General features: G+C 33.4%; 6 protein-coding genes and 1 long non-coding RNA gene across 10 annotated transcripts; 2 read left to right on the top strand and 5 right to left on the bottom strand.

The window, feature by feature from the left end:
* The first annotated feature begins 44,119 nt into the window (after positions 1–44,119).
* LOC131652186 (uncharacterized) lies at positions 44,120–49,358 on the top strand. Its single transcript, XM_058921980.1, has 3 exons — positions 44,120–44,291; positions 45,285–47,091; positions 47,211–49,358. Exons 1-3 carry the CDS (start codon positions 44,248–44,250, stop codon positions 49,155–49,157), a joined length of 3,798 nt encoding a protein of 1,265 aa, XP_058777963.1. The 5' UTR covers positions 44,120–44,247; the 3' UTR covers positions 49,158–49,358.
* A 19,194-nt stretch (positions 49,359–68,552) lies between these two features.
* Positions 68,553–72,179, top strand: LOC131652183 (uncharacterized). 3 transcript variants are annotated; one of them, XM_058921978.1, is made up of 10 exons: positions 68,553–69,233; positions 69,336–69,428; positions 69,510–69,626; positions 69,715–70,143; positions 70,231–70,553; positions 70,629–70,728; positions 70,866–70,925; positions 71,016–71,099; positions 71,229–71,345; positions 71,609–71,771. In XM_058921978.1, the coding sequence occupies exons 2-10, from the start codon at positions 69,342–69,344 to the stop codon at positions 71,630–71,632; spliced, it is 1,341 nt and encodes a 446-aa protein (XP_058777961.1). In that variant the 5' UTR covers positions 68,553–69,233; positions 69,336–69,341; the 3' UTR covers positions 71,633–71,771. The 3 variants fall into 3 exon arrangements, with proteins under 3 accessions (XP_058777961.1, XP_058777959.1, XP_058777960.1); XM_058921976.1 differs by having other exon boundaries at positions 68,557–69,233; positions 71,604–72,179; XM_058921977.1 differs by lacking the exon at positions 68,553–69,233 and having other exon boundaries at positions 69,243–69,428; positions 71,604–72,179.
* Positions 72,180–72,272: 93 nt separating this feature from the next.
* LOC131652185 (uncharacterized) lies at positions 72,273–84,996 on the bottom strand. The gene is made up of 24 exons (XM_058921979.1): positions 84,387–84,996; positions 84,163–84,272; positions 83,867–84,032; positions 83,658–83,758; positions 83,436–83,508; positions 83,202–83,337; positions 82,859–83,019; positions 82,353–82,477; positions 82,172–82,271; positions 81,537–81,633; positions 80,285–80,336; positions 80,031–80,132; positions 79,805–79,951; positions 79,480–79,642; positions 79,155–79,385; positions 78,472–78,644; positions 77,634–77,762; positions 77,336–77,453; positions 77,006–77,201; positions 76,746–76,857; positions 76,513–76,667; positions 74,918–76,289; positions 73,853–74,047; positions 72,273–73,182 (listed from the first exon to the last, which is right to left on the bottom strand). The coding sequence occupies exons 1-24, from the start codon at positions 84,517–84,519 to the stop codon at positions 72,703–72,705; spliced, it is 4,827 nt and encodes a 1,608-aa protein (XP_058777962.1). The 5' UTR covers positions 84,520–84,996; the 3' UTR covers positions 72,273–72,702.
* Positions 84,997–85,252: 256 nt separating this feature from the next.
* On the bottom strand, positions 85,253–90,668 carry LOC131652182 (zinc finger CCCH domain-containing protein 62-like). Of its 2 annotated transcripts, XM_058921974.1 has the most exons (9): positions 90,329–90,668; positions 90,129–90,246; positions 87,599–87,660; positions 87,465–87,516; positions 87,278–87,383; positions 87,127–87,153; positions 86,725–86,823; positions 86,504–86,627; positions 85,253–86,430 (listed from the first exon to the last, which is right to left on the bottom strand). In XM_058921974.1, exons 1-9 carry the CDS (start codon positions 90,555–90,557, stop codon positions 85,820–85,822), a joined length of 1,428 nt encoding a protein of 475 aa, XP_058777957.1. In that variant the 5' UTR covers positions 90,558–90,668; the 3' UTR covers positions 85,253–85,819. The 2 variants fall into 2 exon arrangements, with proteins under 2 accessions (XP_058777957.1, XP_058777958.1); XM_058921975.1 differs by lacking the exon at positions 87,127–87,153 and having other exon boundaries at positions 85,256–86,430.
* Positions 90,669–94,408: 3,740 nt separating this feature from the next.
* On the bottom strand, positions 94,409–98,573 carry LOC131652181 (CDPK-related kinase 5-like). Its single transcript, XM_058921973.1, has 11 exons — positions 97,792–98,573; positions 97,123–97,253; positions 96,898–96,939; positions 96,657–96,765; positions 96,305–96,383; positions 95,922–96,218; positions 95,735–95,847; positions 95,305–95,412; positions 95,161–95,223; positions 94,893–95,060; positions 94,409–94,745 (listed from the first exon to the last, which is right to left on the bottom strand). The coding sequence occupies exons 1-11, from the start codon at positions 98,311–98,313 to the stop codon at positions 94,608–94,610; spliced, it is 1,770 nt and encodes a 589-aa protein (XP_058777956.1). The 5' UTR covers positions 98,314–98,573; the 3' UTR covers positions 94,409–94,607.
* An 11,832-nt stretch (positions 98,574–110,405) lies between these two features.
* LOC131646855 (peroxidase 10) lies at positions 110,406–112,281 on the bottom strand. The gene is made up of 3 exons (XM_058916805.1): positions 111,666–112,281; positions 111,340–111,531; positions 110,406–111,204 (listed from the first exon to the last, which is right to left on the bottom strand). The coding sequence occupies exons 1-3, from the start codon at positions 111,882–111,884 to the stop codon at positions 110,632–110,634; spliced, it is 984 nt and encodes a 327-aa protein (XP_058772788.1). The 5' UTR covers positions 111,885–112,281; the 3' UTR covers positions 110,406–110,631.
* Positions 112,282–141,198: 28,917 nt separating this feature from the next.
* On the bottom strand, positions 141,199–141,699 carry LOC131646854 (uncharacterized). The gene is made up of 2 exons (XR_009297648.1): positions 141,479–141,699; positions 141,199–141,403 (listed from the first exon to the last, which is right to left on the bottom strand). It is a non-coding gene; the product is annotated as an uncharacterized LOC131646854 (long non-coding RNA).
* Between the last annotated feature and the right edge of the window lie 2,480 nt (positions 141,700–144,179).

The raw sequence follows: 144,179 nt of genomic DNA, 5'->3' as shown, positions 1-144,179 counted from the left end.
TTTTGTAAATGATACCTAAACAAAAATAATATTTGTATACGGAAAAAAATCTATTATTTACGAAAAATTGTATTTATGACCCAAATATTTTTTATTTAAAAATGGTATACGGGAAAAAATTTATTATTGATCTAAATATTTGTATATACGAAATTTACTATTGATCCAATTTTTTTTTGTAAATGATACCTAAACAAAAATGAAGTCTGTATACAGGGAAAAAAATCTATTATTAATTTAAATATATTTATATACGAGAAATGATATTTATGATTAAATATTTTTAATCCAAAAATGGTATACGGGAAAAAATCTATTATTGATCTAAATATAAAATAATTAATAATTTATCTAATTTTTTTTCTTTTTTAACATTTTTATTTAAAATAAATGATGTATCCAAATTCGCGTAACCGAACAGAACCCGTGTGTATTCACGAGTTTATTACTAGTTTCTCTTTACAAATGATGGCATCTAGAAGCAATAATGAGGATGCAAGGGCCTTACACAATGGGCCACAAAGACAGTCCATTGTAGATAATGGATCCGTCCATACGTTGAGCATGCAAAGGGAGGGAGCTTTTCAGTCCAGATATCTAGAAGCAACTTGTTTACAATAAGAATTGAATCCTAGATCAACATATACTCAACTAACAGAAAAATAAACATAAGTTTATGACATAAAGTATAGTGGTCTAATAACAATAAAGAATAATAATATAAATTTAGTTACTCCATCTATAAAAAAGTCTTTGAAAACATTTATACTGTTGAAAAAATAACAGAAATAAAGAAACATAAGAATGTGATGTAAAAAAGCTATAGTGGTTGTCTAATAACAATAAAGATAATGCAAAAAATTTGTAACACATCCAAAAATTGTCATTTGAAAAAATTATTAGACCAATGTGTAAACTATGTGGCTCTCTTTACAATATTCTACGAAATTGATTAAAATTGTGTAAGACAGACGATCAATCATGACACCTGAAGAATAAAATATCTAGATCTATATTGTATAATTATTACTTACACGATAGATAATCGGTGTAGAAATACACGCTGAGATGGTACAAAAATTAGTTAAATATGATATAAATATCACTCGCAGTATTTGCTATATAGACTTGTCGTAATAATTTTTCAAAAGAAAAGATATTCAAATAATTATTCAAATAAAATTCAATAATGATCTATTTATCACTCAAAATAATTTCTTAAATAAGAAAAATTTAAATAATTCTTTAAAGAGAACTTAAAAAAAATACTTGGTAATTTCACAAACAAAGAGAAATTCAAATAATACTCTAAAATGAATTTAAGAAAACATTCGGCAAATCCAACGAGTAATAAGAAATGGAAAGAAGTTGACGCCTTAAGAATTCGAAAATGCAAAGAAAAGAGAGCGAGGAATGAGAAATTCAAAAGAATTTTTTTGTGTGTTTTAGAATGAAACAAGTGCATTTTTTATACAATGAAGTAAGCTTGGCGATGTATGTAATCTAAACAATACTAATTTATTGTTTTCTAAATTAAGAGACAAACACACTGTAATACGGTGGGAGAACTGATTTTTTAAAATGTTGCGGATAGCAAGAGTCGCCGCCGACTTTTATTTTATCCAATTAGGAAAGGCTAAAAGAACAGGAAAGACCTTTTTGAAAGAGATTGAGTTCGGGGGTAGGTTATACAAATGGAAGGTGTAAGCATCCTTTGTATCCATGGTTATTCATGCGCTCTTAATTGCTTAGCTCACTTTTTGTTTAAATTGTTCAAAAGTGTAGTGTGTGTTTAGAAAAACGGTTTGAAAAGAACTTTAACTTTACAATGATCTTCGTACGGATATATACAAAGTGTAGTCTTTGAAATTTGTTTTGATATAGGAGGTGTGAAAAGCATTTTGAATGTTTGAATTGAGCAAGCAATTAAAAGTAACATACCCTAAAGTTATAAGGTCTAACTTGTTCTTTTAGTCTTTACTTAGGTGATAGTACTATCCATACCATTTGAGGGTAGGTAGTCCTATGCATTGGATGTGCGGGTCATCAAAGGGTCATCGTTTTGCCATAGGGCTATCCATACCATAAGGAGAGTAGGAAGTCCTATGAATTTTATGAGAATAGTAATAAAGGCAACAAGTAAGGATAACTTAGCAATCGAAAGGGACTATCATCATTTGAAGACAACATCAAGGGACGAAATTATTTTATCGTAGGCAACTCGAAGGGACTATGGTCTTTATTCCGAGGGACTATGATCTTTTTAGAATGCTCTATGGTTGCAATAATATTTGATCTTCCACGTCAGAAAAAGAACTATTATTGTTGGAATTTAATTGTAGTATTGCGAAAGTGTGTCTTGGTAAGTTCTGGCTAAGGATAGACTTGGTATTTAAGTGTAATATTGACCCACCTCTTTTTCCTGAGAAATTCCAAGTTGCACTATTCAAAAACTACAATGACTTTTCCAATGTACGACATTATTTACAAAATCTCCTAGTTGAATGAACTACTTTCCCGTGTTCTCAAGATGGAGGATTCTATCAGTCATGATGGAGATATGTTCAAACTGACTGCTGATAATTATACATATTGGAAGCCAATGATAAAAGACCATCTATATTGCAAATATTTGCGTGGGCCAATTTCTTAGAAGAATAAGCTAGAGGGGAAGGAACAAAAAAAGTGGGAGCTCCAAAATCGGAAGGTAGTTGCCATGATAAGAAAATACATAGATAAGAGTTTATTCAATCACGTGTCAACTTATACCAATGCGTATGAGCCGTGGACCAAATATGTATCCTTGATTCAAAAGAAGACACCGAGAAATTAAGCCCACCTTTGTCAGACGACTTGTGAAATTGGAACACTTAGATATCCAAAACATGACCGAGCATTTAAATACCTTCAAAGGTATCGTGAATCAACTGACGAAAGCTTACATGAAGATAGATGGTGATTTGCAAATTGTTTTACACCTAAGTTCTCTACCTGAGAACTGCAAACTGTTTTGAACCTAAGTTCTCTAGTCGTCACTTTTAGTAAGTCTGCTCCATATGAAAAACTTGTCATTGATTCTGTTGTAGATTCCTTGCTAAATGAAGATTCAAGACAAAGGGAAAGAAGCTTCAACAACCAGTTCGAAGCCAAAATTATTGATAATAGAGGAAGTAGTAAGAATCGTGAAAAAAGAGGTCGAGGGAGATCACAAGCTAGATCCAAGTCTCATACAAGACTAAGTTGTTACTACTATGGAAAACCAGACCACAAAAGACATGAGTGCGGATTCTTGAAGAGAGAACAACAGATTGGAGCAGTCCATCCAGATTTGATAAACCAAAAGAAGAATAAGGAAGATGGAATTCAAACTGCAGTAGCCAGGAACAACAAGAATATTTTTGTTATTGGAGATGGCAATTATCTAAATGTTGCATTTGATGACTACACTTGGATAGTTCACACAGGAGCATCTTTCTACGTTACACCTCATGAAGAATTATTCTCATAATACCAAAGAGAAGATTTTGGTATGGTGAAGATGGGAAATCATGTCACAAGAAAGATTGTCGGTATTGGTGAAGTGATTGTGATCACTGAGAATTGCAATAAGCTCGTGTTGAAAATAGAAAATAAATCAAATAAAATAGAAAAACAAGGAATTTAGGGTTTTTAGGGGTTTCCGTATTTTGTTCCAAAATAAGGGACTTTGATCCATGACTTTTTTATGATGAAATGACACGGTAAAATTTCGATTCAGAATCGAGTTTTCAAAAAATCAAATTTTTTATGCTAGGTCACGTAAAAAGGAAGAAAAGTAGGGGCCAGAACGCAATGATACAATTCTTATGATTCTAATATTATTTAAAATCGACATAGAGTCTCCGAAAACAACTCTACTTTTAATGAAAAACTTGTAGTAAATGAGGTAAGGTGAGTTTTCGAATATGCATATCCGAACTCACTCTGGAAATTTTTGGAAATTCATCTCCAAATCAATTTTTAGCAAAAACGAGATAAGATGCGTTCGGAGATGTATCTCCGAAAATTTTCATAAGCAATTTCGGATTTTCAAAAGCAATTTTTGTAATATCTTGTTGTAATTTTATCTTGAATCTTCAGCTCCTTATATAGAGGCAACAAAAGAGTCGTTGGAGATAACTTGCACAAGTGTCTTTGCTGAAAAGCAGTTTTCAAAAAAGAGACGTTAGAGGTTGATACTGTGAAGATCTTTATTTTCTGAGTAAAAGCTTTACCCACGGTGTCTTTCTCAAATATGACAACCATAAGGATGTTGGAGCAGACTAAAACGGTCCTATCATAATGCCTTGACCCTAGCACTATACACCCTAGTTGACTTTCTCCACAATATGAATTTTGACAAGATAGAATTGCTTTGCACACAGACCCAAGGTGCGGTACTATGATTTCCAGGTCACCAGAATCTGAGTTGTCATTTGAAGCTTAGATTCCAAGAGTCGAGTCATCATATTCTGATCCTTAAGAATCTAAGACATTTGCTTCTCTTTATTATAAGCTATTTAATAGGGTCAGAACCAAGTTAATTTAGAGCTTATGATCCTGCACACTTGAACAAACGTTAGTATACACTATTGTTCTTTAAATACTTTGTTATCATCAAAATCTATGGAGTATGAACAGTTTTATTCCATCACATTGTAGTGAGACCCACCTAAGGGTGACATTGTTGTATTCTCATTATCATTATAGTGGAAGTTTAAGAGACCTAAAGGTCCCGTGGCTTTTTCTTTCTCACCTTGAGAAAATTTTCTATGCTAAAATTCTTTTTGTGTCATTAAACTTATATTGCACATTTTTGCTAATGGCTATTTTGATTTCACGAGGAAGAAAATTATGGAGGCCATTTCCCAATAATAACAATATTATCGTGAATATATACTATAATTTATATGTATGGGTTATGTTAAATTTATCAGGTTCAACTCTCAAACATAACTTCTTTCTTTTTTCTAAAACATTTCCTTTCGGGGCATTGTGTAATTTTTTTTTATCAATACATTTTTGACATTTTCACAAAGTTAAAATTAATTATTTCATCCGATATCTCTATGTCAAATTTCACAACACCCGAAAATAATAACTTTGTAGCTTGTATGCAAATTGTAAGTTATGTACCGTCTATGCTTTCAGAAAATAGACTACGTAAGTAAAAAAGATCACTTAGGTATCAAATATTTCTTAGTCAGAACCTTTCAAATAATATATATATACATTGTTATAATATCAAAAAAAAATTGATGTAAATAATCGGACAATATTAGACCGCCGAGCATATTAAAAAATTACTTTTCCTTATATTATGCATAAGCTAAAATATAATTGTTGAGTTCAATTAGTTAGCTTCACATCGAGTATAAATAAATTAAATTTTAAATACATATAAGAAAAATGACTCATACAAACTATGTTTATATTCTAATATTTTAGATAAAAATGTAGAGTTTAATCGCTTTGAAATTCTTGATCATTATCTTTCCTCTCTCAAACTCTCCAACATGTGGTATAAAAACTTTGATTCAGTTTAGTAGAGGAGTAAAAGCATTCTCAATGTATTAGATCCTTATATCAAACGACTCCTTAATAATATAGTTAGGAGACATAAAAATGAAAATATTTGTCCCCTAAAAGCAATTTAAATGATGAAATATTACAACAACAACAACAACAACAACATTCGATTTGTTAAGCCAAGATTTAAACACGTAACGCAACATCAATCTTCTTTTTACGAGTTTAGCTCTTAGGATATTTGGAGAAGAATTTTTCTTAAAAGCCCTTATATTTCACGGACCAAAACTAGCCGCAAATCAGAAAGACATGGATCCTATACTGGCTGCTGTGCAAGCTAGATTCCTTATAGATTGGATAAAATATTGTTTCAAATTTGAATAGTTTAATTTATTGTCTCAAAATCTCAACAACTAGTATTAAAAAAACGCTATGTCCAAAACCAAAGGACAAAAGGAATCAACAATTTACAGAGAGAGAGTCAAAGCTCCTAGCATGTGCACTGGTGCATAGTGCATTACAGTTTTGGCACAGTTGCTGTTCTTACACAATGCAACTTGCATCACACAAATACAATGTTCTCTATTGTATTTAAAACATATCTCTCTCTATACATGTCTTTTTCATTGACAGATAACAAATATGAATTATATTTAGAGATAAGAGTAGAAATATAAGTAAAGGCAGGCACCACAACACAAATAACTTTAGAACCAAATCTGATCTATATGTATAGTTCTTTTCTTCTCTTGAAATGTATTAACCACAAGGGCTATGCAATTACTTATAGTATAGGCTAACATAAAGAATGGTGCATATTTATTATTCTATAGACACATACCTGGCCATTCTATAGTGTTAGCACAACTCATGGTTTGTAAGTATTCATTTTTGGTGAAATTGTCTATTCACCAATCCATTGCATGTTAATTCTACAATCATAAAACAAAAACCCTTTAATTTCCACTAGAAAATATATTGAAGTATTGGCTTCTTTTTTTTTTTTTTTACTTTTTAAATTTGGTTAAAAAATTTAAGATTCTAAAAAGTTGCATGAGGCATGACTTGTTTCATTTCACTAACTCCAAAGAGGGTTCATTTTTTTAGTATTGTTTTTTTATAAAATATTTATTTCTAGTTCAAGTAGAGAATATTGTATTGGAATCTTCCTTGATGCTTGGCTATCTCTTCATTTGTTCTTTTCATTTATATTATTTTCTAGTGTTCCCTCATTGTTTGGAGCACATGGTTATGCTTTTCATGTTCTTTAAATACCAATGAGCTATAGTGACCATTCATATATTTTCCTTTCATTTCCTCAAGCGCCGTCTTTTAAACCCTAGTTAAACTCTTTGAGCCTCTTCTTCTTTTGCATTCCTTCTTGAGTAGTATTTTCTTTTCTCACTCTCATTTGAATCTTTGAGTTGAATATGGCACATTTCACTCATTGTTTGATCTTTGTCCTCTTGTTGGTTTCATGTGATTTACTTCCCATTATAGAAGGAAGGAGTTTGAGAGAGAGCATTGGTTCATTTGAATCATCATCCATTCAGAGAGTGGCAAAAAGTGTTGTTTTGAGCCCAAGGAAGTTGGGGAATAGTCGGAGAAATTTACAGGAAAATGTTGAAGCTTTTCGACCTACAACTCCTGGACATAGCCCTGGTGTTGGCCATTCAGTGAAGAATTAATCTAAGAGTGTGTTGTTGGAATTTTCTAGGGAGCAATACATGATTTTATGTTATTTATGTTTCATTTGAAGACTAGTGATTAGATGTATTATGTGCACAACAATTCGGACTAATTATAAGTTTTGGTTCTTATGAGTATGCATGCATGTATTATGTTTAGTGCAGTTTGTGCCTTGTGCCCTTGTTCTATAATGAATATAAGCATGTATGTTTCTTCTATATAAAAACAAAATATTGTCTTTCATATGAATTTAGTAGAAATGGTCGATTTCCACAATGTCATAAAATGATTCCACAATGTCATAAATTGAGATTTGAATATTGATCGACTGCGAGAGGTGTTTACTATTACAAAAAAAAACACGTTTCACTTCAGACGTAAAATGCATTTAACTTTATTTTTAGAATATAAAAGCGAAGTAACGAAGAGCGTCATAAAAAGTTGGCACTTTACTTCTCGATTAATTTAAAATAGAAAGGTTAAGTTATCTGAACATGAGTTATTTTCAAAACTAGCGCATCATACCTCTTGATTTATCATTAAAATTGAGGCGTGAGATAAATTGTTTTTTTTATAAAAAAACTCAGCATATTGTTTACAAAGAATATTAATAAATTAATTTGTTTACAAGTTATATTGTTTACCAAGGATATTACAATGTCTATACATAATATTAAAAAAAATTCCTTGAATATCTGATTTTAGATCTTCGAATTTTTAAAATTTGGAGTAGATCAAATGTTGGGTGTCATATATTCTTTATGGCTTTTATATGTGTTTGTTTCTTATATAAAACAAAAAAAAAATAGATAAATGAATGATTTTATGCTCAAATAAGTATTTAAGAACACAAATCTTAAACCCAAATAATTTTATGTTATTGCAATCCATCATAAAGAATTTTTCATAGCAAATGTCCTTGCAAACCTTAAAATGATGGACGTAGATAGTTTCAAACGCTTCATGATATTTCATTATCAATTTTTGATATTCAACATACTTTTATAATGGAAGTTTTTTATGTTTCACATGAATCACTAATGGTAGTGTCTTTAGCGTTAATACTCATCAAATGGACGAAAAAATTTTGTTTAAAGACGATGATCAACATCCTCAATAATCACGCTAAATTATCCCCCTCGATATTGACAAACAAATCGAGGTAAAATATGTTTACCCCTTCGGTTTCAGTAGAAAACTGAGGTGAATAACTTCTTTTTTTTAACATTACATTGTTTACACAATATTAAAATACATTGATTATAACAAATTCATATTCATCATTGTTGATGTTATTCTTCGAGAAAAAAAATCTAGATTTTGTTGCATATCCATCATCCAACTTCTAATCTTTTCAAAGTTTGGACTCCCTTCTTTGTTTAAGCTGAAGTCAGAATAATTTTTCGCACTTGCAATCCATCATATAGAACTTTTTCAACCTTATTTAACTTATCTTCAGCAATTTTCACAATAAAGAGAACAAAATATATAGTGGTGGATGTAATAGTTTGTTATGGATTGGTGTCTTGAAATATCCTGAACGTTGTTCCTTTATGAATGTAAGGTACATATTAGTTGTTGTAACTATGTAACAAGGTACCCCTCGGTTTTGTTACCAAATCGAGCCAACAATTTTTTTAAATAGAAAAATAAAATAAAATAAAATAAACTCCATGGTTTTAGAAGAAAAAAACGAGGTAATAAGTTTCAATCAATATATGGTGAATGATAAATAATTGAAAGTTGTCATGTTTCAATTTGAATTTTTTACCACTCACTATTTTTTTTGTGCAATTTAAAGCATGTTTAAGAATAAATTTCTCAATGTTGTCAACCCAGAAAAACAATGATATTTTCTTTTATTGACAACATATGAAGGTTATTTTAAAAATACAACAACAACATCATCAACTACATTATGTGATTGCAAGGGCGGAAAACTATTTTGTTCAAGATAGAAGAACACAAAACATTGAAGATTTTTTCTGCGTTGCAATCCATCATAAAGAATGATGCATACAAATATGATTATTCTATCCCTCGGTTATTACCAAAGAAATATATCATTTAGTTTACACTTATAAAAAAATAAAAACATAAACTTTAATAGTTGGGATTTGAAACATGTCTTGAATTGTTTTTTTCCTCAGTTATATTAAAAATCGACGGAATGAGTGATTTTTAGTTTTTTTTTTAAATAAAACATGGCATGCCTTGGCATTGTACCTCAATTTTTTGTTGGGTGAGGTAAAAGTTTTTTCATGAAATATATTATTTGTAGTAGTGGTTTATAAGTCTCTTTGTTTTATCTTTAAAATAATAAGATTTTTTCTTGGCATTTTTAAAAATAATTTTTATAAAAACATTTTTCAAAATGTTACATGTTTTTTAAATTAATTTTTTTATAAATTAAAAGATTAACTTCGAGATTCTATAATATAAATATATATTATTCAAAATCAAAATATATTCAAAATCACAATTTTTAAAAAAATTATATTTCAAAAATAATTTTTGTGAAAAGTTATTTAAAATAGCTTCAAAATTAAAATTAAGTGATTTTTTAAAATTTTAATATTTAAAAAATTATAATAAAATAATAGAATATCTAGAATAACTATTCAATCCAAATTTTTCATAAAATAATTTTTTTATAAAATTTGTTTTAAACAAAAACATATAACACTATAAACATTTTTTTTTAAAGTTAAAACAAACTAGCTTTATTTGTGTTTAGTAAGGTCATGTTTTGTATTTTATATATATATATATATATATATATATATATATATATATATATATATATATATATATATATATATATATATATATATATATATATATATATATATATATATATATATATATATATATATATATGAAAAAGAAAATTTAAAATCAACTCAACTTTAACTAAATTAAGGTGTCTATATGAGTTTCAATACTTATTTATTTTATTAATATATTATTTGTAGAATGACATTTAATATATTTTTAATTTGACATAATATAAATATGTGATTATGTTGGTAAAAAGTGAGTATTTTTGTTTAGAAAACAATTCAAATTGAACAGTTCAAAGCAAAGTTGAGAGGAAATACTTTAAAATTAACAATAATTTTATTCAATTTATTATATCTTAATAAATAAAATTTATCTTAAAGATTAAAGTACATTTGTACGTAACATAAAATATCTTAGCAAGCAAAGTGTACTCTTCACATGGCAAGCAAAGTGTACATTAGCAAGGAAATACTTCACATAGCTTCTTTTATTGAAAAAAAACAAATAGATATAATAATATAAACTAGTTTTATGCTATACCTAAAAACAATTAAATATTCAGATCAAGTATTACTAAATACAGCTGATTTTTTCTTTGTATTTTTTAAAATAAATTTTTTAAAACTGTTTTTTAAAATATTATAAGTTTTTTTATATTCGTTTTTTCTAAAATGAAACATTAATTTTGACATCCTATAACATAAACATATATTATGGTAGATCAAAACTTAGTCAAAATCGCAATTTTTTCAAAAAGTAGTATTTCAAAAATGGTTTTTATAAAAATCTATTTGAAATAGCTTCAAAATTAATTGATTTTTTGAAATTATGATATCCAATTTTTTTTTCCATAAATTTATGAAATATCTAAAATCAGATTTTAAGAATAACTATTCAAACAAAATTTTCATTCGGAGTTTTTATAAAAATAATAACTATAGGGCCCGTTTGTTTTGGCTTTTTTTTAAAAATAATTTTTATAGTGTTACATAATTTTGTGAAATAAATTTTTACAAAGAAACTTTTTATAAAAGTTTCAAATGAAAATTTTGTTTGAATAGTTATTCTTAAAATGTGATTTTAGGTATTTCATCTATTTATGAAAAAAAAATTGGATATCAAAATTTTAAAAAAAATCACTTAATTTTGAAGCTATTTTAAATAGATTTTCATAAAAATCATTATTAAAATACAACTTTTTGAAAAAATTGCGATTTTGACTTTCAATAATATATGTTTATGTTATAGGATGTCAAAATTAATGTTTTCATTTTAGAAGAAACGACTATAAAAAAATTTGTAAGATTTTGAAAAATAATTTTGGAAAATCTATTTTCAAAAATACAAAAAAAATTTTATCTTTTTAAAGCTGAAACAAACTGACCTATATAACATTATAAAAATTATTTAAAAACAAAAAAAACAAAACAAACTGCCAATATGGCCAATATGATGAGTTTTTATTTTTTATTTTTTTTTGACAAAATGATGAGTTTTTATTTTAAAAAACGAAAAACATGAAGTTTATTTCCACATTTAAATGTGGGCTTAATAGTTGGGAGAGCGGGTGACAATGTTAGAAGCTCAATAGAGCGGGCTTATACACAATGTCCATGTAGTGTTTAGAATATGATCATTTTATTTCGTACTTTCTCAATTTTGATCATAATTCTCTAAAACTCAATGTTGCTCATCACACTTTGAATAACTAATTTTTTTTGTGAATTAATGCAAACTTAAAGAAGTTTCTAAATGATAAAAATTAATGCAATGGATTGTTAAACATCTTGATTTTCAATGTGGAGACGGAGAGAGAATGAGATGGAATAATTATTAAGGGTGAAAAATGTTAAATAGTGAACCTTTACTATTGAAACTAATTAACTAAAAAATAAAAAATAGGTATGATTTTCCGTACATGATCATTTTACTCGCAGTTTTTTACGGGACGAGTTAAGATTTTAGGTTCGCACTCTCTAATGTATTCGTCTCGTTCCGTTTTTTGCGGGCTTTTGCGGGTTCAAACATTAATAACATGAAAATTTGTAATTTTTAGGCTTAAAAGATGCAATGCTTGCGGACCTGCCCCACACTTATTTTTTGCGCGGCGAGATAAGATTTTAGACCCGCATCATCAATAAAGTCGGTCCCGCCCTATTTTTTTTCGGGCTTTTGCTTGGCAGATCTAAACGAGACGGGCATGCCTGTTTGCCACCTCTAACTATAACCGGTTACAAGCTAGAAGCAATATGTTACAGGCCATATTACAACAGTTGTAACAGGTTACTGACAAGGTGTAATCGGTTACATCAAATCCTCAAAAATTTCATTTTTCAGTTCTAAAGGGGTGGTAACCGGTTACAAGCCCAATGTAACTGGTTACATGCATGTGAATTACTCTTTTCACTTAACAGACCCTCTTAAGTCATGTGCTCCAAGTCTTCTATGCACATATGCTTCTTCAATCTCTTGAATATTTTAATCAACACTCTTTTGATCAACAAATTGACCATTTGGTCTTCACTTATACAAAACGTCATTCTCAATCTACCATTCACTAACAAGATCTCTCAAGTAGTGAAATCTCATCTCAAATATGTTTGCTTCTCCCATGTGCAATGACATTCTTAGCAAGTTTGGTAGCACAAACATTGTCAACCATGAGTGTTACAGCCTCACCCTCTTCACTACCTAGCTCCTTCAACAGATTCACCAACCATACGACTTGTCACGCACACAACGGAGTTACAATATACTCAACCTCATAAGAAGAGAGCACCACTACTGATTCCTTCTTTGAACATCGTGAGGTTTGGTGTTTCTTCGAGCATAAAGATGTATCTAGTTGTGAGTTTTTTGTCATATTTATCAACACACCAGTTAGGATTGGTATATTCAAGTAAATTTCACTTTCTTCCGTCGTCCATTATGGGAATCTAAATTCTACAGCCAATAGAACCTTTGATATGTCTTAATATCCTCTTGATTGCTTCCTATGGAGACACCTTCGTTCTCTCCATGAATCTACTCACAATTCTGACACTAAATGCCAAACATTGTCTCATATTACACAAGTACCGTAAATATCGAATCAGCCACGAATACTGAGTTGGATTAACATTATGCTCGTTCTCATTCTTTGACAGTTGCAGCCTTAGTTCAACAATATTAATGACAACATTACAATGTTCCATTTCAAATTTCTTTAAAATTTCAAAAGCTTACCTTCTTTGGTGCATGAGCAAACCCTTCTTGGACTTTTAAAACTCAAATCCCAAGGAAATATGTGAAGAGGCCAAGGTCAGGCATCTCAATTCCTTTATAAGCTCAACCTTGAACTAAAAGCCTTCATCGCTGCCCTTAATCAACAAATCATCCACATAGAGACAAAGAATTACCAGCCTTTCATTTGTATCCTTCTTCACATACACACCTTTTCTGGATACATGTTTGTTGAAGCCTATCTCTTTTAAGAAACCATTTATCCTCGTGTTCCAAGCTCTTAGAGCTTGTTTTAACCCGTAAAAATCCTTTTTCAATCTATAGAACTTTGGTTCCTGGTTTTTCATAACGAAACCAAGGAGTTACTCCACATATACATCTTTTTCCAACGGTACGTTCAAAAATGCAGATTTGACCGCCTTTTGATAAATGGACCAGTTGTTGCTTGTAGTCCCAACAACTAATCTGATGGTCTCAATCATTGCTACCATTGTAATACTTCCTTGAACTTTATTCCCTTGTGCTTCACAATCTCTCCTTTGGGATTTGCTTTAACTTTGTACACCTATTTCCCATCTATAGACTTTTTTCCTTGAGGAAAATCAACTAGTTCCTAAGTCTTGTTCTTCTCAATCAATTACAACTCTTATTTCATAGCACCAATCCATTTTGGATCACTCAAAACCTTTTTCATTTTAATGAGTTCACATACAACTATGAGTGTAAAATAGACGAAGTCACCATCGTAATTAACTTCATTATCTTAGAACCCATCAAAATCTTAGAGTCTTCCAGGAAAACCTTTTTACCTTGTTGATCTTCTCATATTTTCTACAATTCGGGCTTCAACAATAGTTGTTTTCGCACTATCAAATACTGTAGGAACCAAATTTTCATTGTCGTAATTGGTTATAGCATGTTGGTAACTAATTACAGGTTGTTGCATTTCTTTTATTTTTTCAGAAACAATGTTCTTAATAATCACAGTCCTTCTATTTGTTACATCATACAAAATGTAACCACCTGTAAAATGATACTCAACAAGTATCATATGATCTCCTTTGTCATTCAGCTTCTTTCTAAGCTGATATGGCACATTCCAATGTGCTACCAACCAAAAACTCTCGAGTGACTCATGTTCACTTTAAATTCGGACCAGGATTCCTCTGGTGTGATCTTTACAAGCTTCTTTGTTGGACATCCGTTGAGTAAATAAGAGGTTATGGAGACAACTTCTCCCCAAAGTTCTTTCGTCAAGTTATTTCCCTTTAGCATGCTCCTTACCATGTTCATGATAGAGTGATTCTTGTGAGTGCACCTTCCCATTAGATATGTTTTGTATGATGTAAAAACACTAGGATAACTTTAGCATTTCTGTATATTGGACGGTATCTCTGAGTCTTAATGTGTATCATAGTATTAGGGAACTTAGAATGCATTTAGAAAAGGTTTTATGCAACAAAAATAATGTTTTATGTGAAAAACAGGCGTATGTGTCGACACATATGTGCTATAAGTCAACACATGTGAATAATTATTAACGCATGTAGCCTCTGTTTTTATTTGTCGACACATAGAAGAAAATTTTATTCTATGAGTCGACACATACGATGAATGTGTCGACACATGCAACTCAATTTTAAAGCATGTAGCTTTTGTCTCTCTCATAAATTGACACATGACCTTGTATAAATCATCACATGTTGTAACAATCTTGAAATTCTGCATAATATTTCTAAACTTCTAGTTTCCTTTTTACCTTCAACTTGCACACATATAAATACCTCATACATACATCATTTGAAACAAGATGAAACCATAACAAACAAAGAGTTCTCTTCATCTTCAAACTCAAATATATGCATACTCACAAGCAAATTAGACATAATCATTCTTTATTTGGGTGCCATCTAGATTCAGTGTTGATAACGTCCAATTTAGGTTATTGAATTGTAAATTGGGTTGAGAATCTTTGGGGGTTTCATTGAGAAATACAAGTTAGGGTTTGTCCTCCAAGATAGAGGTGTTGATTTAGGTGTTTTGCATAAGATTTCGCAATTCGGATTCAGCAGAGTGAAAGCTTTGAAGAAGGTGATTCTATCGAAGAAGTAGAGGTAAGCGGAGGATCGTTTGGGAGGCTTGGGTCACAATAATTTGCAATTGGATTCAGTCTAGTGAAAGCTTCGAAGAAAGTGGTTATGTCAAAGAAGTAGCGGTAACCGGAGGATCAATTAGTATTATCGGGTTACTTGATCGAGTGCAAGATCAAAGGAAGCGAAAGAGTTAGGATTAACAATAAACATAGGGTTTGTTGGGTTAGATTGCTACATTTCTCTTGTAAAATATTTTTGCAAAGTAAGATTGATTATCTCAATTCCTTTGGAATTGGGTGCAGACGTAGCCATAGTGAGGATGAATTGGTGAACTGTCTAAACAAATCCTTGTGTCCTCTCTCTCTCTCTCTCTCTATTTCTCTCTCTCTCTCTCTCTCATATACTTTTAATAGCAAATTGTTGAATTCACTAATTATTCAATCGATACAATTAGATAAATTATTTATCATTTCAAAATTGTTTTGTTGAGTTGATTACAATCTTTGTGATTGTAATTGGACTTCAAATCAACAAAACTATAAGAAAATTTTGATCCAAAATGACCGCGCAACAAGTATTCGATAAATTGCTTCACTCAGTTTTTGTTACTATATATTTCATTGGTAACACATTACTAGTATAATCATATTCAAATGTATTGTGTTGGTTGTTAAAATACATTGTCTCAATTGCTTTTCATTATCAGTACAATTCTTATTGGTTTTAACGCATATCCGAGTTTTCTGATAATGGTTCAGATTAGATGAACTGATCCGTGGGTTTTTTGCTATCCATTGATAACGCGAAAATGTATCACATATTTGGCTTGATTTATATAGATTATTTCCCTATTTTATTTTAATTAAGTTACTTTATTTTAGTATTATGCTGGTATTTCTATTGTTTCAGGTATTTTGTTCATGCAAGAAGTATTTGACAAAAGGAGAAAGAATTGAGAAGAAATGGATTCAAAAAGTACAAATAGCAAGATGGGAGGTAAGAAGAATGAAAAGGCCCAGTCCACGAAAATAGTGGAGACGCCCGTCTCCAAGGCCCACACCAAGTGGGAGACGCCCGTCTCCAGTCCACTGCCACGTCTCCAACAGTGGAGACGCCCGTCTCCAAGCTCCAAGCCCACTATGAGACGCCCGTCCCCAAAAGCACGTAGCCCCCGCTCTCCATTAATTTAGTGGACAATTCCAAGTCTTCCTATATTTTCTCAACTTCCCACACCATGATCTCCACTATCTCCATTACTTCTCACATGATGCTAAAAGTAACTTCCACTGCCATTCACTATAAAAAGAGTCTGAGCATTCATTTGAAGGTATCCAAGTTTTAGGCGCGGGAGCGCTGTTCATAGTTTTAGGCATAAATTATCACTTTGTAAAAGTGGTAGTTTCTCACATTGAGGAACTACCACACCACTAGTTTTAGGCCTACAATTTATGTACTCTTGGATCACAATCTTGCCGATATTATTTCAAAGCTTTATTCAAGTTTCAAGATTTGTTTTGTTCGTAATTTTATTCAAGTTTGTTTCGTCTGCTTTACTTCCAGGTTTATTTATTTGCAATTATTTTAGTTTCTTGTTCTTATAATATTGTTTTATCATTACAAATCTAAATACGCACATGTTCATGGTTAATAATTATAATTTCATGTTTAATAACTATAATTTCATGTTTGTTTCTTTAAGTATGTCTGGCTAATTTATTTAGATATCGGTATGTAAATTAATCTAACCAAAGGGATCCGAAATAAATTGGCCTAAATAATGTTTTTTTAAAAATCACTCGTTTCTGGTTTTGTGTCTAATTTAATTTGCTAAAGTTCTAAAATCAACAGAGCGAGAGTTTGAGATTTTAGAACTGATAAAGGTTAAAATCAATAAAGCGAGAGTTTGAGATCTTTAACTGGATAGTAGACACAGAACATTAGTTTTAAGGACAGCGAGAGCGTATTAAAACTAATTAGAATTTATTTATTTTCAAAAAGTGTTTTTAAACCCGATGCGGGACAGTGAGAACGTACGTTAGGGAATACTAGCATGATCCGAGTCAACAGAGCGAGAGTTTAAGACTAGGAGATTTAAGTAAATAACTTCTTCATGAAATGAACATTTTATCAATTGTGATGTTTTCAAAAAGCTTTTCTAAATCTAATGGGATGGCGAGAGCGTACATTATGAGTTAGGATAGTAGTCTAAAATCAACAGAGCGAGAGTTTGAGATGAGGACTTTTAAATGACAGTTAATAGAGATTTTTAATTAAATGAGAACCATAGCCAATGGAACTTCGGATCACCTAAGTTAGACGAAATACATACTGATATCCGTTTATTATTATATTACCTAGATTTAAGATTTTATTTTCCCCATTTATAAACAACCCAAATATCATTAGCCTTAGCTTTACATAGTAACTTTGGATAACGGTAGATCGATTTATAGTCCCTGTGGATTCGATATCTTTTAAAACTACACAACACGACTGTGCACTTGCAGTTATTCCGACTAATAGATACGTAAAGTCGCGATCATCCATAATAATAAAAATTTTAAAATAATATTTTCACCAAGTATTTTTAATTGGGGATATATTAACCCCTTCTAGATAAGTTACCTTCATCTAAAAGTTCTTCCTTTCGGCAACACCATTTGGTTGTAGTGTGTGTGAGGCGGCGTATCTCATGTATAATGCCCTCTTGATCACAAAACTTCCAAATATCATTCGAGATATATTCGCCTCCACCATCTATTTTGAGAATCTTAAATTTATGACCGTTTTGCCTCACAACCATGGACTTGAACAACTTGAACACCTCAAGTATCTCATATTTTCTCTTGATTAGGTGTGTCCATTATTTTCTACTTTGGTCATCAATAAATATGATGAAATATTTATTGTCACCAATAGAATTAAATTGCATCGGTCCATACTCATTTGAATACACCACCTCAAAATGATACTTGGTTATACAAACTTCATATTTGCTAATTTTTCCTTATGTTGCTTCACTTGCACACAATCTTCACAGATTTAAGTCGATATGTTGATCAATGACAACCCCATTACTATCTTGTAATTTTGCAAGGCGTTGAAATCTCAAAAATTAAGATGCCCAAGCCTATAATTCCATATCTAATCGTCTCTACTAGCCGTTGTAGCAAGAAACTTATGTTCCATAACCTTCAACTTAACCTTGAAGGTTTTATTTGGAGCCATAGGAGCCTTTAGGAACAAAATTTTGTTTGTGTCCATAAGTCACAATGCCTTGTTCTTCATATAAATATTGTAACCTTTCTTAAGTTATTGGTCAATGCTTAGAAGGTTACACTTTGTCTGGAAATATACAGAACATCCTTTATCAAAGATTGTTTGACATCCCTTCTATTGATCGATACATCACCGATCCCTTCCGCCGCTAGAGCGGTATCATATGTAAGTTTTACCTTGTTTTTCATGGCACAATTGATTGTAACAACCCAATATTTTCTTCCTTTCATGTGTGTTGAACATCTAGAGTCTATATACCATTGATCGTTGCAGTGTATAACCTCTTTCATAGTCACATACCATTTTCTTCTACTGGTAACCAATTATATTTACAACCAACCCATTACAGCCTTGTTTGACAGCCTGGTGCAATCTCTTACATTTATCTTGTAACCTGCTACTGTTGCATTCTCCTTCAATGATCATCACCTAGAGTGTGTTCTCATCATCATACTTTTGTCTTGCAACTCTAGCTTAATCTTCTTGAGGTTCTTTCTTGTTGGCATTGCACTCACTTGCAAAATGTCCAAACTTTGACAACTAAAGCACTACACATTACTTTTGTCACCTTTTTTTTCTTTCTTTCTCCTCTTCCTCTAATGTTGCCACCTCTAGAGTTGTATGATCCACTAACTCTATTGTGTCTGCTTTCAGCTTTTGGAATGTTGAATTTTTTGAATTTTGGGATTCTCTTCCACTAAAATTCTGAAAGCTCATACAACCTTTATTCATGGGCCACTTTCCCTTTGCTTTCTTGTCTCTTTCATTGAAACAGGCTTGCAAAGAAATCTCCTTTTTTGCCTTATCAACATTCCTTTCCTCCATTTCCTACTCATGAGCTTCAAGAAAGCTCTGCAGATCCTCATTGCTCATCTTCGTAAGATCATTCGATTCCTAAATTGCAATTACTACATTATCAAATTTTGATGTCAAAGAATGCAAGATTTTCACAACCAGATACTACTTTGTGATTGTTTCTCCACACTCTTTTACTTGGTTCACCAATCTTGTGATTCTCGTCGTGAATTTGCTAATTGTTTTCTTTCCTTCCATCTAAATCAACTTCAGCTGCCTCTTGTAAGTTTGTAACCTCGCCACATATGCCTTATCAGCTTATGCATAACTTTTTTCTAAGATTTCCCAAACTTCCTTTGAGGTTGTGCAATCATAAACCATCTTAAAATTATTTGCATCGACACATTGATGAATCAGATACAACGCCTTGTAATCTTTTATCTTCTCTTCCTTATGTGTAGTCCGTTGTGCAGTCGTTGCACTTTCTACAAGTGGAGTAACATTGCTTTTGATCACTTCAAGAACATCTTGATAACCAAATACCATCTTCATTTTTTTCACCACTTATTGTAATTCTTCGCATCAAGAATTGGAGATTCATAGGGATTCGTTAATTGAAAATGGAAAGCATTTTCACACTATAAGTTCTTGATGGATTGAACCAAGCTCTTGATGCCAATTGTTGTGTTAGTTTTGGTTTGTTGGATGCATTTTGGTAAAAATAATTTTATCAGGATGTTGAACAAGATGTCGTAACATATAGCTACGATATTGCGGCATGTGTTGTTTCTATTTCTAGAAGGCATGTTTCTATTGTTCTAGAAGATTCATTTCGTTACTTGTGGATCAAGCAGCGCATTGAAGACTGGATTCTCTGAAAATTTGTTTCAAATATTAAGAGATAACATAATATTTAATTTGCTTGATTGGATGTCAAAACCTTTTGCCTTGAATTTGAAGATTTGATTAGATTTGATATGATCTGATTTGCTTTGCAGAAAGTTATAGCCAGATTGAATATCGAAGGCCAAGCGTTGCACTTACTTATAAAAGGAGGAGCCTAAACCTAATGACAGAGTGTGAAAAATAAGGAGAAGTTATTGTTGCAATAGTCTTAGAGTTTTGGGAGTCTTTTTAGAGTATTGTTTTTATGTATGTCATTCATGTATCTTTTGATGCGTAAAGTTTGACTGATTGTTCATTGTCAATCATTCACGAGCATTTAAGCAAAGAGTGTATTATATTTAATTGGAAGTATTTCTTCAGTCAATTGTTATTATTATTGACAATCAGAGGGGTGTGATTGAGGGATTTGAGATGGGGTTTTCATATTTATGGGTGTCCTAAGTAGAAGTTGCATAAGGTAGTGATTAGGTGATAAGTTATAAACTAAGGTTGTTTAGCTTTGAACTAATACTATCATAGTGGATTTCCTTCATGGCATGGTACCTCTAAGGTAGGTGAATTGCACCGAACTTTAACAATTGATTGTATCTTTTACCTTCTTCAATTTACTTATACATAATTTATTGTTTTGGTAAAAGTATTATGTCAGTGGAAAAATAATAGGTATAAGTAAATTTCCCTCTCTTGATTAATCCAATAGTTAGGATTGAATGCTCTTATCTCTTATTTAAAAATTCCTCCTACTTGATACATCTTATATATATATATATATATATATATATATATATATATATATATATATATATATATATATATATATATATATATATATATATATATATATATATATATATATATATATACTCCAAGAGTAAGTTATTACAACTTACTCCACATCTTGATCATTTATTCTTTTCAATCTAATTGTTAAAAATAATAAGTAATAGTTTTATCTCTCCACATCTAATAACCTATTATTTTTAATCATTCGATTGAAAAGAATAAATGGTCAAAATGTGGAGTAAGTTATAATAACCCGTTATTGGAGTAAATGGAGGAGAGAGAAAAAATTCACACATAATCTCCACAACTTATTTTAAAATCTAATGGTTCAAATTCATTCTCACATTCTCATATATATATATATATATATATATATATATATATATATATATATATATATATATATATATATATATATATATATATATATATATATATATATATGGGGACGACTCAAGTGAGAACACTTGGTTATTATGAGAAATGAGAATAATGAATCACGACCATTAAATTTTGATTTTGTTGATTTTAATGGACTGGATTGGTTTCTCTTTCTATATTGATTTAAAATAAATATTAAGGATTATAGAAAGAGAAACCAATCCAGTCCATTAAAATCAACAAAATCAAAATTTAATGGTTGTGATTCATTGTTCTCATTTCTCATAATAACCAAGTGTTCTCACTTGAGTCGTCCCCTATATATATATATATATATATATATATATATATATATATATATATATATATATATATATATATATATATATATATATATATATATATATATATATATATATATATATATATATATATATATATATATATATATAAAGAACTGAGAACTTTTAATAATAATCATACGATTTAAAATCAATGTTTCAGATTTCATTTAAATTTTAAGAAATAGTATTAATTGATATATTCTGGTTTAAATATATATAATGTAAATGCATATCTGAGCATTGATTTTAAATACATATTAACTTGAATGCTATTAATTGGTTTGCAAATTTATTATATTTATTTTTAATATAATTTATATTATTTTTATAGATAAAATCAATATAAAAATATTAACTTATAAAACAATAAAAATTGTCTTTTTTTTTTCTTTCTTATATCTACAAACAATTATTATAAAATTTCTAAAAAAAATTTTTTTTTTGTGTGTGTATATATCAATGAGTATTATAAAATTTCAAAATACTCTATTGAATTGATAAATCTGAACAATTTAAAAAATTCATGAGACAATAATAGCTCTCTTATTTAAAAAGAGATAATTTTATTCACCAACCAACAAGCCCAAATAATTTTACAATTCTATATGAGGTGTGGTAGTTGTAAGAGTTGAATTTGAAAGTTGAAAAAACCAAATGCAACTTTGACTAAACATGAACGACATCACATACGTGGGAATACTCATAGGAATCTGTGTAGGGGCAAGAAAATGAATCTTCTCCAAAACGCTGGGCTTTCATTGTCGTATTTACGGGTCCAGTTACCCTACCAATGATGACAGCGCCGCCATTATGTGTTTCTTGATCATGCATGGTTCTTCAAGATATTAATTTCTTCATTTTCCAAAAAATTGATTATACTAATAAGTGCTTTTTTAAGAGTTTAATTAGTGTTGGCAGTTGGCTGCACAGTGCACCAGACAGCGACAGTTTTCAAGTCGCATCTTCTTCGTAATTAAAGTAACCAAACAGGATTTGACATGGTAAAGATAAAGTTGAAAAGGACGTAGGAGTACAATACTTGTAATTCTTAACCATGAAGCAATAAGAATATCGACAAATCAAGATATTTTAATTTCATGGTTTTTTTAATATAATAATAATATTCTTGTTTTTGGGTGATGAAATAGTGTTTTCAATATTAGTGTTACAATTTAGACTTTAGAAAAATTCTTGACCGGGTCTATTTTAGTGAAATAACTTAATGCATGTTTATTTATCAACTAAAAGACATGTTGATGATAACCGCATGAGAAAATTCTATAAAAGAATATTCTATTATGTTTGTAGCGTATAAATAATGAATGCTTTTCTTGAAAAAAAAATCAATGCTTTTGGATACTATTTGACACACATCTTAATGATACAAGGGTATACTATCAACACATTACACATCGTAATACTTCCAAGGTTAAATTCAAATAAATTCGGCAAAGTTACGTATATCTACAAAATACGGCATTATTAAAAAAATTCTCCCACTTCAAATATTTTGGTACTCAACTCAACAAAAGACTAATTCAATTTAAAATATTCTTTAAAAGAAGTATGAATAAGTGAACCAGAAGATCGCACACTAGTTTGTTTTTGTCGATTGTCAAATCCAATCAAACGGTTTTTTGCACTCTAAGTCGGGGCAAGTGGAAGTGATTTTAACCGCTCATCGTATATAAGTCTTGTCATGTGCCATAAGCCCATAACAAATATATTTTCATTCACTCTTACAAAATTACATCTCTCTAATTCAGTGACTTGCGTATTGAAATGCTAATTTTGTAGGTACACCCTCACTCCGCTGTATTGGAGACTTGTACTAATATACCGGAAAAAACGTTGCCCACATATAACTGATCTTGTGTTTCGCACCGGGATAGTGGCGACGTATGTGAGAATCAACTTCTAATTCTTGCTAATTGCCACGAAAATCCATCGAATCCTTCTTGTTCCACCGACACAATTATTTTATCGCCCAATATAATCTTTGGTAACTCATTCACCAATAATGGTAGTTTCCAAGTTAGCTCAAATAGTTGTGCATCACATCGTCAATGTTGCGAGTGAAGTCGTTGCACCAATTTTTGCTCCCACGCAACATATCCCACCTCTTATTGCATGGAAAATTAGGGGTGGCAAACAGGCATGCCCGTCCTGTTTAGGCCCGCCCCGCAAAAGTCCGCAAAAAAACGGGGCGAGACAGACATATTTGAGAGTGCGGTTCTAAAACCTTGTCCGCCCCGCAAAAAAGTGAGCGCGGATAGGTAAAGCCCGCGGGCATTGAACCTTTTAGGCCTTAAAATAGTAAAATTGTATGAAAAAGCTCATGCCCGCAAAAAATGGGGTGGGGCGGGAACATTAAAGGGAGCGGGCCTAAAACCTTGCCCCGCCCCGCGAAAAAGTGCGGGCAAAACGGGCTTTTCCTGCGGGCCAAGTCCGTTTTGCCACCCCTATGGAAAACTTACCCATTTCTTGTAAATTCTTCAACCATCTAATCTCCTCAAACTTCATCCCTCCACCTGTCAACTAGAGCATTTTCCAGATATTGTCGACCTTCTAGCCATTCCAACAATTGCTTCAAGGTCATACCTCTAAGCAACCTCAAATGCAGGCACAAGTCCCCAAACCGAATATGTTCCAGAACTTCCAACAACTTCAACCTTCCCTAGGGATGTAAGGAGAAAATTAACTAATCATCAGCATTTACAATTTAGTACAACAACATAGTGCACACCATTTGGCTAAAAGATTCTTCAGAATGGAATATAATCAACAAGTTGCTCCACCCCAAGGTCGCACACAATGGGAGGCAACATCGTGCTGTAACCTTGAAGTCATGTCGTATGTGGTTCTCAATGGTGCCACCTCACATCATCGTGGGGTGCCCAAGTCACCAAAACATCGTCAGTTTTGGGCTCACCAAGCTCCCCCTCATGATTTTGGAGGCAGAGACGATAGTCATACACCTCCAAAGATCTTCGTCCTCAGATGTCTATGTCACGTCATTCTCAAAGTAGAGATGAACATGGAACTGCATATTGAGGCACCTCTACTATAGGAAGAACTAATTCTATAGGTACATCCTTGATAGTAGAATCCCTAAATCTCTTAAAAAAATCATTAGAGCTAGATAATTATGATAAGATAGAGGATATAGAGAAGCATATTAATCACGTAGATACCATGCTCAACTATCACTATGCCAGAAGCACGATGAAGTGAAAATTATTTTTCTTGGCCCCAAAGGGAGCAACCATGATGTGGTTTAAGACCATGCTCAATGGCTCAATCAACTCTTGGAAGAAATCGTGTGACAAATTTACGGCTCAGTTCGTAGCCCGAAAGCAGTAGACTTAGTCAATAGATGTCCTTAACGAAATCCATCAGAAGAGGAAAGAAAACCTAGGAGAATATAACGTCTTGTTTATTGGTTATGGGGTAAGGTAGACAAATTGAATGATGGGCTGAAGTGTTGAATATTTAAAAAATGGGGGTTAAGGACAAAGTGTTTGTTCTATGAAAAGTTAGGACTGGAAGGTGTTGGAGGCATGTGTGACCTTCTCACTAGAGCCCATCTGTATATCAAATATGAACAAGAGTTCATAGAAAAAGAAGTATATAGGAATAAAGGGCTAGGGAACTCAATAAATAACTAATTGGTAGAAATAGACTAAAATAAGCATCATGATGATGAAAACTGGGATACCTAGTGAGCCCTCAGGCCAGATTTATATCCTACACCCCCTCAATACATCGAGGGAAATGATTTTTATAAGAATGTGCAAACACCGAATTTAAGGAATTCAGGGTGAGAAACCCCCACCCTGTTAAAGAGTCAGTCAACATTGACAAGACAAGGTTCTTCCATTTTCACTAGAGCCATGTGTATTTATATGTGTGGATCTATGTGTTGAGCAGGTATAACCATCATTTGATTTTAATAATGAAAATGGTCAAGCAGTTTAAAAGATGACAACTCCATAATTTAAACAACATTTGGAGTTAATGAGTCAAGAAGTTCTTTGTGACAATTGTCAAATGGGGGGGGGGGGGGGGGTGATTGCGATTATCTAGTAGTTCTTGATGATGGCATGTAAACAAGACACGACAAGCCTCATTAGTCAAAGATATCAAGTTCTAGTTGAAAGTTGCAGACATTGTTGAATAAAGCAGTCGAATTGAATACTCAAAGTTATGATCTTTAAGCTTGAAGACTTGAAGCCGTGAAAGTGCAAAAGCTCTCTTAGTTCTACACTTAGGGTTTTTCTAGTCTTGATCAGTTTTTTGTAAAATGAATATGAATCTTTTTTAGATTCTAAATAAATGCACACATAACACACACACACAATGTTTTTCAAAACGTTTTTCTCTTTTGATAAGACGCTTAATTAGTTAGTCAATTAGGAAGGTTTTTATATTGGTTAATTGATTAAGGGGTTCCTTTAATCGATTAAACTTATTTGTAATGCCTATTATTCAATTAAATAGGTTGTTAATTGATTAGGCGACGTCAAATTTCAAACTCTCCCAATTTGGATTGGTTAATTGATTATCAATTAGCGTTAATCGAATAAATTATTAAATTGACTCAAGGATCATTTCCTTTTTTAGCAAGATTTTCTCCTATATGGAGGAGGATTCTCCTTATTTCATGATACACCTTTTTGTAAAAATATAAACCTTTTTACTTTCTTTCTACTCTATTTCATTCTTTTTTCCACTAGGAGTTGTATTAGTGTCAAAAGAGTAAAATGTTCCTAATAAGAGTTATGTCATACTGGTTCGCGGATAAAATTTATTTATCCAAGAGTATGATTTTCTTTGGTAATATTTTTGTAAGAGATTTGAAGGTTGCAAGCTAAAATTGAAAAAAGCTTAGGTAAAGATTATTGAACTACGTCTGTTCAAAATCTCAAGTTATTGTTAGAAGGTTTGCGGGATTACTCGGTGCAAAATCTCAAACTATAATTGTTTAGGATGATCCTATAAAAGCTCAAAGTTGGTTTTAGTGAAAATCTCAAGGGGAAACTCAGGGAAATGTGAGTAGGCCAAGTGGCTTAGGATAAAACAGGATAAATCTATGGTGTAATGTTTTTATCCCTTATCTCTTTTGTGGATCTATGTTCTTACATGTATTGTTAAAGTCATCCAAGGTGATGAAGTTTGTAGATATCAAAGCTTCAATGAATTGAGTAGTTGTTTTGATGATGACAACACTTGATATCAAACAATATCCAATAAAGTCTTTGTATTTGAAGATAGCTCAACCAAGCAAATATGCTCAAGATATTCTATAAAGTATCCTCTTGAATCAAGCTATCCTTTTGAAGATGCTATTGAAGATCAAGTCATCTCTTTGAAGTCAACATCGGGGTTAAAAGATGTTCTAGTAAAGACTTCTGGTTTAAAGTTCACCGGTAGTTTATCTTCTCAACTCTCTAATAATGATAATAAACTTGAAAATATCGCAAGCCTTATCAAGCTAAAAGACTCATAGTTCTTGTATGATGCTAAACTCAAAGATTATGATGCTAAGACTTGAATCTTAAGAGTTGTGAAAGAGAGAAAGTGTGCAAGCTTGCCTGGTCAGGCCCGTCTGAGTGACGAGTGTCTTGTAAAGATAAAAGGATATTTCTGGAAATGATATGGCAAAAACTGTAAGAACAAGATTTGTTCAAGCAATAAGTCTTTATGTTTTGACGATAACAACACATATATTTTGTATGTAACAATTTAGTTTTTTATAGTTTTCTTGAGTGTGCAAATGTTATGTTCAACGGGATTATGGATTGCTATCCGCAAAGAATCATCAGAAACAAGCAAGGCAACTCAGAAACACTATTCGCTGCTGAATGATCATTAGAAGAAGTTATTGTGCATTTCTCCACAAGTTGCCGCTTCAGAAGTTACACGTAATCAGAAGGAGTCAAAGTCAGAACCAATACTCTAACATCAGAAATCAGCATGCAAAATCGAGCTTTCAAGCCAAAATCAGAAGCTGAGATTTTTTCATTAGAAGAGCTGCTGCTTCCATTTCTGAAGACAAAGTCGAAGATTCTGAATACAGATTAGATACATATCAAAGGTCAAGTCAAGCACGAGAAGATCAGACTCAAGGATGTATTGAAGATCAGAAAACGAAGATTCAAGAATGAGAAGTGCCTACATCAAAGGAAGAACTCATTTTCAGATAGGCTGCTGTCATAAATATCTGGAAAGAAAGGTTCTAACTTTAAGGACTCTAAAGCAAAATCTGGACAAGCTACAATGTCACAAGTCAACTCCAGATCAGAAGTCAAGTATCATTTCTTCAAAATATTTGTTACTATCAATTCTGATAAACGAGACTCTGAATCTCATGGAATAATGATTCTACTCTTCTCTCAAAGTAGTTTCTGAACTACTGATCAGAATCATTATCAAAAAGAAGAAGACAAGTTGATCTCCTCCAAACTTACTACTTCAGAACCAAAAGTACATTATATGAGGATAAGATCAAAAGAACTTGGTCAAGAAGGAAATAGTACAGTAGTACATCTCTCAACCATCTGTACGTACTATTCCTCATAAGTTGTCTCCCACCAACTGCAACATATCAAGCTACAAGACAAAAGAAATTACTATCCAAGTACTATCCACTGCAAAATCTTGATTCTATCCGTTGGAAACTAGCCGTTGGAATTCAAAAGACCTTCTTAACCTTCAACGCCTCTTTTGAGAACTATATAAGAATATTGAATCATCTAAAAAAAGGTAATGACATTAGGAACACCTTTGTTATTCACATCTATGTGTAGCTTCTGATTCCGCCGGCATCGCTACAAAAATATATGTCACAATTGTGTTCTTACTAATATAACGCTTGTTGTCGTTGCAGTTGTTATTTGTGGTATGGTTTGAGATGGAAATCAACCAACACATATTAACATGAACTAACTGATGAAGGAGATGACTGTGCTATGAAAGTGATATCAAAAAGCATAAGTCAGAATGAGAAGCTGAAGCACATACCAATCAAAATGCTGCTGGGCAAATTAACTGTTGCTAGAGCCTAAGTTTTTTATGTTGAAGCTGGTCAGAAGAAGATTCTTCAGGATGCCATTCAACTATCATCAGATGCATCTTGGAAGAAATCAGAATAAGCAAGGATATGTTGCTCGGATCTTGCTCAAAAAGAAGATAAAGAAGAAGACCACTACAAGATGCTACTAAACTTTCAATCATATACATCTTTGTAGGACAATGTAATAAACACTAGAGTTGTCGCTCGTATAGTGTTTTAGGTCTAGGATTCTTCTTGTAAATTGCTTTAACATAGGAGTTGTTGCTCAGATTTATGTTAAACAATATGTGCTTAATGTATTTGTGTAATCTGCTTAAAAGAAGCACTCATGTAAACACAAGTTTACTAAATGAATGTTGATTGTTCCTTGAGCGACCGAGTGAAGGTTAGAGGCTTGAGAAGACAATGACTATGGTCATTGTTGGAATTCCTCTTAGAAGACCGAGTGAAGGTCAGATGTCTAAAGGGGTCAACGAATGTTATATTTATGGATCAGATCACTGAACAGTTCATTGTTGGTCAGTCACAAGGGGTACTTGTACAAAGGGTTGTTAGTTTCAAGAGGTACTTGTGCAAAGGGTTGTTAGTCACAGGGGTGCATGTGCAGGGAACAATGAATGTTATATCTGTTAATTCAGATAACTGAACATGTCATTGGTTGTTAGTCACCGGCTATTGCCCGTGCAAGGTTGTTAGTCACATGGTTATTTGTGCGACGTTAGTCACCGATTGTTGTCTGTGCAATTGTAATCACTTTGGTTATAGTGGATTAAGACCATGTTTAAGGTAAAATCACCTCGGAAGGGTGGACTGGATTTGCTTGAGATTCTCTCAAGTGAACCAAGATATATGTGGTGTTCATTTATTTATTTAATGTTTAATGTTTTCCAATTATCATAAGCTCAAAGAAGTCTTAACTTTCCAAGAAGGCAAACAACTTCTGAGAAACGATAAGCTTCTGATAAGTGAGAGCTTATATCTTCTGATGAATAACAACCTTGTAAGCTTCCGCGTGAGAGTTCTAAAAGAAAGGGAATTACTGAAAACCCAATTCAAACCCCCCCTTTCTTGTGTGTTTCTCCACCTTCAAAAAAAAATAGACACACACACTCAAAATACCTCTGATAAGCCTATCATATTTTATTTAAATCAGCTAAAAATGTATTTAAGGCCTAGCCAAGTGATTAGAGGAGTGTTTTATTGATTGAAGGGATTTTTACAACTAAATAATTGATTATGCCTAATGACCTAATAAATTATTTTTTCTTGGTTGAGTCTTAGATTTATTGAGGCATTCTTTAATAATTGTTAATGGCTAAATAACAAAACCTTCCATTTGTGACTTGAACGATTGATTACTGAGGGTTAATAGTTGATTGGCCTAATAGATTATGGAATTCATTTGGCGCATATATTGTTTCCAAATTTAAACCATAATTTGGCCTATAAATAGAGAGTTTGTCTATCATTTTATTTTATTTATAAAACGAGCTTTGATCCCATTGTCTTATTCTCTTATAATTTTCTCTAAATCTCTCATTTTCTCACATATATTTTTTCATTAGTGCTTTCAGAGTATTCTTGAGTCTAAGTAAAGATTCTTGTTTTGGGTGAAGGCTTAATTATAAGTTACCAAGAGTTTATTATCTCTTGAGTAAATATTATTCTACAAGAAGTTGTTTGGTTGCGAGCTAAACTAGTAAAATCAATTGTTTGTCTTGGGGAATTATCTTAGGAAGTCTTTGTTTGGTTCGTGAGTTTCGCCAAGAAGAAAATATCTCTTTTGGTTCATGAAGATCAACCATGAAAATCTTCACAGTGGTTCTTGATATCAGCCCGATTAAAAGCTCTATTGATTTGGGATTAGCCTATGTCAAATCTCACTTGATTCCAGAGTTCAGCCTGGTGTAAAAGCTCCGTTGATTTGAGATTAGCCCTTATAAAATCTCTAATCGATTTATGGCCAACCTATGTAAAACTCTAGTTTGGTTCAGAGGATAGCCAACACAAAACACCATTTTGGTTAGAGATCACCCTGTAGAAAATCTATTTTGATTTGGGGGATAACCATTATATACCTTGTTCATTGTTTGGTTGAAATTTATCCTTTAAAACTTCATTTTCTTATATAAGGAGGTTCATGGACACATCCTTCTAAAAGCTCTCAAGTTTATTGGATTCTCTCAAAAATAATTATTAAGGACAAGAGTAGGTCAATTTAGGTTGAACTTATATAAATCTCCAGTGTTTCTCTTTCCCCCTTATCTCTTTTACTTTTCAGTTATTTTTTTTACTTTGATTTTCCGCTGCTTATTTACTTGTTTACTTTATAAAAATTTTCAAACTCAAATTCTCCAAATGATTTTGTTTTAAATTAACATTTTTCAAATCCACACAATCCACCCCCTTCTGTGTACAGAGTCACATGTCCAACATCTTTTACTTTCAGTCTTTTATTTTCTTTCCATTGCATTTCTCTCTTCTTTCCATTTTTCCGTTGCTAACTCTATTTGTTTGTTTATACTAACATAAAAAAAATCAAAATTAAAGTTTTGATAAATCATTTTCAAATTTCAAATATCATAATCCACCTCTCAATCTTGTGTTTAGAGTCATTTGAAAAACAAGTGACATCATAGCCTAACTACTGTTATAAGACTAATTATCTCAGAAGGTAGAATGACTTTAAACGATTAACTAAATAGACCTTCATTATTTAATGGAGAAAGGTATGCTTTATGGAAAAGGAATATGAGGGTCTTCATAAATGGGATGAATTATGATATTCGGAAGCCTGTTAAAAATTTTAGTTTTATTTCCATACATCAAGTTAATGACGTTGTGGAAAATAAAGATAGAGAAATTTGGACCAAAGAAGAATAATAAAAATTACAAGCAGTTTGAAAGAAAAAGCTATTTTCACTACCGCTCTTAGCATTGCTGTATTTTTATGTGTTTCTCACTGCGAGACTGCAAAATAAATATAGGCCCCTTTCAAGTTACCCATGAAGGCACAACTGAGATAAAAACAACAGAAGGATCACATTGACCCATAAGCATAAACTTTTCAAAATGAAACCTTAAGAAAACATTCAGGATATGGAACAATGTTTTATTCACATTGTGGATCTTATAAGAACTTTGTGTAAAGTATTTTAAAATGAGGAGTGGATCATAAAAGTTCTTAGATTCTTAAATCATAGGTGGCAACCTAAAGTCACTGCAATTTATAAATCCTAAGACTTGTCTTGTGTGGATTTGACTACCTTATTTGGAAAATTGCAAGAACTTGAAATGGTACTAAAAAGGAAAGATGAGAATGAAGAAGATAGAAAAAAAGTCTTGCACTAAAACTTCTAAAGGCCAAAGACATGGAGTCATAAGATAAAGACTACCAAAGTGTAAGTGATGAATACATGAATCTCATATTTCACAAATTAAAGGAACTCCTAAGGCACGAAAATAAACTCCAAAATTCAAGAAGCAAAGTAAATGAAGATCAATTGTCATTTCCACTTGCTTCCATTCTAGAAATAAAGGACATGTAATGCCAAATTACCTCAAAACCAGAATCAAAGGAAAGCTTAAAAATTCAAAAATCCACAAAAAGAAACAAAGAAGACATATATAGCTTGGAATGATGGTTATATTAAATCTTCAAATGAATTAAAGGATGAAGGATACACCTTTTTTGTTGTTGAAAAATAATAAAGATGAAGAAGAGGAAAGAGGAGGAACTAGAGTTGCATTAATATGATTGTCTTCATCTAAACTATCATCTTTCTAAGGAAGTGCCTTCCATGGAACATAACCTTGCATAGTTGTTGGAGTGTTTTCATTCCAAGTCTCATTGATATGACACAAAACAGTATTATAGAACTTTTCCTTGTTTTTATTGTTGAAATAATAATGACATTGAGATACTGTGTGAGAACTGAGAACAATACTCGATAGGACCTTCAGTCATATTATATTCATAAGACATTATTCCATTTTTTCTAAGATCAGTTTCACAAAAGAAGGGAATAATATGGGCTTAATTTTAGTTCTCTTGCACTATATGATCATGTGCACAATGTACCTTACCTAATTAACCTGATATTTGTTCAACAACACCCACATCAAAAAGAGCTCTAAGTCATATGTCATAGCATAGTTCTGTTTCTTCTTGAACATAATATTTACAACAACCCAATGAAATATACGAGAGCTCATACTCAATTGACTAACATGGAAAAAAGAAAAGTTTAACTTATCCTTGTAAAATTCCTTAGTAATGTCTCATACAAAAGGACGCCTTTGATAATCATACTTATTACAATTCAGATCAATTTTTGTAACCAGTGTTTTCCAAACCCAATTCAATTAAAAAATCACCAACAATAAATTAGATAGCCATATTCTTAAAGAGACAGGCTAAACCAGACCCAGTGGAATTAATAGATACATAATACTATAAGGCTTTAACATGGTATATATTGCACTTATTTGAAAAACCCATAAATTTGTATAATTTTTGTCGTTGAAATATACTGAAAATGTCAAACCCGATGCAGACACATTATCTTTGGTAATGAAATCATTATCCTTCAGAGATTGATTGATATTCTATATATTTGACAACCCTAGAAAATTATCTAATTTGTGGCGTTCAAATATATTGAAAAATGTCAAACGTGCTGCAGCAACACTATCTATGGTAATGAAATCATTGCCCTTTAGAGGGTTGGTGTAAAATTGATATCGATATATGATTTCTTCACTGTCGAGAATTGGATTATGGACTTTGTGAAGAATGTAGTTCATGTAAATGATTTGGGGGACCTCTAGAATTTTCTCCTATAGATCTCTTAGGAGGGCGCTCAGAGGGCTTCTTCTTTGACCTCTGAGCACCTTTAACTGTGTTTTAATGAGACATTATAAGTAATGGAGAACTTGCAACATATAAGCAGAATAAATTAAAAAATGGCAACACCAAGCACTAGACTTTGGGTTTGAAGATGAACAGCTGAACACCCAAAATGTTTTCACAAGAACCCAACAAAACTGCCTTCCTTAGAACTCTCAAAGTATAAGCTTTAAGAAAAAAGATGGTTGGGGAAGGAATAATGGTGGATTGAAGTTTTGAGGAATTCCTTATTTTAACTTGAGCTAACTTGAAAAAACTGCCTTCCTTATTTTAATGAAAAAAAATTAATAATTGAAAAAAAAATTCAATGCCCAAATGATAATTTTTTAATGAATGATTAATAAAATGAGGTGTGATGCAATGCACGAATAAAATGCATAGAAATAAATAGTATGGCATTTAAAAATATATTAAATGCACAGAGACAATCAAATATCATTATCAAATGAAAAAATACAAGAGACAAACACATACATATAATAAACTATACATATTTGATAAACTCATATTGAAGTTATATAAACAATAAAGAGAAAGGATATATAGAGATTATACCAATACTTGATGATTTAATTGAAACTTACTACACAAGAAACAATTAATTTAATGGAAAAGATGCAGCAAAATTTAAAATCGCATATCATTGCTTATTCAAAGCAAGATGGATCTAGCATCCCTAATTCTCTTTGACTCTTATGGAAAGGTTAAGCTAACAATGGTTTGTAAAAATATCAGCAAGTTGATTTTTTAGTGTCCACGCATTCAAAAATTACATCACCTTTTTCCACATGATCTCAAAGAAAATAATGCATAATCTCAACATGTTTAATGCGTGAATGTAAAACTAGGTTTTTGGTTATACTAACCGCGTTAGTATTATCATATATGATTGGAACGCAACCTAATTTTAAAGCATAATCCAACAATTGTTACTTTATCCAAAGGACTTGTGCACAACAATTACAAACAGACTATGTATTCTACCTCGACAGTAGAAAGTGAAACACTATGTTGCTTCTTGCTATGTCACTTATCATAAAATTTCCAAAATTGTGACATGTTCCACTTGTTATTTTCCTATATTATTTGCATCCCGTGAAATTAGAATCAGAGAAGCCTATTAAACTACATTCATTTCCCTAAGGAAACCAAAGACCATGGTTTTAAGTACAACTTAGGTATCTTAGAATACAATTGATGGTCTTAAAATATGATTCTCTAGGAGAATCCTAAAATCTAGTGCACATACATACATTAAACGTAATGTTAAGACAACTCGCAGTTAGATGAAGCAAGGATGAGATTATACCTTGATACTTTGTTATGTCAACCTCCTTTCCTATTTCATCTTTGTTAATGAGAAGGTTTGAAGCCAGTTGCATAGAGACAAACTTAGTGTCCTTCATATCATATCTTTTAAGGACTTCTAAGCAGTATTTGGTTTGGCTTATAAAAGTTCCCTTGCATGTTTTCTTTATTTGAAGATCTAAAAGTATGTGAGTTCACCCATTATGGACATTTCAAACTCACTTTGCATAGTTATAAAAATTTATTTATATAAACTAAAAGAATATGCTTTCCTTTATGCTTTATAAACAAATTATTATCTACGGTTCCATGATTAAATCATTTCCTTAGTTAAAAATCACTAAGAAGCTCAAACCAAGTTCTAGAAGCGTGTTTGACACCATAGAGAGCTCAATTTAGTTTTAAAACATGGTAGAGATTTTCATGGTCCTAAAATCCTAGAAATACCTCTCATGTATCTTGGGGTTTGGTTTCATCAAAAGCAATATGCACCGACTCTTCAATAATAGAGGTTATATTATTGAAAACCCTATAGGCTTTGCTACATATGGAATATCTAATGAAGATTCCCTTATCAACTTTAGCATCAAACTTACCTAACTTGTCTTTACCATTATTTAAAATAAAGGGGTTTCAACTAAAAACGCAACATAGGAAATTTTGATTTACTATCTTTAAGTAACTTATATGGGGTGTTCTCTAGGATAAGTCTAATAACCGTCGTATTTAAGACATGGAATGCGATGTTAATCACATCCGTAAAAAAGTACTTAAGTAGACCTATATCACTTATAATAGTCTGTGGTAATTCTTATAAAACACGATTTTTACTAGGGCGACAAAACAGGCCCGACCCATCAGGCATTGCTTGTACATTTTTGCAGAGCACACCAAAATTTTAGGACCACACCCTTTAATATGCACATCCACTCCTTTTTTATGGGCATGAACATTAACATAAATTTTTGTAATGTTTAGGTTTAAGAGGTGCATTGTCTGCGGGCCCGCCCTACACTATTTTTTTGCAAACTTTTGTAGGACGGACTTAAAAGGGGCAGGCATGCCCATTTCCACCCCTAATTTTTATGCTCTACGACACCATCTTGTTATGGAGTGAACATACATGAGAAGTTATGGATTATACCGTATTTGTCCCAAAAGTTTTCAAAGTGATGGTTAACAAATCCATCACCATGATCACTTCTTAAATTGGTTATTTTCAAATTAAGTTGATTTTGTACAAAATTAGAAAATTTAACAAAAAGCTTTAAATATTTTTTCCTTGTAACATAAGAATAGAGTCCAAGTGAATATAGTGAAATCATATACTATTATAAAACCATTGTAATTAACTCATATACTTTTAGTCCTTGTAATTAAATCATATACTATTAGAAAGCCATAGTAATTAAGTCATATACTTTTCCTTGTGACATAAGAATAGAGTCCAGAAGAATCTAGTGAAATCTTATACTAATAGAAAGATATTTCTAACGTGACAATGAGGCTTAATATATCATTTTTCACTAAAATAATGAGAAATTACTTTAGGAGAAATATTCTTTATATTCTTCCCAAAAGGTGTTTTAGAGAGTTGTGTTATTTGCAAAACTTTGTTAAGTTACATGGAAAATTTTCTTATTAGGTTTTCTAAAACTTTGTCCATCATCACTAAAACTAATAGAAACAATAGTAAGTGTTTTGGAGAGTTGCACTATTTGTCCTTTCAAATTGTCAGTTTCAAATTTTAAACTAGGACAAGTATCACACTCTACTAACTCTACCTTTTCTTCTAAAGTATGAAGAGAACACAAATAATCATTCTCTAAAGACGATTGATCCTCTTTCAAGGACTCAAGAACACCTCTATGTTTTAAGACTTCTTCCTTAAGTTTCAAAATAATTTTTATTTCGAAGATATTTTCTTAAAATCACTTAAGGTCTCAACATGCATTTCATGAAAATAATTTGAAAGCTCATTATATAAAGGTATGGAACAGGAGTCAGAATCACTTACCTCAGAATCTTTGTGTTTGTGACGCGCCATTAGAAATAGATGAGTTATCTCATCTTCATCTAAGTTGTTTTTGAAAAAGGAGGAATCTTCATCTTCTTCCCAAGCTATGTACACTCTACAACCTTTGGCATTTTTTATCTTCATCTTAAGAAATGGTTGATTTCCTTTGTGCTTCACTAAACTTAGACAATCAATTTTTTAGTGTCTGAGTTTACCGCACTCATAACATATTAATTGTTTTTCTTCCTTCTTTTTACCATACCACTTCTTTGGAGGATTTGATTTTCTAAAATTCATCAAGTTCCTGTTATAATGTTTGAGACCATTCTTACTCATGTATTTGTTGTAGCGTCTCACAAATAGTCTTATATATTCATCTTTTGAAGAGTTGTCACTTGTTCCATATTCATCATCCCCGAATTTAGCCTTGGAGGTTGAAGCCTTATGCAATACGTTATTCTTTTCACCTTCATTCTTTTTCCTACATTTTTCAATGCTTTCACTCACTTCAAGCCTTTTTGTTTACTCATGTTCATGTTGAGTGAGCTTTTTGAAGAGTATTGACATGTCAAGTGACTTAAGATCATGTAATTCTTTGATAATAGACACTTTAGGTTGCCATTTCCTGCACATAGACCTCATAATCTTATTAGTACATAGACCTCATAATCTTATTCCCTTCCTAAATTCTCTAACTTGTTGATTATGTATGAAAACCTCATCTGCATAGGGGCTAAAGATTTTCTAGGATCAATACACAAAAGTTTGTATTTTTCTATAAATGTGTTAATTTTAGATTGCTTAGTATCTATAGTTCCCTCGTGGAGAACTTAAAGAGTGTACAACATCGCCTTATCCTTTTTACAATGTGATATTGAGAAATACACATCCATACTTAATGTATAGATAAGTATGTTTATAATATTCAAAAAATAATATGCCTTTTTAATATCATTATAATTCCATCCCTTTGTAGTTTCTCAACGAATACGCCATCAGAGACCTTTAGAGGAATTAAAGGTCTTTATTCTATTACCATCCATGTGGAACAACAACAAGCTTCATCCTCAAAACCTCCGAAAAATTTCCAAGGCATCTTGAGCAAAATCTAAAAGGACATTCAAAAGTTGTCATTATGAAAAATAAGAAACAACTCGATGATCCAAAAAGAAAATATGGGAATGATGAGACTAAAAAAGTGCACCCAATAAATAAGGTTGGGAGGAAGAGAAAGAAAAATCGTATGTCCTTCCCCCGCTTTATAAACCACTCATTCCATTTCCACAAAGACTTGTAAAAGACAAGATAAAGGAGAAATTAAAAAAAAAACGCAAAGATGTTAAATGAGTTACATATCATATGTCAAAATTTTTAAAGCAATTTTACCCAACAAACAGAAGTAGGACGACAACGAGACATTGGCGTTGACTGAAGAGTATAGTGCTATAATTCAAAACAAATTACCATCCAAGAGAACAAATTCAAGGAGTTTTTCAATTTTCCATGTCATTGCTCATGTTCTCTTTTACTTTTATATTTTTATATTTCTTTCATTTTTTCATTATGTCATTCTCTTTTATTATTTATTTAACATATCTATATCCCGTACTACAATATTTTCAAGCTATTAGCATCATTTTCTAAAACTAAAATGTGACAACAATATTATTTACTAATAAAAGAATGGTTTTTATATGATTTTATAATATATAAGACTGTCAGATTGATGCTTATGTTTATTCTTCATGGTATAGTACATAAGATGACGATTATATGTCTAAATGAATGTGAAAGTGTTTTTAATGTGTGTGATGTATAATTATGGTTTTTAACATGTTGACATAAAGTACATGAGTATATGACCCCTTAAAAGAATGACATCTTGGTGGTTTTCATGATCTTAGTGAATGTTGAACAAATAGATATGATATATGGTAAATGATTTGTCAATGAGCATATCATGATCTTTGCAGGACTATGCATGATATGTTTACATCACCATGTCATGCATCATATAGTGAGCATGATAGTACCTTTGTTGTAAGTTTTACATGTGGAGATTGCCTAGGTGGCAGATTTCCCCCCATCAATATGAATGATATTATATTTGGATTGTAGTAGTTATAGGAGCATGCGTAACTTGCATATACAATTTTATTAATTTGTGTATATATATTTATATGTTATGATCTAATTGTTAAATAATTGTTTAGTTTTTTATGCAAAAAGATTTTATACTTCTATTATAATTCTATGACATGTAACCACTTGCTTTAAACTTGTTGTATTTGTCATGGAATTGGCACATACAAATATTTTTAGGTATTGATAATGTAAACATAATTCTATAATAATTGTTTCATTGTATTTTGATGCACACGATGTTAGGTTGAATATGAACATGAATGATCTAGAAAGGGAAGGGAGCTAAATAGGCATTTCTTTATCAAAAATATTTTCAAACTGTTTTTTAAGATCAAAGTTTTAAAATACATGAGAGTAAAAGTTTAAAAGCGTTTTACAAAGGGAATTTCGCAATTGAGTATATGCGCAAATGAGTACAATATTGATGGAATGATAATGAATTAATTAAACATCAATATGATAACTAATCTAATTTGATCCAAAGAAGGCGTTTGAATATAATTTGATTAATTAACATAATAATCTTCAATTACAAATTTCCAGAATTAATTACTAGAATTAATGTTTAGTAAACAAGATCTAACACATACCTAAGCTTAAACATTAAATCGCTATGAACAATAAATCATAATCATATGCAATACTATAAAAACGATTAAAATCTAAGAACAAGAAAACTATGCAGAACTAAAGGTGTTAGGGATAAAGAAAATGTACATCGGAATTATATTAGTTTTGTGCATCGTCCTCGCTTGCACCTAATACAATCTCTAATGGCAAGCCATTGGAAATTCGTTAGTCTTTCACTATTTTGAAATTTACAAGTGTCTTTTGATACAACAGATAATTACAGAAAAATTGAAAACATAAAACGAACTACTAAGCAACAGAGATCTAAATCTTCATGCTCCTTCTACTTTACACAACTCACTAAGCTGCAACTTCTCAAAGATTTTTACTCGACTTAAGAACCAAATCATTCCAAGATTCCATCTGCAACGATCTTCATTCCATCCTATCGAAATTCTCTTGTCAGAGTCTTTGAATTTCCGAAGTATCTAGAAACTCCAAAATTTTGTTTGCAGTGTGATCTTCAATCGATCCCACTGAAATTCTCTTGAAGAAGAATCTCTTCTTTTTCTTCATGAATGTAATCTTCATAATACACAAACACAGTATGATTTTTCAATTTGAACAAGTTTTTTTTACAAAACGTTAGAACACTAATGAATCCTTTCACTACTAGATCTCTCTCTCTCTCTCTCTCTCTCACTCATAGTTGAGAAAAACATACACAATGATATTTTTGGCTAGAGGTTGAAGATGAAGTGTTTAGAAGAATCTCACATAACACTTGTTCAAAAGAGAGAAAGTTTGTTTGATTAGCAAAAACACTCAAGATTTTCAAATATTATGAATGAGTTCTTAGATAGAGATAGAAAAATTGACTTACATATGTGCCGACGATAATGCACTGAAAAGGAATAAAAATAGTCATTTCTACTCAAAAGAGTGAAAAGAATATTTTGGATTAAGCATCTCTTTGATAAGATTCTTGTAATCACATTTTGTTTGATTTCATTCAAAATCAATATAATTTAATCAGAGATAATTCTGACAAAACAAAAAGTGTTTTGTCAAGTCATTTTTTTAATCTCAACCAAACCTCGAGTATATGGTGTTTTTATTTTAAATATTAATAAGTTAATTTTTTGAATAAATAAATTTAAATATATTTTTAATATTTCGATTTTCTAAAAAAAGAAATTTAGTTTTACTATTTTAAAATTTGTTCTTCTAGTTTTATTTTATTTTAAAGTTTTGTTTTAATAAATAAAAAGATAAACAAGTGATAAGTAATTAAAATATATTAATAACATAAATATTCAAGATAGTTATTAAGCCCCTCAACGTGAGTAGGGTGGCAAAACGAATCAGGTCCGCTGAGCCGGCCTGTCTGATCCGCCATTTTGGCGAGTTGGGCTAAGATTTTCAGCTCGGTACCTTAAGTTTGTCCGTCCCGTCTAACCCGTTTAAAAAAGCAAGCCAAGGCGGGATAGGTCGGGTTTTGCTCACAGACTTTTTGTTAAAACTTTTTATTTTTTATTTAGAATTAAAATAACTTTAACCCTAAAAATAACACCATTCTCTTAAGATTATGTTTGATTGAATTATATTCTAAATTATTATACATACAAATTGAATTATAATTGTAACGTTCTTTTTATAACTTTCTAATACATGTGTTGATTGGAAAAGTTTGAAATAAAAGAACAATTGTATGGCATGCATAGTTATTTAGTTCTCAATACATTAGCTCACATGTTTTCTTTAGAAATAGATGTTGATTTTAAGAAAAAGAAGGATTTTATTAGTGTAAACGTGTCACAAATTTAGGATTTAACTATTAAGGAATCAGTAAATATAAGAGTCTATATGATGTACACAGTGAGAAAGTCGGTTGTTGATATTTTATGCACTACTATTTTATTCATTGTGATGTATTATGCAATGTAATTGTTATCACTGTTTGTTTTACGTAAATTCTTAATTGGATTTTTTAGTAGTTAGTTTTTAAATAAGATTATGATTATATGTATTATTTATTTTGATACGTTTTTTTATTGAGCTTGAGTTTATTTCATTTTTTTGTTGCAATTAATCTTTAAGACATATTGAAGTTCTATTGTGGGTTGTTAAAAAAAATATTTTGTCGACCTATTTAGTAATAATTAAAAATTTTGTAAACTATGTAGTAAATCAAATTGTAAAATAAAAAAAATTATCAGATCAACCTGCCAACTTGTAAATAAACGGGTAGACTTGACTTTTAAACTTGAAATTTAAGTTAGCCCATCCCGCTCTGTCCACTTTTGAACGGACTTAAAGGAAACAGGTTCGCGCTTCCTCACCTCTAAACATGAGTAATCATATTTCTACGCTAAACATTAATTGGACTCTAAACATAAAATCTATAATATATATGTATACCTTATTACACTCTCCTTAATATAGGATAGTGTAAAATATCACAAAACAACAAATTAATAATAAATATTAAACTTTATATTGGAAATGCAATTAAATTTATTAATATTAATAATATATATTAATTTTACAAAGTTATCTTTTAAAAGTGAGTTAAATTATGTTCCACTCATATAATTTGTTGTTATATTTTTTGGTAAATAGTTGTTGATTGTATGAAAAGATATAAAATAAATATATGTTGTTAAAAATCAAATTTTGATTTTTTTTATAAAAATAAAAAAATTCAACAAATTAACCGATTTTTTTTTTTTTTAAATGAAGATGCATTGACACAAAAACTGGACCAAACCAAAACCCTATCAAAAAGATACAAATCTAAAGAACGACATACCTAACCGGCTTAGAAACTATAAACCGACTTAGAAACTATTATTGATATGTTAAAGAAATGATGTATATGTAATGTTGTAGGTTGGACACTAATTCATCATATAAGACAAGTCAAGTGAAAAATAAAAAATATCATTCGTATCGTGAAACAAATATCTGTGCGGATGCTTTTATGTTAACATGAATTGTGATCATGGTCCCATTCTGATTCATTATGAATAATGTCCTAGTTACATTAATTCTCTACTACTTTATAGGTGATTTGTTAGGATAAGATATAATCTCTATTTAATTTTCTTTTGTTTTTCAAACTTCAACCCCATTTTGTTTAAAATAAAAGAATAAAAAACAAGACTCTAAAACATCTAAAACCATAACATTTGTTTTTGACTGAAAATAACATTAACATAAAATATAAATATAAATATGTTACCATTTTATTAAAAATATACTAAATATTAATTAAAAATTAAATCTTTGTACTTTTTAACAAATTAATATAACAAAACTTCATATTTAGTATTAATGTACTAAATACTAATGTACAAAAAAACCACTTATAAAAAATATTAATTAATTTTTATCCAAATGAATAGATATTTTCTTAAGAAAAAATTTATAAAGTCAAAGTCATTTCTAAAGGAAAGTAGTAGTCTTGTTTTAGAAACTCATAACAAAGAATTCATGGACCACAAATGAGTCTCATAAAAAACAATTACTAACTAAAAAAATTGATGAAACTAATATATATATATATATATATATATATATATATATATATAGAGGAGGGATCAAATTACACCCGAAGAGTTACACCACGAGTTACACTCGTTCAATAACTACATCTCGAATTAATATTTTTTAAATTCAACCGTTGGATTGAAACATAATATCATATAGATCATACCTATAAAGTTTGAGCTTAATCTATAATGATTTACTATATCATCAAGATATCCAAAGATTAACGTCAAAATGAGCTTTCATATAACGTTAATTTTAATGTAATTCAATGACATAATAAATCATTATAGATTAAGCTCAAACTTTATAGGTATGATCTATATGATATTATGTTTCAATCCAACGGTTGAATTTATAAAATATTAATTCGAGATGTAGTTATTGAACGAGTGTAACTCGTGGTGTAACTCTTCGGGTGTAATTTGATCCCTCCTCTATATATATATATATATATATATATATATATATATCTTTTAAATTTAATTCCAATTAAGTTTTGACTCTTGAATAAAAAAATAAACCTTTGACTCAATATTTCCTTCTTTTTATGACATCAACATTTCCTTTTTTTTTAAAAACACAAGAATTGCCTTTCAGCAACATTCAAACTTTTAACCTTTGATAATAATAAAATAAAAAAAAATTAGTTATTTTTAAATAAGTAATAAATAAATAAATATTTAATCTATTTTTGTATTTATTAACCTGGGTGGTTCTTTTACCACATTTTCTCTCTGCAAATTCTCATAGTTAGTCTACAACCATTCATCTTGTTCTAAGCGCAGTGAAACCATCCCTAAAAATTCGCTTCACCGTCTTATGGGTTCTTCTCTTTCTCTTCTTCTATGGACCTTCTAACCCTAATCATCAACCCCATGTTTCGCCGCCGGTATTTTTTCCTTTTTACTCTTTTCTTTCTATTTTCAATCAATTTCTACACTTTTTCACTTTCCTCAACTTGATTACTGTTTTTTCTCTCTTGGGTATTTTTCAAAAATAATAAAAATTTAATTTTTTATTTTTGGGCGTCTTTTCAGTTCTTCACTGTAACCATCTTGTTGTTGTTTATGGTATAGTTTGAATAAATAAAGATACTTTCTTTTTCCGTTTTTGAGAGTGAAGAGTACTGTGATTTTTTTCTCATTAATTTTTTTTTTTTTTTTTGGGTTGATGGTTTTTGTTAGCTAGAATGAGTTATTTATTCAAGTGTTTATGTTTTGTTTTGATTTATTTATTTTTATTCAGAAAGTTTTTGTTTTTCTTGTTATAGATGATTGGTTCAAGCATGGTTGGTATGATATGCTATAGTTAATTAAACTTTTCAATTTTTTTTCACATGATAAGGGTTCTTGTCTTTTCTATTTCTAGCATGCCAAGCTTCCTATCTTTGTGTAGATGATGTTAATTTAATTACTTTTGGCATTATTTGCTGCTTGGTATTAATACTTTAACGTATATAACACTTGATGATTCTGTCAAGAATGGAATTACTTGTTTTGTAATCAATGCTGTCAAGTGTAACTGCAATTGGTTAGTTTTTTGGTTGCTTAGTACTTGTTCATTTCAATTTTCAAACCTACCCTTTTTTTTCATGCTTTTTGCTATTTATTTATAAATTAGTGTAAGGTTTTTTTTAATGAGATTTTTCTTAAAATGTCCTTTCATTTTTTTTGGGAGCCAATGGATTGATGAATAGAAAAACATGTTTGGCTACTTGACATTTTTGTGTTTGCAGAAATGTGTGTATTATATTTAAATCATATAATAATTCGATCATTTAAAACATTTGAGTTTGATCATAACTATCTTTAAAGTCGCACATATGATTGATTGTGATTTGTTTGAAGTGAAAAAATCTAACATGTATTTATGGTTCAACTAGGGAATTGTTGCAGCTGACCAGAAAATTCACTTGTCAAGTGGTTCTGTCATGTATCTTATGTTACCTTGTTGCATATGGACTATGTTCTACGAATGGTGCGCAGAACTTACCAGAATATGATGGTTGTTCGTCGTTTGAGAAAAGTTACCATTTTGATACTTCAGGCGCCGCTGTTAGTGACTCTTGTTTAGGCCACAGATTTCCAGCTGCTCACAACAGTTTTGAAAATGTGTGTCCAAACAGTAATTTGTTTTGCTTTCCTTCGTTGTTGGACGGGTTTTTTCCTGACAAAGAATCTGGTAGTCAGTACAAAAGTCCGCGTTGTGTAGAATTAGCTCAAGATAGGTGGCAGGAGAGTAACAAAAGTTGGTCATCTGACTTTGGTGTGTTTAGGCTACTTAGTGGAGGGGTTATCTCGTGTTCGCTGAATTCCAAAGAGGCACCGTCTCTTCAAACTGAGGTTGGTCGTAAAAATGATATTTCCTCGTGTGGAGGCTCTTTACATACGGTGAAGTCTACACATATTTGGCCGAAGAGCATTGAGGTGTCGAAATCAAGTTCCTTGGATGATTCTGTCTTGCCTAATATAAAGATTGGCCCTACTGTGTTGGACTGGGGACAAAAGTATTTATATTCTTCTTCAGTAGCTTTTCTAACTGTGGAAAATACATGCAATGAGAGCATATTGCACCTCTATGAACCGTTCAGCACTGATTTACAGTTCTATCCTTGTAACTTCAGCGAGGTTTCTCTACGGCCCGGTGAATCGGCTACAATTTGTTTTATTTTCTTCCCCAAGTGTCTCGGCTTCTCGTCAGCTAGCCTGATTTTGCAGACAAGTTCGGGTGGATTTGTAGTTGAGGCTAAAGGATATGCTACTGACTCTCCTTTTGGAATTCAGCCACTATCAGGGTTGGAAATATCTCCTGGTGGAAGATTGAGCAGGAATTTTACGATTTTCAATCCCTTCGATGAACCGCTTTACGTGAAGGAATTAACTGCTTGGATATCAATTTCTCTGAGAGATAGTAATTCTGTTGAAACTGAAGGAATTTGTAGCGTAAATGATTTTCAAGTTTTTGATACGCGTCTCTCCCCAACGATTAAGGATCGTTTGGTCGTGAAGAGTAGCCAAGTAGGTTCACCGATAGTAGCAATTAGACCAAATAGGAAGTGGGATATCGCTTCACAAAGCTCTGAAACACTCTTTGAGATGGATATTACGGTTGGATTGGAAGGAAAAATCTTCGGTGCATTTTGTTTACATTTACTGAGATCCTCACAGGACACATCTGATACTATTATGGTTCCTATTGAAGCTGAAGTTGATAGTCATTCTTCTACCTCGGTCACTGCTGGTAAATTTGTTTCAGCATCTCTTGAGGGTCTTGCCACATGTGATAGTGGTGAAATTGCTATCACTATCTCTCTAAGGAACGATGCTTCACACATTTTAGGTTTTGTTAAAATTCTAGAAGTCGCTGATACGGAGCTTTTCCATATTAAGTACAAGGAAGGCTTACTGCTTTTCCCTGGTACCGTTACACAAGTTGGCATTATTTACTGTAATCACCTGCACTTGGATTCACCTGAAGTCGCCAAATTGCGAGAGAACTGCAAATTGTCGATCCTAACAAATGACTCAACTAGTCCCTTGATTGTGATTCCATGTGAAGACATATTATATATTTGTTATGAACATCACAGGCTTTCGTCCCCTCGAGTAGAGGATAAGTCTAAACACGTCGAAGCTCGCAATATGAGGGCAGGGTATGTTGGCAGCACACAATCGCCACCGAATGTCAAGGTATGTTGATTTAACTCTCCTTTCCATATCATCACAAATTGTTCTGTGTCTATTGGTCGTTATATATTTCCGATTTCGAATAAGCATTGAACAATTCTATCCGCTCTTTTTGTATAAAGGTTTTAGAGACATCGGTAGATGAGCTAGTTCTTGAAAACTGGAAGTCTCAAGGCACAATGAATGACATGTCTGTATTTGAAGAGCAAGAAATGCTATTTCCAATGATTCAGGTCGGAAGTTATGTTTCTCGGTGGATCACCGTGAAGAATCCGAGCAAAAACCCAGTTACCATGCAGCTTATCTTGAATTCAGGAGAACTAATTAACAACTGTAAGGGAATACATGATTTATTAAACCCTTCTTCATCTGGTAATTTGGTTGTCGATGAAGGTGCTACTCCAAGGAAGTTTGGATTCTCAGTACCAGAGAATGCATTGACAGAGGCTTATGTGCACCCCAATGATTGTGTAACTTTAGGTCCAATTATATTTTATCCATCCGAACGTTGCAGCTGGAGTGGATCAGTGTTGGTTAGAAACAATCTTTCAGGTGTTGAGTCGATACCGTTACGGGGATTCGGAGGGTTGCTTTCTCTAGCTTTGTTTGATGATGGGAGTTCTTCTGAGCATGTTCAGAGTGTAGATTTTGATCTAAAAATGCTGAAGCCGCTCAATTTTTCTCTTCCTTACTCATTACTTCACTCGAAAGAGATGGCTTCTGTTTGTTCGCAACCTTTAGTGAAAGAGTTATACGTCAAGAATACAGGAGACTTACCGTTGGAGGTTAAAAGTATCCGGGTTTCAGGGAGAGAATGTGGTTTGGATGGCTTTAAGATTCTTCATTGCAGGGGCTTTGCTCTTAAACCCGGGGAGTCTATCAAACTTATGATATCGTATCAAACCGATTTTTCTGCAGCTGTGGTGCATCGAGATCTTGAACTTGCATTGGATTCTGGTATTTTCCTGTTGCCAATGAAGGCAAGTTTCTCGCATGATATGCTAAGTAACTGCAAGAAATCCATGTTATGGATGCGAGTAAAGAAAACTTTTTTCGGATTCCTTCTTATTGCTTCCTTAATATGTTTTGTATTTTGGTTCGTATCGCCTCAAAGCACTGCATTGGACTCCTTGGATTTCTCGGACAAGGGAGATGATAACTTGGTTCACACCACCGCCATGGATAGTGGTGGGAAAACCTCTTTGTTAGATCAAAACCAGAGAAAGAGTAAGCTCTCTATGACTAATAAGATAAATCATTTGATGGAGGCCTCTTGCGGAAGCTATTCATATGGTCAAGAAAATCCATCGGAACATGAAATATCTCAGCATCTGATGCATACTTCTGAAAACTGTCATTTGTCGGATACTCGAGTTCCGAGCTCTGAACAAATGAAAGCGTCTGAGAGCGGTCATCTCGTGGTCAAAACTAGTAAAGAAAAAGGGAGAAGAAGAAAGAGGAAGAATCTCGGTGCAAAACTAACAGCATTGTCTGAAGTTTCAAGTAGCCAAAGCGGAAATTCTACACCCTCATCTCCTTTATCACCGGCTGCATTTGCAGTGCCTAAATATAACTGGCCATTGTCTTCTGATTTGGAGCAACCCCTCGAGACTCTTAGTTCAACAACAGCAGTAGCTACACAACATTCTGGAAACAACCAATGTTCTGTTTTGAAGCCTTCATCTCCTCAAGTGTCACATTCGTCTTCAAAAAGCGTTGCTACTACTAATATAACGGTTCAGTCACGTCACAATACTTCTCCCTTTCGTGCAGCCAGCGCTCCTACACCCTCGTTGCTGTCATCAGAATCTAGTGTTACTACTACTTCACATGTTCGTGCTCCTGATTCAGAACCTGATAACCAAAAAGAAGTTCGAGCTCACGAAGCAGGACTGGCGGATGAGTATGTCTATGATATTTGGGGCGAACATTTGTCTTTACCTCACTTGTTAGTTTCGACGAAAAATGTTACTCAAATGAAGCGCGGTCCTGCGAACAACAGTAGTTTCGACAGCTTTTTTGTAAGGGGTCCTCAAACCCTTGTGACAAACTCTCAAGTTGGAAAATAAAAAAAGCTCTTATATAGCTGCTGCTACTACTACTACTATCCATGCACACTCACTATGTTCATTTAGTAGTGTAAAACAAATTATAATCTTGTGAATATTTTAACAAAATCAGTGCATGAAGAAAATCCTACAAAATTTTGGTAGTACAGGGAAAATAATACATATTTTTTGATAATAATAATGGTAAATGAAATATTGAAAACTATATGTTGGGCTTGGTTCTGGTACCTGATGTTCAGCCCTTGTTAGTTGCAATAGGTTACTTAAACTTAAAATGACTTAAATTTTCATACACTGTTGTAAGATTTTTTACATAAGTGACTTAAAAGTAATTATGATAAAAATGATTTATTCCACCCCATGTTTTTCTCGGGAAATTCCTAAAATGCCTCTCAAAATTAGAAATATATTTCTGGCAGGGACGGATTCACCATACAGCAAGGGTGGGCTTATGCCTGAGCTCCACCCAGCCCAATTTTTTTTATAGTTATATTATATTATTAAATTTCATTAAAAAAAAGGAAAAAAGGGAACGACAAGAAGCTGAACCGTAACAGGAGAAGAAAAAAGGCCGTCTCCCACCTTTCTCCTGGTTGTCTCCCTCCTTCTTCCATCTCTCTCCCTCCGTCGACTCTCTCCTTCCATCTGCTCCCTCCCTTCGTCGCCTACCTATTCTCCCCTTTGTCTCTTCGACTACGTCGCCGTCGCAATCGCAAATCACACGCTTTCGGCTTTCGGTATAATATTGTTTTTTATTTATTATTTCAGTTTCTGATATATCGCAATGTTTTGATTTGACGAGGAGATTTTGTTGTTATTTAGGTTATTCACAAATTGGTCTTAAAGAGTTATAGTTACACACTAAGCTGTGAGCAAATGTTAATTAAAATTTTTCTTAACAGTAAGCTGTAAGCATAAAAATTTCTATAACTCTTAGGTTATACTCCATCGGGCCTGAATTATAAGTAAATATTCTCTTTTTAGGTTTATTGAGTAATGAATGTATCTGATCTACATAAAAGACCATATACATTCATTATTCAATGAACCTAAAAAAAGAATATTTATTTATAATAATGGGCAGAGGGAGTAGTTACTAAGAATTTCTCCATTGACTAATACTAAGGGCTGAAAAATTAAAAAGGATGTCTATCTTCTTAGCTTTTTTAATGAGAAATATGACAAGGACATTATATACAATTTACAAAGATATTTCTTGTTTATATTTAGCTTTTTTTTGTCTTCTTACTGTGTTGTCAAAATAGCTTTGAATTTGGAGAAATAGCTTTGTATCAAAATAGCTTTGTGTCAAAATAGTTTAGGTTATTAATTGTTGATGTAAAATTGGTTTATAAATTAGTTGTAGATACCTAAATTAGTTGTAGATACCTAAATAGACTTTTTTGATGACAATCGAGGAACAATTAGGGATCAACTGGAAACTTATGTTCTTCGAGTGAGAAGAAATGCTTCACTTTCCACTTGTGAAGATGTTCAAAGTATGGCTATGAAGATGGTTCAAACTGAAAAGCATTTGTTATTTTCATTGGTTATAAACTTATTGAGTTAGCTTTGATATTATCGATGTTGACAACATCCGTTGAAAGAACTTTTTCAGCAATGAAGATTATCAAGTCTAAATTGCGTAATAAGATCAACGATGTATGATTCAATGACTTGATGGTATGTTACACCGAGCGGGAGATATTCAAGTCACTTGATGATATTGATATTATTCGAACATTCACCGCAAAGAAGTCTCGGAAAGGACACTTGCCTCGTAATTTTATTTAACCCGCTATCATAAGTTTTTGTTTATATCTTTTATTTTAAACTATATTTTTGTTGACAAAGTGACGAGTCCCTTTGTTTTGACTGATTTCTGGTGCGCACCAAAAACTGATAAACTATACATTAAAATCGCAAATGTATTTTCAGTTTGGAACCGGAGATATAACTACTGTTTAGTGCTATATATAAATCAGAAAAAATATCAATAAATAACACCATTGTGACAAACTAAAAATAGGAATCATAACATAAACATAGGAAACACATTAAGAATTTTAACACAAAGCAAACATTACAAATCAATGTCCACGTGGACGTTGTAACTTCATGATAATATCAAAAAATTTAACCTCATACCTCTATCATTATCCCTCTACCCCTACATTTTTTAAAATATTCCAATTCTACCCTTTTAACTTATCAAATATTTTTATTATTTAATATTTACCATTTCACACCCCTACCAAAGTGAATCGAATAACTTGCAATCAAGTTTTCCAGTTTATAATTTTTCTTCACCGGATAACTTGCAGTCAAAATTTTCGATTTGTAACTTTTCTTCACCGGATAACTTGCAGTCAAGTTTTCCGGTATGTAATTTTTATTTAACGGATAACTTCCAATTAAGTTTTCCGATATGTCATTTTTCTTCATCGAATAACTTATGCAACAGTGAAAAATCATGTCCAAAAATAAATAAAATTGTTGCTTATTCTAATAGACATAATTTTTGCAACTTATGGAAAATTGTATATCCCATGCTTGAAAATTGTAGATAACTATTTTATTTACTTTTGGCCACGATTTTCCCCTGTTGCCTAAACTTAGTAGTCTCATACATGTAGTCTCATACATGCACAGCCTCAGAATCCCTCTCATTCCAATGTGAATTTGGCGACAACTCATCTCCTTCTTCGACCTCAAAAGTGTCTCATTATCATGTCTCGTACACCGACAACCACTCCCTGTCCCCATTGGCCTCGGGTTAGCGAAAAATCATGCACCGTCATCATTCCTAAATGGTTTCAAATCTTTTTACGAACAACCTTGTTCATGTGTCTACCACGTTTCGACTTCATGAAGGATAAATGCAGAGCCCATCCCTTTAACTAGGTCACGAGCTTCAAAGAATGACTAGAAATCAGGGTTTTGTCCAATGAATGCATAAATATCCCCACCTTCATACTTTAAATTTAGGTCTTTTACAAAATAACCTTTTTGTGTAAAATACAACCCTAAATACCCCCATATTGTACAGATATGAAAAAGGGTAAATTTGACATTACAACTAAGAAATGAACCACATACATTGCAAAATCCTAGAAATTTATAGTAAACACAACAATTTTTCTGGTGGACCACACACAAGTTTAACCCTTTTATTTATAATTTGGAAGTTAATTTATTTTTCTTTCAGGCAATTCCTTATTCAACGTTTGTTCATTTATTTTTTTACCTATAAATGCAATGTAAGTAACATGAAAAATCGTGGTCTAAATAAATTTTTCATATGTTGCAAAAATCACGTCTATTAGAATATGCCATGGTTTTATTTATTTTAGGACATGGTTTTTCATTGTTGCATAAGTTATTTGATGAAGAAAAATGACATACCGGAAAACTTGATTGCAAGTTATCCGTTGAATAAAAATTATATACCGGAAAATTTGACTGCAAGTTATCCGGTGAAGAAAAGTTACAAACCGAAAAACTTGACTGCAACTTATCCTGTGAAGAAAAGTTACAAACCGGAAAATTTGACTGCAAGTTATCCAGTGAAGAAAAGTTACAAACCGCAAAACTTGATTGCAAGTTATCCGGTGAAGAAAAATTATAACCCAGAAAACTTGATTGCAAGTTATCCGGTGCACTTTGGTAGGGGTGTGAAATGGTAAATAATAAATAATAAAATTATTTGATAAATTAAAAGGGTAGAATTGAAATATTTTAAAACATATAGGGGTAAAGGGATAATGGTAGGATATGAGGTAAAATTTTCTAATATCATCGACCGATCTTGAAATAGTCGCATCTAGTTCGATCAAAACTTTCTCCTAAAAACTGGTATAAGTATTCCACATAGCCCGCATATTAGCATTGTTATTCAGCTCATGGTTGATGAACACAAGCTTCCCCTCTGTGTCAACAGATGGCGAGCGATACTTGATCTTTCCAAATTCGCGATTGTCGCCATAAGGTACAAGTTCCTGCAACGTTAGACACACTTCTTCAATTGGGGTGTACATGGTGATCTTAAATTCCCGTAATGGTGTGGCGCCGGTAAAGTGGACAACTCCAACATGCCATTCGATGATGAAATAGAGTGATCAAAAGGTGACCATGTTGATTACTGTTTTAAGCTATATATATAGTTGCTATAATACCTAAAATATACTTTCGGCTATATATAAATTGGCAAGGTGGCAGAAATTCCCGCTCTACAAACTGGGGTTATATTTCCAGTTCCTAACCATGGACATATCTCCGGTATGATTTTTTACATTTTGAGGGCCTAGACCATATTTGGCCTATTTGTGACAGATGTGGTGCGGATTGGAAATATATTTCCGATTTTTAGAGGGGAAAAAATACCATAGGGTGGATTAAGAATTCCTCAAGTGCTATTGGTATACCTTGTAGGTACGGAGGTTGGTCAAATGAGGACCCATTTTTTAGCAGTGTTTTCATTTTAGGAAGTACTGACTATGACTATTGCTTACCTCCTCATATTTTGTGTTCCGATGATATCATGATATTTCCAAAAGGGAACATGGGTTCAATATATTCTATTAGAAACCTTGTCAGGAGATATATTGCTTTTTCAGGCCAATATATAAACCCTTCCAAATTCATCATTTATGCTGGCTCCATGTCTCTCCAAAGACCAACACTAATTGTTTGTAGAATGAGATTTTGCATTGTTCACTTGCCATTCCTTTACCTCGGGGCCCATATTTTCAAAGGAAGACCAAAGTCCATACATTTCCAATCTATTGTTGCCAAAATAAGGGCATAGTTGGCCTCATGGAAAGCTTTTCTTGTATCTATGGCTAGTAGAAGTTTATTAATAAAAAATTTCATTCAAGGTATGCTGATGCACACTCTAATGGTCTACTCTTGGCCTATATCCCTCTTAAAAGATATTGAGAAATGGTGTGAGAACTTTATTTGGAGTGGTGACACTTCAAAAAAGAAACTAGTCAGAATTACTTGAAGGAAATGCTATCTAGACTTGACATCTGGTGCTTTAGGGATAACCTCCATAAATGAGGCCTCTAACATGCTTCAATGAAGGAACATAGCTAATTCTAAAGACCACAAGGTCACTATCTTTAAACATAAAGTTCATAAACAAAGGGGCCAGATAAAACACAATATTTTATCCTCTGTTTGTAGTGGTTTGAAGAGTTGCATATATGGTTTTTGGTTGGACAATTGGTGTGGCTTAGTAAACGAGGGTAATTGCACATTCCCATTTTCATTGGCCCAACCTTAAAACCATGCAGAGCATATTCATCCAAGACAACAAGTTATTTCTACCAGCAAAACTTTCCAAGCCTTTCTCCTTTATCAAAGGAGATCATTATATCCAAGGAAGGCATTGATTGTATGGTCAGAAGCCCCACTAAAGATGTTACACTTACCTTAAAATCAACCTATATTCATCAAGTTGGTATTTTTCAATAAAATCATTGGGCATAAAAAATCAGACACAAAGTTATTCCTCCCTCTACTTCTTTGCTCTTTTGGAGACTTAATAATGGGTAGCTTCCAAATAATGACAATCTATAACATAAATTTGTAACTTGTGCATGAACAATGCTGAAACTCAACAACATTTATTTTTAAATTGTACCTTTACCATGCATCTAGGAAACTAGTTAGCTAACCTCACAAACCTGAATATAACGTCTTTAGGAAACCGTTGAGTAAAGATTGGAGCCCGCACTTCTAAGAACTTTAGGAGTGTTTTTTTGTTTGCAATTGAAAACACTTTAAATGAAATTTGGAAATCTAGGATTAATGCTATATTCAATGATATGACTAGGGGTGACAAACAGGAATGTCTGCCCTGTTTAGGTCTGCTCTGCAAAAGTATGTAAAAAACGGGATAGAGCGGACATAGTTAAGGGTGCAGGCCTAAAATTTATGTTTGTCCCGCAAAAAAGTGAGGGCGGGACGGGCCCGCGGGCACATTACCTTTTTAGGCTAAAAATGTAAAAAGTTATGTTAATGCACGTGTCTGCAAAAGCCCGCAAAAAATGGGACGGGGTCGGGCGGACACATTTAGACCTAGCCCTTTTTGCCACCCTTAAGTATGACTTTACACCAAAAAATATCTTGTGCTGCAATTTTCTCATAGGTATCTCTATCTAGCAGCATAATCAAAACTCCAACAAATGTGTCCATTTTAGATTTTGTTCTCATCAAGGCTTTTAATATGCCAATCAAGCCTCATACACCCCATCTAGTCAAAGAGGTTTTATGGACACCTCCTATCGTGGATTGGATAAAAGGAAACATAAATGTTGTCTCAATTAGAACGCCTAACATGGTAGCATGTGGTTGTTTGTTTAGGGACCATAATGCCAACCATACCAATAGTTTTGCTTGCTATTAGGGGTGGGAATAGACCAAGTCAACTAACAAGGACCTATGACCTAGCCTAAAAAGATTCAGATCAGACCTGTTTTTTTTTTTTTTTTTAAATAGAAAAGGCTTAGGCTTTTTTATAAGCCTATTTAGCTAAAATGGTTAGGCCACTGACCATAAAAAAACCTTTTAAGCCCATCAAGCCAGCATATTTAAATAAACATGAATAATTTTATTATATTATATTTTCTACTTTGAATTAAAATACAAAAATAAAGTTTAGTTATATTGCAGAACTTATGAAAATAAGTTGAAAAATCTAATAAACAATGCCATAAGTTGTTGTCATAATTTATTTTCATAAGTTCTCTCAAACAAATATCACAAAATATATGCTAATAGGTAAACTCTAATGAGTCAATAGAAACAAACATTTAGTCGCATTGATATTTTAATTTGTTAGTCTATTTAACATTAGTTCAATTTCTTATATACAAATGTTCAAATAAAGTAGGCTTTTAAATAGACTAGTATGTCATACATGCCTTGGGAAAGGCTAGACACATACCTAAAAATAAGTCAATAATAAGTTAGGTTATACTTAGGCTTTTAACTTTTTAATAGAGATTAGCTAAGACTAACTCGACCTAACATATTCACACCCCTACTCGCCATCTTGGTAATAGTAATGGTCTTTTTGCTAAATTTTTGGGTACCATCCTTGCGATGAAATATGTCATCTACTCTAGTTGACCTCATTTTTTGTTGGAATTAAATTCAACACATCTGGTCAAAACAATTTTAAAGCCAACATTGGTTCTTTAGTAGATAAGAAACATATGTGATCATTGCTTTCTTGGTCTCAAGTCAAGAAATTTTATATTCATATTCATATTCATATTCATATTCATAGAGAGAGCAACAAATGTGCATACATACATTTAACTTAGGTATAACAATTAGAAAATGTACTTAGTGGAATAGTATACACATATATTTATAAAATTTAATAAAAACATGCTAGGTATTCCTAGCTATAGCGTTTGATAACTGTCGAGGTTTTGGCTCTAGTCCCCTTCGTTATGTTTATTTTCTATTTTATACCAAGAGCTTCTTGCTAACTTTTGACTAAAAAAGCACATATTCTACAATTATTAGTATTAATTTAAAATGAACGACTATTATTACTAATTTAAAATAATATTGTATTCATATTTTTTTATTACATATTACTTTCTTATTGTTACTTATATATATTTATTTTAGAAGTATACAAAATGTATAGTATTTGATTTTTTTTTAATTTGTAAGAATATCAACTTAATTGAACCAAATAAAATCAATCGATTTTTTATCGATTTAATTTAAATCAAGTTTCTTTAAAAAGTTTTGTAAAACTAAACTATACTAAAATGTTGTAAAACTTTACACCGATTTATTTATTTATTTGAATTCACTTGTCTCTCAAAAATCGATTCAAATTAATAGTATGTTTGAATTGACTTTTGGAAGATTTAGAATTAATTTTAGAGGTGTAGAATTGATTATGGATGATTTTGAGATATTTGTTTAATCAAAAGTAGAATTGATTCTGCCTCAAGAATTGATTTTACTTGAAACTAGAATTTGTAGCTTCTATCTTCAGAATCGATTTTGGATGATTTTTACACTGAAATTTATTGTTCAACTCACTTTTACATAAATGTATCCAAACACAAATCAATTATGCTAGACTCAATTATGTTAAAATTGATTATACCAAACTCAATTCTACTAGAATCAATTTTATTCACCGTCAATCCAAACACATCCATAGAGTAACACTTCAGTTTATGATTTGAGACAGTTAATTCTATAACTCATCCAATAAAAACTCTTCCAATACAAATTGGGTGCATTAGAAGTTAAAATAATGAGTAAATATCATGGAAAATGAAGAATCTTCCAAAGCATGTAGGGAAGAGATCATGTCATTTTACTAATTCACAGGTGAGATGTTGACCATACCATAAGGCACTATAGCCAGATGGGTAGATCCAAGTTTCTGATATGCTAATTTTGCACACACATATACATACACTTTTGTAGGTCTTTATTAAAATTTGTGACTTGTATTTGAAAGCTACCACTCAGTCTATAGGTTCATTTATTTGGTCCTGCTACCAGTTGGATTACCTAGCAATTAGTGGTCCAAATTCTATTTTAGGACCATTTTATCAACATCATCAATAGATTCCTATTGTTGGACCAAAAATAAAATATATACATCTGGCTTTTTTTATATGTGCACAAACAATTACTATAATTGGTTATTTACAATTACTATAATGGTTGTGTTCCCATGGTTGAGCATAGCAGGTCATCAACATTGACACGTTGTCCCTGCAACAAATGCCGTCGGTAATACAGACAGGTCACACATTCTATTGTCAGAGAAATGGACTATTAATATGTACAATTAAGGTGAAATGATATGCCCCTCAAGACAAAATTATCATTGGTAATTTTGATCTTGGATGACAAATCACTGAATTTGGTAGCATCTAATAATTTAGTGACTATGTTTGCAAGTTGAAATTTGGTGGAGAGATGCATTTGAGACTTGTAATTTTTTGTCATCTCGCACAAAGAGGTAATCTAATTAAATCTGTTGCATCAATGTTATCACATAGTAGTCTTGGTGTTGCACTCATTTGAATTGGATCTTTGCTTTTTTGGAGAGCCTAGAGATATAATTGTTTCCAAAGATGATGATATATGCATACGTAGAGGTGCGATCATTTGGATTACCCCCTAGTTAGCATACGAATAAGCTGTGAGATTGAAGTTTGTGAGATTGAAGTTTGTGGGTTTCTATAACAAAATTCCATGGTTGATAGTTGTTTCGTTCAGGAACCAGAATTGTTGGTGCATGTTTTAGATGCGGAGGTGCAAACTACTTTGCTACAGTTATGTAGGGTGGACCTACAAAATTAACACTCCAACGTCTAAGTCGTGAATAAAAAAATAGAGTGAATTATGAATAAAATCATACTTTTTAGTTGTTAACCATGTGGTTTATATACAATGTGCGACTATTGGGCTTATGGTCAACCCAAAATAGTTGCCACTAAGGCTTACCACGGTGTGATACATAAGAAGTCTTTCAAAGAATCAGGTTAAGAATATCCATCCCCCAATGTGAGAAAAGCCAAATTGATGTCAACACGTATAGTTCAGACGAGGGACAATTGTGAATATCTCAGTGTCTTTGGCATTGGTCACTTCTTTTCACATATTCCTTAGCATTCTGAACCATGGGCCAAGAGTACACAACTTTGAGGACTTTCCTGGCCAGAGCTCGAACACCTAAATGCTGCCCAACTATTCCTTCATGCACTTCAGCGAGAGTGTATGTTGCTTCTTTTTTTCCAGGAACTTCAGCAGAGGGGTTAACACTCTCATTCGATACAAAATTTCTTCAATCAATGAGAATGAAATGGCCTTCTTTTTACGTGGGCGGCCTTAGCTGAGTCGATAAGCAACACTTTGTTCTATGTAAGTCTTGCAATGAGCGATATCCAAGATGATTATACGCTGTCCTTTACCACCATCGTTATGACTCATGTGTTTTCTATGATGGGGATTTTTTGAGTTTTTTGGATGAAGGAATGGTTTACCTTGGATGATATGGTGCTGACTAGCTTAGACAAGACACTTGCTCGAGTATGCTGCTATTTGGGGATGTGCAATATCTATGATGATTTGAACATTGTTAACTTTTCTATTACCAAGATGACATACCATTGCAACAATGATTTTTGGTTTGGGTCTCTCCCTTGACTTATAAGATCACAAGCTGGGAATCTATCCTCAACTTGATGCTTTATGTTCCCATCTCACCAGCCAATGTGAGACCGATGATAATTTCCTCATACTCGACTTGATTTTTGGTGGTAGAAAACTCAAAATGCAAGGATACTTCGATTATCAGACCAACTTCGTTCTCCATAATGAGTTTGAATCCACTTTCGCGACTGTTAAATGATCCATATATAAATAATACACACGTATGATTTGGCTTGGGTGCGCCTATGGTCTTTTTTTTCCATGAAGTGTGCAAACAACTGTATCTTAAGAGCTTTCCTTGACTCATAAGAAACATCAAGTTCATACATTTTGATGGACCACTTCTTCAGTCGTTCGACTAGATCTGGTCGATGAAACACTTGCTTTAGTGGTAAGTCTGTCCAAACAATTATGGTGTGGGCTAGGAAGTAACTTTGTAGCTTCCTGGATGTCGTTACTAAAGCTAGAACAAATTTCTCTATCTTTTGATGTTGCATTTCTGGTCCGACCAAGAGTTTGAGGATGAAATAGATCGAGATTTGGTAGTCATTTGGTCTCTTACGAGGACGACACTAACGACTTCCTCAGATACATCCAGATCAAGGTACACGGGCTCTCCAACAATAGGTCGATATAATATTGGTTGAGTTGATAGTACCATATTTAAGGATGTCTGAGTTTATTGGAACTCTGAGGGCCATTCGAAAAGTATCTATTTCTTCAATAGCTTGTAAAAGGGTAGTGCATGTTGCACTGATCTCAAAATGAACAATGTTCAAAGTTGTCAGCATCTCATTCTAGTTAATGACTTCCTTCTTTTTTGTTGGTGTCTCCATGCAGATGAACACCTCACACTTATCTAAGTATGCTTTTACGTCTTTCTCGGTCACATATAAACCCAAAAACTTGTTGAGTTTTACTCCAAAGGTACACTTTTCTAGGTTGAGCCTTATATTGTACTATTGGACTCTTAGGAATACACGGGCAAGGTGTTGGTCGTTAATGATCATGTCATCCATTTATATTTCTAGTGTTTCACCTATTTCTTCTTTGAAGACTTTATTCATCATCCTCTGGTATGTTGCTCTTGCATTTTTAAAAGCAAAAGGCATAACATTGTATTGGTAGTTGGATTGCTTGGTCATGAAGGCAGTCTTCTCTGTATCTGGATCATGCATGGGTATTTGATTATAACTGAAATATGCATCCAAAAATGACAGAAGCTTGTACCCGGATGAATTGTCACCCAACTTGTCTATGCTTGGGAGCGAGTACAAGTCTTTAGGACATGCTTTATTAAGATCAGTATAATCGACACGCATTATCCATTTCCATGAAGCTTTCGTGACCAGAAACACATTGGACAACCATTTGGTGTATTTTATTTTTGACATGAAGTTAGAGTTTAATAAACCTTGGATTGTCTTTGTGGTCTCGTTGATCTTCTCTAGACACTGTCACCTTCTTCTTTGGGACATATAACAGGCGTTGGGATCAATGTTCAATTGATGAAATGTTATGCAGTGGTCTATGCCTGGTATTTCGTGGGGAGATATGGCGAAGAGATCATCGTTGGCCCTTAAGCATCCAATTAGTCATTTCTTTATTTGACATGTAGGTAAACCTTGGATTGTCTTTGTGGTCTCGTTGATCTTCTCTAGACACTGCCACCTTCTTCTTTGGGACATATAACAGGCGTTGGGATCAATGTTCAACTGATGAAATGTTATGCAGTGGTCTATGCCTGGTATTTCGTGGGGAGATATGGCGAAGAGATCATCGTTGGCCCTTAAGCATCAAATTAGTCATTTCTTTATTTGACATGTAGGTAGACTCCTATCTTTATCGATCTGAATGGATTATTGTTTAGTTTGATGGCTTCAAAATCTCCATCCGGGGTTGGCCTTAGAACTTTCATTTTGATCCTAGTCAAGTGGCCTAGTTCATCTCCCCGTGACAATTCATCTTCGTGCATGTCGAGGTTGATCATATATGGTATTTCAAGAGCTTATTTGCTTCTTTCTTTATGGATGATATGCGTTGATAGGAGATTCTTCAGTATAGCTTCATGTATTCATTGTGAACCACACATTTCAGATTTGACTATAATTGGGTTGCCATAATCATTATGGTACTTCATCTTCATGTGGAAGGAGGAAGCCATATCATTTGGAGGCGCTAGGATGGTCGACCGAGAATTTCGTTGTAGACATTTTTGCATGGAATCACAAAGAAACAACAACTTGGTTTATAGTGGGATTCCCCTCCCCTTAGGATCATTAGTGGGATTCTCAGGAAAGTAACTGTAGGTGGAGGTTTATATTATCCTGAGGATGACATTTGGAGTTGAGGAGAGCTCCAGATAGTTCAAGGTAAGGTATCGGGTTATAGATGCACCTTCCACATATAACTTGATTATAGAGCAACCTAATTTTAACCAGCTTGGAGCTTCCCTATCTATGTTGTATCTATGCATTAAATATCCACTCCTAGATGGGTGAGTGAGGGGTTATTTAAGGAGATCAGAATATCGCCATAAAGTTCTACATAGAAATCCTGAAGCTAAAGAAATTAATAGCATGGGTGTGAATGTTGTATGCCTAAAGACGGGGGCCAAGCTATAAGAAGAAGCACCCAAGGATGAAGTCCTGGCCACCATTTCCCATGAGGGTAATAAGGTTGGAGAAGAAGAAACTTGTTAAAAATCTTTTGTATTGTTAGGTTTTTCGTTTAAGGCGAGGTATAATCTCCACCATTTGTACATTTAAGTCTATGACTTTTTTGTTTTTCTGGGGAACACTCTTTTCCCCATGCGCTCGTAGTAAAGGTTAGGGGTTTTTAATGAGCCTCCTTACATTCTCATATAAAGTTGGAGTTATTATAACTTCGTTTGCAGGGACATTAAAATTGAAAGGAAACCTTATTGAAATTGCCCATAAAGTCAATGATATACATTGGATCCTTATAGAGGAATTCTTATCATCCTTATAAGAGATTACAAATGTTGGATCCTCATGAAAGATTCATTTCCACCCATAGAGGCAGTCACATATGTTGGATCCTTATAGATGAATCCATTCTGCCCATAGAAGCAATCCTATATGTTGAATCCTCATAGAGCATTCCTTGCCGCCATTGAGGAGATACCATATGTTGGATCCTTGTTGTCCCATGGGCAAGAGTGCCATCCTCTTTAGAAGGTTTTAACAAGGCCAAAACCTAGTCATAATATTTTTTGGTAGCTCAGATGAAGTAAATAAAACAAGGATGTGTAGGCCCAACATTTGATTAATCCTTGAAGGGGGTAAAAAGGGTACATGAGAGCCTGTAACAGTGTTGAAAATAATTACAGAATCCCTTTGGGACACAATTACAAAACCCACCAATGGCACAAATAACTACGTCCTAAGTTCATTAACCGTCCAAAGTTTACCATCCTTATAAAGCATCCTCCTGGTGGCAAGCGCCCCCTTGGGCAACATATTTCATCGCCTTGTTGACCTTGTGCTCAATACAAGAAAATTCACCAAGCAATGCATCCCTAGGTGCTGTGATATCCTCTCCGTCCACCAATTGGCCATCACATGCCACCTTGAACAAATCCATCTGATTCAGATCCAACCTAAGATAGAGGAATGCTAATCGCTCCTTCACACTCTCAAAATACTGGTTAGAGGTTTCCACTAATTCATCCTTGAGTATGGACAACTCTTCCTCTAATTTCAACAAAGAATTAAGGGCCCCTTTAAGAGACACCTTTAATCTTTTTTTTTTGAGTTAGCTTGAGTCCGTGCCTCCAGTGCCACCTTTTGGAACAGTGAATTTAAATCCTCATTTTTTTTAAGCAGGGTCCTCACTTTTTCCCGGCTCAGGGAGATGCTTCCCTTGGCCATAAAGAGTTGGGATATCAACTTTCCCACAAATTGGGTATACTTTTCTCTGCCAAATTCGATAGCTTGAGGGGCGACATGTTTTGGACGACCTAATAATCATCGGAGAATTCCTCATGAAAGGAGAGGCATACTTCGGTGAACTTAATGGCCTCAAATGTGGGATCCCTCCACAAAAAAGGCTAGGGGAGACCCATATTGTGCTGGAGAAACCTAAGAAGAGCCATCCCATTGCTTTTGAATCTTAAGCAGATAAAAGTGTCAAGGGCAAGGTTCTCGCAATGCCTTTTGCTCTCTTTTATCATGAGTAGGGGTGGAAATAGGCTAGGTTAGGCTTTAGAAGGCCTGAGTCTGGCCTACGATAAACTTAAAAGGCCTAAGCCTGATCTATGGTCTATCATAGGGTTAGTTTTTTTGACTTGACTTGGTCTAAAACCTTTTAAAAGCCTGTATCTCATTAAAATTTTCAATTAATCCATATTACTTAAGAAACCTTATAGGCCGGCCTATATATGCATATATAAGCCGACCTATTTAGCCTTTGTTCTAATATATATGCATACATAGGCTAGTCTATTTAGCCTTTTTTCTAATATATATGCATACATGGGCCAATCTATTTAGCATATCTCTAATATATGTGAAAATATAGGCCGACCTATAAGGCTTCATGAGCTTTTTTAACAGCCTAAGCCTGGCATATTTAATAAAATAGGCTTTTAAAAATCCTAAGCCTGACCTCTTTATTAAATAGGCCTAGCCTGAAGTAGGCAACGCTATAGGCCCCTGTCGGCCGACCTGGCTTATTCCCACTGCTAGTCATGAGGCCGTTTGGATGGATCTTTATGCTATCTATCAATTTGCATTCAACCTTCTTCCTAGCCAAGCACTCTCTACTTTCAGCCAAAGGAATTTTGGACATTTTCTCTACAGGAAAAACACAGAGAAAATGTAAGTGCTGTAACTAATAAAAAATATCAAATTAAGGGTCCCATTAACCATAAACTCACCCAAATACTCGTCCATCTTGCGATCTTCTCTCTGATCAAGAGTAATTATGGCGCAAGAACTCATAACTTCAAAGTCACCAAACACTTGAACCACATCTTGTTCAACTCAGGTAAGGTAGTCAAAATTTTAGCCAATAATGAATTGGGGATCCCTTGTCCATGACAATGGGAAGAGAGGAGCGCCATTAGACCCATCTATGATCATAAAGGCACAAGCTCGCCCTCTAACCCTTACAAACTTGTCCTTCTAACCTCTTTAGGGTTTTGAGTGAAACTTGAACAATTTTCTTCCTGACCTGGCGCACAAGGTCACCCTACTACTCTTGGCGCTAATTTTGGTACCATAAAAGGAAAATAATACCCCAATGGTAGGGAAGACTTCCAATCGCTAGTATATGATTTTGAACGCCCTAACCACACTTTAGATATTGGGCTCAACCGGGGAGGGAGCGACATTTGTATTTGCTTAAAACTCATGTTCAAACAACATAACGGGTATTAAAGCCCTTAGGTCATGAATGACAGGAAGGTCCAAATAGATGTAACAGATTGGTGAGCTATCCAAGACGGACATATTGGCCCCCTCCTCCTTAGAACATGGCTTCAAAATCACATCATCTTTGTGTCAAGAATTTGAAAGCCCGATTTTCCGCTGAAAAGCAATAATCCTCTCTTCACTAGAATATAGAGACGCAAAGGATCAAAACATTTAGCACCTATCTCCGTCATTGTTTCTTAATAAGAACAAGAGGAGCAAAATAATCACTATCCGAACTACTAAGGCTCTCAGAACTCCCAAAGGATTAAAACTTATGGTAACATTAAAACAACCAACGCCTAAACCTCGACGATCACTATAAAAGAAAACAAAAAAGGCATAATAATATAAACGAAGCTTGTATCAGGAAGAGATGAGAACAGGCGCACCTTACATTAATAGAGCTCCTAAGGGAAGAGACGAAAACTTTGAGGGATAAAAATACGAAAAAAGGTTTGAAAAGAATTAAAATCCTCTTATAGGAATGAGAAGTTCAATCAGAGGGGTAACCATTAACCTCCCACTAAATATCCCAACAGTTAAAAAGGTTTTCAAGTCAGTGACACACATGAAAAATTAAGAGCAAATTGGTTTCCCAAGACTAAGTCATCAACAGTCGCATTTAATGACTCGAGTGCTTCACCTCACCTAATGTTTGAGGGATTCCCCTTAACTGACGCTTGAATAACCTTGTTGCTACTGGGAGGTCTACGCCATGCTCGAGGGACTCGCCCCGTACTTGAGGGCCTAGTTCGAAAAATAAGAGGAAAGCAAATTAAATCACCCGCCTCGTACTTAACATGTCACCCACACCCGTATCCTAATCGTCCATTTATTAAACCAAGCATCCATCATTTAGATGTAACACTCATTTCTTAAATGGTTCGCCTTTCGGTGAAAACATGAAAGTGGCGTGTCCTAGTTCATTGTTGTGCAAAAGATGAAGTCAAATGGAGTTGGCCACATTCTCCAAAAAAAATGGAGAAGAAAATCACCCTCTTTCCACACGCTCCTCAGAATGAGAAATGTGAAACTTTTTTTAAAAAAATCCAAGACCCATTCCATCATGCATATTTCACCTACATGTCTTCTTACCAAAGTTAGCTCTAACCACGCAACAATCTTAAAACTTAAGACAACGAGAACAAGTTTTTATTTGAAGATTTTTTAAAAATAATTATAAATTTTATTTAGCAAAAATATCTAATGTCAATTTTAAAAGAAAAAATGAAACAAAAGGCGGTGTCCTAAAAGTAAGCAGTTGGCATCACATTGTAAAAGTGATTTAAAATGAAAAAAATGAATGGAGTGGTTGGTATTGGAAGAACGAACCACTTTTTTCATGTGCATGTGAGTGTGTCCTTTCCTGTTTTGCGAATTGCAATAAACTAACCACTCACTCATATGCTTCTTCTACTTTATGCTTTGGATCAACCTCAATTCGATGGTGGGTGAGTGAGTACGTTTTCTCACACCCTTCATCTATATAAAGTGCTGGATGGGAGGGACCACCTGCTCCATAACCCTACAAAAATTAATACCGTACATTTATATTATTGACATTATTACTTATGAATGCACTAATGAATACTACTCCGAGATATGATAAATAAACCTAAAAAAATACAATTTTTATTAATACTTATAAATTTAAAAACTACTTGAATAAGATGACAAAAGTCTTTTTTTATCTTAATTAGAGATCTTCAATAGTCCTACACATCTTGAGAGATTAGTCTCTATAATTACATGCAGATAATATTTTATTTATATATATATATATATATATATATATATATATATATATATATATATATATATATATATATATATATATAAAAACATGTCATTTCTATGGTTAAAAAATTAAAATTTTAAAGTTTATATGAAATGAAGGGCAAATTTATTAAATTATAATTTTTATATTAATGAATAATAATTTACTCAACTAACTGTATTAAATATTAGTGATAATATATTTCATTATAATTTTTATATGTCATTATAATTTTTATTTACATTAGTGATAATATATTTAGATTTTATTCCAGCTCCTGCTCAGCTCTTTCATATTTTTATCCCGCTCCAATCATAGTCATTCATATGTTAGTTAAAGAAGTGATATAGTGATATCAAATTTGACATCTACCAAGTATACCTATTTATTTTTTATTTTTTATTTTTATATAAATTAAAATTTGTGCCACACATAAAATAAACATAGGAACTGTAGTGTAGAGATACGATGTTAAATTTCAGGGTCATTATAACATGCCTCTGTTAGTTAATGTTGTTAACTGTATGTTACATTGAAATAAATGATTGTGATGAGTTACACAATCTAGCCAATGTAGAGAGGATCCTTATCTTAAAGCGATCAAAGTATGAATTCTGTCTTGTATATATTTAACATTTTTTATTCTTATTCGATGTAGGGTCAGTTTGTTTCAGCTTTAAAAAAATGGATTTTTTCTTTGTATTTTTGAAAATAGATTTTCTAAAATCGTTTTTCAAAATATTACAAGTTTTTTATATTCGTTTTTTCTAAAATGAAACACTTAATTTGACATCCTATAACATAAACGTACATAATTGAAGACTAAAACTTAGTCAAAATCATAATTTTTTCAAAAAATTGTATTTCAAAAATGATTTTTATGAAAATCTATTTGAAATAGCTTCAAAATTAAGTGATTTTTTGAAATTTTGATATCCATTTTTTTCATAAATAGATAAATAATACCTAAAATCACATTTTAAGAATAACTATTCAAACAAAATTTTCATTTGAAGCTTTTATAAAAAATTTCTTTGTAAAAAAAAATTTCACAAAATTTAGTGACACTATAAAAATCATTTTTAAAAAAAGCCAAAACAAACGGGTCCGTACTCTCTCATAATAAGCAAAATTTCATTTTTTAAATCCATTGAATAGTTAATGTATCTAGACTATATATAGTCCTCATACATTAATTACACAATATATTTAAAAAGTAGAATTTTGCTTATAATAAAAAATGGAGGGAGTACAACTCAACTACTTATATTTAAAATTTAATAATTTTTTTTATAAATGCGAATTACCCACACCACTAACATATATTAATTTATACTAAAATTATACTTCCGTATCAACTAAATCTAACTAGATTTTAATAACATTTGTTGGAAGATTTGAAGAGCGCCGATCAATTAAACGTTCTGATTCAAGAGACTTTAACAACATATATCCGTTCAAAACATTTTCAAGATATTTTACAGAAAGTTTATATTTAAAGAGATATATAATTATTATTTTTATATTTTCTCTCATATTTATATTTACTATTTATTTTACTTTCTGGTTGAAGTCGTTTTCTCCGTCCTTTGGAAACAGCGTATGAAAGTGATGCCTTTTGTACTAAAAGTCCCACTAGCACTACTAATGCTCCATGACATGCTTTTCCCTTAATACTCATCTTTACTTTACCATAGCATAATAAAGCATGTCACAAATCACACTTTGTATCATGACAATGCCTTTTATATCAATAAGTTTTGATTTGACCCTTTTTTTAGCTACATTATTACGTCATTCTTAATTAAGACCACCCCTAAATCCAATTATACAATCCATAATAGGTAACTAATGTGACTTCCTCCCTTTCAATTAACTCATCAATAATTTTTCAATTAGTACAATTTTAAAGAACCTATAATTAATTTTTTTTAATTCTTTTAAATTGTCAATTAGTACTAATGCTCCTATGTAGGAGTAATAATAAAAAGTGGAAACGAGATTATGAGGCCTTGGTGCAATGAGCAGATTACTGACAAACGTTGCTTGCATCTTAATCTTGTGTTGTTCCCATCCATCCAATGCCCTATCTCCATAAGACACTATTAATTACACATTAAGTAGCAGTTTGACTAAGAAAAGGAATATTAATGTCTCTCTCTGTCCATGCCTGTCAATAACATTAATTAGTTAACAATATGCATGTAGCACACCATTCAATATCATTAAACATTTCAGTTTCACAATTAGTTTCATTGGACATTATATCACCCACTAGTACTAGTACTACCCCCTCAAACAAACCTCATCGTTTTCCTTCTGCTCTTTTCTTCCCTTTCTTTTTACTCTCTTCTTCCTATTTCTATTTTATTATGTAAAACAAAAACTTTTTTTTTCTTTCTTTTTCCCGCTACTTAAATTGTATGAAATCATAAATCATTCTTAGTTTCTCTGTCACTCTGTCTCTAAAGTTGCATCCTATGCTCTTTTTCTTTTGGTGAATTATTGGTGACTGTTTTGTTGCAGATTCACTTTATCAGAGTTAGCATACCTTGTGCATGTTTTGCCTTTTCTGCTGTAGTCTTCTTTTAGATTGCATTATTTTCTTTATTGTTTTCCGTGACTACCATTGCGCACACCACTCTCCAGGTAATCAAACTTCCTTCAAAATACCGCAAACTTATTCTTCTTTAATACTAAAACCAAAGTTTCTAGAAAAAAAAAGTGTTTCTCATTGAATGTGCAAAGCAGGACACGATGGAAAAAGGAGAGAGCAAGAAAATGTCTGCACGTAATACTTCGAAAAATGGGCGTCGAGAAAGGAAGATGGCTTTGATACAAGATGTGAGTGTGACATATTCCTTACATTATGAATTCTTCTTCACTGTAATCTTTCATTCTAGTTATGATGTTCTAAGTTTGCAGGTTGATAAGTTAAAGAGGAAGCTAAGACATGAAGAGAATGTTCATAGAGTGTTAGAAAGAGCACTTGCAAGACCTTTAGGAGCACTTCCTCGGCTTCCGCCTTATCTTCCTCCTCACGTAAGTATCTTCATCTGCAGGAAAAATACAGATTAAGCCAGTGATTGATCAATTGTATTAACTTTTTTATTTCTTGGATGAATTTTAGACATTAGAGCTTGTGGCTGAAGTTGCGGTATTGGAGGAAGAGGTGGTTCGATTAGAAGAGAAGGTTGTGAATTTCAGACAAGGTCTATATCAGGAAGCTGTCTACATTTCCTCCAAGAGGAATGCAGAAAATCCGATCGATCTAATTGAGCAGAATTCAATCAGAGGATCCAATCATCAAAGATCAAAATCTCTGTCTCAAAGTGAGCTTAATTCTACCACCATTAAGCCTCAGATTTCTCCTGCCAAAAGTGCTTCTAGTAGAAAGCTAGTCAATGGGAAGCAATTACATTCAAAACAAAATTCCTTATCATCGATGCCAAAAGAGAATTCTCTTGAAAAGAAAACGGCAAAAGTCATCACTCCAGTGAAGAAATCACCAACCAAACAAGAATCACCCAACAAGAGTGTAGATCACTTGAAGTTGCAGGTACTCAACAGTTTTCAATAGTTAATATCCGATGTTGGAAATGATTGAGCAGTCACTTTAACAATCATTTTGTTTTTGATTGTTCAGCTGGAGAAGAGATTAGTAGACCAGGAAAGAGCACAAAATTCCTCAATTTCATCAAATGATAAAGTGATAGAAGTTGATAGCTCACCAAATAGAGTTTCAGAGGATATTGTCAAGTGTTTATGCAACATATTTATGAGAATTGGCACATTCAAGGACAATCTAGGAGAGTCAAAAACAAAAACACCTCCGCGTGATCCATACGGTATCTGTTCAGTATCCAAAACTAGAGATATTGGTGCCTACGATAGCTTTTATGAGATTAAAGCACCCACCGTTGATTTCAACCGAATTAGAAATGCAGAGTTTCTGACCAATAGATTAAAGTAAGTTATAAAGTCTTACTAACTATTCTCCGATGCTATCTATGAGTATCTGTCTAATCTAACAGACATGTTCAGGTTCCTATTTGGGAAACTTGCTTCTGTGAACTTGAAGGGTCTTACTCATCAAGAGAAACTTGCATTTTGGATAAACACTTATAATTCATGTATGATGAATGTAAGATACTTTTCTGTCACTCATTTACTACTTATTGGCTCTTTGAAGACTAGATTTATATTTGATGTCACATATTCAAAGTAACTTTACTTAATATGTAGAGGTGACAATACTTATTTGGTTCGAATATATTGTAGGCATATTTTGAGTATGGCATACCTGAGAGTCCTGAAATGGTTGTTGCACTGATGCAGAAGGTACAAAAATCTCTTTAACATTTTCAAAGTTTGTTTTTGTTTTAAGAACAAATTATTCAGAGCTCAAAAATAGGACAATGCTTGTGACAGGCAACAGTAGTAGTGGGGGGCCACTTGCTCAAGGCAATTACAATAGAGCATTTCATATTGAGACTTCCTTATCATCTGAGTTTTGTAAGTGCATAATCTATTCTCTGCTTGTGCTTCTAAACATTATGTAGTCTTTCTAATATTTTGAAGTCCTCGTCATGTTTTGTAGATTACAATTCATCCCTTGATTTTCATCTTTGCTTCCTGCAACAGACCTGTCTAAAAGCTGCGAAAAATGATGAGATGAAAGCAAGAAGCATATTTGGCTTGGAATGGACTGAGCCTTTGGTTTCATTTGCACTATCCTGTGGAAGCTGGTCTTCACCTGTGGTATGTTTGTTTCTAATTTAGATGGCAATATGACATGATATAAATAGAACCTACAAAATTCTAACAATCAATACCATACAAGGTATACGTCAGTTTTGTAGGATTGAGTTAGCTTTAAAACTTAGATGTATTAGTCTATCCTAAGTATAGTTAGCATTACGAGTCGTTCTTAATGTGGATGAATTCATAAGTCAATGTATTTCCTAATGTGGCTGATTGAATTGATGGAACAAATATATATATTTTTATGTTATGAAGGTTAGGGTGTACACAGCATCACAAGTTGATAATGAGTTAGAAGCAGCAAAGAGAGATTATTTACAAGCAGCAGTTGGCATTACAACAACAAACAAGTTAATAATTCCAAAGATACTTGACTGGTTTTTGCTTGACTTTGCAAAGGACTTGGAATCTTTGTTGGATTGGGTCTGCCTTCAGCTACCTATTGAACTAAGAAAGGAAGCCGTAGAATGCCTTGAAAGAAAAGGAAGACAACCTCTTTCACAGCTGGTCCAAATGATGCCTTATGACTTCAGTTTCAGGTTGCTTGTACACCAATGACCTGTTTTTTTCCTTCTGGACAACCACAAATAACCTAGTGAGAGGTGTTGTTAATGATTCAATTCTTCAATCAAAATGGATTTCTGAACTTTGATGTGGTGGATTTTGTATATTGGATAGTGCACATAGAAAGTAGATAGCAAGCAGTGTTTCCTTTTCTTTGATAGGGTTTTGACCTTTGTAAACTGTAATAAGATTCTTCGCCGGAAGCATAGCTTTTACGGGGAAATAATTCCATGATCCCATCAAATAAAGAGATACTTTGAAAAATAATAGTAACACAAATGGGATTGGATGAATGGAATAAGCTAACAGAAACATAATCTTAAAAATATTACTATGGCAGTAACAATATATACAACATGGAATAATTCTTCCATATTTTTTAGCAATAAATTTTAAGGGGAGTGATTGTCTCATTTCATATACATAATAAAATATTTTTGCAATGCTATCAATATTACCTGTTAACTTTCATTGACAACCTAGATTAATTGCAAAAGACGATGTATTTTGAGGTAGAATGTAATTATGCTATTCAAATTCTAGTCTGTATCTTCAAAAAGGATCAATTTGTGTTACAAATTATTGGATAACAAAACCCTCTAATTACAGAGGAAAAATCACCCAGAAGGAAAAATCATGTTAAAGAATGCGTGGGAGCAGGCTGGAGAGGTCATCTCAAATAACCACTATAAAACACAAGCTGAGTGCAAGAAATTCAGAAACTTGTGTGTCCTCCTTACAGTGAAGTTATGTTAACGGCTTCCGAAGGAAGCACACACTACTAGAGGACTCAACCAAATGGGGAAGGAACTGGGCCAACTGACCCTGCGAGTGTATCTGATCTTTTGATGCTTCCCATTCCACAGATGAAACATCCAGGAGCATTCACAGCTGAAAATTTGGATCCACATAGATCACATACATCGTATCCAATGGTTGACAGTCTGCTTAATGTGGCTGCACAGAACTGCGAAGGATCTTCCTGTGGATCAATGGATTTGTTAGTCGAACCCCTCTGAACACACAAGTCCATCAGGCTCCTAAATTCTTCCTGCTTGCTCGCAGGTGCTTTTGACAATAGTAGTTCTAGCATTTGCTTGGAATATGCATAATTTTGCACATCCATGTTTCGTTTTATGGCAGTTCGAATGCAATTTATTCTGTGTTTAGCCAGAAGAGGCAATGAACCTAGATGGCGTGAAAGTCTTGCCATCTCATCTTTTGCACTGACTGCTCTTGAACCATGAACTCTTTGCAAACGTCCGATTTCCTGCAGTCACAAGGATATCTTAAAATTAATAAAAGAAATAGAAATATGAAAAATTAAAAAAAAAAAATTGGAACAATGTACATATCTAACATTTACATTATTTGGCAACAAGATTAAAGACTTATGGAGTAATCTATCTTAGAATTTGAGTTAAGCTTAACTCAACCTTTCAAAACCAACTTGTAAGGTGGGGATTGCCTCCACTTATAAACATATTTTCAAGCCATATCCTTTTCAACGGGAGACTCTTAACAATTTATCACTTGTCAGGTATGATTGACAACTAATGTGTCCATAAAAATATAAACACTCAATTCACAAGTGTAGATTAAGGTTTATTTTATTCCTCGCGGCTTAGACTAAAATGAAATTATAATCGGCCTTGGATTCTATATCAATTACGGAAAAATTTACACCCATTCTTAATAATATAATTTTATATCACTTATGACAGTAGCAGAGATTATAATAATCTTTTTTATCGTCCCATGCTTTGCAATCTCAGGAGTCAGCTATCTTTACAAAAACTTTAACTACCTCTAATTACAGTTTTATGATAATGCTTCCTCATGGTCTAGAGTATAGATACAGAAGCTCAGTAACCTAATGGATTTTTAGGCCAGAGTCCATTCTCTCTCTGTTATTTAAATTTGGAGCATGGTCCTGATACCTGAAGAAGAGTGACTGTTATCTTGTATTGAGCACAGATTGTTGCTTGAGCTTTTATATCACTTCCCCGAGATTGTTCCTTAGCCAATGCAAGAAAAGCTTCATTAAAGCAAGCCAAAGCATCTGGAAGATTATTGAGCTCAAGGTGAGCAAGTCCAGTCTTGAAACATACAGAAGCAGCAGCCTCTTGAGGAACCTGTCATAAGAGTCATGAGATTGGTAACAAACAAATAAATCATACACGCTCAATAATAGGAAAGTGGAACTAGAACATGGTTATATTGAAGAATTATCTTAGTTCCTTCTTCAGCTTCCATTATAGTATCAGACCCTTTACCTGTACACATTACCAAAGATAAAAAAAGAAAAGAAAATGATGGAGACATTACAAACTCTTCAAGTTCTTTGCTCTTACCCTTCCCAATCCCGGCCAAAACCCTGCTTTCTTCACCCTCCCTTTCTCTTTATTCTGTTTTACTAACAGGATCAGGTCCCATCCCCACCTGTCATGTGTGCAGGTTACTGCTCACATATATTCTCCCAAACTGATCACCTCACATATTTCCTACATTGTCTCCACATGCCACTAAGTTTCCTCCTTCTATTATCTTTCTTCCTAAAGATCACCTTAGTTATAGGTGGAAGGCTAAAACTTACCAGGTTCAATAAAGCAGACTTCTAAGATGTGGCATTATTCAAAGTAACTATTGTTTATAGGTACCCTAGCTCAATAAGAGCCTTTTTACTAGCAAACCTTCATAGTTTCCTCTATCTCTAGAATCCACCAAATAGTGAAAGTAAAATAACAAATTGGGTATTCCTTTCTGTTTATGCTGCATGCCGGTTTAATCCAGTGCAGCACATCCGATTCTTGCATGCCTTTTCTTGTTCTTCCCAAATATATGGAAAATACCGTTGAATTTCAAAATAAGAAATGGCACACACAAATTATATTTAATAGTCTGGTTAAAAAGTGTTCCTAGTTCCACATGTATATGAATGGCTATGCATGTAGTTATTTATATCTTCAATATGTGTATGGATGCCTATATATACTTATTTATACCTGTCCAGGTCGTACAGAGGATGGTGGAGACCCAATTTGTGCAGGCTTATCAGCAGAATTCGGTACTCCAAGCACGCTAAGATCAAGAGGTTGGGTAGAAATTGGTGCCTGCTTCTGTGATGGGGGCATGCCTGCAGCCTGAGCTGAGGATTGTGGTGGCAAACCACCATCAGGAAATCCAATGGAATCATTTGAAACTACTGGCTGATGAACAGATTTTGGAGGAACATCGCCTACATCAGCTTCAGAAGCACTACCAGTTGCCTGGCTTCCATCTACAACTGGAGTAAGTTTGGACAGATATGACCCAGCAGGACGCAGTGTAGCAGCAACCTGGAGGGATGAGACAGTATTATGAAAGAAATCCTCTGGAATAGGCCCTCTACCTTCAGCCCCAGTTGCTGGCTTTGAAATTGATCCTGGTCGAGTAAAAGCTTCTGTACCAAACAGGTCGCCGGGAGTTGAAACTGTACGGGCAGACAATCCTGCTGTTACAGGTGGCAGGCCTGAAATCTGGCCAAAATCTTGTGATCCACTAGATAAAGACCTGCTCCTTGATGAAGTTAACCCTGCTGCAAGTTTGAATTTACTAGCTGCTTCTTTAATTTTGTTCACATCCACAGAAGGTTCAATTGGTTTCTCTCTTATTCTAACATGTATTTTTTTGGTTTTTGATACTCCTTCCTCATCGCTACTGCTATCATCAGCAGCAGATCCATACATGGATTTCTTAAATTCTTCTGCTGCTTTAGCCTGTTTATCAGTAGAAGAACTAGCAAGCTTTTTGTTAAGACTCTCCAGACCCATCAGTGAATCACCTTGGCTCTTATCAACCCCCTTTGATTGATTAGGTAGGGATTTAATTGGAGATAATTCAAGATCGTTGGCTTTAACATCACTGCCTGCCATTGTGATGGCTTTTACCAAGTTCTCTTCCTTTACCTCTACAACATTGCCTCTTCCTTTAATTGAGCCTAAATACACACCAATATGATCTACTATGATGGATGGAATCGCAGCATCATCAGTCTTCATATATGGTGTCACCTCTGCAGCAAGCTCCCACTTGGGTATATCCTTTGCAGTAGCAAGGGTTTTGATTTCCCAGTTTCCACCACCCCATTCAGGTCCTTTAGGAACCATACTTTCTGCAGCAAAGTTGGCAAATATGCCTTGTGTCCATCCGGAAGATCGAATTCTCAAAATCCTTTCACAATGTCGCCTCAATTCTGAGTCAAGATCTTCTTCTTCCAACTTCTGAGCAAGGCGCCTCATGGCGCTAGGATTAAGGTGGCATATAAACAGATCAAGCATGCTTTCATAATCTGCAGTAACTTCAAAGGTTTCTTTTGCTTTATCAAACTGTCCAAACCTGCAAGTAATCTTAAATTACAAAAGTGACGAACATTTGGATCAACCATTCATGCTATTTAGAGAACGACATTACACCTTCTCATCAATAGCATGAGCTCTGCTGTAATATCAAGAAAATCAGTAATGTTGGAACACACAAACATCATATTTCAGTAGTCCCTATATCTAGAATAACAGAAACGTGAGTACCGTGAATTTTCCCGGTCTACCACTGTGCCTACCTGATACATGAATAGCCCAACTGTCTGAACCTGTGAAATAAATGAGATGTCGGAGGGCATCGTGGATAGTCTCTTGAACGCAGAAACTCATCTTTCAAAACAGACGAAGCTATTGAAAAATGAAGAGATTTCACAGCATAGACCCCCCGCATCACCTAAGATAAAAACTCAACATCCTTAAGAGAACAGATAGAGAATAACTGGATGCCAACATAAGGAGAATTACTACTTACCTGGGTGAACTGTGGACCTGATTGGGATAATGACACAGCTAAATCTCCACAAACAGGAGAACCTAAAGCAAGGATGTCCAGAGACCTTGGTGTTACACGCAAGCTGTCAAATCTTCATTCAGATAAAAATTGACAGTGTCAGTAGCTGCCAGCTTTAACATACATAAAGAAATGTAAAATGATATTATGAATTCTAGAACTTTCTCCATTATAAAGTTAATTTTTTTAAAAGGAAACTATTTGGTAGCAGAGAATGAAACCTTGATGTTATTTGGTATAGTATTTCTGACAGTTCGAGCTTCTGCTTAAAACTTTGTTGCATTGTGACAAATCCAATGAGAAGAGGCTCAAGAAGACCAACAAGACAGCTTTTAATCTCAACTCCCTTCTTCTGTCTGGGATTTATCTCTGTCGGGCTAGCAAGCAACAACCGATCATTCAAAGCACCAACCAAGACTGCATAAGAAATTTATTAAAATAGATCAATACGACAGAACCTGGAAAAAATAGTACCATAGTTGATAAAGTAGAAAAGACAAAATTGCTGGCTAAGATATCAAGAAGTCCCAGAACAGAGAAAGATAATTTACCTGCACGAGGCATACTAATTGAGAGAATGGTCCTCACTTTTCCATCCCAGCCTAGTATACTGATTGCAGTGGAAGTAGAAAAAAGAAGGGCAGGCCCAACCCATAAGAGTGATCTGAAGTAGGCATCAATTAAGGAATTGAAAACACGAACATATTCAAAAGGCATATGAAATTTTTGGCCTGCTTAGCGTGATGCGGTTTATTTCCAACTGCTCATTTCTTTAAAAAAATTCCACCCAATCATTCAAAACCCCCTTAATATGAATAAATGGTTCAACTAAAAAACATTCAAGGATATCGGAGGAAGTCCCTTGTCAAAATTTGTAGAAGTGCCAGCAAGTATATCAAGTGCTGCAGAAACAATAAGAACTCGCTGAGTTGTCAAAACTCCTGCAACTTGACCCCTCAGAGTCTCTTGCCAATGCACCTGACAAATTTGAAAAAATCTGTTAGCAAGCTGAACCAAAATGTAGAACCATTTGATATTGTTTGTTCCATAATGCAGATTCATTTTATTTTTAGGTATGCAGGGGCATAAGGAATAACCATTATGTTGTTGGTTCATTCAATTGTCCTCAAACTCACAATTCTATGTGAGTCTGCATGATTTTTATGTGGATCTACCCGACTTTACATAGAAACAACATAGTAAGCAAGTTAACTCGACTCTAATACCTAGAGTCTTAAACAAGTGTGATTATATAAGTTAACTCGAGAGTTGCAAAAAGTGCTATCAGGTTTCATTGACATTCTGAATTTTAAGGTGAAACGACCAAAATGTCCTAAAGTACAGGGAACGGCTGTAAGTTCAGAGCGAAAAATAGCTACTTAACAGGTAAAATGTTAAAAAAACCGGCAAATATTTCAGAATTTTTGAGTTTCAGGTTAGCGGTTACTACAATCGCTATTTGGCAACTATCTGATCTTTATCGGCAATGCTGCAGTAGCACCGCAATGCAATGAGTTTCTTGTAGCTCCTAGGGCTCACTACGCTACACCGCTGTAGAGGCCGCTATCGACTATAGGGCCTTTTGTCTCTCAATTTTCTTTATTTTCTCCACTTGTGCTTGATTGCACAGAGAAACTGTGTATCACTACTAGTTCTAGTCATAATTAAGCATGCAACTGAGTGATACCTGGAGTACAATCTCATTTATTTTCAACTTGAGTGACTTTTTCCCCTCGCTATTGCTTGATATATATTGTCCATTAGAAGTTGAAGTTGAAGTTGAAGTTAAAAGGCGATACCCTTCTACGAGCTTCACTAATCCAATTTGGTTTCCATGAGAAGCGAACATCAGCGTTGAATCTACAACCAAGAAAACTAATGGTTACATTATATTATTACTAAATTAATAGTAAGCATCTAAAAATGTGTGTATGTTTTGGATGGGGAATACATAGAGACCGGCTTAAGACTTGATATGCTTTTGAAGAATGATTTCTTTTAGAAAACTACCAATCCAACCTGTGAAATGTGAGTAAATAATATGTAAATGTTGCTGACTAAATTTAAGAAAACGTAAAACAACAAAAGTTTTACAGAGGAAGCATAGATATTTCCATGTAGTTGAAAACTAAAGTGTAAATTAATTTTAAAAACGTTTGCTGGAGCACATGAAGCAAATAATAGGAAATTTAATGTGTATGCATGAGTGGACTTTGGATGAAATAACCCTATAGAAGGTTATTTATTTGTCATAGATGAATTTAGATTTATGTCATTATCAATGAATCCCATGTCTAGACACCAAAAAAAAAAAAATCTATATATGTATGTGTGGATATATAGGTATGTATGTATTCAACTTTCAAGCACCTAAAGGAGTAGAAAAGATACGATCAACTTCAGCTTCAAACATAAATGGGGTTGGGCCTTTAATTGAACCATCACTAGTTTCTGTAGGTTGATTTTCTTCAAAAGCTTTTTCAATTTCCTTCGGATCTATTGAGGGCCCTCCTGGTAGAGTAAATACTGCCAACCCTGTCTTGTCATCATCAAGAATAGCAAACTGATTTTCATTGGGACCAATAAATGCTGCATCTATACCTGTAGACAACTGCTTGAATCATTTTATAGCACATAATGCATGACCAAACTGTGGCTGAAAAAGAAAAGAAATGTATTCCTCACACAAAAATACCTTTCACAGTGCTGCTTTTACTGTTTGCCATCTCTACTTCAGTATTTTCCCGATAAACCACAACTTCAGTTGTAATGCCACTAAATTCATAAGCTACAAGAAACAGGTGTTGTTTCTTACTGTAAATCAAGTAATTTGCTTGATACTCCACATGGCCAGGAATCTATAAAATTTTGCTAAATATTAAAAGACGGGGTATAGACATGATACTCACTTGCAAAGTATACAGAGTTAGAACATAAACTATATTATGCAATGGATGGTATCAATAGCATTAGAGGGACAACGCAGCGATATTTAAAAAAATTACTAGTCTCTACATTACCGAATTATAGAGCTTTTTGTAGGTATTCTCCAATCCAGATGAGAGATTATATGCCATAAGATTTGGTCCATCCACATAAAAAGCCCTGACTGGATAATGAAGAACTCGATTCTCTTTATTGAAAAAATTAAGCTCCAAATGGAATGGCTGGTAGTGCATGAATGGTTTTAGGTGATTGGACAATAAGGTTCATCAGTTCCTAATCAAATTGCCATAGAAACGTTACCTGGACAACAGGGATGTGCTTCAGATGATGCTTGGTATCTAGAACAGCGATGAGGGGTAGGCGAGATATAGGAGCACTTTTTGTATGGCCTTCCATAAAATGCTACAAGAATATTGCAGAAGATCAAATTTTGAGACAAGGCAAGGAGATTTCCTAAAGCTTTCTAAGGAAATTATATGTAGGACTGCAAGGAAATTTGAGCTATCAAATTTTGTTGACAAATTAAAGAGTAATACAATAGGAAAGAAACATACACTGTGAAGAAAAGCCTTCCTTGCAATGTCTGATATTGTAAGATGACTATGGCTGCAAGAAAGAGAGTAGATTGTCAACAATTACATTTAATAATTATGAATTACTCCCTCTGTCCCAAAATAAATATTGCATTTGTAAAAGTTATTTGTCCAAAAATAAGTGTCGTTTTTAGTTTCTAATGCAATTTTAGTTTTTTTCTTCCAATTGTATCCTCTAATTAATACTCATAATATATTGTTTCTCTCACAATGCATTCATGATAATTAGAATACACCAATAAACAATGAGGGTAATTTGGTAATATCGTTATTATCTCTCTTTCATTTATTGCACTTTTTTAATCTGTGTGAAACTGTCAAACACTTATTTTGAGACGAAGGGAGTATCACAAATCAAAGATTCCAATACCAAGATTCCCTGGCATTTATAGCTGCTTGAAGTCCACATGCATTTAATTGTAGGAAACATAGGAATTCAGCCAGAAGAGATGGTTTACACCCCTTTTAAGTGTTGTAATATGTGTCTGGAAAAATTCTACCCAAGTGAGAGATTAATATATTATACATGCGGCACAAATTTATTTATTGACAAAAATATAAGCAAACAATAATTGGTTTCACCAAAGAAGTTCATACACTAGATTTAAGTCAGGCTCAAAATGCAAGACTTGTAAACTTCCCCCCACTGGTGGAAGCCACATTGGGAACCAAAGACACTCCTAACTATAACTTAAAAGAAGGCAATGGCCATTTCATGATGATGGTAAGATCTATTTCAATCATAGATTTGAGGGTCAAAGTTGACTAATATGGAAACCTACATACATGTTTGATTTGTGAAGAAGTTTTGTTCATTGAAAAGCTAAGGAAATGGTTTCATAGAACATGCTGAGAAACAATACACTTCTCAAAATGGATAACTGCTAAATGAAAAACCCGTCCAAGAAGGAGCATAATGGACAAATACAAAACACTTTCAATTAAAGTACCAAAAACTTTGCCATCAATGGTCCACATATCTAGGTTACATGCTGAATCCAAAACTCAACATTATTGTTGTAACTTGCAACTATACCTATGTGCAAGTGTAGATATCAAGTGAAGTTTCATAATTCAAACAAATCCAATAAAAGATCAAGATTAAATACTCTGAACAGTGAGGGGAATAAAATCTGAACAACAAAATATATTTCAACTTCTAGTATTCCATAAAATACTAGTTATATATTACCCGTTACAATTTTCAACTCACCCTTTCAGATTATGTTCTTGTAATTGGGATTGAAGCTGATGATCTGCTAAGATTCCAGAAGAACCCAAGGCGGATAATTTTTCTTTTAAAACAGATGCTGTGAAGAATCTCAGCCATTAGAATATATGATTAAAGAAATGGACAGAACAAAAAATTGAATGCAAATAGGACTCAATGATACTGTTAGAACTCAGAAAGTGAAAGACACAGCCTGCGACAGTACACAAAAATATGTACGAAACAAATGAGGTATGTTAGAAAATCAAGACATAGACACCTATATGAACAAATATTTTTGTCCAAAAGGCACAATTAAAGATATGGCTTGGAATTGTACCCAACAAATAAATAAATAACTAACACATTGCATGGAACACTAAGCAAGATATCCAAAAAAGGTGGAGAAAAATATATCATATGATTTTACCACAGGGCAACAAGGCTCAGAAAGTAAGATGTCCCATTTAAAATAAACAAAAAAACTCAAGATTTTATTATGCATCATTTTGATGGGTGAAAGTATAGAAACAAAATTACAAACCTAAATTGTGGAAATTGTATATGTTCCAAATGAAAATATTCTGAAATACTGAAGAGTTTTTAGCCTTGATTCCAGTTAAATAAAAAATAGTTACCCGACGATCCCCGTGCACCTTGCAAAACTGCAAAAAGTTGCTTTCTCCTTTCTCTATTGGATACGGTTTTGTTTTTTGAAGTATCTCCAGTTGCTGCATTCTGTTAAAGTCGACAGTAAGTTTAAGTATCCTATATATTCACTAGCAAGAAGGGTATATATAGTGAAAGGTGGCACTTAACTGCAAACACTAATGCTGCCAAATTAGACTTTGGATGAAATTCTATAGCTTTGATTCGCGGTAAGGGATACACTGCTTCTCCACCTTGTTGAGAAAGGATACGTGGGATATCGATTGATTCAATTGCTGCATCAGAATTTATTATGAATTAACCAGTCGAGTACAATGACAAGAACAATATAAAAGTGAAGTAAGTTGGTTGTTGGTATTGTTGAGTATATTTGATTTGATTCTTTCTAAATTTCGTTTATTCTTTTCTCCATCCCATCATCACCACAGAGAAATCAACGGTAAGAACTATATGGATTGGCATAATATTGTTCAAGAGTTGTTTCTAGGCCAAGGACTTTATGGACACCTTGTTAAGAAGGCAAATGATATTCATGCTATTGGGAGGGATACATTATACATAGCATGGAATTTCAAAATAAACATAACATGAGAAACCATTTCTCAAAAACCAACAGGAAATTCAGAGTAGAGGCATAAAGAATCAAGATAGCTAACCAGCAGTCTCAAAAAAATTTGCTGGCATAGGAGGTCTATTAGGACTAACTATGACCCGCGTTTTCCAAACCTTCATATTTCCATCCTTTGATAGGGTTACAAGCATACGCAAAGTGGTCAGCCAAGCTACAGAAGTTATTGGTTGTGAGCCAACTTGAATTCTGATATCCATAAGATACTCATTAGATTCCAAGTCAAGAACAAAAGTAACCAAAATAACAGACAAACATTTCCATCAATAGGATATAAGTAAATAACAAATTCAAAATAGATAACCATGATCATATGTCTTTCGGTTAGATAATGAAGAAACCTCAGTCATAGGTAAACTACAGTCACTCACATTCCAATCATACTAGGCTTCTCAATTGATACATCCCATGCTAATAGTGTACCACGTCGATCTCCAACAAAAATCCATTCTAGAGTGGGATGAAATGCAAATGCACTGGCGCCATTCAGCTTTATAGTATTTTCAACTGAATAAGAGAAAAAAATAAGTAACACTAAGGGTATAGTTTATTGGATAAATTTAAACAATGTCAATAAGAATAGAATGTGTCACAAATCATCTCACGTTGTAGCGTGTAATGAACAGCATACGTGTGAATGTTATATGCTCGAATCAAACCATCTGCGTAAGCAACATACTAGGACACCAACACAAAAACAACAAAGAAGATAAGGGAGATTGAAGTATCATTAGAAGAAATACAGAAGACTGGATCATGTTACTGAGAAATACATATAGCATGAACTTGCCAATAATAGAATTATGACAAGTATAATTCAGAAATACCAGAACAGGAAGGCGTGGATGACATGTAAGGTTAACAATAGGCTTCTTCAAGTCTGTCTTGATTTTTGTAGGTGCTCTACCGCCTTCAACCGTTCCAACAACTTCGTTTATACAAAAACATATGTGGAAGAAATATAATGGTTATTGATCAAACCTCTGACAATAAGACATATCTACCTAATCAGATAAAAAAAAAACAGACATCCAACCTGTAACACTCATCCGTTTATGAAACCCAAAAAACACAACAGGTTGTAACGGAGTCATTGCCAGATGAACTTCTGAATCAGAATAAATTTTCTCAGACTTCTTCTCCGGCGAATGCAATACACATGTTTGCTCCAAGTCAAAATCACAAGATCTTATCGTACAATCCTACAAAGAAAAAGCAACAACTATAATAAATCAAAAAGAACTTCGCAATCACAACAACAACTCACAAAAAAACTATACACAACAATAAATAATTCAAAATGCACCAAAGAGAAGTTCAGGTGGATCCAACCTGGAGAATTGCAACCACAGTATGGCCACTTGTAGGACTATATGCCATACGGACAACAGGTGCACCAATGTCAAGAGCAGATATCTTGCTTCCTGTCAATGCGTCAAATTCTGCATGCATGGGAAAACCCTAATTCGTAATGTATATGCCAAAATCAATTCAAAAACAGAAATCATATTGCTAAAAGAGAATTAGTTCTATGATAGTTGAGTTGCTAAACTCACCGACGATGTAGGTTCCGATGGCGACGGCCACGAGTGCCTGATGAGAATGGAAGGAAGCAGCATGAGGCTGATACGGTACGACGCCACGTCCTACGTGACGGAGATCAAGATGCTGTAATGTTGTCCACTCCATGAATGAATGAATCCGATTCTCCTCAAGTTTTCATCTACAATATCTTCATTATGAGTAACCTTGCGAATCGAGGTGATTTAGATCTTGTGTCACAGTTGAGAATTGAGATGCTAGAAAAAAGCGTGAAATCGTAACGAGAGTTTGTTATAACGGTAAAATGGAATAGTAGTAGGAATTGCATGATCTTCGCGCCACAAAGAAGGAAGGAACGAAATGAACGCGAGATTCAACCGGACTTGGACTTCTTTCCATGGGCCCATTGCTATTTGCAACAGGTTTTTCTATTATACACCTGCTCTTTTTTATTGATATTTAGAATAATCTCTCAAATTATTTTCATTTTTACGATAACCTCTCTATTTTATTCTTGAACCATCATCACTACTTAAGTCGTATAAAGATATTAAATTCTCCTAGTACTAAGTAGCTATGAAAGAACACCGGATGTAAAGAAGTTAAAAAAATCAGGATTCGATTTCTAACAAAGGAAAATATTAGCATAAAAAGTAACATACTTAACATCCTAACTATTATTATATATATAGTCTTAAAAGCATACTTTCATTCCTAAATTTTAGGAAAATATGTTTCATTATTAATTAGCACCTAACAACATAAACTATTTTTTTTTTAATTTTATGAAATAAAATTGAGAGAGAAAGATACTAGAGTCTAGACAGCTAAATTAAGAGTTTATTCTATTTATTTAGATAGGAACTCAAAATTCAAAAAAAGAAAACTGCAATTTAATATGACGAGGGAGAAGCGTCATACACATGCAGACCCAAGTACACTTGCAAAATCTGAAGCTTCTTTTCTCACCCTTGACATGTTCGTATACTTTTAAAAGACATGAGTAGTTCTTTCATAAGTAATGGAGGATAGAGAAGCTTCCAAATCATTCCCCCTCTTTGAGTGTGGGATTTGTATTTGATCAATAAAATTTGGTTTTTCTCAACAAACAAAAAACTACAAACACATTCGAAGAAAGGATGGTTATACATTTACACTCTTTTCATTGATCATCCAAAAACAACAAGTACACTAGTTCAATTATTACCCTCAATTAAAAAAACATTTAAAACTACATTTTCTCAACAAGTATATGTACACCCATAACTACAAAAACATTTGAAGAAGGAAAAGATGATTACACTCCATTCATTATTCATCCAAAAATACCATGTACACTAGTCCAAGGCGAAAAGTACATTTACAGAACACCGATGGTATGCGACGGTTAAAAGGTGAAGCCAAAATGTTCTTAGGCGGGTCTTCCCGATGAGAAACAGATTATATATCATATGCCATACTTTCTCCCTCCATACCTGTCTCTAGGAGACAAGTATAATGGCCTGTCAATATGTTCTGCATTCAAATTATTCATATCAAAGTTGTATCGTTTCATGTGCGCACGATAACTATCACTAGATACATTTGCCCTAGATGTGAATTCACTAACACCAGGTCTGAAAGGTGGGAATCCTCTCATATTTGGAACCGGGTCTCTCTCGTGATATGTGAATTCACTAGCACCAGGCCTGAAAGGTGGGAATCCTCTCGTATTTGAAACTGGGCCTCTTGCGTGATAAGTGAATTCATTTGATCCATTTTGGCTTTGAGAATTTACTTGATATGGATATGGAACTCGTCGACTACTAGCCTGTAATAGATAGGCTGGGGGTTGATGGCGGTCAAATTCAGGAGAGTTGTGTACTCTTCCCCTTGCAGTTCTGAAGTCTCTTGAAGATGCACTCTCATTCCAAGTTGTCTGTGCTGATGAAGAGGCCTCTTGACTTTGATACTCGTTTTCTCTTCTGGAGCCATCAAAGTGCCTAACCTTGTTTAGATCACGTGATCTTCCTTTTTTTGATCGTTTGGTATTATGGGCTTCATGCTGCCGCTTAGAACCTAATAAAGTAATGTCGGCAAGTTACTAAAAATGTAGAAAACTGTATGATAGTGCAACATAAACTCATACTACCCTTAGATCCATTTGCATAACAGCTTTTCTTTTTCTGCTTCAACGCTCTTACAGACCTTGCTGCTGCACCACGTCTGTGCTTCTCAGATAGCACTTTGACCCTATCAGCTTCATTTTTCCATCTCTAAAGCATGACAAATAACAATAAAAGCAAAAATGGCAACAACCTGAGGATTAGAAAAGAAAAAATAAAATAAATGCTTGCATAAACTGATTGATACCTGTCTGTAAGTTTTCTGTTTATAGAGATTACGGCCCTTTACAAGCAAAGGAGAAAGTGGAGGTAATTTCCTAACCCCGCTACTCCACAACACCTCAACCTGCAAGACATGTATGAAGAAATTAACTTAGCAAAGAGTCATCACAATTGACAAAGCAAGAGTTATTGAAGTGTGAACAGTTACTTATTTGATAAGGTGTAGCATAATATATTAATATGCAGAATCTGGCATACATCTCTACCACATAAAATGCAAGTTGCAAGTATGAAACCAAATATGTTACTATTGTTTTCTGAATCCGTTTCATTAGAGGAGGGTTATTCTTGAGAGAAAAAAGTGGTCATTGACCTAGAAAATAAACGAGCCAACACCAAAACACCAGCCAAGAGAATAGAGGCATACTTCACCAGCCAAGAGAGCAAATGCGCTCTGCATCTTACAAGAGCACGTATCATCCCCAAGTAATTCTCGTTCAAATAAAAAAACAAATGAGTAATACAGGGCACTCTTTTTTTGTTGAATAAAACTGATTATCAGTACAGTTTAGGCTTACAGTGAAGGTATGTTGTTGTTTTGCTGCACCATAGCTTTCCTTTACAACCCTCCCAGCAACAGTTCTGTTTCCTATAACTCTTCCATGCCTAGTCATTTTGCTAAATCTGGTGAAATATACAATTGACTAAATAATATATGGGAGTAGAATAAAAATTGTTCATTAAACATGATGAAAAACAAATTACTTTTCATAAACCTTTTGCTTAAACAGAACCACATCTCCCATGCAGACATCACCTGAGAAAAGTGAGAAGGATACTATTCATCTAAAGAATGATAAGAGTAAGGCAGATGAAAGAAAAAAAATATAACAACTCACCTGTACAATTAATGTTGAAGGATGATCTTGGATACAAGGTGTACCCACTTTCATGTCTTAACCTGAGATATTGAACTAGTAACTTAGTAAGATAGTATAAATACTTACGTGCAATAGCTCAAAATCAAACTAACAAGTCCTAGCTTCTCAAAAATAAAATCACTACCTTACTCTTGTGTTCAAATAAATGGAAGTGAAGTCATTAACAACCAAAGATTTAATAAAATTTATTTTAAAAAAATGAAGATATCTAAATGTCATCATGAACTTTACCAATTCACAATTGCTTTCCACATCCCAGTGTTTGCTTCTTAACACAAAAACTTACACCATGTAACACCGACACTTCATATTGAAGATGTATCACAATGTCTCACACTTGTACAACACTCATTTGACATGCTTCAAACACTAAATTCCAGTGTCAGAATCTAAAATATCTATATTCAAGTCCATCATCAGCATTTTGAGAACATGACCACTTTCATTCCAACAACTAGACATGAAAAGGAACACAGCTTGCACCAAAATTATTATTTTTGAATGATGATGAGAAATAGAAAATTGGCTGGGCCAAACAACACAATTATGGAAGTGTGGAATTTTTTTGGAGATAGAGGTATTGAATGACTCACCAAACTCTTAAACGAAATCATGAGGTCAAAGCAAATGTCGGATAAATGGAGAAGAAGCACTTTAGTTCCAATCTATAAAAGCACAGAAAATATACAAAATTGTGCAAATTATAGGAGGATTAAACTTATGAGTCATACCATGAAGTATGGAAAAGAATGATTGAAAGGAGAATAAGAAAAGAGACTCAAGTTACTGATAATCAATTTGATTTTATGTTTGGGAGGTTAACTATGGAAGCGATATAACCTACTATGACATTATTGAATGGACCAACAAGAGTTGCACTTAATTTTTCTTGACTTCGAAAAGGCATGTGATAGAGTGCCTAGAGAGATTTTGTAGAAAACCCTAGAGAAGAAAGGGGTTAGAATTGAATATTTGAGTTACTCAAGATATGTATGAGGGGTATCAACTAGTGTGCGAACAGAGAGTGAAGAGACCGATGATTTTCCCATAACAATAGGATTGCACCAAGGTTCAACCCTAAGCCTACTTTAATTTTGAATGTACTAACGGAACACATCCAAGAGTTAGCACTGTGATATATGCTTTTTACAGATGATAAAATCCCACTTGGTGAGTTGAAGGAGGATTTAAATGAGAAGTTGGAGACTTGGACTTTCACCTAAGCATGAGTAAAACGGAGTATATGGAATGTAAGTTTAACAAAAGAAGAAGCATTTTTAACCTAGAGATGAAAGTTGGAGACAATATCATATCATACCAAAAGTCACGCGGTTTAAATATCTAGGGTCCATAATACAAAACAGTGGAGAATTAAAAGGGGGTGTAAACCATCAAATTCAAATTAGGTGGTTGAAATGGAAGAAGACCTCATGAGTGGTATGTGACACAAAAGTACCACTCAAGTTAAATGGAAAATTTTATTGGACATCGATAAGATCTGCGATGTTGTACGAGACAGAAAGTTGGGCAGTTGAAAATCAACATGAGAATAAAATAAGTGTAGCAGATATGATGATGTTGCGTTGGATGTGTGGTAAGAATAGACAAGATAAGGTTAGAAATGACAATATTAAAGAGTGTTGGGGTAACATATATAATATAAAAGATGGTGGGAAATGGAAAATAGGTTCAAGTGGTTTGGTAAGTAGAGAGAAGAGCTATAGATTACGTTGTAAGGAGATTAGATCACGTAGAGAAGAATCAAACAACTAGAGGTACAGAAAGATTTAGAAAAACTAATTAAGAAAGATTTTGTGATTAACGAATTGGATAGAAACACGACCTTGAATAGAATATTATGGCATAATGTGATTCATGTAACCGACTCCCCATTTAGTGGTATAAAACTTAATTATTATTGTTGTTGTTGATGAAGATCAAGTTGGGGTGAAAAAGCCTTACTGGTTTGGTTCATTCTTTTTAGCTTTTTGGTAGTAGATGGTGAACTGAAGGTGAAAGTCGTCGTTCAATAGTTTATCATCTTGTCTTAGAATCTTTTCCATAAAGAAACAAATTGTTCAAACTGAAGTCATGCCTCAGTATTTTCTTTGTGAGGTTCGTCTTCATAGGGAAAATGCAATACTTAACAAGTTATTAGGATATGATAACACGATGAATGTATAAATCTTAGATTCTCAATTTATATCTACTTATAATTGAAGCTCATGTTTAATGCTATCTATCTTTCTATCTACCTCTGAATATATTAAGCTAGGTTTAACCATCATATTAAGCTATCTTTCTACTATACCAAGAACATTTAGCATAAAACTACTAAGCCTAGAATCACCTTACATTCTTGATTTAAATAGAAATAAACTTTTCTAAATAGAAAGGTTGTTAAATCTTTACCAATCACTATCTATTACAGTAGCAGAAAACATATACCTATATCTACACCAAAAAACGAGTAGATTGAAATAGTTACCTCCAATGTTCTTTTATCCTGGCAATACAAACTGCTCTATTTCCCGCAAGCCTCAATCCATGTTTCCGTAAATAAGCTTTGCATTCGTTTAATTTCAGCGAATCTATATCCTTTCCATCTGAAAGATTGAATACTGAATTCAAGAAACTTGATCGATAAACCATTGATAATTTTCAATTCATTTGGTAGAAATAAAAAACCTTGAAGGAGAGAGACAACTTTTTCGGAGAGGGATTCGTCGTCAATATCACAATCATCCGATCCGGTTGGTTCGTCGCGATCTTCATCTTCTTCGTCATCGATTTCAGTGTCATCTGATTCAGACGGTTCATCGGAATCGCTGAATTGGTCTTCGGAATCGTTATTGTAATCTTCTTCTTCAGAGGAGGAGAGAACAATCGTTTCTATTTTTCCTCTTTTCTCGTCCATTTTCCTTGTAACTAATTTAGTTCGCAGACACGCCACAGTGATTATTTCGTGTAGAAATATTTGAAATTGAAATGAAAGAAGCGTAGAGCGGCGCGGAATCTGGGCTTATTTCATCCTTTTTGTTCTGTTTAAGTTTTGTTAAGTTTTTTTAAAAAATAAAATAAAATAATCACATTTTTAAATAAAAAAATATTTAATTTAATACTGGTGATTAGTTGACACTTTAAAACAGTGTATCACCCATTTTCTCTTAAATAATTTCAAAATTCTTATTTTTTTAACAAATACTATTTTGTGTTTTGTATTTTTTTTCTTTAAAATGTTGTTTTTAAACATCCTTTACCAAAATTGCTTTACTTTATACTCCTACAAATATATCTATTATAATTTATTTAATTTCACATGTGAATAAATTTTTGGAAAAAATTTAAAGATATGTGTATTTTTTTAGCGTGAATTTGGTTTCACTATAAAATTTAATTATATTCTTTTTTTTTACTTCAAAATTTTAAAATTTTATTACATGTCTGATTTAATAGTGGATCGAGATTTTTGACCTTATCACTTAGTACTAAGTGGTTTATTGATGTTTCCTTGAAATTCTAGTATACTTTTGGTGGTTTCATTATAAAATTCAATTACATTCTTTATCTTTCTTTGTTGACTTCAGAATTCTATTACGTGTCTGATTTAATAGTGGATCAAAATTTATGACCCGATCCCTTAGTACTGAGTGGTTTATTATGTTTCTTTGAGATTCTAGTCTGCTTTTGGTGGTTCTACTGTTTTGTTTGTTTGTCTTTTTTTTTGGCCAATTTTTCATTGCACCCTTTTATATTTTCTCAGACCTCTGGCGAAATTTCCTAAATACCCTCTGTTTTTGAAGATGCATATTTGTACGCACCAAATCCCATTTTTTTTAAAAATTTAGTTTGGAAATGTATCTCAGAATTTTTTTTCGAAAATATATCTCCATAGCACATGAATTATATATTATTCAAGAAAATAATTATAATAATTATTTTTATGTGAATTATATATTAGTCAAGAAAATAATTACTATAGAAAATAATAATTATTATATTAAATAATAAATAATTTTATATTTATATAAATAATAAAAAAATATTTCAAAAAAAATATTTTTATTTATCCAATTTTGTTGAGAAATTGATGACAACTGGAACAAACGGTATCTTCGGAGATACATCTCCGAATTTTTCCTAAAAAAATCATAGATATATCTTTGAACTAAATTTTGGCAAAAAAAATAGTATTCAGTGCGGTCGGAGATGCATCTACAAATTTGTCTAGGAGCATTTTCAAAGGTGCGCCCCATATAACAATGGTGAGATGAGAAATTGTCTGTTTCTTTGTCGGTTTAGCATATTCAAGTTGTAACATCTCAATTTTTATTTACTAGTTATTTTATTAATTATTATATGATATAGTAATTAATTAATCATGTGATTTTGGGCAAAAGGTGAGATAATTCATACGTGATGAATTATGTGATGTGTGCTTGTGTATTAAGATTGAGATATAGTTTTAATGGCATAAGATTGTTCGTATTTGCACATGCATTCATTTGTTGTCAAGAGGCAATGTTTGCTAGTTTCGTGGAAGCTAGTGACTTGTCCCAAACCTAGAGGGTTGCTTTGAAAGCTTAGAGGATGGACTTTTTGGTGGTTACCTGTCTAAGAGATGGACCCGGCAGGACCGGTAAGGATAACAATTGGTACCACATGCATATTGCATCGTTTTGAGTTGCATTGGAGTCACATTTGTCGATGTGAAATGTTATGTTGGTGTGCTATATGTAATATTGACGTGAATGTTATATTTTGTGGTAATTGTGATTGATTATCTTTGAATCTTGAATTTGCTAAGCAATGTTGTATATGTAAAATTGTGAATTGTTGGCATATACTTGTGAATAATATGATGAATTGGGTGACGTTATAAAGTATATGAAGTGTGAGAATATGATCTATATGCATGTATGTTAAACGTTATATATTATTGTATGATTTTAATAATTATGTGAATTCTCACATTTCTGTTGCAATGATGTTTTATACGACATCGTTCTGGTATTGAAGATTAGAGTTGCTTTGGCAAGAGTGAAGCTGAGGAAGCTATCTTTATTTTATTTCGCATTTTGGATTTTGAGTCGTGCTCTAGTCATGTAACACTAGGGGAAACGTTTAATTCATGTTTTGAGAGATTTGTTAAATGGATTTGAATTTTATGTGGAGTGGCTTTTTATGCCTAAGTTGATTTAACGAATGGAGTTTATTTGAGACTTCAATATTGTGAGATTCTTAATTAAACTGATTCCTCTGCGACATGCTTAGGTAAAGTGATAAGAAAAGTATGAATTTAATTTAGTGTTATTTGACCATGACAAGTGTATATGTGATTTTGGAGTATGTGTGACACTCTTGCTTGATATGCATGCTAATTTACTCTGATTATTTCTATAATATTACGCAGGGTCTAGAAGGGTACACATACAAAACCCAATAGTGCTAGATATGATTTTTGTCATCGCCTACCATGGCACCTTTCATTGCTACCACCAGAGTTTCGAAATACTTTATAGCTTATCCAAATCGAGGCTTCATATTTCTTAGGGAATCAAACATCCAATTGAATGGATATTTTGTTGATAACTAAGTAGGATGCTTAGACACAAGAAAATATATTTTAGGTAGGATTGACAAACAGGCATGCCTGCTCCGTTTAGGTCCGCCCCAAGCATAATGGAGCGGAGTAGGCATGGTTAAGGGCGCGGGCCTAAAACTTTGCTCCGCCCCCATAAAAAATTAGGGCGGGGCGGTGAATGCCCGCGGACTTTACAATTTTTAGGCCTAAAAATGTTAAATAACAAGGCGAGGCAGTGTGGACATATTAGAGGTTGCGAGCCTAAAATCTTGTCCCGCCTCATGGAAAAGTGCGGGCAAAACGAACATGCCTAACGGGTCGGAGCCAACCTGTTTTGTCACCCCTAATTTCAAGGCAGTGTTTTTTCTTAAGCAAGTCATTAATTTTATGGAGAACAAAGAAATAGCTAATATTTTCAAGATCCTCATTTGAAGCCGAATATCGAGCACTAACAGCAACCACATGTGAACTTCAATGGCTCATTTACCTCCTCAAAGATTTATAGGTTACTTGCATCAAGACACATGTTTTGTATTGAGAATCAGAGTGCAAACTTCAATGGCTCATTTACCTCCTCAAAGATTTATAGGTTACTTGCATCAAGACACATGTTTTGTATTGAAAATCAAAATGCATTACACATTGCGGCTAACCCTATTTTTCATGAGAAAACTAAGTACTTGGAGATTAGCCATATTGTTAAGGAAAAATAAGTTGCAAAAATGATAAAACTATTGGATGTTGCATCTAAAGATCAGGTGGCAGATTTTTTCACCAAGCCATTGCTTCCTCAACCATTCAACACTTTACTACTCATGTTGAAGATGGTAGATATATACGAACCTTCAATTTCTGGGGAGATATTACAACATGAAAACAAGCTGCTAGAGATGAAGATATAAATATTAGTTAGAAAACAACTAGAAGTTAATTAGTTGTAATTTCTTGTTGTACAAGTTAGTATATGGTAGATCATGTCTCATTTTGCTTTTCTGTATCAGTTGGTTGCTATCATATTTGCTATCATATTCTTACAAATTTACTGCAAATTTGCATTAGTAAATGTGTAATCCAAAAGCCAAAATCTACAATGACGCTAAAAGACCAAAATAGCTCCCAAAAAAAACCTCTTTCATTCAGCTCAGAATGCAAGTCAATTAATTTACACGTGGACAAGAATGCCATTTCTCAATCTGAATCACAGAATATGTTACAATATAAGTGTACCCTTTTCTAATAACAATCAAACATATTCTCACCTCTGACTTTCACACTACAACTTTACAGTGGAAAATACAAACTCCTATTGCAAGGTTTAATCGACTCACTCAAATGGTAAAGAGAAAAATTTGTGCCTTATATTGTATTGAGCTTCCAAAGTCTCTATTGAGCTTTTGCAAGACTTCTTGATGGGCCATGCAACAACTTCACAAATCCAAGGAAGCTTAATTTCCCATCAGTGTGACGAATCCAATCATGAAGAACAGCATGTACCGGGATAGATGGGCCAAGCCCCAGTTCCTGATTATTTTGGTTAAAACTACTCATGAGAAATATCATCATTTATATAATAATACCTATAATAATAGTAATAATCAACATGATAGCATTATTAGAACGTTGATTTTCAGCATGTATAACCTATAATCATAGTCAAATCAAGCATACCGAAGCTAATTCGTCAATGACTATGGCCTTGTTTCCATCCTTTTCAAATAAATCAAAGGCACAACGTGCACGCTTCTCCCAATGGTCAAGTGCTTCATGTTGATGAACACTAAGTGCAGCTGCGCAGAACTCATCAAAATCCATCCTTTTATATTGCAATGCATTAAGCTGGAACCCATATTATTTGTATCAATAGCCATTTTGGCCACAAGATTTCATTGGAATAATAATTTAGAGAAGTTCTCTATGCTTAAATCACAGCACTTACTGATGCAAGAAAGTCGGCAATGCGTGACTCCTTCATAGCATCTGTTGCATTGACCATAAAGGCCTGAACAGCTCAAAAATTGTGAGATGATAAACATCCTCTTCTTAATAGCACATAAAAAAGAATACAAAATAAAAAACCAACCGTTTTTATATTTTCCAAGCTAATGGTGCTATTTTTGTTAGGCTCTAAAAGTGCAAACTGCTCCTTCAAATAAATCAGCTCATCCACAGTTAATGTCTTAGACAAAGCCTGTATCAGTTCCCATATAAAATAAGTTATTGAGAAGCACAAAATGTGTTGTAAAGCAAAAGGAGAAAGGAACAAAGAACAAACAAAAGAGTATAGGTAAAACTTTTTTCCACAACTTAACCTTCAAATTTCAAAAATCATTTCATCTTTAGAGAAAAAAAAAACCTGAGTCTGCCAAGTTGGAAAAACTCTGAAAATTTCAGCAGGGCTACTACTCAGTATTTGGACAAAAATTAACTTAGGACATACATTTCAACAGAAGCTCATTGTGGATCAAAATCAGGTCTATAATAGCAGGAAAGTTTTATATTAAGAGACGCACCCTTAAAGCAGCTTTTCGTAGGGAAGAAGAGCGCATGTATGCCTTCATGAGCTTGAATATTAAAATATCCAAAGGTACTTCCGTATCCTCATAGTTTTTTATCCATGGATGACCTGCAGCACACAATTGTGAGTAACAAATTAGAAAAATAAGAATGAGAGCCTGAAATGATAACAGAAAAACTCACTTAATGCCTGTGCTGCACTCATTCTTTTCCGTGGATCTTTATTTAGTAAGCTCTTAACAAAATCCCTTGCCTCATCTGATAGAGAAGGCCAGGGATGTTCGTCAAAACTTGGATCAGCTTTCAATACAGTACGAAAGATGCCAGACTCAGTCCGAGCCCAAAATGGACGGCTGCCACATAATAAAATATAGGCAATCACTCCAATACTCCAGACATCAGCCTCAGTACTATAAGCTCTATGAAGAACTTCAGGAGCCACATAGTATGCACTACCCACAATATCATTCAACCTTTCATCTGTAAAGCATAATGAGAAGTCAAAAACAAAGCATGTCCAAGATGATAAATGGCGTGCAATATATGTAAAAGGAATCCAAGCATACCTAGTTTAACAAAATCTGACAGCCCAAAATCTATGGCCTTCAGTTCTGAGTTTTCATCCTTGGTTGCAAACAAGAAGTTCTAATCCAAAAATTAGCCAGATTTAGAACTTTGAAGTTAAGAGACAAGTCCCACATAGCAAATCAAACAAAATCATAACTTTCATATAGCCATATTCTACTTCAACCCTCAAGGATAAAGAATATTCACACAAAAGGAAAGGGTATTTTCTAAATGCAAAAGATACTTCAACTTGTACATCTTAGTGTCTAATTACTTAAGCTGAACAGCTCAATATTGTGATGTCCAAATTAAAAAGTACTAGTACTATACAAAACTGCAAATATATTTCACCTCTGGTTTAAGATCACGATGCACAACACCCTGTAGATGGCAAAATGCAGCAGCATTCAGTATTTGTCTAAGGATAGCTTTTGCATCTTCCTCTGTGTATTTGCCACCTCTGAGAAAGCACAGAACTAACTTATAGCCGTCAAAAACAATATTTTGCCTCATTCAAACACTTCCATTCATAAACAACTTAACTTCTAAACATTCAGAAGATTGTATATCTAAAAACTAAATAAATAAATACCTTGATAATATTCTGTCCAACAGCTCTCCACCTTCGCACAATCTGGGAGGTGAACAAGAATTTAAGAACGTTTGTTCATTTATAACGGTTCGTTACAATTAAATTGTCCTTACTAGTTATCCAAAAAGATAGGACAAAATACATGACCATTCTAAATCAAATAAAATTACCACAAAAGATAGACTATAGCACTCAACTCAAATGAGAAACATAATAAAAGCTTACTCCATTACTATATAGACATTATCATGATCTTCATAAGCATCATAGAATCGTACTAGATTCTTATGTCCATTCAAAGCTTTCAGTATTTTCACTTCCCTTCTCACATCCTCAATAGCAATAGCAGATGTCATCTACAATTAGAACATAAAAATCAAAACACAACGACTCTATTTGGATAAATAACTTAAGCATAAGTGCTTATGTATAAGCTATTTCTATTACTTTTTAATTCAAACTGTTTTTTAGAAAATATGGTGAAAACAACTCATGCACATGCCATACAGTTTTTTCTAAAAGCTATCTCATGTAGTCTCACAAATGTTTATGTAAGTAGATAAACTCAAATAAATCAACACAAAACTGTTCAATCCTCCTAATTGGATAAATGGCTTAATTAAACACTTATAGCATAAGCGCTTATGATATAAGTGTTTATGTGTAAGCTATAAGTTATTTCTATAGCAAAAGGTGAAATAAAGTCAAAATGTTTTCATTTAAGTTGTTATTAAAAACTATCTTTGAGAGAGCTTATTCAAATAAAGCTGAAAACTGTTAATTGACATGTTATAAGTCATAAGCTCTATATAAGCTCATATAACTCAATTCAAATAGGCATTACATATGCATAAAAATAGTAATTCATTAGCATGTGAATATTATTGTGAAAACCTTGGCTTTAGGAATGACTTTAACAGCAACTTGTTGACCTTTAAGATCTCCTTTCTTCAACTTCGCAGCACAAGTATAACCAAAATGCCCTCTCCCAACCTCATCTCCAAGATCATACTTACTTCCAAAATGCTTCGAGAATCCGAAATTCTTATCAAGCGCAACCACCGTCTCCTCCTCACCCCTTTCCGGTATCGAAGCTTCATTAGGCTTCACCGAGCCATGCCGCCGTGCCAGAAGCGACTTTATATGCTTCGCCGGAGACGGCGGAGGAAACGGCCGGTTGAAAAATTTCCTCGCCGGAGACATCTTAGAGAAGAACTGATGAGCCGGACTGGGAGTGTAGAAAGAGAAAAACGGAGATTTCTTACCGTTTTCGGTTTCGTTAGGGTTTCCGCCATTGACGGAGTTTGTTTGAGGTTGGGAAGTGACGTTAACTGTGACGGAGTTTGTTTCATTGGTGTTAAATTTGTTAGAGGAGTGAGTGGGGTTTGAAGAGGGTTTTGAAGTGCAGAGACCCATTGAATTGAAATTCTGTTCTCTATGACAGTGTTGGTTAAACTCAAAGCATTGTGAATTTGTAATGTAGTGTGTTATTAGAAGTGGATTGAAGAAAATGAATAGAATTGTTTGAATTAATTAATGTGAGAAATGAAATGAAGTTGGTTAGGTTCGTTGATCACGGAGAGTGTGTGCTTATGAAAATGGTGGGGACTCAGAAGGTGATGAGTCAATGAAGAAAGAAACAGAGAAAAAGTAAACAAACAACATAAACGACGAATATGTCGGCTTTCTTTGCAAGTAATCTTTCGGTTGTTTTTCTTCAGTGTATTTATATATTTCTATTTAATAAATAAAATTAATACATATTTAAAAATATAAAATAAAAAATTAACATCTTTAATATAATAAAAATTTAAAAATCAATGTATCTTCAATAATTTCAATAAATTTAAAAAGTAAAATTTTCAAGTTGAACATTATATTAATCTTTAAATTTTTAGTTAAAATGGTAAGTTATTCATATTCGGAAGAAGAAGAAAAATTAGTGTTATAAATTAAGTTCATCAAAGTTAGTTTAGACATTTTTCAAATTTATTTGATGACATTTTGATTTTTTAACATGGGGTCTTTTACATAAAATCCAAAGGTTAATTGCTTAGCAATATTATGTATTATAAATGAATAGATGTCATTTATAAGGATAATAGATTTTACGGAAAAAGTTTATCTTATTTGCTAATGAAAATACGATGCATGTATTTTAATATCATTTAAAGAGTAAAAATAAGAGAAAATCATATGTGTAAGAGAAAATTATATATTTGTTAAATTTTTATTTAAAAATAGTACAAATCACACTTAAAGAATTATATCTAAGTGTATGTTTAGATTGTCTTCTACAAGTCTCAAAAACACTTCTAGTTCACTTTAATTTAAAAATTGTTTTTTTTTTTTTCTTGTTTGGATACTTTACCCTCTTTAGTTTCATCAATTACTTCTTTTCTTTTTTATTTGTATTAGAATTTATTACTATTTTCGTAATTACACAATTCAAAATCAATTTTGTTAAAACTATTCGAACAACATTAATTGACAACAACGACTTCTATATCATTGTATCCAGACATAAATCAATTCTTCAACTCAATTTTATCAAATTCAATTCTTTCGAAATTAATTTTATCCACCCTAATTCAAAGACACCCTAAATATTCTCCTAGATTTTATCATTTAAAAAAGGTAACAATTTAGGTATAACTCTTTATCATTTAAAAAATTAACTAAAAGTAGTGTATAGTTGGTATAAACTAATTTTATACTATTATATAAATTCATAAGTGAAAAGTGAGAATTAAAAAAAAATTGTTAAATTACTTATGAAAGAACAGAATGAATCACCCTTCTTGTATAGTGTAAATGCCAACCAGAAGAATCCATTCCTTTGCTTGCAGTATCATTTTCAAATTTTCAAAATAGAAACATTAGTATATTTTAAAGTAGTAAATAATTTGGGGGATAAATTCAAATTGGTCCCCCGTGCACCCTTCATTCATTCGCTATCATAGTCTGTTTTTCTTTTTTTATCATTATATCCTTTTTCTGTTTTCTGTTTTTTTATTTTTGTAGAAGTTCTGTTTTGTTCACTATTTTGAATTGAAAAAAATTCTTCACAGCACTCAAAACAAATTAATTTTGTATTTTTCTTGCTTCCCACTCAGGCACTCAGCACACGTTTTGGACCTTTGTGTTCAGCTAATGTTGTTTTCTTGATCGACATTGATCAATCACAAGCTTTATTTTGAACTCTTGAGGATATGTTAGTAATTAGCATTGCCATGATTAAGATATTGATAATTTTTTAAATAGGAAATTAAGAGGTTGATTAAAAATGACATAATACAGAAAACTCTTGCCTAATAAAATAAAATTAAGAATTCATGCGTAAAAAAAAATGACATTTAAAAAGCAATGGTTCGGGTTTTTAAAATATCTCATCATTTTATTTAGAGTATTAGTCTTTTATTAAATGTTCTTAACGAAAGTTGAGATGGAATGACACGTGAAAAAGTTTTTTTACAATTTGTACGATAACGTTGGATTATATTATTTTATAATATTTTTTATTTATATTTGTTTTATTTTGCTTTGTTGAAAAAAGCCTGAAATTTCCTCTTTCATTCTAAACTTAAATTGGTCTTCTTTTTTCCCAAAATTGATTTTCTTTCCCCACAATATTCTGCAATAAGTTTCCATTTGAAAATTTGTGTTATCATATTTCCTCACCTGAATCATTCCAATTAAACTTATTTTAATATCCTCTTCCATTTCAAGATGAAGCAAATATTTTTCCCTTCATTTCACATTTATGAGCAACTGTCTAGGAAGAATGTGTGTGTCATGCTCGTATAGTGTCCTATCATTGTAAGAACATACCTAACAAAGAAAAGTTTTTTTGGAGATGTCCATTTTAACAGGTTAATATACTCTTCATCTCAAATGATTTGTGATTTCTAGTATAGTGAAACATACTTGGCTATGGTCGCAGGGTGATGAAACTTGTAATTTATTCATGTGCGATGAAGACATAGAACATGGAAAAGATGTTTATGAAACTGTTAATGAAGATGGGAGCAAGATGATTGAGTTGGAAGCTCTTAAAATTTTGAAGGAGTTGTACGAATCTTCAAAGAAGAAGAACAAAAAACTGAATTCAGAGGCATTTGCTAGAAAATTGAAGTTGATATGTTTTGTATTTTCGTTTATGCTTTCAACATGTACTTGATAATTAAAGTGTAACTGTTAATGAGTGTATTGAAATATAATATTGTTGATGAGTGTTAATTGACACTTAATCTATCAAAATGTAATCAAAGTTATTTTTAATAGAAAGTTGATTATTAGTTTGATTAAATTTCTCTCATAGTATGACATGTAACTGTAATTGGAATTGCATACAACAATATACCAACAAAATAACAAAAACATACAACAATATATCAACTCATAAAATGTTTCACGAACGTGCCTTTTATTGAAAAGATTCGTGAAAAATGAAGACGAATAAATGATCTACTTGTCTCGGATTGAAGATAAAGTTGATCTACTTTGTTTTTCTATGAAGAAAAAATACAAGGCGAATAAAGCTTTCTCAATAGCTTCATCCTTTTTGTATTTTTTTCTCCGTAGCAACTTTCGGTCAGTAATGTCAGGGATCTTCTCAAAGGGTAAACAGTTTTTTTGCATTGACATTCCCTACTAGTAAAAAACCACCATGCCAAATGTAAACAGATTTGGAAACATAAACTCTAGAACCAGATTTGGAAATATAAACAACTTTAAAAAAACAACATGCCAAATGTAAACCCTCTGTAACACCAAATGGAATGAATAGTTCGAAGAATGACGTAACTTGAAAGTTCTTCAATGGTGATGAAAATTAAAACCTATACAAAGAAAAATAGAAGAAGGCCTATGAAGAAAAAGTGGAAGAAAGATAATGAATAAACATTGTTGAATTTTATTACCTTTTATTATGAAGAAGAATGACGATTTATGCATGTTAAATATGGAAGAAGTATAAGAGAGAATAGGTTATGGTTTTACATTGAGAGAGGAAGTGTATAATCTGTCAAGAAGTGAGTTAGAGTTAAATTCGCTTATATATAGGTAAAATATTTCACCACGGTTGTATTATACAAACCGTGATCAAATGCAATGCCTTTCACAACAGTTTCTTTTACTAATCGTGGTGATAGATATATTAATATATATTAAGGACAACACTCTTTGTAATGAAAAATAGAAAATTGTTGGTACTGAGATTTGAACTCTGTCACTACATGTACATTTAACTACGGTTGCTAATAATGACCGTAATGAAATGTCTTTGGTAAATATAAAAAAATGCATCAAAAAGTGAGGTATTACCACGATTAACTAAACGACTGTTGTAATATGGTGTTACCAAAGGTATATGAAAATTCTTTGGTATATGGTAGACATATATTAATCTTGATGTTCCAACATCAGAACATGACATCAAGACAAATGCTATAGCATCTGATCCTGATACAGAATAATAGTATTCATTTGTAACTTTTGCAACCAGATTAATCACATAATGACAACCATCACAAATCTTAAGTTAAGATCAAAATCTCAACTTAAACAATGTCAGGACAAATGTCTTGACATCATCTGCTGACAGATCACATATTTACCAACCTAAAAGATATGCAGAAAACAATTGCATAATGGTAAATAACACACACTAATTGTTAACCCAATTCAGTGCAACATTACCTAATATAGGGGCTACCAAGTTAAGAAGGAAGTCCACTGTCAGCAGTATTAGTTCAAAGCCTAAACACCCATAGTTTACAACTTTTTCCCTAATCACTACCTAACGCTACTTCTTCCTAAAAGTCGAAATGTAGACCAGAGAAATCGTCATCCCACTTCTAATCATCGCAATGATAAAATAGTCACACACCTTGTGACCAAGGGAACCTAAATAGAAAGATCACATTTTCAATAAAAGAACTTAGTCAAGAATCTTAACTAAGAACAAAACTTGATCTTGCTTAAAAACTTTGATCATGAACTCAACTCTCATGCTTAAAAGCTTAAAGAGTGAGAACAAAAACTCAACTCATTATCTAAATGCTTTTGAGTGAGAACATACAGCTTAAAAAATAGTCAAGCAACATACAGTCTGCCTCACAGTATCAAAAGATACGTGGGAGACTTGAAACACAAGAAACTCTCAAAACTGAAGACCTAAGACTTCCCCTAATGTTCAATTCTTAAGATTTTTTTTCATTAGGTTAGGGTTCTCTTTAAATAGTCTTTTGGCAGTCCACGGTGTAACACCCCAAATCTACCCCACAATTAATATGGAAATTAGAGTGCATAAAACACAAAAACAACAACATATTTGAGGCGTCACATTTATTGACTTAAAAACCATGCAACATAACAACTCGTTAATAAAGATACATATCACATATCCACAGAAGGAATCATAATCAATTAGTCATTCAAATCAAACAACTTTAAGACATCGCAGCGGAATTCATAAACTCTTACATTCAAAACATAACAACGACTAAACACATCTCCAATTTACCACCCTGAACTAGAACTTGAACAATCCAAGTTCTCCTTGTTAAAAGAACACGCAGCATAAGCACCAGATATAACAAAGAGCACAGTAGTCAAAGTTCTTCATAGACCTCAACATTTAGGATGTTGGAACACCTGGTAGAACATTGTGTACTCAGCAGCAGAAGCATAACAACAACATTATCCGTAGTGTAGAACAGGAGCACCATCAATAGTGCATTTAGCATGATAGATAATCATGCTCCTCTAAATGGTTGCATACATCAAGCAACTAGACTAGGTCCTTTTAAATACTTTGCTGCTACTACTACTACTACTCCTACTCCTACTCCTATTACAATAAAATACTACAACTCCTATCATAAAACAATACTACCACTTCTATCATAAAACAATACTACTACTACTACTACTACTACTACTACTACTACTACTACTACTACTCCTCCTATACTCCCCCTTTTAGGCAAACATTGACAAAAACAGAGTGAGTGTACAAAGACACCTAATGAAGAAGAAAACTAGAAACAATAATATTATTTTTTTTGAAATTGACAGAAACAAAAAAAACAACTAAAACTACCCAATTCTTCTACCTGATTCCTTGTAGTTGACCCAATCTTCATCAGCTTTTGAGTTAGAGTCTTGAACACGATTCTTCTTGAATGACTTCATCTTTGACACAAATTTCTTTCCTATTATTGATGCGCCACTAGATGTTCCAACATTGGACACAATCTTCTTTGGATCAGTAATTTCATCTTTCTTGCCTTTTAGTAGACGGTCCTTTTTATTCTCAACATTTTTGTTTGATGTCTTCATGTTTTAATCTCCTTTTTCCTTTCCCAAGCATTGACTCCTGAAAACAAATGTTCCAGCATTTGAAATGACATTATGAATGTCGTTGGAACATGTTTCTGAATTTGTACACATCACTAAATGAGGAAGGAAGAAATGTTGCTGACAAGTCTTCCAAACAGTTATATCTCTGTTTCTTTAGCAGTACAAAATTTCCAGATTGCCCTTATAGCATGCAGCATGGCCCTAGAGTAGGAGATAATCAGTAGAATGCTCTCAGCTAAGCATACTGACATCTTGAATGTTTGGATTTAAATCATTTTACCACAGTATAATGTCAGAACATTCTGATGGACATTGCATTTTTCTAACATCCAAAACAATTGAGAATAATACTCTCTTGAAACATAACCCTTGCTGAAGATCATAATTAGCTTATTGCTGATCAAAGGGACACAAATTATTTCTTAAAAAGAAACAAATTATCAGACTTGACCTATAATTTAACTCCCAAAATCATCATAATTAAATATTTCTTTTTAAAAAAAAAACAGAGGTGATACAAACTTCAAATAATGAATTCTCTCACAAACAAGCTCTGGAGAAAACATTGATGTCTTAGAAATCTTTTGGAGAAAATTATTCTATATAACACTTCCATATAACTCCAAAAGAAAAAAAATTCTAAAATAACAATATGTATCCTAAATATTAAACTTACTATGCTTACATATTTAATAATTCTTTCTAAAGAAAAACTAAATCAGTTCATCTTGAATTGAAAGTTTAAGTTAAGTATATCATATATATGAAAATTATAAAATGTTTAAAATATATAACATTTACTATATTAAAATAATTATTTATGAATGTCTAAATTGTTTGATGTTTTATCTATTATTATATAATTCAATGGTTTGATTCAGGGTCGGCCCAATCAGACACAATGCCCCGTTCTAATTTAAAAAATAGATTCAATTTTTTTCAAAAAATACAATTATAATAAATAAAAATAGCACATATAAAATATAATTATGTATTAATAAAAAATTTAATTATAATTATTTAGACTTTGATCAATCTCATTTTTTAATTGTATTGAATTTTAATTATATTTTTTATTTATTAAATTTTTTATATTAATTTATATATTTATTAATATTTATGCAAAAAAAAAATGTTACTATTCAAAAATTGAGGGTTTCTAAAATTTGGGACTTGTGTTGTAGACAGAGCCGGTTCAACCCGTTTAGAGGCCTAAAGCAAATTTTAAAGTGAGGTCTTTAAAATGTATTTTAAAATATTAATTTTGTAGTTGTTAAGAGTTGAACTAAATACCAATAGAAAAATAGGCCTATATATTAACAATTCAACTACAATAATATATCTAATTCAAATATCATTATATATTTTTATATTTAAATAAAAAAATTTGAGGCCTTTTTTTAACTCAAACTTTTGAGGCCTAAAGTTCTAGATTTAGCAGCTTGACCCTTGGGGCAGCCCTGGTTGTAGTTACTCCTGCAAAGGGTGAGACCCTCTTTGATATAATTTTCCATCTACCGATGATTATTGAATATTTAGGTATTTTATAAGTCTGTCATGTAGTCTTAATGAATTATTACTTGATTAATTGAAGGGTCATGCTAACATGTGCCCTAAGGGCACATGTTAAGGATATTATAATTAGAAAAAGTTAGATATAATTAAATGCAATAAAGTCATATTTAAAATTTCGATACATTGAATGCACAAGTTCCAAGAAAAAATTTCTATAAAAATCTCATTAACTTGTGTCTTTGGGGCACATGTTAGCTTTTCCCTTAATTAAATACCCCGCCAACTAAAAAGAAAATTACGATGTTGTCAAAAAAAATTATGATATACATGTGCAATTTGATTTGATTTTTGACCCTGTCTCTCTCTCTCCCCCGTATATGAAGATAGCATCAAACATTTTTAGTTCAAATTAACATATAAAGTTTGACTTCATGAAACAACAATGATGCATGTAAAAAGATGTTTATGGTAATCATGTTACCAATAGAATTTACTTAACAATCTTTACTGGAAGTCAAAGGGTAACCTCACCAGAAAGTGATGAACATGCACGAAGAAGACATATTGATGGCTATCTCAATTTTGTATCCCCACAATTGATGCGCATGCTCACCCTCACCCCACTATTAAATAAAAGGGAAAAAAGTTATTAAATAAAAAGAAAAATATTGACACAATTTTTTTTTACAAATTTAATTGCTATGCATTATAAGTTTTACATTAATAATAAATCTCAATCATTTAAATACATAATTTTAAAATAGTTATAAATAAAATTAAATATTTTTAATTATTTAACAATCATAATTTTTGTTTATATATATATATATATATATATATATATATATATATATATATATATATATATATATATATATATATATATGTGTGTGTGTGTGTGTGTGTGTGTGTGTGTGTGTGTGTGTAATACTTGCAATTAGGAGGTTAGACCTGACCCAAAATCCTAACATTAAATAAGAAAAATGAGTACCCCAATTCGAATTTGGGTCTATTTATCTACATGACTATGAAACTACAAATTTAGAGAAATCAATGTCAAACAAATATATAATTAGGCCGGTCTAACATATCTTTGAAGTAAACCTTTGTAATCAATCGAGAAAGTGTATCCCACCAATGGAAATTTGTAACCTCACGACCATGGTTAGCAAGACTGTCCACACATATGTTGTTTTCTCGGTAAATATGAGTGTATAACCTATTGACTTGTAGCATCCTACAATTAAAACATCTATTACAAAGATTCCAAAGAATTAGGTCGTCTTTCAAAATTCAAAGTACAATGAAGTGAAATTTGGGAGTCTGTTTTGATCCAAACATTAAACTATACTTTTCTATCCGCCTCCTCTAAAGTTATCATAATTGAAATAAGCTCCGCTTTGAGAAAATTTCGTACTCCCACAGGTTGACGACAAAAGCTCCCTGAAACTCCCAATTATTGTCACTTGTGATTCACCCTCCCGCTACTAGGTTACCTCTAACTGAATCATCTATATTAAACTTCACCCAACCAATATTAGACTTTTTCCAAACAACTACGATAATTTTGGGAGCATTACGGTACCATTTTTCAATCTGCAGGTTGTATAGAATTTCATGCTCTATCCTACATTGGATAATCCAACCTTTAGACAAGAGGAGCTAATCTTTATAGACGATAAAGTTTTCCCCAATATTACCGGAGTACAAGGTTTAACTTTATTAAACCCTGTCTCATTCCTTTCTAGCCATATTTGATGAACCATGTGACCCAAAGCTTCAAGACAGTGTCTTGAAGCTTTGGGTGCCACCCTAGACGAACAATTCTTAAGATATCCTCTGAAGTTATAAGTAAAGTTATGATATTTCATTGATTAGTTATCCCTCTCTAAATTGTCATGATGACTTTACAATCAAAGAAGATATGAGCTGAGGTTTCAATATCGATATTACTTTGTCCACACATAGACACTATGCAATAACCTTTTTTCCTCGTATTGTCATCGCAAGGGAGTTTGTTGTGAAGCATCCTCCACATAAAAAGGAAGACAATGGAGGGATAAATAACTACCAAATTAACTTCGAGCATTCGATTGTGTCATGATTTTCACCCACATATTTGTATGTGTCTTTTATCGTTAACCTCCCGTTGCATTCGACTTTCTGAAAGTCCTGACATCGTATACAACATTTGTTTTTTAAGTGCCATAATTTTCAATAGTCATTGAGATGCAGTCATTCGAGTTCTTAGATATATAAAGAATGCATCAGGAAAATGACGATTATAAAATCATTTGTTATTCAAATGCATATTGGGCTGAATCACTCTCAGATAGAAGATCCACTTCTATAGATATTGTGTTCTTATTGAAGGTAATATGATCTTATAGAGAACCAATAAAAAATATAGTTTTACTATCTAGTGTTAAAGTCAAATATCGTGCTATGGCAGCAACAGCAATCTCAAAAGAGCTTTCATTAGTTAAAAAATTACTCTAAGAATCAATTATAATTAATATGTAACAATTACCATCAATGTGTATTAATTACAATCAATTGTAACTATCTATTGTATATCACTCATATCAATATAAATATACGCTAAACCCGAGAGAGTTGACCTAGTGGGAGGGTGTTTGGGTCTCAATTATACTTTGAAAGATTTAATTTATTAACTTCTCCATTTTTGTTAGGTGGTGTTGAGCCGAAGCAGTTGTCTTAATAACAAAATTATTTAGAATGAGTCATTGCAAAAACGAAAACGTTGCTGAAACCATAAATTCACAAGTCACAAGGATAAGGGACTAACAGGTCTTTGGTTCATAATCAAGATCGTATCATAGATGAGAAGGTGAAGAGAGAAACTTAACCAGGGCTTAATTAGCTGCTCTTACTTCTTAGATATGGATGGTGATGGTTGATCCATACTAGGGGTGTGCAAAAATACAATTAATTGAACCATATTCTCAAACTGAATTGTATTGAACCATAAAAAACTTGAACCATTTAAATGGTTAATGAACTGAACCACATATTATAAACAATTCAGTTAACCAAATTTAAGTTAAAAACTGTTTAACTAATTGTTTTCAAAAAGTTCATATTTTCTTTTTTAAATTTGATTTTTTTTTTTGAAAATTAAATTTTTTCCTAAACTAAAAAAAAATGTAAAATTTTCCGATTTTTTTATTTGAAAAATAAAAAAGAAAAAATATAATTATTTTTTTCTTCTGCAAATAAAAAGAAATGTTTTTTTAATAACTTTTTTTGGAAAATAAAAAAAATGCTTTTAGTTACCTGTAGTTGTACACCAGCATGAAAAAAACATACAATAAATAAATGTGATTTAAGAACGAAATCTCCTCCCGTTAAAAAAAGTGGGTTCTCAGCAAGAGAAATTTATCCAAAGGTATTTCCCAACACATAAACTATTGTTTATATCCTGGATGTTGTTTGCAAAACTGTAAAAGGAATCACTATTGAAACCAATGAAAAAAGAACTTGAAGTTCAAATAATTTGTACGGTACAGTAACTATCTTTCAAATAATTTATATGGAACATCATTTTAATTTCATTACTCTACTAAATTTCACAAGGGAACATCTTTGACAATAGATTTAGTTACACAATGGAAGTTAAATTATTTGTACGGTACAGTAGAATATTATATATATATATATATATATATATATATATATATATATATATATATATATATATATATATATATATATATATATATATATATAGGGGATGTATCAAGTAGGAGGAACTTTTAAATAAGAGATAAGAGGATGCAATCCTAATCATTGATTTAATCATGAGAGAGAAATTAAATTATAAAATATTAATATAATTATTATTTCTCTCTCTTGATTAATTCAATGGTTAGCATTGAATACTCTTATCTCTTATTTAAAAATCCTCCTACTTGATGCATTCCATATATATATATATATATATATATATATATATATATATATATATATATATATATATATATATATATATATATATATATATATATATATATATATATATATATATATATATAGAGGAGGGATCAAATTACACCCGAAGAGTTACACCACGAGTTACACTCGTTCAATAACTACATCTCGAATTAATATTTTTTAAATTCAACCGTTGGATTGAAACATAATATCATATAGATCATACCTATAAAGTTTGAGCTTAATCTATAATGATTTACTATGTCATTGAATTACATCAAAATTAACGTTATATGAAAGCTCATTTTGACGTTAATCTTTAGATATCTTGATGATATAGTAAATCATTATAGATTAAGCTCAAACTTTATAGGTATGATCTATATGATATTATGTTTCAATCCAACGGTTGAATTTAAAAAATATTAATTCGAGATGTAGTTATTGAACGAGTGTAACTCGTGGTGTAACTCTTCGGGTGTAATTTGATCCCTCCTCATATATATATATATATATATATATAAAAGAGGTAGAGTGATTAAAAAAAACAATTTAGAAATAATTTATAAAATAAATTTGATTTTTAATTACAAACTGGTTTTAAACCAGTTTATAATTAGAAATTGATTATAAACCAGTTTATAAACACAAACTGGTTCAAAACCAGTTTAAAATTGAATTGAAACTGCTTTTGCAGTTAATTGGTTTTTTATTAAAGTGGTTTTTAAAAACTGAATTGAACCATAAATTTAGTTCAGTTCAGTGCAGTTCTTGAACCATGAACACCCCTAATCCATACTACCGATAATAACAAACCTTAAGATACTAATGCACACATTTATATCATTATTTGAGACAAACCAAGTTTCATACAAATGCATATCATATCATATCATATATCTAATTAACAGCCCTACAGTTAGTCCTTATTTGACCCTGCTGTCCTGTAAGAACACCAATACGACCCATTTTCTCAACAGAAACAGCAAAGTCTCTGAAAAACAGAATAGGCCACTTGCTATAATTGTTAACCAATGAAGAAGTTAAATTGTCACCTAAAAGTGCTTGGTCTGATTGAAGCAACCCAGTATTGCTCAAAACATTTTTGTAATAAGTGTTATCAAATGTGTTTGTAGTCACCGGATCCAACGGAGCCAAGTTGGTATTAGAATCAGCTTGATTTGGACATATTTTCTGTAGATTTTGTAGAAGCGATGTATCGAGTGATGGATCAGGTTTACCGGAGCCACCAAAGTCGAAGAGTCTTGGCTTGAATAAGAAACACTGAGCAAAGCCAAATGTGTGTGCACCTGAGAGCACTGCTACGTCCTTCTTTTCAAGACCTTTGGAAACAAACTTAGCAGTAAGGGTTTCAAGAGGATCAAAGGGTGATGGCAAGTTATTTGCCTCACTCTCATTCGCTGTTGTGCCGTCTCTACGACCGAGTGGTACAGCCCAAAATGGTCCTTTACTCTGAAAATAAAAATTTGAAGTCATAATCAAACAATACAATAATCATAATGGATATATTCCGATATTTATAATAAAGTTTATACATAAATAGAAGGTAAACGGACAACAAGTTGCGCTGCTAGAGCGAGTTCTTACTAGGTATATAGCATCTCTGGCTGCTAGAGTAAGTATATCAGCACATGAAACTGTGGAGGGACAAACACTCTCTAAATCAGATTTTATTTTGTCTATTACATCAAATCCTCTTATTGAATTTTGATTAGGAAATGCATTTTTCTCTCCTTTTAGAGTATCCGTATCATCTAGTAGCACCGATCCATCACATCCCTTAGTAACACACAAAAACGAAAGAAGTTAAACACGCGATGATGATGATAATAATATAAATTTCGTCGATGATTCAACTTTTTCTAGTGAATAACAAAATATAATAATGACTAAAATTTTGAGAGGTTAGTTACATTGACAAAACAATCATGGAAATGAAGGCGCAAGAGAGATGCAGGGATCCTTGAATCATTGGCTATAGCTGACAAGATATTTGATCTAACAATTCTGGCAAAGTATGGACAAGTTCTGTCATAGAAGTTGCAATTAAGTTGAGAGTACACTAGGGGAGTAAGAAATACAAGACAAAAAAACATAAAGACAAAAACATGTTTGTTAGAGACAGACTCCATCAGTTGAAGCTTGTGGAGATTTATTTGTTGAAGTAACAAAGCTAGTTAGAAATGTGTGTGATACTAAGTTGTAAGATGAAACAATTTATAGAAGGTAAAAAAACCACTTGTTAGTTGTTAACTTAGTTTTTATAGAGTGGTAGAGCCACTATAATTGTCTTTATCTCTTGAGTTTGGTTGAAGTCCAAAATTTCTGCTCTAGTGGCAGGATGATGCAGTGTATGAGAATATTAAAAACAGTCCCAAAAGGATAGTGCTTAGTTTACACATGATGTACAAGGGAGTTTGATTGAAAGAGTGTTGTTTTATTGTCTGCTACTTGTCCATGCACTGCCAAGATACCAAGAGGCTTTGCATTTCATGAGGATAAGTGTTAGACATTGTTTGGGTTTACTAGGAAAAGAATATTTCAAAGAAGAAATTATAGATATATACCGAAAGTGTGTGATGTTTCATGTGTGAATGTGTTTACTAGTATTTTGGTTTAGGCTGTTATTGGATGATATTATTTCCTATGATGCTTACAATTAGTCTAATAGTAATGGTATATATTTGTAATTTGTAAATCCTATTTTAATTTAGTCATTAAAAGAAAGACAAGAAGTCGGAATTTTTTGACATGGTATCAGAGTCAAGTTAAGGACTCAAATGTAGACAATTGAATCAGGCCTGCGGCGCTAGGCATGAGAGTAGGTGATGAACATGTATTTGTGTTGTTGAAATTTGTTTAAAGTCTCCCATTTCTTAAATTCTCGTGCTGTTGAATGTATAAATACGTGAGAGCAATCTCACCCTTTGAGCTAGCAGGGATAAGACTAAAGCACATTTAACATGGTATCACAAGTCTCTTTTGGGTGTCAATCTTGGTCTTCAGCGTGTTCTTGGTTCGCAGTCTATTTGAACCCTTATTAACCAATGGATGTGCGGATGCTCACATCCCATCAAAGATTTCGCCCATTCAATTAGGTTATATAACTATTTAAAATAAATGATGGAGAAAAGAGAAAAGAATGACAAATAATTTCCACAATTTATTTTAAAATCTAATAGTTTAGATTTATTATTATATTTTCACATAAAAATGTCATTCTCATATGATACGATATATATATATATATATATATATATATATATATATATATATATATATATATATATATATATATATATATATATATATATATGGGGACGACTCAAGTGAGAACACTTGGTTATTATGAGAAATGAGAACAATGAATCACGACCATTAAATTTGATTTTAATGGACTGGATTGATTTCTCTTTCTATGTTAACTTAAAATAAATACTAAGGATCATAGAAAGAGAAAACAATCCAGTCCATTAAAATCAAATTTAATGGTCGTGATTCATTGTTCTCATTTCTCATAATAACCAAGTGTTCTCACTTGAGTCGTCCCCTATATATATATATATATATATATATATATATATATATATATATATATATATATATATATATATATATATATATATATATATATATATATATATATATATATATATATATATATATATATATATATATATATATATATATATATATATATATATATATATATATATATATATATATACACACGCAAAATAATTGTTAGTAACGAGTGATAATTATTATATCAAAATGAGAAGTTACAAAAATACCTCAAAAATTTGATGTAATATTTCAACTTAGAGTATTACAAAGCTAAGAAAAACTCTCTATATAATTATATCTACTTTCAATATCAACTAAAATCTACTTAGATAATATATGACTCTTTTATTGTCATTTGAATTTTTTAGGAAAGAGAGTTCTCATTTTCTTCTTTGATACAAATACATATACATTTGATGATTTTTCTTTTATATGAGGTGTTGTGTGTTGACTAAGTGACTCAAAACATAAGAGGATCAATGAATTGTTTTATATGATTTTTGAAAACATTTTACAAAAATATTGATTTTAACATGCTCAATTTTATGAATAGAGTTAAAATAGATATTTAAGTGATGAAGAAAAAATAGAAGAAAATAAAAGAGAAGAGTTAGAAAAATGTGCACCCGAATTTATTATATGGTCCGACTTCAAACCATATAGTCTACTTTGAAAGTATTTTCTTAAAACTTCTACTATTTACTTGAGTTTGTATTACAAGATTAACCCACAACCTCTTTATATTAAACTTCTACTCAAGTTCAACTTACAATTTTTATATCAATTACACTGTGATAAGGGATCTCTTGATTTATAGTGAATTTTTTTTTTTATAACATATTCACTAAACTATTAATTTTTCCCTTTAATTTTCTACCTCAAAATCTTATTTACTAGCAATAGAAACTAAAATATTTGCTTAACAATAGAAGTTGGTTTAAGAGAAAGTGCTAGAATCTCACAATTTACATGTAGAAAATATTTTTGTTTTCCTTTTCTTGTATTAAGAATGCTCAATCATACTCTTTATATAAAATAACTCTTTTATTCTTCATTTATATTTTATTTCGTACCGAAAAAAATTCTTTTACCATCCATTAGTTACTTTAACGAGTTGAATTCGTTCATGCATGCATCTCTCTCCAACAGCAAAGATTAGAATAAAAGAAGAAACTTTCTTTATACACCTCCCTACTTTCTTGGTCACCCCTGGTGAAAAACCAAAAATACCCCTACTTCGAAAATGCATTTCCGAAGTAATTTTTTTTCAAAATTTTTCTAGAATTCGGAAATGCACTTCCGAAAACATGAAATTGGAGTGTTTTGGAGATGAATTTCCAAAAACCCCCATTTTTAGGAATTTCGGAAATATACTTCCGAAAAATGTATACCCAGAACAACTTCCATGGTTGAAAAAAACAAAACTTCCGAAAGCCCTTTTGTCATACTTCTTTGATTTTTGTTGTTGTTCTCCTCTAACATGTTTAATGTACAATGATGATGTTGTTGTTGTTGGGAGTATTTGATGGATTAACAATATACAATCTTAGTTTTACATTTTGTTTTCTAGCTAATCCCTTTAGATATAGTTCTAATCTGTAGTGATTATTATGCAACTGTGATGGAGTTTTTTTCAGATTTCATATAGAATCTATTGTTTTGAGTGGTGCAAGAGCTAATAATTAGGTAGAAAGTGCAGAGAAATGCTGGCCAACCTTTCTGGATCTGCTTACTGCTAGCGAAAAGGAAAAGGAATGCTTGTTGCTCTGGGTAAGTATTTTTCGGAAGTATACTTCCGAAATCTCTAAAAATGGGTGTTTTCGGAAATGCATCTCCGAACACACCCCCCATTTGATGTTTTCGGAAGTGTATTTCTGAATTCTGAAAAAAAAAATTAAAAAAACTATTTCGGAAATGCATTTCCGAAGCAGGGGTATTTAGAGATTTTCGCTGGGGGTGAGCCCCATAGGAAGGTGGATAAAGAAATTTTCATAAAAGAAATGTGTATAGAGAGGTTTTAAAAAAAAAGTGTGGAAGATGATTCAAATCCCATTTTCCTACTTGGACTCCAATGAAGAATAGTGGATGTAAAATCCTAGCCAAATGACTTCAGCATAGCATTCAGTGCTTGATGTGTAATGTTAATTTGTATATTTTATCCATCTTTATATATGAAAGAGACTCGATGCCATTAGTTTTGCTATTTGAATATTTCAACTATACGTATCTTAAATTTATGGTGTATGTGGGAAATTTCAACAAAGTAACTCACATTTTCAAACTTATATCTAAAGTCTAAACTAAGTCATTTTTCAATTTTATATCTAACATATCTCATTTTTAAAAAATTGCAAATGGATTAGCCCGATCAAGAGGCACGTCTTCGTAATTTTAAGTTATATTTTAGTTTTCTGGAAATATTTGTTCCTAGGAATTTTTCTGCAAAAAATCAATTCTTATATATTTTCTACATATTTTAACAAAATCCTATTAATTTTAAATAAAAAAAATTATATAACCTAAATTGAATGGGCCGAATCTTTGATGGCATGTGAGCATCCACACATCCATCGGCTAAATGCCATTATGTAACTTCATTACTTTTGATGAGGTTTTTTTTCCTAAAAATATGATATTGAGTTATTTTGTTTTTACATATTTGCTTCTTATTATATGATATCATTAATGTTTGCACACTGACGCTTAATGAGGCATTTGTTATTATTGTTGGTTTGCCATATTTTTCTCACTCTTCATCCTTGGTTAGTTGGAGAACGGTATACTTATCAACGGTTTTGTGTTCAAGAAGATTTTGAGAACAGTATGTATGACCAATGTGGAAGTTCTCTGAGTGGCATGTCAAGGTTAATTGAAAGGCGCCCACTTGTATTAGAAAAGACCTCTAGGTCTTATGAACTAGAAGAAGGTGTCTCCTTGACATTAATTCCATAAGAGGTGGTTGGAGTTCCGTCCATATTCTCCATTGCTCATGGTGTAGGGAATTGGACTTTTATAACCTTTAAATTCCATTGGTAACGAGGAGTTCAAAAACACATTGCCTTAAGGGTTTCTTAGAAAGGATGAAGTTGGAAACCTCTTGTCTTGTTAGTCATATGTCAGGGTGGAAACTGTACACCTTTTGTCTTAGAAGTGTTCCAACTAAGTGGAAATTGGACACTTGATCTTTTTTTAAGGAGTTTAAGCTTGGTTCGAATATTTTTCAAGAATGGTCGTGATCACAATCAATCCCTCGCTAAGAGAAGATTATCATAAAACTCTATCTCTTTGTTCATGGATGATTTTAATGTAGATAATAATCTACTCAAAATAAATATCAATCCAGCTCAAAGTAAATATGTGATTCGTTAAAAACTTATGTCCTTGCATAAGAAAATAGTGTACACGTGCTATTTATTTTTTCAATAGCACTCACACAAGCATGCACGCATATACACACGCGCGCGCAGACACACATAAAACAAGAAACGAAAGTCCTAAATAAAAAAACCAAAGGTACCTTATAGCTCTATAAAAACAACAAAAACAAGATTAAACATTGACACGTCCGCACATAGTAGATAAATATGCCAAGACATGTTGAGGAAATGTATTTCCTTCAGCCAAATCTCAACAATATAAAAAATATGAATCCTCCAAAACACCAAGAACATACCTTCTCGGAGGTGTGGCAACAAACCTTATCCATTATTGGTTTAGGAAGAGGATATGGTCCTTCATCCATTCATATAAGGTGCAAGAAAAAACAGATGTATATCAAGATACCACTTCAAAGAAAAGAAGATGATTTTTTCTACCGATTCTTCCATGGTCTCTATCTTAATTGAAAAAATATATGTGTTCTTCGATTTCCCAATGGATTGTAATTATAAAGTGCACAACCTAAGAGAGGGTGAATTAGGTTTAATGGTATTTTTAGAGATTTTAAGTACTTTTCTTGTTTCTTGTAATTTTTCGGAAATATGAACAAATGAATGAATAAAAAATAGAAAATTAAAGTGTAGAAATGTAAATGAATACAAAGAAGTATACTAGTTCCCTTTATCAACCAAGGGTACATCTACCCCTCAAATCCCGTGAGACATTTTTACTATTGTTAGATATTTGTACAAGACTCACACAAAGAATTCACATATAGTCTTCTAACAACAACAACAAAGAAGCACACCACTTCCTTGATATCCAAATATTAGCATTAATGGTGGATTTTGAATCATCCCGATTCAAATAACCTTTCAAACAAATAGAAAAATAACCTTTCCTATTTGCAACAACCTATAATAAGTACAATATTTTCTTACAAATAAAGAATCACCATACACTTGGTGAATAGTTATAGATAACAGATAATTTGTATTAAGCAGGCTTTGATAATTTAATAACTTGTTGCTTTTATGATATCTTGACAATTTCAACCTTCTAATTTAATGAACAAATCAATATAATATAAACATTTAAATGCTCAAAACTTTTCACATATGATTTGAAAATTGTTCGTGATTTTAGTATCATCAATGCATTTTGGTAGTAATGTGATTTACTATAGGCCGATGCAATTATGCGTTAAGTTTGAAACGAGTTAGGGTAGTGCGGAGTGCACGCTCGTCGAGCCAAACGTATAATTGAATACGAATAATTGAAACGGGGTTCCAAGGTGCGTAGCCCCTGGCGAGATGCGGGGCAGCGCCCCGTCGGAGTCCAAGGAGCAGAGTCCCTGGCGGGGTGCGGGGTAGCGCCCCGTCGGAGTCCAAGGGGCAGAAAAATAATAGATTGTTCTTCGAGAATTATCCCCACAAAGATTTCGTGAACCCAGACAAGAATAGGGTCGAAATACTTTGTTCGGAAAGTGTACGAACACGATTCTTCGAAGTTATCCAGGATTATCATACCTATTTTCTAACAAAAATTATGCAGAAAAAGTTTTTCTATCAAACTATTTATTGATACTTGAAACATAAAAAATTGTTCATGAATAGGTGATTTTGAATTTGAAAAGTACTTCTATATATAATGAACCATGCATCTCTTGATTTTTAAGAAATAAACTTTGAAAAATGTTTACGATCAAATGCAATGGTATGAAAAGTTTCTATCATCATTAGAGGTTAAGAGGTGATACAATGGTTTGATATTTTTCAATTGAAACCGCGGTTAATCGATTAACATGGTTAGTGTGATCAATTAGACATTCCAAAACATTCACAAACCATATGAAAAATAACATGGTTAATCGTTTGACCAAGAAGGGTAATTGATTACATTTAGTTCATTTTTAGAATGGTTAATCCATTAACCAAAATGCAATTTTCGCTTGAACAGAAACACGGTTAATGGATTAATCCATATTGGTTAATGGATTAACCTGTCTTTGTTAGCTGAAGATTTCGTTTTATGTTGTTTATCCTTCGAAGGAGTTGAGAATCGAAGGAAAGATGGTTACTGATGGCCATCCCTTAAAAAGTAAAAGAATGGCTACTGATGGTCATGCTTCGAAAAATAAAGACTTCTAAGTTTGATGAAGATAAATGAACGCTGAAAGATCAATGAAAGCATATGTCTTCGGGACTTAGACAAAATTCATAGAATATGTATTCAAGTATTACTACTTAGCGTGTTTTTAGTAGTGTTTGTTTAATACACTGCCACGCGTCGAAGATGGACTCAGGCGGGAAGATTTGAAATTCGAAGACGGTTTCGTAACCGTTCAACAACAGATGGCTTCGCTGGAAGTTCTGATGAGAAACGTGGCAGCAGATTAGTATAGGACCGTTAAGGTCGAAACTAGTATAAATAGGAGTCTTAGTGTTAGGATTCTGTGTGTTCATTTTGTACAAATCACTCACATATTTACTCAAGTATCAAGCGTTAAGAGAAAGAGTTCGCTGAGAAAATGTACGTATGACACCACCATTTTAATACATGTGTATTATCTTTTTGTCTTTATCTTTCAGAATTACTGCATTTTGTTTACTTCTTGCCATTTACGTTTCTGCATCTTTACTTTAACGTCATTTACTTTCGAATTACTTTCATGCTATTTACTTTCAAAGTCTTTTATATTTCTGCAGTTTAAAATTCTTTACGTTTCGATTGTCCTTTTAATTTTTTATGTCATATCACTTCGTTGAAGTCACATTTATATATAACAAAGTGATTGTCAAGACTATTTGTTCTGTTAATTGAACAACACTTATTGAAGAAGACAAATAATGAGTATGGTTCGAACAAACATTGATAACAATCTTCTTGACTATGTGTCCTAGGATCAATCTAGTCGATCCTGCAAGTAACCAAATCATATTTATTATAGTTTGGAAGACTAGCGGTTGTTTACCGGAAATCACCGTAAACAAATTGGCACGCCCGGTGGGACAGTGTCAAGCAGATTGTTTTAATCAATTGCTTTATTTTTGTCTAGACAATATCAAGATCTTGTATGAACCTTAGGAACGGTAAATTAAAGAACAGTGCACAACCGATTCCCAAACGAAGGTACAACAGGAAAATAGTCGTTACGACCAGTGCAGGGGGTAATCAAGATCCCCCACACGGTTCAGGGTCAGGAGCGGCAAATTCGACTTCTACTCAAGAAACACGAGATGCAACGGGTCCAAATGGATCGAGACCTGCAGATAATTCCCAGACTATGCCTGAAAATAATACAGCACCCTCAGGGACTGTTCCAGTTTCAGTGTCGACAACCGCACCCTCATCCACAAGCGCAGAGGACGTATTGTTTGCCTCGACAAATGCTGCAAATAATTTATTTGGTCAAGGCACGAACTCCGCTTTCGAATGGAGACCAAATAATCCATACGGAATGCCATACCCATATGGAACAGGCGTACGAGGGGCAGGACATATATATGCCCCAACTAACAATGCGACATTTTCACCAAATGTTAGTTCAGTGGGCCGAAGCGCACATAACACTGGTTTCTCTACCCAGATGCCTCACTTTACCACAAATAACCAAGCAGCATTTCGACAAGAAATGGATGCAAGCAACCATGATATGGTAGGGGTTTTGGCCAGAGAATTGACTTCAGTTTTAAGCCCACTAATGGCAAATGTTACTACTACGAATAAAGAAAACATGGAGACTTTTCAAAAGATATCATCTCAGATGAATCGAATGGCAGAATTCATGGGAGTAACGCCACCTAAAAGGAAAGACAAACAGCCTTCGAATCAAGAAGAGAGGCCCATTTTGGAACGTGTACAAGACATAGTTCCATCATCTAGGACGGCTACTAGGGATGTAGGCCCCTCACGAAGAACGGAGGTGTTCAAAGGAACTCCAATAATTAACTTAGAAGCTTCAAATCAAAGAACTGTCCCCGTCCAACAAGAAACGGAGGAGGAGCAACCCAGATTAAGGATTGTGGGTAGGAACGAACAACCAGATGAGATTGTTCAAAGAGTCAGAAGAGAAAATCTGGCTACAGAAAATAACTTAACTGCCATGATAGAAAGGGTAATGGCCAATAATGGCCTTAGTACTGGACTTAGACGTCCAAACTATACATCCCCTATATCAGATTATATCATGCAAACAGAATTGCCTAGGGGCACTAAGGTACCCAAATTTACAAAATTTTCAGGCGAAACGAACGAGTCAACGGTGGAACATATTGCTAGATATTTGACGGAAGCAGGAGACTTAGCGGGAAACGAGGATTTAAGGATCAAATATTTCCCTAGTTCACTGACAAAAAATGCCTTCATTTGGTTTACTACTTTTCCACCAAATTCGATAGATGCATGGGCATACTTGGAAAGACTTTTCCATGAGCAATTCTACATGGGCCAAACTAAGATAAGTTTGAAAGAATTGGCCAGTGTTAAAAGAAAATTCACAGAAACAATTGATGATTATTTAAATAGGTTCCGTCTGTTGAAATCAAGGTGTTTTACAACAGTCCCAGAGCATGAACTTGTTGAAATGGCTGCAGGTGGTCTAGATTATTCAATAAGAAAGAAACTAGATACCCAATACCTTAGGGACATGGCCCAATTAGCAGATAGGGTTCGACAAGTCGAACGCCTGAAGGCAGAAAAAGCTAGGGCAAATAAAAGTTATAAGAAAGAAAGAGTGGCATACGTTGAAGCCAAGGATGCTGAGAATGAGTCTTTCGATGACTCATATAGCCCTGAAGAAGTCGAAATAGACTTGGCTGAATTGAAAGAAGCGCCACCTTATGCTTGCAAACTGCTAAATCCTGCCAATGGAAAAAATCCAGTAGAAAAGGATAAGAATGATAGGTTCCCTAAGAAAACTTATACATTCGACATTACCAAGTGTGATGAAATATTTGATTTATTGGTAAAAGATGGCCAAATGATACTACCTCCAAATTCAAAAATTCCTCCGTTGGAACAACGGAAGAAAAGAGGTTTTTGTAAATATCATGGGTTTTTAGGCCATAAAACTTCTTAATGTTTTCTTTTCAGGGATCTAATTCAAAATGCTCTCAATGATGGAAGGTTGAAGTTTGCTGACAAGACCAAGAGTCATATGAGGGTCGATACCAATCCCCTAAACATTGCTGACGCTAGCCTCTGCGAGGTAGAAGATATCAACATGGTGGAGGTTTCTGAAGTCGAAGTTGTGGAGACTGATAAGTGCCAAATTGTAGTTATTTTGTGTATAGTTTTGCGGCACTTATTTTCTCTTTTTCCTCAATTTAGACTAGTTTTAGTGTATATTACATACAATATGTAGCTTTTGCATTTAATCGAGTTTTTGATTCATTTATGTACCGACTAATAGTTTTTCATCCATTTTGTAGGTATTTGAGCATGTATGGAGCATTGAGTAATAAAGCTTCAAAGATGCAATTTTGGATCAATAAAGGAAGAAACATTTGAAGAAATAAAAAGTGCAGGCTGGTGTGATTCGCCCGGCGGAGCATTTAGCTCGCCGGGCGAGTGAGGAAAATAATTGCAAAGTTTCTGCCTTGGGCCGCCTCTCGTTCGCCGGGCGGAAGAAGAAGGAGTCGCCGGGCGGAACAATTCGTTCGCCGGGCGAAAGTAGATATTTTTGCCACTTAATGACGTGGCAGAGGCTGTGTGGCCAGGAATAAAGGTCTCGCCGGGCGGAGCAATTGGCTCGCCGGGCGAGCGCTGCGAGACAAAATTGTGTATATAGTTTCATTTCATTTCATTTTTAGGGTTATGGTTTTGGGAGGCCAATTTTAGGGTTCTCTCAACTCCATCACCTCATTTCTTGTTAGATTAGGAGTAGATAACAACATTGGATCTTGCAATTGGTGGATTGGGAGTGTATTCTTCATCAATTGGTGTTGACAAACCAAGACATGTTTGCTTTCTCTTTCTCTCTTCTCTTTGTAATTTCCATTGTTGGGTTGTTTGTATGTATCTCCTTTGAACTCATGTATATTTGTTGATCATTATGTTGTATAAAGCTTGCTTTCATATCTTTGTGGATTATTATCTTGGATTTTTGCTTTGTTGCTATTGTGTTTGAGTCGCTATGGAGACGTAGGACTCTAATGCTTATCTAGGATAATTTTCTATTAACTTAATTGCAGAGATGGATTAGGTTGATAATCACTTAGTGTCAGTGCTTAATGCTTCTGAGTGGTCGTGTTTGTCTGAGAGATCGGCATCTACGGGAAGTTCAGATATCTCATGTGTTGTTTAGGTGGTTGAGAGATCGTCACTTAGATAATATTGTGGTAGTAATGTTGACATGTGATAACATTGATAGGTTACAAGTTGAGTATATTCGGTCAATAAGTTTAAGTTTGTGAGAACTAGATCATATTTCAGCTTGACAATTCTATTCTATTAAGGAATGAGTAGTTTTCTTGTTGATACATTTACTCTCTTATACATTTATAAAACCAAACTCAAGAACGAATTAATTGATCGAATGGCACACATCTCTGTGGACTACGATACGATATAACTATATCACCCGGGAATAATATCCTACTTACTTTTGCTTGCCGCTTTACCGCTCGCAACAAAATGGCGCCGTTGCCGGGGATGTGTTTTGCATTGCGATTGTTTCTTTGTTTTTGAGTTATAAACATCATACATTTGTGAATTTATATACTTTGTATAATTATACTTGTTTTAATTTAGTTTGGTGGACTTATTAAACAAGTTGAACTCGGATAGTTCTTAAATGTCATATCTTCACTTTTCAACTTGTTTAACTAATTTCACCAAACGTTTTGTTTTTCTTATCGTTTGTGTTTTGTACTTATTGTTGTAAATATTCTTGTTTTGTAACGTGTGTTTGAGTCTTTGTTAGGACACTTTCTTTAGGTTGCGCGGTGAATCATCACCATGGCATGATGGAGGAAGTTACTAACTAAGCTCAATAAAGGCGTCGAGCTAACGACGTAAAACAAGCGCTTGTTGGGAGGCATCCCAACGGTTTTAAATTGTTTATAATTTTTCTTTAGTTTTTGATTGTTTGTGTTCAAAGTTTGGCTCGATAGCTTGAGGTCGCAATTGGTGAATTGTCAAGTTTGATCGTTGCGACTTGCGGATGTATGGTAATGATAGAGTTTAACATTTTGTACACGTTCGAGGTATGTGTTTATCACTTTCTAGATTGTAGCATATTCATGATACTTAGGCTTTTTACAACTTTTATGCCATTCATTCTTTTGTATACTTGTTCCTTTGTGAATCACTTTAGTTCCCAACCTTTTTGTGAGGAAGCTTTCCATTGTTTACATAAGCGGGAGACCACAATTCTTGTTTTAACTAGATGTTATTATGTTTAATCTTTTGTTTGTATTGACTTTGTGAAAGCATGAAAATGATCAAGGCATTTTGTTTGATTTTGAGCACAACTACCTTAGCCATATATTCATTTCACCTTGTGAGTGTGTGATCTTTTGTTAACCCCTTTGAGCTTTTTGTCATTATCCATTTCGTTTTTGAACTTGAGAATTAGTTCGCTTTTTGGTGGATTTTGATTGTTGTTTTTTTCTTGAACCCTCAACCTTTCGTTGTTGTTTGAGTTTTTACCTTGCCTTAGAAAGTAGGGAGTATTCATATTATGATGTGGTTGAATTCAAGTTGGGGAGAGCATTGATTATGTGCTTATTTGGTTAGTTGAGTATGTGTTGAGGAAAAAGAAAAAGAAAAGAAAAAAAAAAAGAAAGAAAAAGAAAAAGAAAAAAAAAAGAGGAAAAGCTTTAAAAAATAGTAAGACAAAAAGAGTCTGGAATAAATTGTGTTAATAAGTGGCGTGTTTGGTGTAACACTTGGTGTGAAAGAAGAAGTGGATTGAAATTGTATTGTTTGAAACTTTGTGGAAGTTATATCTCCCTTAGAATTAGGCAAGTTTTTTGTTTCAATTAGCTTTAGGAATCACCCCTTTTTGTTTTCCCGACCACATTACAACCTTGAAAAGCCCTTGTGATTTATGTTTTCATGTGTCAATGTGAATTTTTTGAGATGAATGCATAATTTTGTCTATTGTTTGCAAGATTGTTGGATGAGTGAAAATTCTTCATTTTGTGTTTTTCATCTACCGATGATTCTTTTTGCTAGGTGTGATTCATATGTGAACTTGCATTGTTTTAGAATGTTTGGCATAAATTTTGTATTTAGCATTGGTTTCATGATTTTATGTTATCATCGTAGTAGTGGTAAGTAGTATACTTTGTGTGTACCGTTTTTCATTTGAGCCATACATTTGTTTCTGTTTTTCAAAACTTGTCGTTTCGTGATTCTTTGATTGATCGTTTTTGTCATTTCGAGTTGTTTAGTCTTGTTTGAGGACAAACTTTCTTTTGAGTGAGTTTTTGTTTGTTTCTTGTTTGAGGACAAACAAGTTTAAGTTGGGGAGAGTTTGATAAGTGCCAAATTGTAGTTATTTTGTGTATAGTTTTGCGGCACTTATTTTCTCTTTTTCCTCAATTTAGACTAGTTTTAGTGTATATTACATACAATATGTAGCTTTTGCATTTAATCGAGTTTTTGATTCATTTATGTACCGACTAATAGTTTTTCATCCATTTTGTAGGTATTTGAGCATGTATGGAGCATTGAGTAATAAAGCTTCAAAGATGCAATTTTGGATCAATAAAGGAAGAAACATTTGAAGAAATAAAAAGTGCAGGCTGGTGTGATTCACCCGGCGGAGCATTTAGCTCGCCGGGCGAGTGAGGAAAATAATTGCAAAGTTTCTGCCTTGGGCCGCCTCTCGTTCGCCGGGCGGAAGAAGAAGGAGTCGCCGGGCGGAACAATTCGTTCGCCGGGCGAAAGTAGATATTTTTGCCACTTAATGACGTGGCAGAGGCTGTGTGGCCAGGAATAAAGGTCTCGCCGGGCGGAGCAATTGGCTCGCCGGGCGAGCGCTGCGAGACAAAATTGTGTATATAGTTTCATTTCATTTCATTTTTAGGGTTATGGTTTTGGGAGGCCAATTTTAGGGTTCTCTCAACTCCATCACCTCATTTCTTGTTAGATTAGGAGTAGATAACAACATTGGATCTTGCAATTGGTGGATTGGGAGTGTATTCTTCATCAATTGGTGTTGACAAACCAAGACATGTTTGCTTTCTCTTTCTCTCTTCTCTTTGTAATTTCCATTGTTGGGTTGTTTGTATGTATCTCCTTTGAACTCATGTATATTTGTTGATCATTATGTTGTATAAAGCTTGCTTTCATATCTTTGTGGATTATTATCTTGGATTTTTGCTTTGTTGCTATTGTGTTTGAGTCGCTATGGAGACGTAGGACTCTAATGCTTATCTAGGATAATTTTCTATTAACTTAATTGCAGAGATGGATTAGGTTGATAATCACTTAGTGTCAGTGCTTAATGCTTCTGAGTGGTCGTGTTTGTCTGAGAGATCGGCATCTACGGGAAGTTCAGATATCTCATGTGTTGTTTAGGTGGTTGAGAGATCGTCACTTAGATAATATTGTGGTAGTAATGTTGACATGTGATAACATTGATAGGTTACAAGTTGAGTATATTCGGTCAATAAGTTTAAGTTTGTGAGAACTAGATCATATTTCAGCTTGACAATTCTATTCTATTAAGGAATGAGTAGTTTTCTTGTTGATACATTTACTCTCTTATACATTTATAAAACCAAACTCAAGAACGAATTAATTGATCGAATGGCACACATCTCTGTGGACTACGATACGATATAACTATATCACCCGGGAATAATATCCTACTTACTTTTGCTTGCCGCTTTACCGCTCGCAACAGAGACTAAAGCAATGTTCAATGGAAAGCAGGCTACTGAAAGCCTAAATAGTGACATAATCTTCAATACTGATGTTGAAGAATCTTCCAAGGCAGAAATAACTGAAGCCTCGAAGGAAGAAAACAGCGAGGCCACTGAAGACCTCAGGATGAAACTCCAGAAGATCCAGATTTCTGAAGTTCCTCCAGCAGCGGTTAACATGGTTAGCGCCAGACGACCAGCGTCTGAATTTGGCGAACTAGAGACATGGCTGACGAGGAAAAATGGGGGCATCGAAGTTCCTCCAAGAACTGAAAGCCTCAAAGAATATCTCTGGAATTGCCACGAGAGAAATGGTGGTAAGCAATGGATGTGTCCAAGGTGTTCGATCATGCTGAATCGAAGGGTCGAAGCCAACTTTGAAAGGGTTCGACGCGAAAGGTGGGAACACCCAGGAAGAGAGCCAAATCCCCTACTACAACTGTACCCAAAGATGGAGGAAAGCTTGGTAGGATTTTTGGTCAGATGCCACAAAGAAAACACTGAAGTTGCTCTCTGCCCAAGATGTGGGGCAGTCTATGACGAAATGCTAGCACGATCATTCGAACGTGTGTATTGCTACATGAGTCAAGAAACTCAGGGGTTGCGTCCCAACCTGTACGGTTTCGACATTTGGACTCCAACAAAGAGGCCTGATAGCCCACATCCTAGGACTCGAAGGGTGACGTTCAAAGTCCCTGCAAATGCACCCAGGGATAGGTGGGTACAAGCTGATGCAAGAACCAACAAATGGCGAAGTTGGGACCAAGGTGGTAGAACTGCAATGGCATATAGGAAACAATTTCAAAGATCAAATCGAGAGGTGTATCGGTTGGAGAATTATAAAGGAAAAAATCCTATGTCTCGGTCCCAGTGGAGAAGGCATCAGAGAATAAAAAAGGCTCAGAAGGAATACAGGCCAAGAGAAGCTGGAGACTCTAGTAGCAACCAAGTCCCATACCAGGGGGCAAAGTCGAACAAACCTCCTGTGGAACGCAGACTATTCGAAGCAGAAAAACTCTTGGATGAGGAAGACAAGATGCGTTCAAATTCTTGGAAAGAAGAGGATAGAATGACAAATGATTTTGACTCTGATGGAGTGTCATCTATAAACTTGAATTGCAATGTTGTCTCGGTACTCCCTCACGAGTTTAATCAGGAAACTGAAGTAGAAGACTGTGAAGAGGCTGATATCGAAGAAATGGCAAAACACAGACCCGTGTGTTACTATGTGCTGAATAACGGTGCAGTAGAAGAACAGAATGCTTTCTTCGAAAGGCCTGATGAGGGTATGCGAAATCATTTGAAGCACTCTATATCAGGGCTAAGATTGAGAACGTGGGCATAAATAAAGTCCTAGTTGATGGGGGAGCAGCAGTGAACCTAATGCCTCAATACATGCTAAAAAGAATTGGTATGTTCGATACGGATATAAGGCCACATAACATGGTTTTATCTAACTACGAAGGAAAAATAGGACAAACTCTGGGAGTTGTTCAAGTCAATTTGACAGTAGGCTCAGTTACCAGGCCAACCATGTTCATGGTTATACCAGCAAAAGCAAACTACAACCTTTTGCTTGGTAGGGAATGGATTCATGGAGTAGCGGCTGTACCCTCAACCATGCATCAGAGGGTGACAATTTGGAGAGAAGATGGCATAGTGGAGAATATCGAAGGTGATCAGAGTTATTACATGGCTGAGGTCAACCAGGTGAACAAAAACAACTTCGACAGGAACTTGGCAAACATAGGCCCTTGTCATGCTGCTGAAGAGATGTATACCCCAAACAAAAATGCAATGTACTATTTGACTTTACACCCAAATGGATTCCAATGGGATAGGGAGATCATGGATGGTCCACCAGATCCAGCACCATCGGAGAATTATCCAGCAGTACGGCCAACGGGCTGGGACGATGACATTAATCATGTCTGAGTCTGCGTTCTTCGAAAAGATTTCGGCCTATGTGGCCGAGAACAAAAGAAAAACGACTCTCGAAGCCGAACTATCAAATACAAAGATAGATACAGTCCTAACCAAAGAAGGAATATCAGAATTGGAAATACGTACGAGTTTCGAACTCCTTGAAGATACGGGTCCAGTTGAAGAGATCATAGGAGAAGAACCAAGTCAAAGGTTAGATGCAATATACGACGAAGAACCGTTGGGATTTGAAAAAGACCCGATGGCATCGAATATAAAGATGTTGGCCCAAGATCCACTTGAAGAAGTCAATCTTGGAGACAATGATCAAAAGAGAATAACATATATCAGCGCGAAACTAGAACCAGAATTGAAAGCAACGGTCATCAAAATGTTGAAAGACAATAGAGATTGTTTTGCTTGGGATTATGATGAGATGTCTGGTCTCGAAAGAGACTTAGTCGAATTGAAATTACCAATAAAAGAAGGGAAGAAGCCAATAAAACAAACTCCCAGAAGATTCGCGCCAGAGATTCACTCGAAGATTAAAGCAGAGGTCGAAAGACTCTTACGGTGCAAATTTATCCGAACTACAAGGTATGTTGAGTGGATTGCTAATATAGTACCTGTAATTAAAAAGAATGGCTCATTAAGAGTATGCATAGACTTTCGCGACCTTAATGCAGCTACTCCGAAAGACGAGTATCCCATGCCTATAGCAGAAATGCTAGTAGACTCGGCCGCAGGTTTTGAGTATTTGAGCATGTTGGATGGATATTCGGGATACAATCAAATCTTTATAGCAGAAGATGATGTATCCAAGACAGCATTTCGTTGCCCAGGAGCAATAGGCACTTACGAATGGGTTGTGATGCCTTTTGGTTTAAAAAATGCAGGGGCAACTTATCAAAGAGCAATGAATTCTATATTTCACGACTTCATAGAAACATTCATGCAAGTGTATATAGATGACATTATGGTAAAATCTACCTCGGGTATGAGTCATCTCGATCATCTGAGCCAATCATTCGAAAGAATGAGGAAATATGGCTTGAAGATGAACCCCCTTAAATGTGCTTTCTTTGTGCAGGCAGGCGATTTCTTGGGTTTCGTAGTCCACAAAAAAGGGATAGAAATCAACCAAAACAAGACAAAAGCCATTATGGAGACCAAGTCTCCCTCCACGAAGAAAGAATTACAATCATTGTTGGGTAAGATAAATTTCTTAAGAAGATTTATCTCTAACTTAAGTGGACGCACGCAAGCCTTCTCACCTCTACTTCGGCTTAAGCAAGGAAAATTCGAATGGCGTGCTGAACATCAAGAAGCTTTCGATCAGATAAAGCAATACTTGACTTGTCCACCAATTCTATCTCCCCCAAATGAGAAGAAGCACATGCGCCTATATATTTCAGCATCAGATAAAACAATAGGCAGCATGCTTGCCCCGGAGGATGAGAATGGCATCGAAAGAGCCATTTATTATTTAAGTAGAGTACTCAATGATGCAGAGACTAGATATACTGATATAGAAAAACTCTGTCTTTGTTTGTATTTCTCCTGTATCAAACTCAAGTATTATATAAAGCCAGTCGATGTATACGTTTCATCTCATTATGATGTTATTAAACATATGTTATCTAAGCCAATACTACATAGTCGAATTGGCAAATGGGCTTTAGCCCTTACTGAATATTCATTAATATTTCAGCCTCTCAAGGCAATGAAAGGTCAGATTGTGTCAGACTTCATTGTCGACCATGCGGTGGTTGAGAATCATCAGCATTGTGTAGATTTGAAACCTTGGAAGTTATATTTCGATGGTTCAACACATAGAGAGGGAACTGGTATTGGAATGTTGATAATTTCTCCCGATGGAATTCCAACAAAGCTCAAGTATAAAATCGAAGGTCCATCATGCTCCAATAATGAAGCTGAATATGAGGCTTTAATTGCTGGACTTGAGGCTTTGTTAGAATTGGGGGCAACCAGAGTCGAAATTAAAGGAGACTCTGAATTGGTCATCAAACAATTGACAAAGGAGTACAAGTGCATCAAAGAGAATTTGATCATGTATTTTATCATCGCAAATAGGTTGCTCAAGAAATTCGAATACGTGGAATTAAAACATGTACCAAGGGTGAATAACCAGGAAGCAAACGACTTGGCTCAATTAGCTTCGGGATATAAAGTATCAAAAGAAAAGTTGGAAGAGTTGATTGAAGTAAGAGGAAGAGCAATGTTTACTAAACTTTCGCCAAGTGATCTGGAAGATTCACAATTGGGTTATGCCAATAAAGAACAATTCGAGGTACTAAATATAGATTCATTGGCTGACACAGACTGGAGGAATCCAATTATTAACTATCTGAAAAATCCTTCGACGGATACAGACAGAAAAATCAAGTATAGAGCCCTGTCATATTTTCTGATGGGAAATGAATTGTTCAAGAAAACTCCTGAAGGGGTATTGTTGAAATGCTTGGGAGAAGCAGAAGCATACTTGGCTCTGTCGAACGTACATAGTGGGGCATGTGGTGCACATCAATCAGGGCACAAAATGAAATGGCTCTTGTTTCGTTATGGGATGTATTGGCCTTCGATGCTAAAGGATTGCATAGAGTTCGCGAAAGGGTGCCAAGAGTGCCAAGAACATGCAGGTATCCAACACGCTCCAGCAAACGAACTAAGTACAATAGTAAAACCATGGCCTTTCAGGGGATGGGCACTAGATTTGATTGGAGAGATTCACCCCAAGTCATCCAAAGGGCAAAGATACATTTTGGTAGGAATAGACTATTTCACAAAATGGGTTGAAGCAATACCGCTGGTAGATGTGGATCAAGAGGTGGTGATTGAGTTTATTCAGAAACACATTATATATAGATTTGGAATCCCATAAAGTATAACAACTGATCAGGGATCAGTCTTTACTAGACGAAAAATGCAAGATTTTGCCAAAGAAATAGGTTTCAAGTTATTTACTTCTACACCTTATTATGCCCAAGCAAATGGACAGGTTGAAGCAGCAAACAAAATAATAATTGGCCTTATCAAGAAGCATGTAGGAAAGAGACCCAAGAATTGGCATAAGACTTTAGATCAAGCACTTTGGGCTTGTCGAACATCTCCAAAAGAAGCTACGAATACAACTCCTTTCCAGTTGACGTTTGGACATGACGCAGTACTTCCAATTGAGATATGTTTGCAATCAGTAAGGATACAAAGACAAGCAGACATTCCTCCCAACGTATACTGGGAGTTAATGATGAATGAGTTAGTAGATTTGGACGAAGACAGACTTCGAGCATTGGAAATGATAAAAAGGCAAAAGGAAAGAGTGTCCAGAGCTTATAATAAAAAGGTGAAAGGTAAAACTTTTGTTAATAATGACTTAGTCTGGAAAGTTATTTTACCTATAGATCGAAAGAATCAGGCACTTGGTAAATGGTCCCCACATTGGGAAGGACCCTTTCAAATCTTAAAAGTATTCTCGAACAATGCTTATGAAATTGAAGAATTAGCAGAAGATCATAGGATCTTGAGAGTAAACGGGAAATATTTGAAGAGATATAAACCAAGTATGCACGAAGTAAGAATTGCAAAGACGTAGATACCCAGGGTACTACGAAAAGCCAAAATGGTCAGGCACCAAAATGGCTTCACAATCAGGAAGAATTATGGAAAGAAAAATCAAAGAAGACACCAAAATATTCTTTTTCATTTCAAGCATGGGAATACATTCATTACAAAAAGATCCAAAGAATAGGATCTGAAGTTACAGAAAGAAGGAGGGCATAAATATATATAAAAAGATTAAACCTAAGGTAAAAAACTTGCTAGTCAATCCTTTGGTTTAAATTGTCCAAAGACAACATGGGAGAAGGTTCAGCCTCGAACATATCCATGGCTCCAGAAGTACGCATCCTTCTCACTACGCCTTTCCTAAGAAAAATGTAGCTAAGGAGTCTCCCGTACGGAAGACAAGTCACAACCCCTCGACGGTCAACACCGGCAGAGACAGCTTTAACAAGTCCCTTGAAGATCATCAAAGGGATGTTAATTTTCTTCCCTCGAAGACCACAGAGGATGAACTCCAAGTCTTCAACCATGATGTTGTTTTCGTCAATCCGCCGAGGTTGGAAGTTCCCCACGAGCATCTGGTGCCAGATCCTGATGACTTTGGCACTAAAGCGGTCATTTTCCACAAGAGTTCTCAGCATGAGATGAGTAGTCATGTTGAAACTGTTGTCATCAAAAGTTTCACCAGAGTTATTGCATTTTATCAGATTGGCAATAGTGGTGGGAGTAATACTGAGACGAGCGTGTCGAATAGAAGAATCAATGGTGGTCCTACCTTCAGGATCTATGCGTAAAGACGCATTCATCCAGAATTCTGCCACCATGTTGGGGTAAATAGCACCCTCCAGGACTTCCTCAAAGTAGAAGTCTAGTTCCTGGTTAACAAACAGGGTTTCGATGTTGATGAAATGGCGAACAAGTTCATCCTCAGAGAGTCTGAACTCGCCTCTAATGAGGGCTTTGATGTCGTTAAAGAAGAGAGGTTCAGCCATTGTAAGGTAAGAAAGTTGTGCTGAAAGAGAAGTTGTGTGTTTTCTTTTTTCTGTGTTTAGTTTGGAGAGAAAACGCATGAATGAGAAATAAAGGTGATATTGGACCCTTTATATAGAAGGGGAATACTGAAGGGTGGATTTTAATTACCAATGAGTGATTGGACTGCGGTTGGTTTTCCAAAGAAAGAAGTTATGGCTTCCGCCGTTTCCCGCCCTTGGAAGTTGAGAAGTAATCATTAAACTGATGCACGCACGTCTGAAAACCGACGTTTTGGAGAAAGTGACGTCACTTTTAATAATGATTATGGCTAGAAGAAGTGGAAACGTCAAGTCTAGAGGCAAGAGTGCTGCGAAGGATGTTCAGGTTCTACATGTTGCATTTAATAAAAGCACTGTAGGAAATCTAAAGACATATCTTGACAAGAAATTGAAAGATTTGCTAAATCAACAATGGCAAATATGATAGAGATAAAAGGAAGTCAAGCGTACAAATATTATATGTCTACAGTGGCCTCGATTACAAAATAAAGGTGCAATAAGTAACAAGATCGAAAACATTTAGTTGAAATCCTCAGGGAGATCCTTTTTGATCTTCAAATATTGAGTCTCCCATGAAGACATGCGAAGTTCAATTAGTGCCCGGTGTTTCTTCAACCTTTCGATTTCTGGCACTAACTTTTGTGCAGCCTCGAAATGTTTCATTCCTGACTGCACCACTTCGAGCAAGTCTTGTTGATTAGACTTTTGTAGGACTGCTTGACAACTTTCAGCCTCCTTTATCTTGCCCTCGAGTACTTTGATTTCTTGTTTCCAAGAGCCGATTTTCTTCTCATAATCATCAATGGCCTTCTGATTTTCTGAATGTTTGAGCCTGAGGGCCTCACCTTGCTTCGTTGCGTCCATAGCAAAATTCCATGAAGAGTCATGAGAGGCCTTTGTCTCAGATAACTCTTTTTCGACATTTTGTCTTCGAAGGATGTTAGCTTGGAGTTGCTCGAGTAGAGAGCCCAGCAGAACAATTACCTCTGAAACTTCTGTGGAAACTTGAAGCAAATCTACTTTCTTTAGAAGTTGATTTAAGTTGTGGCTTTTAATAGGGTCCCGGTTGAGAACATCTACAAGATTGACCCCAAAGAATCTTTCTTTTATTTGTCGAAGAAGACTGGGAATATCTTCCTTGTCACTAGAGTCTGCAGTAACAGCTGTTGAGACATTAAGCTCCGGAGGCGAAGGAGTATTCACATTCATAATGGCCTTTAAGAAACTGAGAGGATCAGTTTGCTTAAGTTGTTCGAGCTCTGAAGGGGTAAGCTTCGCAGGGGCAGGCATCGAAGTTGTCTCAGGAATGGTTTTTGCGTCAAGAGTTGAAGTTCCATGAGAAACTGGTTTTTCAGGCTGAGAAATCTCTTCCATAGCATCTTTCTCCGATGCGGAACCTTCGTTGTCATGTGATTGCTGGTTCACATTATCGCTGCCTGAGAATGGATGATCCTCTTCCAAATTTTTGCCTTGATGGGTAGGTGGGGATTCGTCAGTAGAGTGGCTTTCTTCGACTGGTTCATTAGGCAATATGGTAGCAATTGGCCTAACGTCTTCAAAGACCGGTGAAAGAACACGAGTTTGATGTTGAGAGGTACCTATGTTAAACAGAGCAAAGTTATTTAAGTATAAATATAAACTTTCGAGGAGTTTAGTTAACGTAAGTTAAAGTTTGACAACTACCATAAAGTTTGTCAACATCAATGGTGAGGCCAGGGTCTTTAAAACCGGAAGTAGCAGTGCCAGCATCATCCTGCAATAACAAAGGTAAAGTGTCAATACGATCATCTAGTTAAAATCACAAGATAATATGTGGGACAAACCCAGAGTACCTTGGGTGGAATATTGTCTGGACTTGAATTATGGCTTTCCACAACGAAAGCATTACTAGCAGCTTTCAAAGGAGACTCTTCAGAAGACGCTTTATCACCAGGAGAAACAGCTTTGGAAGGACTTGCCTTTCTCCCTTTTCTCGAAGGGGTAACAACTTTGTATTTTTTCTTCTGTCCTTGTCTAGTTTGAGGAGGGGATTTATCTTCGCCATCCGAACCAGTGGTCGAAAAAGCTTTACGCTTCGAACCCGTTGGGGGTTTCGAACTCTGGAAAGTCGAAAATGAGAAAGATGAGTACTAATCACATATTGTACAAGATTGAGAGTATGAGATAAGTATGTACCGTGGGCTTCTTATCAGTGACGAGGGAGTCACTCCCACTTGGTTTATTGCTTTTAGATGTCCCAGAGTCTTTTGGGGCAGAAGCTTCCTTAATCTTCCTCCTTCGTGCAACAGCTGTAGTTGAGACTGAAATCAGTATATCAATAAAGAAAAGATAAGTCAGTCGAAAAGATTGCCTTAATCCAGACCTTCAGGTATTGGAGTCAGGACACGAACATGTTTAAGATCTATATGAAGATGTCCTTTGAAAGTATCCAAGGTATGCTTAGTCGGAACCACTCGTTCGGCGCGTTTTTTGGTACTCTCTTGAAGAATTTTGAGAGCATTCCCACACACGAACCAGTCTGGGAAAGGAGGACTTAGAGCCACACCAAAATCAGCACTTGGTAGTGGGGGGAATTTTGGAGGATTGAGTTTGAAAGCCACTTCATAACGTAGTTCTGGTCGAACATACGAGGGCAATTTCAACTTATTTAGTTTGGCGGAAAACTTTTCGCGCAAAGTAACTGCAGCCTCACGAACAGTCCGACTAAGATCATCAGGCCTATAGATAGTTTCAAAGAATTTTTGAAAAGCTTGGATTTCTTTAATATGAGTGGAAGTACCTTTTTGGAAGTTCTCCTGCACATCATTGAAAGCTGCAGTTAGTTCCTGAGCAAGGCTATCAGCATCAAAAATTTGAGAGCTATAATACTCTGTCCACCATTGATGAAAATCTGGTGTAGAATAAAAAGAAGGTTCAAAAGGAATAGGAGAAAGATTGGTGACGTCAACGTATTTGTCGATTTTTTGTTCACATTCTTCTTCAGTCAAATACAAAGTGTGGAAACACATATGGTTCCTTTTCTCATATAAGCACTTGGGTGTTATTTGAGTTAGCCCAAATTGTCTTGAGACCAAATTCGGTTGATAGCACATGAGGATACATTGACCCTTTGATGGTCGAAGACGGTGGGAAAACAATCTTGGAGTCAGAAAGGCTTCCCAAATTTCCATAGACTCAGTTTGTTGATCCTGAGATGTTGGTGGAAATTTTCGAGTAAACCATTCAGGACCTATTGTTCTGTGTACAAATGGGGCCATAGAAAGATCGAACTGGTCATGCCGAGCAAACATCATCGAATACGCCAGGAAATGTTCATGAAGCTTTCCCATTTCTTCTTTTGGAGTTAGGTAAGCTAACCTGGTCCCCTCTATAGTTCGATTTTTGATTATGCTATCCTCCTCATTGACATCTCCTCGAAAGGGAAGATGAGTTTCGAATGTAGCATTAAGCCACAGTTGCAATAGCCAGAAAGGACCAGCGTAAAGTAAACTACCAGATTTGAAATTCTTGGTAAGGTTTGCAGCTTCACTAAGGTTTTCATAAAGAGACCCTAGAAGTAATTGGCTGAGGTTAAGCTTTTTCCCAGCATGCAATTGATTAGCCATGCAAAGGTACCTTTTCGCAACTTGAATAGACCTTGAATAGAAGGCACATCGTGAAAGCCATAATGCTAGAAAAGCAATATGCTCTTCATCAGATACTGTCGCTTCAGTGGTAATATGATGCTTCTGGATGAATGTCGTATAAGTGACTTGCGAATCGTTGAAACCAATAGTGTCATTATCCATTTCATTGGGGTCAAAGGTTTCACCAGTTGGTCGAAGTCCTGTAATAGCGGCCACGTCGAAAAGCGTGGGGGTAACCATTCCACATGGGAGATGGAAGGTGTTGTGAGAAGCATCCCAAAAATGAACCGCTGCTACTAACATGGGTTGGTTATATTCTAAACCCGTTCTTGACAGTTGAATCAAATCGTATATTCCTAATGTTTTCTAGAAGGATCTTTTTTGTTTCTCTACCTTTTCTAGCCAGGCATAGTACAAGCCAGGATCTTTGGCTAAAGGGATTGACCTAAACACTTTTACAGAATTGGTCATATAGTTTAACCTAATTTTGTTTGAAGCTAAAGGGATTGCGGTTGAAGTTTCCTCAACATTAGCAGATTTGCCTAAAGGAGAGCGACCGTCTTCATCTATCTTAACTTTGCTAACTAATGGTCTAGTCTTGTAGTAAGCAGGAAAAAACTTATTCATAGATTGGATACTTTCACTCGGTAACGGACCCATGAAGGCAAAAGTTTTTTCAGAGAGTTCAAAGGGAATGATTACCTGGGAAGCGTAAATAGCGCGTATCTCTTCAGTGTTAGGGTTTGGAACGAACTCTCGTTCCCCAGAACGTGTTGTTGATTGGAGCTTCAAAGCGGGTTGAAGAACATTTGAAGATGAAGCCATGAAGAAATTGTTTGATTAAAAGAACAAGATTCTAAAAAGAGTGAAGATGTTTCAATTTTTTGGTGAAGAAGATGAATGAAAGGCGGTATAGAGACACAAGATCAAGTATTTAAAGGTTTAACGGAAACCTTTTTAAATCTTTTGGGTAAAGCCCGAGAGACACGTGGCGGCTGATGATTTAATCCAACGGCGGTCGAATGAGTTAGCTTCACTCCTAGTATGTAGGAGTAATGATCAGGAAGTAAGGTTAAAACGTGGGAATGTAAGTTATGAGAAGACATCTTTGAAAATGACAAGACGTTTCGGAAACAGTGTTATCAGTGATTATGACGCTAGTCAGCAGTCTTGGAACTTTCAAGGATCATAAAAACGAAATCTTATAATGACAAGAAACGCCTATTTCTGTTGATTCTCGAAACATGCATTTATTGGGGGCAATTTGTTAGCTGAAGATTTCGTTTTATGTTGTTTATCCTTCGAAGGAGTTGAGAATCGAAGGAAAGATGGTTACTGATGGCCATCCCTTAAAAAGTAAAAGAATGGCTACTGATGGTCATGCTTCGAAAAATAAAGACTTCTAAGTTTGATGAAGATAAATGAACGCTGAAAGATCAATGAAAGCATATGTCTTCGGGACTTAGACAAAATTCATAGAATATGTATTCAAGTATTACTACTTAGCGTGTTTTTAGTAGTGTTTATTTAATACACTGCCACGCGTCGAAGATGGACTCAGGCGGGAAGATTTGAAATTCGAAGACGGTTTCGTAACCGTTCAACAACAGATGGCTTCGCTGGAAGTTCTGATGAGAAACGTGGCAGCAGATTAGTATAGGACCGTTAAGGTCGAAACTAGTATAAATAGGAGTCTTAGTGTTAGGATTCTGTGTGTTCATTTTGTACAAATCACTCACATATTTACTCAAGTATCAAGCGTTAAGAGAAAGAGTTCGCTGAGAAAATGTACGTATGACACCACCATTTTAATACATGTGTATTATCTTTTTGTCTTTATCTTTCAGAATTACTGCATTTTGTTTACTTCTTGCCATTTACGTTTCTGCATCTTTACTTTAACGTCATTTACTTTCGAATTACTTTCATGCTATTTACTTTCAAAGTCTTTTATATTTCTGCAGTTTAAAATTCTTTACGTTTCGATTGTCCTTTTAATTTTTTATGTCATATCACTTCGTTGAAGTCACATTTATATATAACAAAGTGATTGTCAAGACTATTTGTTCTGTTAATTGAACAACGCTTATTGAAGAAGACAAATAATGAGTATGGTTCGAACAAACATTGATAACAATCTTCTTGACTATGTGTCCTAGGATCAATCTAGTCGATCCTGCAAGTAACCAAATCATATTTATTATAGTTTGGAAGACTAGCGGTTGTTTACCGGAAATCACCGTAAACAGTCTTATACTTAGAAAAATTTATAAGTTAAAAATCCCAAAATTTTCATTTTGAAAACAATGCATAAAATGATTTTTAAACTTTTCCTCCGAGCATTTAAGGTCTATAACGATTGAATTTAACATTGTACCTTTGTCTATGATTCAATAACATTGAAATCCAAGTCTTGACACAAACTTGAAACTTGATTCATTTTTTCTTCTTTGATATTTCTTCTTAAGAAAACTTGTTATCTTCATCAAAACTAAGTTATGATTGATGACGACCATCAATCATAATATGTTAAGAAATTCTAAGTTAAACTTATGATTTTGATTTGACAGAGTAACAAATTTTTTTTTATTGTCAAAGATTTGTTATTTTCTTCAAGTCTTCAGCTCCTTATATAGAGAGGCATAAAAGAGTCGTTGAAGAGAAAAGATTGCACAAAAGAGTCGTTGAAGAGAAAAGCTTGCACAAAAGAGTCTTAAAGAAGCTTGATCATAGACGTTGGAATGTTTCTTGATATGGATAATATCGTTGAAAAGACATTTGAAATTCCCTTGACTTGTGGGTCTTATAGTGACCTTTCAGAGTCGTTTTGATCCTTGCGTTGACCAGTCTTCGGATTTTGAATCTTTAGATTCTGGATCCCAGCTTCTAATCCTTCAGAGTCTTTATCTTTAGAGGTTGACTTTCTCAGACCTGGTATTTAGAAGATGACCTCCTTCAGAGTCTGACTCTCAGGTTCTAATCTTTCAAATTCTGGATCTTTTAGCTTCTCTTCAAATGTTCTTTTTAGTCCCAGTACTTAGATTTTATCACAATTTAGTTTATGGTCATGCACATTTGAACATATATTAGTATACCTAATTGTTCTTTAAATACCTTGTTATTAACAAAAGCTTAGGGATATGGTACAAACCAATTTTATACAACAATCGCGCTGACTTCAGGGTTCGAGGTTTGTAAGCTCTCCCTGAGTCTATAGTCCAAAATGTGAGGATTGTAAACTTCCTTGTCCACGTTTATTAAATCGATCTTTTAAAGCACAATAAATAATTCTTTGGAATTTAACCAATAACTTAATTATTAACTATCAGATTCAGGTGCTTAAATACTTATTTATCTACTCTCCTTTTTATAATAAAAATATATAAGTAATGAAAATGAGAAAAGAAACTGAAGAAAAATATTATTAAAACTAAAAAAAAAAAGAGTTTGTCAGATTTGCAAAATAATTCAGAAATAAGCCAAAATAAAATAAGGTTTTAAGTCTTAAAGTCTAAGATGGAGTATTTCTCCTTAATGACAAGTGGAAATAAGATTTATGATATTGATATGGTCATACTTAAATTTAACGGTAATATATATTTTCTAGTGTCAAATTATAGTTTAAGGTGATATTTTGAGTGAAGATGAGATAATGAGTAAGTGAAAAGAAGGAAAAAAAAAACTTCTAAAAATTATGAATAAAAAAAATAAAAATTGGACCTTATCTAAACTTTTGCTATAAATTAAGCGTGAAAATAGTTTAGAAAATCATATCAGTTATCACAAATCACTAGTTTAACTTGTAATCATGTGCTCTCCACTTTAGTTTTACCAGTAACAAATATATTTTCTGTAAATAAAGTTAAATATTTGTAAATTCGATATTTTTACTTTTGTTCCTTTAAAAAAATTTGTTAAAGAATCATCCACCTAAAGTTAACAATTTTGATTTTTGATTCCTCCTGTAATTTAGTGACGATTTTTATAACTTAGCAATTAAATTAACAATAAATTACTACTTAGCGACTGAATTAACGACAGTTTTAAGAAAATGATCAAAATTAAAATTTCTTTAGTCTTTATGAAGATATCTGATTTTTTTTAAAAAGATAACTATTAAAATATTTTTTTTTGAGAGTTATATACCCTCCTTAATTTTCACAATAGAATTAAAGTTGATTCTAATCAGTAAGATAAAAATAAAATAAACCAAAATAACAAATCTTAGAATGTTAAACACGTACACGTAATCTCCTTGAATGGAAAATACCTAAAGTTTGTTAGACCATACTCCAGTTTAGTAGAAAAAACCAGAACTAAGAGGAGGCTCACGCGTTTCACACTGCCATTGCAATTGCAAAGGAAATAATGCATCGAAATCGAAACTCGCCCATAATTCAATTTCAAAAAAAAAAAAATTAAAATATAAAATCAATATCTTCATCCAGATAAGTAAAAAAATTCAACAAAATTCCCAACACAACTAGGATAAATGTTTGTAAAGGGACTAAACAATTATTATTTAAATCAGTAATAAATACTATAAATAATTATCAACATACATCGTCAATTCTCTGATAATTATTATACATGCCATGGAATTGAAATAATTCAACAGCACAAGTAGTCGAAGAAGCCCCCAGTACAGTCATAGCAGCAAGAACAACTGCATCAAAAAAACACAATTCAATCCCAACAATTACAAACTATTATTACAAATTGAATGAGTTGAGGAAATTACCAATCGTTGATGATCTTGTCTTGTGGATCATCATCTCCAGCGATGGCTGAAGCATCAATGGATTGTGTTTGAGGAGGTTCCATCACTTTATTCTTCGACGATTCTCTCTCTAGCTCGCACTAGGAATATGACAAGTGAAGATAGAAATAGATAAATGCACGTGAACGCGTATTCAAAACAAGTCACGCCGTTACATTTGTCAAAAATAATCAATGCTCATTCTTAATGTCTCATGCCCAAATTATTATATGCTTTCCTTACAAGAAATTAAATATATTCCTAATTTGTAGTTTTTTACATTAATTTATTATAATATTTTACTAAATAATATTTCATTTGTTATTTTAAATATTTTAAAATTTTAAACTACAAAAGAATTAGATTATGATTAATCAATTTTTAAATAGTTTGATGTTTATATGTTTCGGACAACATTATGGGACACAATATTTTAAGAACTGGACCGGTTATTAAACTAGTAAAAGTATTGAATCACTGTTTTACTGGTCGAACTACTAAATCACTGATTGAATCGTGTGACTAAATCGGATAACTTAGTTGAATAAACTGATCTTTATAACAAAAAATGTATAGTTATTAAATCGATCAAATCAAATAACTCAGCCTCTAAAAAGATCACGACACCTATAAATTTTCAACATTTTAAAATATTATAATTTCACAAGTTTATTCTTTAAATTTAAATTCTAAACTTATTTGCGTGAATTTTATTGGAGTTTTTTCTATGGTGGGACCGAGGACCAATAGTTTTATTGTGTAACATACAATTTTCAAAGATATTTCAAATAAAATGGTTAAACATGAGAAAGCGGTTTCTAACAATCAACTTACTTTCATACTATTTGTCTTTAAGATTTTTTTATTTCCTACCACCACAAGCATTTCATCTTTTATAGAGAGTCTAAAGACTTATGAATAACAATGTTATATCTCATAAGTCTATGAATGTAATTTTTAAGAGGATTAAATTTTTCATTAAGAAAAAAGTAGAGACACAACTTGTTGCACGGTTTGTCTTTTATTTTTGTATAAACTTTATTATATTTCAAAAATTCAAAAAAAAAATTAAACATAATCATCACACACAACAAAAATAGTACAAAATATAAATCTAAATAAATTTTGAATAAATTATAATTGTAACATAAATTTAAATAACAAAATAAGTGCAGTGGTATCTAATAAATTAGATCTATGGAGGAAAAAGTTTTTAAATAAGTTGTGAATAAAGTTTAATTATATTTTATTTTTATTTTTTAAAATTATTAAAACGATCTCATTTTGTGTGAGAAAAAAAAAGTAATCAATCCGCCGATTTTTCAAAACTGTCAGTTGTCTTGTTTTTATTGATTTTGGTTGGTTCTTAGTTGTACAATAACTTATCCATTTCAACAATTAAACTAGACTGATGATGCTTTTTAATCCCAATTTAACTAGTTTGATTCATTTTTTATAACCGTTGTCGAAGGAAGTCTCTGGTTTGGTCGATTACAGGAGCGATAATATTTTAAAATTGAATTGTTTGATTCAATTATTAAAGGAAATGAAAAGTGACTAAAATTCCTCCAAAAACCAATTTTAACTCTTCTTTAAAATTGGAATTAAAAAGAGAAGAATATTTTTAAAATTTTAAAATTGTATCCTATTTTAAAAATAAGTTCTTTAGGACATATTTGATTTTTGTAAAATTGAAAAGTTTTTTTTTTTAATAATTTTTCATGTTTTATATCATCTATTTATTATAGGATATTTTTTTAATGATGTGACATATTTTACAAGTTCTTATATTTTTATGTCATTATTTTTTATTTCATTAAAATTATATAAAAAATATTTACAGTAGACTAAAATAGAAAATCTTTAGAGTTTTCAAAAAAGCAATTATGAAAAAATATTTTTTTCCGTTGAACGGTAAATCACTTTATTCAATTAATCCTTAGTGTAAATCCTTTCTCCCGATTAGTTAATATTCGTTAAAAATCCAATTCGATCGCGACTCATAATCTTTCGTATGCTAAACAAAAATTGTTCATAACAAGACAACCATATTTGCATTTTCTTCTCATATTAAGTGGAGTACATTGTTAGTTCAAATTAGTTGGGTATATCAACCTTTATATCATTTGTTTTATGTGTCATGTTTATTGTGGTTTTCTAATGGTCGTGGTACTCTAGGAAAATGATTTTGTTATTAGTTTACCCATATGGTTTGAACCATTTCTAAAATAGATTAGCAATTAAAACATTTTTTTATTCTATTGTTTTAATCTGGATTTGTCAGTCAAGTCGCGAAACAAATGGTTAGGCTTATAACTCACCATATGGGTTAATTTGTAAATATCCATGTGAAATGGTATGGATATGGTGCCATTTTCGGAAATGGAATGGAATTGTGATCATATATGTAAATTGAAAGGATCATAAAAAGATTAGGGAAATGGTAATATCAAATGTCTATGATATTGGGACTCTAGGTTTTTATTTGTTTGTGGATGAAGACCATTAAATAATGATCAACGCGTTCTAAAATGTGTTGATGAAATTATAAAAAAAATTGAATTGATTAATGTTATATGGAGCGCAATTTTGAAAATATAATGGTGTTAAATGACCATGTCGTAGAAGATAATAGCCTAATAGGTGGTGGAAAACATGTGGGAAAAGACAGAGAAGTTGATGA

Source organism: Vicia villosa, linkage group LG2 (genome assembly GCF_029867415.1).
Source record: "Vicia villosa cultivar HV-30 ecotype Madison, WI linkage group LG2, Vvil1.0, whole genome shotgun sequence".
Taxonomy (NCBI): domain Eukaryota; kingdom Viridiplantae; phylum Streptophyta; class Magnoliopsida; order Fabales; family Fabaceae; genus Vicia; species Vicia villosa.
This window is presented reverse-complemented; position numbering and strand designations above follow the sequence as displayed.

Excerpts from the sequence above, each read along its gene's own strand:
- LOC131652186 (XM_058921980.1), top strand. The coding sequence starts at position 44,248 with ATGGACCTTCTAACCCTAATCATCAACCCCATGTTTCGCCGCCG. Across the intron at positions 44,292-45,284 it reads AACCCCATGTTTCGCCGCCG|GGAATTGTTGCAGCTGACCA; the intron begins GTATTTTTTCCT and ends TGGTTCAACTAG. Across the intron at positions 47,092-47,210 it reads AATCGCCACCGAATGTCAAG|GTTTTAGAGACATCGGTAGA; the intron begins GTATGTTGATTT and ends TTTTGTATAAAG.
- LOC131652183 (XM_058921976.1), top strand. The coding sequence starts at position 69,342 with ATGGAAAAAGGAGAGAGCAAGAAAATGTCTGCACGTAATACTTCGAAA. Across the intron at positions 70,144-70,230 it reads TAGATCACTTGAAGTTGCAG|CTGGAGAAGAGATTAGTAGA; the intron begins GTACTCAACAGT and ends TTGATTGTTCAG. Across the intron at positions 71,346-71,603 it reads GAAGCTGGTCTTCACCTGTG|GTTAGGGTGTACACAGCATC; the intron begins GTATGTTTGTTT and ends TATGTTATGAAG.
- LOC131652185 (XM_058921979.1), bottom strand. The coding sequence starts at position 84,519 with ATGGAGTGGACAACATTACAGCATCTTGATCTCCGTCACGTAGGACGT. Across the intron at positions 83,338-83,435 it reads TGTTCATTACACGCTACAAC|TTGAAAATACTATAAAGCTG; the intron begins GTGAGATGATTT and ends TCTCTTATTCAG. Across the intron at positions 79,386-79,479 it reads TAAAAGCAGCACTGTGAAAG|GTATAGATGCAGCATTTATT; the intron begins GTATTTTTGTGT and ends AGTTGTCTACAG.
- LOC131652182 (XM_058921974.1), bottom strand. The coding sequence starts at position 90,557 with ATGGACGAGAAAAGAGGAAAAATAGAAACGATTGTTCTCTCCTCCTCT. Across the intron at positions 87,517-87,598 it reads CTTCAACATTAATTGTACAG|GTGATGTCTGCATGGGAGAT; the intron begins GTGAGTTGTTAT and ends CACTTTTCTCAG. Across the intron at positions 86,824-87,126 it reads TTGCTCTCTTGGCTGGTGAA|GTTGAGGTGTTGTGGAGTAG; the intron begins GTATGCCTCTAT and ends CATGTCTTGCAG.
- LOC131652181 (XM_058921973.1), bottom strand. The coding sequence starts at position 98,313 with ATGGGTCTCTGCACTTCAAAACCCTCTTCAAACCCCACTCACTCCTCT. Across the intron at positions 96,940-97,122 it reads AATGTCTATATAGTAATGGA|ATTGTGCGAAGGTGGAGAGC; the intron begins GTAAGCTTTTAT and ends TTCACCTCCCAG. Across the intron at positions 96,219-96,304 it reads GTCAGATTTTGTTAAACTAG|ATGAAAGGTTGAATGATATT; the intron begins GTATGCTTGGAT and ends TATGCTTTACAG.
- LOC131646855 (XM_058916805.1), bottom strand. The coding sequence starts at position 111,884 with ATGGAGTCTGTCTCTAACAAACATGTTTTTGTCTTTATGTTTTTTTGT. Across the intron at positions 111,532-111,665 it reads TCCATGATTGTTTTGTCAAT|GGATGTGATGGATCGGTGCT; the intron begins GTAACTAACCTC and ends TGTGTTACTAAG. Across the intron at positions 111,205-111,339 it reads CCAGAGATGCTATATACCTA|AGTAAAGGACCATTTTGGGC; the intron begins GTAAGAACTCGC and ends TTTTATTTTCAG.